Source organism: Phalacrocorax carbo, chromosome 5 (genome assembly GCF_963921805.1).
Source record: "Phalacrocorax carbo chromosome 5, bPhaCar2.1, whole genome shotgun sequence".
Lineage (NCBI taxonomy): Eukaryota > Metazoa > Chordata > Aves > Suliformes > Phalacrocoracidae > Phalacrocorax > Phalacrocorax carbo.
In genome coordinates, this window is record NC_087517.1 from 49,261,695 (window position 1) to 49,405,873 (window position 144,179).

Here is a 144,179-nt window from a genome sequence, read left to right on the forward strand (position 1 = left end):
GACCTGGGACCGAAGGTTTCAGCATCTCCCAGTACTTTCTTATATCTTCGTCTCTGCTTCTCTTATCAAAAAAAGTCTGAGGTAGTTTACTGACAAGCAAAAATCACGTGTTCATTGCAGGTGTTAACTTCAGCTAAATGCCAATTTATACCAGTCTTAAGTAATGAGGAAACATTACCTGTGCCAAGAACACAGGTATCTTGAATCTGATTAGATGCATAAGTGTCTCTGTGGATTAATTACCAGAATTTCTTGTGCTGGATTTGGCAGAGAGACACTCTCTGACTAGAATAACAAAAAAAAAAAACCAACCCAAAACCAAACCACACAGACAAAAAAAACCAAAACCCAAAAACTTTCTTGCTAATAGTTTAACATCTCTGTAGCAATGTATTTCTTTCCTTCCCCTTTTCCATTTCTAAATTCTTTCAGCCTTACAGTGTCACTCCTTCAATGTTAAAAATGACTGGTCCTTCTGGCCAAGCTAGGTCTTAAAATTTAGAGAGGAAAAGAAGTCGTACTCCCATATTTTTTGCTTCATTTTGCCTACCTGTAAATTATTTTCTTCTACCTTAGGAACTGTGTAACTAAATCTCAGGATGCAGCAAAGAAGAGAGTTATCTGTAGTGCTCCCCTGCAAGGGCTGCAAAATTGGAGGACCTGGTCTGTTTCTTTAGCTTGTCTTGGAAAGCCAAACCTCTGGTGCTTCTCCTGAGGTGTGGGGAGCTGGGCAGGGCTGACAGTGTTGCCCATGCCAGAAGCTGCTCTTGCTGCCTCAAAGCCTGCACCAAGGCTGGCTCCAGCAATCGCTGGGGAAAGGGATCCCCAGGCTTTCCACAGGGCTCTCCATCCACAGCTCTTATCCATTCCTGGCTTCTCTGTCTCAGGGCAACAGAAATTAGTTGTGCTTACATCTGTAAGCCTGAAGTGCTCTCTGAGTAGACTTACTGCATGATGGAAATCTGCTTACCTAAGAAGTCTGCAGGATCCATTTTATGGGCCCATCTCTATGCAAACTTCTGCCTGTCCTGGTAAAACATCGATCCACACACAAACTAAACAAATGTTGCATAAAGTTCCTCTATGTGGTGTTGACATATATGAAATAAGTTGCTATCCAGCCTTATTTTTCCCTATAAGCCATTCATTTCCAAGTTTAGGACTTTGAAATACGGCTTTTGAATAGCTCTACTGCAGAGCAGTTAATACTGGACTTCTCTGTCATTTAATTTAATGCTCCCAGGTCCTTCCCATTTCTCCACGTTCACCTCTCACGCACACTGAGTGCCTATCTCTCTCTCGCTTTGGTCTTACAGCTTTTGAAATACACACCATTAAATGGATACTGTCATGGGATTTACTCCTTGCAGTTTGTCCCTGAGGATTGTAGAAATGAAATTTTCAGTTTTATAGCAACTAGAGTTTGGTGGGTCTTCTGTGTATCCTATGCACCCCCTTATTTTTCAGGAGGAAAGAGGCATGTAAAGGCTCCATATAATTTTTTCCTTTTTGGATTATTAGAAGTCCACAGAAAAGCTAAGCCACTCTAAACTTCAAAGGGCCTTACAACAATGAATAAGACACAGCACATGAATAATACAGGCTACATGGAGCAGAAATAAGGACCAGCGACACTGCTCTAAACTATCTGCTAACAGCAGTGTAATAAAATGAGGCAGAAGCTAAAATACCTCTGGTTTGCGTCTGATTAAACTGGCTTATGGAAAGAGATACAAAATATAATGAAGTCGTAACTTTGTAATACACTATGACAAAAAGGAACTATGCCCCTTGCAAGAAGGCTAAATGATGTGCATTTCTAAAGTAGAAAGGCATTTCTGGAGGACTTTGTTTTTCAGTACTCAACATACCTATGCAGAAGTGCAGGGCACTGTCCCAGTAAAAAGCCTTTTAAAGGTCTAACTAACCATGTAAATATAGATGCATGCAAAGTCACTAGATCAACATTTCCTGTTATCAGCCGCAAGGCTGGACAAGTTACCTTAGTTTTTAGGGGACACATGCCTGACAGTTCTTAATGCAGTTCTCATTGTCAGGCTGTTACCCTCAGTGGCATAAATATTGAAATGTTATTACCATCAAAATCATGTATATTTGTTGTTAAAAAATAAAATCTACTCTTATAAGGCATCACAAAAGGCAGAATATCTTTCAAAAATGCTTGGGTTTACTGGTAGATGGGTTTGCTATGTATATCAAGGCATACTTTATATGCATATACCCAAGCATATGTTTTATGAAACAGTGTAGTAGCTTCAATGCAAATCTGTCTTTGTTTTTTTTCTTTCTAACCGGCTGAAGTACAGAGTTCAGCATATGCTGAAAGTCAAGGTTAATAATGTTTGTTTATTTATAACTCGGTGCTTTCTGATGCTTTTTTATCTTTGACCCCAGGCCTTGTAAATTTGCAGGGCACCGGTTCACCCCTTTGATATGTGTCTTCATCTCCCTCAGCATCAATGAGAAGCTGGCTGTGCAGGCAGGTGAGACAATAGGCTCTCTGTTTTGGCAAATGCCTCTCTTGCTCTCCCAGGGAAGACTGCAATATATTCTGAGCTCTGTGGATGTCACAAGCTAAGCAACTCTGACAAATAAAACATAACAAGTCTGATGTGAATTTTATGAAGCCACCAGTAACATTCATCTTTCAGCTTTGTGGAAACATAGAGAAATATAGAATAGCTCCCATCTGTCTGCTGAGAAATAATTAATAAGCTTGAAAGAGATAAGAAGAGGAGGACAGGCTAGACTAAAGCTTTCTCTTTAAGGTCCTCTGTGCCTGAGTGTCAATGTGAAAGTGGGAAATACTTTGTAAGACAAAATAGTCCTGCTTGTAGGCAGCAAATTCAACCTCTAAGAGCTTATAGAGCAGCTCAGCTCCAAAAAACAGATAAAAGTGAACTTTGCCATGAGAAAGATCAAGCTCAACAAACTAACTGCTGTTATCTACAGAACAAATACACTGAAAAGGCATTATACCTCTCTTCCCCAAAATTGCTCCAACTATCAACTACTGTGCTGTGCACTCGAGAAGACCATACAGCAAACCTGCACCTTACAGAGCTCATTACCCAGGTATTCACAGCACATATGGTGAGAAAGATCCTGCCTCTGTTTCCAGCTTCCAGGACTTTGGCCTGGTGGCAGCTCCCTGCTTTCTGCCACAAAATTTGTTTTGGCTATCTGGACATATTAATTCAATGTGATGGCACAGAAAAGACCTAATTTTGATTCAGTGTCGCTGCTTCAAATCGGACATAAGATCTTTGTAAGTGATGTTACCTCCAGGCCACGCATTCAACTGCCTCTTTCACCTGTGTGAAACACATGTGCCTGGCCCAGACTCCGGGTGCAGCTGGGGTAAAGGGGGCACCTCTGAGTCCCCTCACTTTCAGGGCAGAGCTGAGCCCAGGAAACACCTCTAACCACAGGGCTGTTGTCAAGTTTGCTTTTCTCATCTCTTTTCCTGCCTCCTATTCTCCAATCCTCACCCCCTTGAAAAATACAAAAAGAAAATATTTGTAGGAAGAAAAGAAAAAAAAGTTACTGACTTTGGAATGCTTGAAAACTGTCTTCCTATTCAGATCTGCTATTAAAAATAAATAAATAGATAAACTCCACCATTAGCTAATAAGGCTGCTGCAGGAGCTGTTTGATAAACATGTGGTTTGTGCAGTATGACAAATCTCCCAGGAACTGATGTTTCTCTTCTAAGCACTGTATAAAAAGTTGCTTTATCTCCTTAATAATGTCTCTAGATTTAACCTCTCCTTTGCAACAGACAAAATTAAACAGAGTAAATCTGCCTTGGGATATGAGCCTATTATTAATACAGATCTTCTAACTGTATGTTAAATTACTATTGTGTTCCTCGACACATTCAGTTCCATTTGCATTATGGAAAGCTAATGCATTAACTTGGCAATAAAAATGCATGGCCTTCTGAAATGAATGTGTTGGATGAATGAATTCTGCTGGTTCTATGCATAGTCTCAAAGCATTGCTCACATGCCCTTGTTTTTTGCAAGGGTGAGTAATATAAGTAGTCCCATGTTCAGTAGCTCATCTTGCAAGACTCACAAAGAGTAATAAACCCACGGTGAATTTATCATTTTACAGACACCTTCCTATGCAGAAATCCGTTGTTTAGGGCACAGGGGGTGGGGAAAGTGTATGGATTTCTTCCTCTTAAGGTGGCATACAGGGTTCTGTCTGTTAAAATACCTTCACTGTTTTGCTATAAAAATTGCAGGTCTCAGAAACCTCTTTAAATATGACTGACTGTGCTTTACAAGCTCTGCTTTCAGTCTTCAGAAAGGTTTAAGATATTTCAGCAGCTCTGTTCCAAGCTGTGATTATCCAGGAAGCTAGGAACAAGACACATTTACTGTCTAATGTTCACTGCATCTCATCTTTTCAGATTCACTACTTCACTGCCTGTTGAGTTCTTATGTTTCAACATGTGCCCTTGAGAGCCTTTGAATGAATTGAAAGCATTAACACAGCAGGACATACTGATGTGCAGCTACTGAAAGGGTATTAATGGCCTTGCACGTACATCTCCATACAAAGTTCTATCTGACCTAAACAACTCGCTTGACTCTCCATATGTCAGGGTAAATGGATACTGAATAAAAGACCAAGCATCTGATATTTCTCTGAGCTGTAATGCCCAAACTGGTTTTAAAGGCTATGAAGCCTGGCTGTGTGAAAATCACACAAAAAATCTAGCCTGGTTTTGCTGCAGCCCCCTTATCATAAAGGAATGGCTCAGGGCAAGCTACACCACAGGATTTCCCCTTTCACATGCATTTGCTTCAAGAGATACACCTCTACCTGCAGCTCTGCAAAAGTGCAACTTCAGTGTTTATGTCAGTGTTGCCTAAGTCACCAAGCCATAACTTCTGGGGTTTTTGCTGTGGCAGATATGGGAAAAAGTGGTGTTATATCTCTCATAATATTTCTAACTATATCTGCATCAGTAGGTTTGTACTGCCTCTGTTGTGAAACTCCCCAGTCAGGCACTCCCCAGAGAGGCACAAGAGCTCACATATATGAGCTCCATGAATACCAGCAATAGTGTCTTTGCAGCAACACTGTGCTTCCAGAGAGATATGACATATTTCATTAGTTTGTTCAAGGGTTGCCTTTTATTTTGATGGCTTATTTGAGCTTTGCCCTGCCAATTCATAATTAGCAACTACCTTCCCTTTGTTTTCCTGATGTTGCTTACCCAGAAGGTGTCTTTAATCTCTTACCATAGTTATATATTTCACTTGCTTTTCCTAAGAAGCCCTGTCAAATTAAGCTGTATTAGCAAAGAGATTAAAAAATACACCTATAACTACAAATTATTCTCATCTCCTCAACTCTATAGAAGGGGATTTTTTTTCTCTCCTATCTGTTAAAGAATATTTTGCTTCCTAGATTTTATCGATACTTCCAGTCACAGCCATGAACTGTTGATGGCAAGCATTAGGCCCAGGTATACATCTTCTCTGAGCTTCTTTGCTCATAATACGCAAGCCATTCCTCAGCACATTTAAGGATTGCAGACTATTGTATAAGGAGGGAAACCAAATTGCACCATAGCAGCCAGAAACTGTATGTCTAGCTTCTATAGCTCAACTTGGACTATCCAGCTTCATCTCTCAAACTGCCATTTTAGGCAAAGGCAAGTTACATAGAAAGCCAGCAGGATTTCATGTTGGCGTGACTCCTAGCTTTGGATGCCTCATCACCTGGAGGCAAACATAGAAGTATGCCCAATGCTTTGTCTTCCCAGGTCATTAATCACTGTCACAAACAACTGCCCATTTTGGGGGATCATTCCTAACCCTCCCCTCAGATCATCCACAAACCAGACCTAGCTACCACCTTAGGATTTTTCCTCAACCTAAACAGAGACTACGTTATCTGAAGCATGGCCTGTTTTTATTAAGTGTATACATTCAGGCAGTAACTGCACTGGGTAATACGAGGGGTACTCATCTCTGAAGGCAAGTCTTTAACAGTAGGTTAGAAAGCATGAAACCTACTGGCTCTCTGAACAGGTCTAACAGATCTAATGATTTTCCATCCCAAATGTCCATATTTTTTATCCTTCCTTCCTTCCTTCCTTCCTTCCTTCCTTCCTTCCTTCCTTCCTTCCTTCCTTCCTTCCTTCCTTCCTTCCTTCCTTCCTTCCTTCCTTCCTTCCTTCCTTCCTTCCTTCCTTCCTTCTTTCCTTCCTTCCTTCCTTCCTTCCTTCCTTCCTTCCTTCCTTCCTTCCTTCCTTCCTTCCTTCCTTCCTTCCTTCCTTCCTTCCTTCCTTCCTTCCTTCCTTCCTTCCTTCCTTCCTTCCTTCCTTCCTTCCTTCCTTCCTTCCTTCCTTCCTTCCTTCCTTCCTTCCTTCCTTCCTTCCTTCCTTCCTTCCTTCCTTCCCTTCCCTTCCCTTCCCTTCCCTTCCCTTCCTCCCTTCCTTCCTCCCTTCCCTTCCCTTCCCTTCCCTTCCCTTCCCTTCCCTTCCCTTCCCTTCCCTTCCCTTCCCTTCCCTTCCCTTCCCTTCCCTTCCCTTCCCTTCCCTTCCCTTCCCTTCCCTTCCCTTCCCTTCCCTTCCCTTCCCGTTCCTTTCCGTTCCTTGCCTGCCTGCCTGCATTCATGCCTTCCTGCCTGCCTAAATGCCTTCCTTCCCAAATGCCTTCACTACAGCTACACTTTCTTTAAATATTGGTATTAAATATAGAATAAGAAATAAGCTGTTCTCCCTATCAGAAAGAGAACAGTCATCTTCACAGAAGTAGGTCGTGGCTTCCCTTACAAAATGGGTCATCTTTGTTATTTAGCAATATTGTCGCACATTTGGCTATACCTCGGCACACATCACAATATAAAGATGTGTCAGCACAAAGGCTGCCATCCTCCTCAGCCAGTTTCATTCTTGCAGAGCCAGATCACAGAGGAACAGGCAGAGGGATTTCACTGACCATCTGCCTTTTGGCTGCCGTGCAGCTTCCAAGGCAACACAGTGGTTACCCTCTTCAGCCCACTTGACAACCCTTTTGGTGAAGAAATTTTTCCTAATATCCAATCTAAACCTTGCCTGGCGCAACATGAGGCTGTTTCTTCTCGTCCTGTCATTTGTTACTTGGGAGAAAGGACTGATCCCCACCTCTCTACAGACTCCATTTGTGTAGTTGTAGAGAGCGATAAGGTCTCCCCTCAGCCTCCTTTCCTCCAGCTAAACAACCCCAGCTCCCTCAGCTGCTCCTCATAGATTTTGTTCTCATATGGAGTCTAGGAGCTTAGCATTTCAGAGAAGTCTGTGGAAATGGTAAATCAGTCCCAGTCATGTAAGTGGCTGCATGAGAATAGGAAAGACTATTCAGCACTTATTTTATACACTTATTTTGCACCACCCAATGGCATTGGCTGGACAGTGAGGTGGGCAGAGGCACAAAATATAATACATCAGCTGAAAACTGGATGACAAAATCACGAAACACCTCATGTTTGTTTTTTGTGTTCTTTGTGTTTCCACACTAACCCTACCCATCAGTGCCATTTCCCGGCGACACTTTTCACTACAGCCCTCCATCTGCTCTACCCACCCACCAACTCTGTCAGTCTTTGCACTCACCTGCCCTTACACCATTGTGACTTTCATTGGACTACACTAAATTTAACTATTTTCCCATAAGGATTAGGACCGAATTTCAGTCATTCCAATTATCTGCTTTGTGCCCATAACTGCAGTTACCAAAACCCCTGTTTTCTTTTGTGTCCTTCTTTTGATGTTAGAGCTGCATCTGAGATAATGACTGAAAAAATAGCTGGCAGATACTCTTTTCTCCCCTCCTCTCCCCTCCCCTTCTCCTCTTCTCTCCATATATTCCACAAAGTACAGTGACAAATCTGGATTACACAGAGTACCTTTCTAAGCACCTCTATCTTTGCTAGAAGTCTGCTACATTTGCTGAATAGTTTGAAAAATGAACCATCTCTGATTAGTAAAATCCCATAGTACATATTTCATTCAACTGTGATTAATGCATAAGACCCTATGTTTTCTAAAAGGAAGGTTTTGGGCTTGACTGATGTGTTTGGCTGTGAATGCAGCCCATGCAGTATACTCCAACTTCACACTTTTGAAATAAGCTTTACTCTAAGCAAGCTGTGGGTGACACATGGGCTCTTCAACTTAGGCCTCCCATCACTGCCTCCAAAAAAAGTGTGTCTAATAAACAGCATTACATATGACATATTACAGGCTAGCCACCCACAGAGAGGGGCATAACCACACACACTTATCTAGTGGGTTTTGTACACAGTCCCTGGCTTCCTTATAGATAGGTAGAGCGCAATGTAGAGGGTTGTGAGGAGAGACTCGCTCATGATTTTCAGTAATTACTTTTGGATGTTCAAGGAAATAGTAATATGATACCATTATAACTTACAGCTGGCCTTAGCTGCAGACAAATTGCAAAGAATGAGAGAGAAATTTCTGATCTAACCAGTAGCTTTGTGAGAACATAATTTTAGTGGTTTCCATTTCTGTTCGTGATTTACACAGCAGCCTGTTCTATCAGCTAAGCCATCACACAGGAGACACAAAATGGAAAATTCTAAGGTCCTGATGATGATTATTTAGCCAGAAGTTTTTCAGTAATTGTGATACACTGTGTAAAATCACACCATTCAAAAGCCATGACACAGGCAGTTCCTTTGCACCCTGTTCCTTTGTACAGTGAAAGAACACTATACTATAAAATATTACAAAACACATAAGAAACCAGCTGTCCTGACACCTAGTTGACCCAAACTCTGTGTCTTTAGTCATGACTGCCTGATTTCTTTTTGAGCCAGAAAGATTTTACAGTGGTTTCTGTAAAATGCTCTACAATTAGGGAGGGAGGGGAGAGAAATATAACAGTTGTGTAATACAATGATGGACTCTGAAATTTGTTTGTGTACCAACAATCATAGAGTTTCTGCATGTTTTGACCACTTGTTGAAAATAGAAGACCTTCCATAGTTGATTTTTGCAGTCCTTAAATAGAGGCAGATTTTTAGCTAGTTGCAGATCTGGCTTCACTTCAAAAACAGGAAAGACTCCTGTGGCAAGAAAGGGTGGTGAGTTGACATGTTTCACCACCCACTTGTGCATGATAACCACAGAAATACTCTTCCTAGGGGATCTTCTGAGATTAAGATTTCTCCCTAGTGTCTCTGACTTTCTTTCTGCAAGTTGGAGATTACAGGGAAGATCACCCCTCTTCCTAAACCCCTTATGCCTCACCCATATGGAAAATCATTCCCTCTATTATCTCCTCTGTCTTTCGGAAACATGACTCCCAGCATTGCCTCTGGTTTGATCCAGTCTTTTCTTTAGAGAGAAGGAAGATGATGAAAGAAGGAGCAGGGACATTTCACATACAGCCCAGTTATTTATGGTAAGCCCTATCTAAAATGGGGTATCTGTTGTCACCTTTTGCCATGTCAGCAGAACCACTGACAGACAGTCTAAGAGAGGGAAAGAAAAAGCAAGGGTAATAAAACCAGGAAATGTCATTTATAAAATTTCCTTTTTAAGTGTATGCTGCTTTATAGGATATTTCAATCTTTTCAAAATCAATCCGAGAACTATTCAAATTAATGAAGGAATATGGCTCGATTTCTGCCTATAAGATAAATGACATGAAAGAAAAGTTATGAAGCTAAGTGGAAGGAATACAGACAGTATTGGTGCTCTGGATATATTTGAACAGAAACAAAAGGGACTGAGGTATATAGTTATCTCTCAAAGATTGATTTTAAGGTAGTTGAAGGAATTAATGAAGTAATAAAATATTTACCTGAAGCAGTTTTCCTTTTTCTTAGCAGACAAAATAGAGTTAATTGAAATATAAGTTCATGAAATAAAGTTTTCTTCCACTATTTTTCACTATAATTCCTCAAGACAGAAAGAACTGGGGGATAACTACATCTCAAAGTTCAAATGAGCCAGGAATTGTGGAATAAATACTATGCAGGCCTAGTGTGCGACAATGCTATTGTGGATGCTGATTCAATTTATAATGGACATAGTTAAACGTAATGAGATCAAAAGTTTACACATCAGAAAATTAACAGTATTAATAAAGTTATATCGTTTATTGGTCAATTAAATTAGGAAAAAATCACAGCACATTTACTAAGTAGAAGATAAAAGAAACTAGCACTTTTGCTTATTGTTAACCTCACCTCTATGAATGACATCTAATTTCACAGAATGTGTAAGAAGGAAATGGATACCAAAAACATGTAACTATACAACTAAACCCTGAGGCTGCTCCAAAACTGAGGCTGAATATAAGGCCTTTGGGTATTGTCAGCCGCTAGAAGAACTGAAAGCCACGTGAATAAAATAGGATGGGGTCCCTTCAGCAAACGCTGCCTGAGTGGGCTCAGGAGAGTTTGCCCTCCTCAAGAGGGCCAAGTGGTTCCAGCACAGTGGTTTGGAGCAAGCCACTGGAAGTATTATGCTGAGTAGCCACTTCTTCTTTTGAGTTGTTCCCCCCATTCAAGTCTCCTCCTTTCTTCTCCTTCCACCTGCCTACAGCCTAATGTTAAGTTTACAGTGTTCTTCACGAGAGCCTTGTCCCCGCTGGACTATAACCACTGCTCCTTGGGACAGAAGCACTGCCACTTTAGAGCAGTTTCCAAGCAGCTGTGATTCACAGATGTGCAGCTTACCACTTCACTTAGCATTGCCACGGCCACACGTGCAGCAGCCTGCCTGGCCAGGCATGCACAGCTGCAGCCACACTGCCGGGAGAGCCCAGGCACAGGGAGGCAACAAGTCCCGATCCAGAGCGTGCCCTCTGGCTGCACTGGTGAGCAGGCTCTCCAGCCGGGCAGCGCGTCTCATTTTGGGAGAGTTCACAAGGCAAACCTCCAGAAAAATCACAGCGAGTGTATTAACGCAGCATAATTAAAAGTGACAGCATTCAGTGTGCCAAATTTGTTGACAAAATGGAAGGAAGAAGAGAATATCAATAGACATACAATTAATAGATATTTTATGGTTTTTCATCCATTAAATATATATGGCTTAATTCAGTTTATATATTTTTGCCCAGTGGGAGTCAGGAGTAGATTCTTTGAACAGTCTTCTATATCCTAAATATAAACAATAATAACTGAAAAGAGTTTAAAGCCAGTTTAAGAGTTATTCTAAGGAGAAGGATGCAAACAGAAATAAGGAGGTAAGCAGGCTCTAGTTAAAGTTAAAAAGTAGGTATTTTTTTTATGCTTTTCTTTTGAGAACTATCAGGCAGCATGGGTATCATGAGGTTACTGTGGGAAAAAGAAATGAACCAAGAAATCTCTCCAGATTACTGGAAGCAAACAATGCTTAGCACTATTGTCAGTACATTTTCTCCCTCATGGCTTGGACGCTTGAAAATTATGAGTAGATACAATTGACACAGCCAGAGTACATGACAAAAGGTGGGAGAGAAAGCATTGTTAAGCCAATTAATAAATTTTATAACAGTGAGGCAAAAGATAGCCTTCAGAGCTTATTTAAGAGTAAGATGACCTATCTTTTTCTCTAATATACACACAAACTTTTGAGATACATTAGCTTAGTGACAGCTGTTGGTGCAGGATACATGGAATTCTTTAACTCGTGTGGGGAGAAAAAAATCCATAAATTGCTTTCACTGAAGGAACTTCCCTGAATCATGGGCCCAGTAATGGCCTGATTATAAACTTCAGACCCACTGTTTGTCATTAGCCCAGGTGACTTCTGTTCCTGTTCATCCACATGCAAGCCAGGTTAGTACGTACTGTTTTTCCTTACCAATGTCACCTAAGTCCCTGAAGCAAAGACAGAGAAGAAGACGTGGCTTTTTTTACATGTGTTTTTCTCATTTCCCACCATTTTTCAGCCATGCCTACACATGCAAAAAAAGCTTTTTACTGTGTGGTTTCAAAACTAAATGCACGCTACAGGCATGAAAGGACAAAAAAAGGAACTAAAATGTTTTCCTTCTTTTACCATATTAACCAAGAAACTATTTAGGAAAATTATGAATAAGCTAGTTAAAATGCAGAACACCCATATTTTTAGTGACTGAGAAACAAATAATCACAGTTAATGGTATCCAAGGTATGTTCTGCTAAAAAGATAAGGTGTCCGATCTATAATACACTTCTATTCCATATATAACACCTATTCTTCTACTAGTGATATGGAAAAATAGTTGCTGTTGTCAGCAGTTTTATTTATTGTCAGTTAAAATCAGGAATTAAAGTAGGAAAAATTTTCTTTCCTTAGTGTTTTTTAAACTATGCATACAAAAGTTTAAAACTGTATTTTCCTGAAACATGGATAATCATTGTATTAGTGATTAGTAAGCTTTAATATTCAAGTTAACAGTGTCATAATATTATCACAGCATGGCGATAATCTTTTACATAAGGGGTTTCTGACAACATTATCACAGAATCACAGAATCATAGAAAGGTAGGGGTTGGAAGGGACCTCTGGAGATCATCTCATCCAACCACGCTGCTTCAGCAGGGACACCTAGAGCAGGGGGCACAGGAACGCGTCCAGGTGGGTTTTGAATGTCTCCAGGGAAGGAGACTCCGCAGCCTCCCTGGGCAGCCTGTGCCACTGCTCTGGCACCCTCACAGGAAAGAAGTTTTTTCTCATATTGAGGTGGAGCTTCCTGTGTTCCAACTTATGCCCATTGCCCCTTCTCCTGCCACTGGACACTATTGAAAAGAGCCTAGTCCCATTGTCCTGACACCCACCCTTTAGATATTTATAGATACTGATGAAATTCCCCCTCAGTCTTTTCTTCTCCAGGCTAAACAAACCCAAGTCTCTCAGCCTTTCCTCATAAGGGAGATGCTCCAGCCCCCTGATCATCTTTGTAGCTCTCTGCTGGACTTGCTCAAGCAGTTCCACATCCTTCTTAAACTGGGGGGCCCAAAACTGGACACAGTACTCCAGATGTGCTCTCACTAGGGCAGAGTAGAGGGGGAGGATAACCTCTCCCAACCTGCTGGCCACACTCCTTTTAATGCACCCCAGGGTACCATTGGCCTTCTTGGCCACAAGGACATGTTGCTGGCTCATGGTCAGCTTGTTGTCTACCAGCACTCCCAGGTCCTTCTCAACAGAGCTGCTTTCCAGTAGTTCAGCCCCCAACCTGTACTGGTGCATGGGGTTGCTCCTCCCCAGGTGCAGGACCTTGCACTTGCTCTTGAATTTCATCAGTTTCCCCTCAGCCCAGCTCTCCAGCCTGTCCAGGTCTCGTTGGATGGCAGCACAGCCTTCTGGCATATCAGCCACTCCCCCCAGCTTGGTATCATCAGCAAACTTGCTGAGGTTACACCCTGTCCCTTCATGCAGGTCATTGATGAACATGTTGAACGGGACTGGACCCAGCACAGACCCCTGGGGAACAGCACTAGTGACAGGCCTCCATCCAGACTCTGCTCCATTGATCATGACCCTCTGAGTTCTGTTGTTGAGCCAGTTATCAATCCACCTCTCTGTCCACTCATCCAACCCACACTCCCTTAGCTTGCCTCAGAGGATGCTATGGGAGACAGTGTCAAATGCCTTACTGAAGTAAAGATAGACAATATCCACTGCTCTCCCTCCATCGACCCAGCCAGTCATGCCATCACAGAAGGCTGGTCAAGCATGATCTTCACTTGGTGAATCCATGTTGACTACTTCTGATAACCTTCTTTTCCTCTACATGCCTGGAGGTGACCTCCAGGGTGAAATGCACCATCACCTTTCCAGGGATGGAGGTGAGGCTGCCTGGCCTATAGTTCCCCAGGTCCTCCTTCTTGCCCTTTTCGAAGATTGGAGTAACATTTGCTTTCCTCCAGTCCTTGGGCACCTCTCCTGTCCTCCAAGACCTTTCAGAGATGATGGAGAGTGGCTCAGGAAGAACATGCACCAGCTCCCTCAGCACTCGCGGGTGCATCCCATCAGGGCCCATGAATTTGCGAGGATCCAGTTGACCTCTGACGCAATCCTTCTCAACTGATGGTAAGTCTTCCTTTGTCCTGATTTGTCCTCTCTTCTCTGGGGGCTGAGATGCCTGATGGCCAGCCTTAGCAGTAAAGACCGAGGCAAAGAAGGCATTCAGTAGCTCTGCCTTCTCTGCATCCTGCATTACCAGGGCCCCTTCCTTGTTCAGCTGTGGGCCCACTGTATCCCCAGTCTTCCTTTTACTGCTGATGTAAAGAAGCCCTTCTTGTTATCTTTGACATGTCTTGACAGATTTAATTCCAAGTGGGCCTTGGCCTTCCTTGTCGCATCTCTGCATACCCTGACAATGTTCCTATATTCCTCCCAAGTGGCCAGTCCCTTTTTCCACATACTGTGAACCTCCCTCTTCCATTTGAGTTTCTCTAGAAGCTCTTTGCTCATCCATGTGGGTCCCCTGGCTCCTCTGCCTGACTTCTTCCTCCTGGGCATGCACCGATCTTGAGCTCAGAGGAAGTGGTCCTTGAATACTGTCCAGCTTTCTTCGCCCCCCTGCCTTCGAGAGCCCTAGCACATGGCATTCCTCCTAGCACGTCTTTGAAGAGGCCAAAGTTGGCCCGCTTGAAGTCCAAGGTTGCGACCCGACTCATAGCCCTGCTTCTACCTCGCAGTATCCTAAACTCAACCATCTCATGGTCACTGCAGACAAGGCTACCTCCAACTCTCACATCCTCAACCAGCCCTTCCTTGTTTGTCAGGATAAGGTTGAGCAGCACATCTCGCCTCGCTGGCTTCTCCACCCCTTGCATCAAAAAGTTATCCTCGATGCTCTGCAGGAACCTTCTGACTCACCATGTTGCTTTTCTAGCAGTTTCCAGTGGTTGAAGTCCCCCATGAGGACCAGGACCTGTGATTGCCAGGCTGCTTCCAGCTGTCTGTAGAAGGCTTCAACAACTTCCTCTTCTTGATCAGGTGGCCTGTAGCAAACACCCACAACAGCGTCACCCATATTTGTCTGTCCCTTAATTTTTACCACACAGGCTCTCAACTTGTTCTCCTTCCACTCCAAGGCAGAGCTCGATGCATTCCAGTTTCTCCCTCACATAAAGAGCCACTCCCCCAGCTCACCTTGCTGGCCTGTCTTTCCTGGAAAGCCTGTAGCCATCCATGACCACATTCCAGTCACCCGAGCTATCCCACCATGTCTCTGTGATTGCAGTGAGATCATGGCCCTGCGACCGCACACAGACCTCTAGTTCCTCCTGTTTATTCCCCATGCTGCGTGCATTGGTGTACAGGCATTTCAGAAAGGTGCTTGAGCACACGTTTCCCCGGAGGGTGTACGAGGACCCACTACAGCCATGCAAATCCTTGAGGTGGTTGATCTCCTGGTTGCCATCACATGAGGCCTCCACGGCACCTTTATCACTGCTCAGGTTGTCCTGTCTTATTCCCCTGTATTGTGTGATGGCGTTAGCACTGCCAGTTTGTCCCCCTCCCCCAAGTTCCACAGTTTAAAGCCCTCCTCACCAAGTTTGCCAGCCTGCTGCCAAAGATTCCCTTGCCCCTTCCCAACAGGTAGAGTCCATCCCTCCCTAGCAGCCTATGGTTGTTGAAGAACGTTCTGTTGTCATAAAAGCCAAAGCCCTCACGTCGACACCGGCCACGTAGCCAGGCTGGTGTCAACATTATCTGCAAAGAGAGACTGTATCTGAATGGGTAAGTATAAGATTTCACTCTAAACAGCAACTGTGGAAAAAAAACTATAATCAAAGACAGAATACCATGGGAAGAAATCTTGTTTTCTAATGGACATCCTCTGGTTACAGTTTTATGATCTCTGCTCTAAATTCCAAATGGGGAAAAGTCAGTCAAACAAGATTACGTTATATTTGTCCTTGCCCCTAAAGTTAGGGTATGCTTTCAGTATGTTTTATTTATTTTAGATTAATATGAACTACAAAAACTTTCAGAACAAGGTATTGTGCATTTCAATGTTGCAGGCAGCATCTGTTCTGGCTCACAGAATGGCAGCTACCTCTGCAGACTGCCAAGTCCCATAAATTTAATGGTGCAGTCTACAGAAAACAGGATCCTAATGGTTATATATCTATAGACAGAGATTCATGGTGCTAGAAAGGCCCATTCAGTCATCTAGTTGGACTTTCTCTACATTAAGGGGCTCTTAAATTTCACACTGTAGCCCACAATGCAGGAGTAAATACATAGCTGGTCACCTTTATCACCTAGGGCAATTTGTAATGAGCTTCAGAAACCATATCGGCAGAGGCCACAGGGTACGCAGGGAGGGACTTGCCACAGCTTCTAGGACAGAAGAAGGGCATCAACCAGAATGATGCTTCTCTTTAAACCTGTTTCTTCAAGATCACTTTCTTTCATGTCTCTGCTGCTTTCACATAAAAATCTGGGTGTCGTGGGCCTGCAACCATGAAATGTTATTGAAACACAGACTAGCTGCTTCTGCAGCCTAACAAGCTGTGGCACTTCAGGCCAGAAGTATTGAGGGGAAAACAGAGTCAGGCACTATAGGGAGACAGTAAGATGGCAGGTCTGCATTTCTGGTGGTGTTTTTTTTTTTGAGATTCTGGTGTCCTTCATTAAGCATAAGCTTACTGGTGTCTGTAAAGGCTGAAATTAGTGTGTTCCAATCATAGTAAACAGTGAGGTGAGTAGCGTCAACACAGAAGACTTCAGGGAAAACGCCTGATGAAGGTCAAGAGCTTTACAGTGTAAATTCTGGTGTTATCACAGAAAATATGCCAGGTTTAGAACGTAACCAAGAAACCTAGAGTCTTTTGAAGATGACTTCAGGATGGACCACAGATACATATTCAGAAAATTTGCAGCCATGGTTTTACATGTGTGCCTGAGGGTATAAGCGGATCTTTCCCAAAGGTCACAACATGCAGCAATGCATTAGAAATGCACAGACATGAGACACTGAGTTGTCTTACCTTTTCTACTCATCTGTATTGCAGAAATGGGATTTAGCAGAATGAGGCACAAATATTTGCTTTAAAATATTGTAGAAACACACTTTGAAATGCTGTAACTTGATGCATCACATCCTGGAACAGTCTAAGATTTGCTAAACTCAGCCTCCAGTGCTCAGTTTTTGATTGTCAGGCATAACTAGCCCACGCTGAATTATATGAATGTCCCTACCAGAGACAAGTATCTATGTACTTGAACTCAGAGATGAGCTATTAATTCATAGAGGTCCTTGTATTAAATACATATGCTATATACAGTTTCCTGTCACTACAATGCCTTTTTCTTCTTATGTTGCATTCGTTTCCCTCTTTCATTAAGCTTGATTTCCAGATAGTTGGTTAATATATTTGCACTTGGTTTATGCATTAATCTCTGCAAAATATATGACATTTTGCATACTGCACAGCTTGTCATAAAATATTACTTACTTCATAGTATGCATCACTCCATATTTCTAACCACTCTAAATAAAGGTAAAGCAATGCATCAGCTACTGGTGACTCACAAAATAACATTGACAGAAGGAAGCCATTCACAAATAGAGAAATAATGAAGATTTCTTTTCAATCTAGTGGGCATTAGGGAAAATATTTTAAAGTTTAGCAAGTAGTTTGAATTTTAATATACAAGTTTACTGACACAACTCCTGGAGCTGGCCACAAATTCTAACAAGAAAATGTCACTGCGCTATGAGATAAGGAGTCGCTTAATCTTCTATCTCTTATTCCTTCCTTTGTTCAATTTTCTTTTATTAACACAAGAACAACAGGTTTCTTTAGGTCTTGAAGTATTCTTATTAATTTCCCTGTGCTGAAATTCAGTTCTGTAGTGAAAAAACTAACTAGCAGAGGGTTCATGCCCTGTCTGTCATTCCTTGCACACCACTCCCTGGATACAAATTACCCCAGCATCACTGATCACCCCTCTGGAGTTGCAGGATCTCACGGTTTGTCCTCATCAGGGAGATTTTCTAGAATCACACTGTGTTCCAATGGGAAAAATAAGTAACTCAACAAAAGCCATTTTCCTATCAGTCTGACTACTTTGACAGCCTTTCATCATCAAGCAAATAGAAAATTATATTCATCCTGATAGTCTTTTATCCAGGCACAGTAGGAAAAGGCAAGAGTTGCAAGCAAAGATGCAAAGCCTTCAGGACACCAACAAAAGCCTTTTCTTCTCATCATAGTTGCAATGAGATCTGAAATATTCCTAATGTTCAAATGATTACTCTCCTGTCTTGCATGTTACACTTATGCTACTGTCTGAAGGTTGCTGTTGCTGTTCCCATTTCATTGAATTCCCACAAAAATATTGTTGAATGAATATAGCTCTTGCAGAAATCTGCAGTATGGGCCCAGAGGTGGTCAGGTGGTTTCAAAGCAAATTTTAACTGTTTGTTAGGAGTGGTGCTCAATGCTTTAATTGTGGAATTTTCCTAGTAACAGTAAAAAAAAAAACCATTCAATACATTAGGTAGTAAAAGAATGTCATGTGAGACCCCCAGCTCTGCCATTTCAGGTGCAGGTTGAGTGATTTTCACATCCGCTGTATATTTTCAAGTAGTTTTTTTTTAACAACACCAGGAATACATCCAGATGCAAGGCAGGTGTATTTAGACCTGTGGTGGATTTAGATGTGGCATGGAATCATACCAGTAAGCTTAGTACTTGAGCAGTGAAAGTTTAGTTACAAATAAAAGTGCAAGTCACTCCTTCCTGAGGGCAGAAGGTTTGTTGCAAAGTTGAAGAATGCTACTTAGCTGCTCTGCCTTCCTTGATGCCTGTTCTGTATTTTCCTGCATTCTCTCTGATACACTGATCTGATATACTGCCTAGGTGTGGGATAAATTTGGCATGCCCTTGCTTCTCACCAATATTGATGCAGTGGCTTTTCTTATGCTTGCTTTCCTGAAGGAATGGCTGTCCTCAGGAAAGATCTATTTATTTCCTCTGTTTCTTAGTTCAACTTTGGAATAAAATTGAAACTTTGTTTTATTCTGTGGGTTCTCCCACATAAATTTCTTTTTATCTGAGAGCTCAATTATACCAGTTAATCATAAAGAATCTAGCAACATTATGTGATCTATGTGTGGGCAATATATCAATGTCAAATCTTGTTGCTGTAGGCTAGAAGGGAAATGCTGCTTATGAAATGTTTTAGGGGCTGAAAAGGCCAGAGTATTTCTAGGCTGGACTTTACTAGCAACTTAAGTACCGTTATCCCTGAAAGTCAGGTGGCACGTAAGCTGAAATCAGACTTGTGACATTTGCAATTATTTTCAGGCAAATACATGTGCCTTCAGGGCTAACATTTAAAGAAAACAAAAACTCAGACAGTAGACTTTTCTTTCCCTCTTGTAAACATTTGGAACAGCAAAAATCTTCTATTGCAAAGACACCAACAAGCCATTAATAAACTAAGTAAACAGATACGCGCTGTTGTGGTTTAGCTGGCAACTCAGCCCCACACAGCCGCTTGCCATGACAAGTGGTAGGACTGTGTTTCCACCCCTGGGGTAGTTGATTCCAGGTGTACTGGACGCCCCTCCAAATGAAAGCAAATTGCGGCCTGCGTTCTGCTGCCAGAGGGATTGAGAAGAATGCATTAGCGATATCAGTTGTGGGATACCACTTGGCCGCCTTTGACTCCTGCTCGTATTGAAGTTCTAGCATGTCTGGCACAGCAGCACTCAATGGTGGAGTGACTTCATTCAGGCCACGATAGTCTACTGTTAGCCTCCACTCTCCATTAGACTTCCGGACTGGCCATATGAGACTGTTAAAGGGTGAGTGGGTCTTACTGATAACTCCGTGGCTCTCCAGTTGGCGAATGAGCTCATGGATGGGAATCAGGGAGTCTTGGTTGGTGTGATATTGCCACCGGTGCACTGTTGTGGTGGTGATCGGCACCTGTTCTTTGACCTTCAGCAACCCCACATGAGAAGGGTCCTTTGAGAGGCCGGGCAAGCTAGACAGCTGTTTAATTTCCTCCGTCTCCAAGGCAGCTACACCAAAAGCCCACCTGTACCCTTTTGGACCCTTGAAATACCCTCTCCTGAGGTAGTCTATGCCAAGGATGCACGGAGCCTCTGGGCCAGTCACAATGGGGTGCTTTTGCCACTCATTCCTGGTTAGGCTCACTTTGGCCTCCAATACAGTTAGCTCTTGGGATCCCCCTGTCACTCCAGCAATACTCATGGGTTCTGCCCCTGTATAGTCTGATGGCATTAAGGTGCACTGTGCACCAGTATCCACTAAAGCTTTATACTCCTGTGGGTCAGATGTGCCAGGCCATCATATCCACACAGTCCAGCAAGCCCGGTTATCCCTTTCCTCCACGTGGCTGGAGGCAGGGCCCCTCTAGTCCTGATCGTGGCATTCACAACTCACTTCCTTTAAATGTGAATCAAGAGTCACTCTATTAAGCTCAGAAATAAAATCAGCACTTCTACTCTCTGTCTGGGGACCTGCTCACTGGAAACTGGAGCAGCAGCTTTCCTGGAAGAACCTCCCTAAGTGACTGTTCTTCCTTGCAGTTCACATACCTGTGCCTCTAGGGTCGAGGTAGGCTTGCCATCCCACCTCCTCATGTCCTCTCCGTGGTCACAAAGGTAGAACCATAGGGTGGACCATGGTGTGCATCCTCTCCTTTGAGCAAAAGGATGATTATTCCTAATGGCTGAGACACTAGTCCATAGAGGTGGGGAGCAGGACATATGTTATTTGAGTTGCTGGACCTCTTGGGACAGTTTCTCCACAGCAGAGACAAGAGAGGAAGAGATATTTCCTTCATAATCCCAGAGTTTATCAATCACATCTGCCATTGTTGGTGTGTCACCATCTTTCCAGGACATCACTGCCAATGAGTTTCCATAGGAGGACGGTGCACTCCATACAAATTTCTGCCACATGGGTTGTGTGCACTGGGCTCCATCTGGATCTTTGGATGACTGTTGATTGTCCAGGTCACCATAAATCACCCAAGCACAGCTAATTCCCTTAGACACTGGATACCTTTCTCCATGGCTGTCCATTTTCCTAGGTGATATATAACATCACTTGGGGAGGAGTGGCTGGAGAGCTGCCCAGCAGAGAAGGACCTGGGGGTGCTGGTCGACAGCTGCCTGAACATGAGGCAGCCGTCTGCCCAGGTGGCCAAGAAGGCCAACAGCATCCGGGCTTGTATCAGGAATAGTGTGGCCAGCAGGGGTAGGGAAGTGATTGTGCCCCTGTACTCGGCACTGGCGAGGCCACACCTTGAATACTGTGTTCCCTCACTACAAGAAGGACATTGAGGTGCTGAAACATGTCCAAAGAAGGGCAATGAAGCTGGTGAAGGGTCTGGAGAGCAGGTCTTATGAGGAGAGGTTGAGGGAACTGGGGTTGTTTAGCCTGGGGAAGAGGAGGCTGAAGGGAGACCTTATTGCTCTTTACAACTACCTGAAAAGAGGTTGTAGCAAGGTGGGGGTCGGACTCTTCTCCCTAGTAACCAGTGATAGGACAGAGGAAATGGGCTCAAGCTGTGCCAGGGGAAGTTTAGGTTGGATATTAGGAAAATCTTCAGTGAAAGGGTTGTCAGGCATTGGAACAGGCTGCCCAGGGAGGTGGTGGAGTCTCCATCCCCAGAGGTATTTAAAAGAAGAATAGAAGTGGTGCTTGAGGGTATGGTTTAGTGGTGGACTTGGCAGTGATAGGTTAGTGGTTGGACTTGATGATCTTAAGGGTCTTTTCCAACCTTAAAGATTCTATGATTCTATGATCTTCTTTGAAGGGATACCTTTCTCTCACACCAGACAGGAGTTGCCTCCAGAGGCTGAGGGCTTGTGTCCCTTTTCCAATTGCTTTGTCAAAGCCCCCTTCCCCAGAAAGGGAATCCAGTTATTTGCCTTCCTTCCCCTCTAATTCCAGGCTACTGGCCCTGTTATCCCAGCATCGGAGCAGCCAGGTGACAATTTGCTCACCTAGACAATGGCTGAAATCTTTTTGCATATGTCGTGGTTTAGCGGCAGCTCAGCCCCACACAGCCGCTCGCTCACTCCCCCACCGGTAGATGGGGGAGAGAATCAGAAGGGCAATGCTCATGGGTTGGGATAAGGACAGTTTAATAATTAAAATTAAAAGAAACAACAACAGAAATGTAATGTAAAGGAGAACAACAAGAGGCACAAAACCCTGGGGGGGGGGAAGGGAGGAGAACGAACCGCTGAAACAAACCACACGCGCCGCAGCCGCTCGCCACCCGCCGACCCAACGCCGCGCCGCTCCCGAGCTGCAACTGCCCCCCCTCAATGTCATGTGGGATAGCATGGGCAAATACCTAGGGCAGTTTCACCCCTGAACAAGTGCAGAATCCTGAAAAACTGGTAGAATATTTAGAGAACATATGTTGTTACGCTGGGAACTCCAGAGACACAGATCACTGCAACGTGCTGGGGCCTGGCCCATACGTACTGAGCCCTGCTCAACAGTATTCAGTGCTCCCAAGGGGAAGAGAAGGTCTCTGGATTGAAAGACAAAGCAACAGGCACTGTGGCTACTCAAACCCCGATGACAAGCACTGCAGCTGACTCAGAGAATCAACCCATGCCAGTATCAGTCACCCCCATACACAAGAAGAAATCCTGGAAGCAGAAGTCAACCCATTTAGAAAGAGATGATGAAAAAGCAGGGCCATCATGAGGAGAAGAGGAGGAAGAAGTCATAAATGAAATGGAGACCACCCAATCCCTGTCCTTGAATGAGTTGCAACATATGCTGTGCTGGTTTTGGCTGAGAAGGGGTTAATTCTCCTCACCGTGGGGGGTCGGCTACCTTTCTAGCTTCCCGCGCTCTGCTGTGTGGCAGGGGGGGCTGGGAGGGGCAGGGCCATGGTGGGGGCGGCTGACCCCGACTGGCCAATGGCAGGTTCATTCCATACCATGTGATACCATGACCACAACCCCCACACTGCCCTAGGTATTTGCCCATGCTATCCCACATGCCCTGCCACTCGTAACTATCAAGCCTTGGGGCAGATCTCTGGGTCATATTCTTAAATTGCTTCTTAACCTTAGCCAAAACCAAACCAACATACCCAAAAACTAACAGTAAGTATATCTTAACCACCCAAGGACGTTCAAGATACAAAAATGTTGTTGTAATCAAGGAGGAGACATCATAGAAGAAAATTGCAAAGATACCAGTCTGTATTTCGTCCATATAAAATCTCTCTGAGGAGGAGGTATAATTGCTAATTGCCTCAATGAGGTGGTACCCAAAGTACAGTAACAGCTCCAACATAAACCCCAAATACCAGATAAAGCTGAAAACCAGTGTTTGCATAACAACTCTCTTCAGCAGAACATCACTAATCACAGCAGAACACAGCAGACTAAACAAACCAACACCAACCTTTAACACATACTGCAAAAAAAGAGAGCATGGTGCTGTGACCAGCAGCTGTTGTTATCTCAAACCCTCTGAGCCCCATGTTGGGCATGAAATGAGGCTGTTGTGGTTTAGCCGGCAGCTCAGCCCCACGCAGCTGCTCACTCACTCCCCACTGGCAGGATGGGGGAGACAATCAGAAGGGTAGCGCTCGTGGTTTGGGATAAGAACAGTTTAATAATTAAAACAATAATAAAAGTAATAATGTAATGAAAAGGAAAATAATGAGACAGAGGCGAAACCCGGGGCGGGGGAAGGAACCACCAAAACCAACCGCACGTGACGCAGCCGCCCGCCGACCCGCCGCCGCCAGTCCCCGAGCCGCGGCCGCCCCCCCGCGCGCCTCCGGCCCCCGTTAACGTCCCGCTCCCGGCGCCCCGCGGTAGGGAATGAACATCCCATTGGCCGGTCGGGGGCAGCTGTCTTGGCTGTGGCCCCGCCCCCGCGGCCTCCTGCCCTCGTGGCAGAGCGGGAAGCTGGGAAGGCCCCTGGCTGCTACAGGCGCTCCTTAGCGACACTGAGCCGCTCCTTAACAGCAACGAAAGCATCACTGTGCCCCTGGCACTGTACCAGCTACAGTGAAGGGAATTAACTCCATCCCGGCCAAAGCCAGCACACATACTTTTATCATCTATTGGGGAAAAAAATACATTAATTCCTTGTTATTGTCCATGATGTTATTTGCTAAGGAAGCCTACAGTTTAAAGGGCCAGGATAGAAGATTGGACTTGAAGCCGGGCTGACTTTCTATTACATTGATAACACCAATGTCCCATTTCCACTGTTCTTACTGGAAGTCTGCTAAGTTCCCAGGAGGGCTGGTAATTGGCAAATCCATCCTCACATGAATTTCCTTTCACTTTTTATTAGTGAATTTCATCTAATTCATGTTGTTTCTATTCTCAAGGGAAACCATTGTCCTCTGGGTGGTGTTCTGGCCCTATTCTATATTGAAAGCATTGCCCAGCATTGCCACCAGTAAATTTTATTAGCAGACACATCCTTTTTTTATCACAGATATTAAAGAAGAAATGGGATCATCATGCAGTAGGCAAGGAATATGGCAGGGAGATCAAAACCACTCTATTTACAGCCCACAAACCCCAATGTTTGTTTTCAGTAGCAACAACAATGTTGAACATGAGGGCAAAAGCATGACTGCAAATGGAACTGAGGATCTCAAAAGTAGAGTAATGGCTTCTGGGGAAGAAGCAAAGCCCCAGTGATCTCTGTGAAGTGAACCAGATACACTTCATCCCAGAACTGCAAGAAACCCAACAAACAGAGTCACAAGCTGAGTAGTAAGGATGTTTAATAAATTTTAAATTTGGAAAAATATTCTATTACTTGGAACAGAAAGATAATACTTTTATGAAAGGGATAAAAATCAATGCACTCTACTGCTGGTCCACTACTCTGACCTCAATAAAACACTAGAACAGATATTTGAAATAACAAAAAGGGGGGGAAATGAGGTCTGCATTTTCTTTAATAGGAACTAATTTTCAAGATGATAAATTAATAGGACTGGACAAAACATTCAGCATAGAATAGCATGGAAAATGTTGAAATATATTTTAAGTAACTTGCAGGAGCTCTCTTCTACTGTTGCAGGTGCCCAGACCACCTAAAGCAAGCAGCTTCCACTGAGACGTAATAAAGCATGAAAAGGAGGTGACCCAAAGACACCGCAACTTAAAATGGTGTTTGCTACAAAACAGATTGCCCAGTGATCACAGGGTAGAAGAGAAGAATAAAGATAATCAGTTTAGCAGAGCCATTCTCTCCACTAGCCATTTTCTAGCCTGTGTCACTTTGTATGAGGACAAACTGGTTTTAGTTGTGAGGTAGGCTGGGCAACTGAATTTCCATGGTCCTGTCTGAACTAGTCGTGTTTTATTCCATCCATACTTGCAAAAGTTAATGGGGAATCTCACTCTCTGCCTCTAAAAGAGCTTATATTACATCTGAAGCCCACCCAATAAATCCTTCCTTGTACTTCATGGAAACAGGATTGTTAATTCAGCATCTGTATGTGAAGTTCACACTTTTTCTGTGTGCTATTCCTGCAGGAGAGAAAATATATGATGTACTATGGATTTTGTTGTTTGTTATCATCAAACCTTGACCAAGTAAAATATTATCAGGGTAGGAGAGTAAAGGTACATCAGCTGTGAACTAGTGATGAGCATTAAATATCACAATCTCTGTAACTTTCTTGCCCTCAGTCATTACTCTACAGCGTCTGCCTTTACTATCTATAGCTACTGTATTTCTCTTCAGTATTTTTACCTCACTGAAATACTTCTAGCGGTTCAGTGGAAATAAATCTGCACACCAAGGAGGCCTTGCTGGGCATCCTGGGGACTTAATACCTCAACTACGAAAATTACGCTTGTAATGTCCTTTAAGAGAGATTCGCAGAAGATGCTGCAGAAGATCATCATACAATTAATACAAAGTGCCAAAAGCATATTTTTTCATCCTAAGCAATAATAGAGCAACTGATAAATGTTTGGGGTTTTAGCACTTGTTTGAGACTAGGGAACTAATATTTTACTTATGTGTGTGGGGTGCAAGCAAGCAAAAGCCAGCAGGATTTTTTTTTAAGATGTGTAACTGTTCTGGAATTGATCTTCTTAATATCCTTCTTTCTAAATTACAAACATTTAGCATAGCTATTTCTCTGCACTTCAGAGATGACAATTTTTACAAAAGGGATTTATCATTTTCTTACTAGTAGTGTTTGAGTTTGTTTCTTGTCATTTTAAGTTCAGGTTTAAAATAAAACCAGAAAGATGCAGGTAAACCAAATCACTTAAGCGTACAGGGTGGTGATTTCTTTGCCTTGTGCCTTTAGGCGTCTGGGCCAAGGACTCCTAGGGAAACTCATCCGGATTGTTAATCTCCAACATTGTGGCCTGTAAAGCAAAGAGTGCAGAAAATCACACAAAGCAGTACAATCCTGATGCACTATTGACAGACGTGTTAGGCAAGTGGGGACTTGGCAGAGGCTGAATAGGGAGAAATGAAAGAAAAAAGCATTTCTGAGGCAGGGAAGATGGTGAGCTTCACCAGCCACACAGAGAGACTGCTCTTAGGGGTGGGTAATAGGATTGAAAGATTAGTAACTGTGTCAGTCTGCCTTGGGGAGACAGTGGTACGGGAGGCAGATCATCTGGTTCATGTGCAGGAATTGAAGTGGGATCTATACAGTTCCAGCTGAACTGCTCAAGAATGACACATTTCAAGAAAATTCATTACCATGGCCACTTATTTATTTCTCCTGTTAAAAATTACTGACAGTAGAAATAATGATCATAACATATGGGTTATGTTACACACCTAAAAAGAATTGTATGGCACTTACGCTTCATCCCTCAATACATGTTTGAAGGCCTCGGTCTTGGTTGTTGGACACAGGGAGAGATAGGAACTACCGAGATACCAAACCCCTGATTAGCAGTTGTTGGCAAATTTCCATTCCAATTTTTTCCACTACCGCTTAAGCTATGCCTCCTGTGAATCAATAAAGAAGGCATGGAATTGTAGGTGTCTTGATCTTCATCCTGGAAACGTACACCTAAAAAGGACTTCAGGCATTGAAAAAAGCCCATTTGATTTCCCCACTATTGCTGTATCAATTACTTCAACACATTTTCAGTGGTTTTAGCTGGCTTTTATTTACAGCAACCTTACCAGCAACATGATCCAAATACTTGTTTAATTCCTAATATTTATTTCTTGCTGGCTTGTGTGGGTATCTGTTGCTTACAAAAATCAACCTATATCAACCAGTTTGAAAGTACTTCTTTCCCAAGCATGAATCCAAGCAGTTGGTTGAGTGTGGCTTACTTCGAGTGTTTCCTCTCATGCTTTGGGATTTGTTTTTTTTCCATTTTCTTTTATACTTGTGTCTAGTAGAATGGGGAGAAAGGGAAAAAGATAGCACGGCATTGCTTGTTAGCTGAAAAAAACTGCATTTTCCTTCTTGCACTGTAAGAAGGCATCTTGAGCCATTACAGCTTTGCTATTCCTCTAGGCCTCTCCCAGAGAGTAGGTGGCGCTGTGGAGGGTAATTTGGGGATACCTGCTGAGTGCATTGCTCCTGTCACCAAGATCTAGAGTTGAATCCAGACTCTTAGAGCTAAGGACAATCGGAATAACCTGGCAGTGGCTGATAATATGTCTGGGCTTAAGAGGCTGGAAAGCAGAAGGAAAAAACCTCATTAATTTTGCACTGGTAAAATGGAAATCAGCTGAGCCGTGACAGAAGCACAGAGAAGGGTTTGTCTGCTAGGGCGCAGAGCTCGACAAAGGCAGAGGAAAAATGAGGGAAGACTGTGGCTTGGGAACCAAGCTGGTGGTGCTGCAACAGCACACCAAAAGCAGGACAAACATGAAAGACAACAGCCCCAGAGACTCAAAATACTTGGCAGTCAGCATTTTCTTTGTACTGTAAGTCCTTTCCTACCTGGTCTGCCTCTGAAGGGCCCTCCAGTCAGGCTGAATGGAGAAGAAAGCCACATGTGCATGAACTGTTGGCTGCTCTGCTGCAGCGATCACCTGAAGGGTTCAGCCAAACCACACCAGCTCCGAGGCGGTTTGTGCCAAGAGCCATCCACAGCTGCTGAACCCAGAAACTCACCCTTATGTGTGTCCAAAACTTTTCCTGCTAAGTTCTTCTGCAACACCACTATTTCTTCGTAGACATTTAGGGAAGCTTATATTCAGGCTAGAGATCTTTTTGAAAGTGACTAGCTTGTTTGAACAGCAAAGCTTTCTTTTGAGAGGGAGAAGCCTTCACAGCTCCTGATTTCTCTGTGTGTGTGACGGGTAGAGGTTTTTATTACCCTAAGTGCTCCTCTAAGGCAGGTGTATTTGGGTTTATGGCATGAAACTAATTAGTCATATCTTTTCCCAATACCAGCCACATTATTTCTGCAAAACTTAAACTGTACGAGTGCCTAGGATGCATGCAAATAATACAAGAGTGGTTAAAAAAAAACGGAAAAAAGTATTTTTCCTATGCCTTACTATTTTAATAGAAAAACGCAATCAGTGCTGTCATGTACAAGTATAATATTCCCTGGATAAAGCAGCATTCTACTGCATCTACCTATTTATTGCTCAGTAAATGAATATTAGCTGGGTAAGTCCTACATGACAGTCGTTTAGCAGTGGTGCAACATTGCCACCATGTGTTCTGCACTGAGAATTGGTTTTATGGTGTCAATACAGTTGCCCTCATTTTAGAGAAACAAGAAAAAAAAAAAAGGTAACTAAGTAATTTCTCGCCAAGAAAATATTTTTTTATTGTGGACTTAGGTACTGGGAAACAGTGCCCAGAGCATTTGGGAACTCTTACATGATGCTCAGCAAGCCTCACATTGATCTTCTATCCCCTTTTCCAAACTTAATCATATCTTTGCTCTCACCCCTTCAACTTTCTTGTCCAAGAGAAAAAAACATCTTAGTCAGTGACCTTTCTTCTCTCCCTTTGTGAGCTTTTGCTTAAACCCTGCCCATCATCCATTAGTCTCTTAAGAGAGGCAGTCAGCTAGCAGCATGCTTGGGAGTCTCTTATTGGTTTGTTCTTGTGGGGCACAACTTGAGTCAGGAATTAATGATCCCAGGCCTAAGTGGAGAATTCAAGAACTGAAATAGATCAGGGATTGGTGTTTTTTTTCTAAAAATGCTGTCTTTCTTTAATATTTTTTATGAAACTGTCAAGCAGCATCTTTCCTAGAATAACCCAATGGAAATCACATTCTAGTTACAGTGGGAATGATTACCCGTACATGATTGCCTTTATGCACCAGTGACATTTTCAATCATCTTTGACACACTCTTCTATCTTTCCGAGGCATTAGGTCTTGCCTAACTGTGATTCTGATCCCAGCACTATCAGAATTCCCAAACCATCTATCTTTGCCTTTCAACAAGATGAGAATGTTTTTTTTTCCTCTCAATGAAGAATGCTAAACATTGAAAATAGAACCTTAATGCAATCAAAATACAGCAGTGTGAGTGTATATTATAGTTTTGCTATTTTTCACTTGGGAGAACTAAAAAATTACATAAAGTATATGAAGTATGGCATTTGTGATGATAGGAAAGACAAATTTAAATAATGAGAAAGGAAAAGGGGGTTTTTTGTGTGTAATCCCGATTGACAGGAAGGTAGAGAGCTACATTGGACCATTCATGCCACAGATGCATGGAAAACAAATGCATTTGCTTTCTCAGATACATTTACTGACTGTACTCAGTCAATTAAGCCTGATCATCACAGTCAAGGTCACTGAAGCTACAGTCCCCAGCTGGTCCAAAAGATTGGCAGCTATCAGCTGGGGTGAGGGAAGGGCAGCTACTGAGTTAGACCTTTCACCGTATTGGCTCCCTCAGTGAGCCACGAACAGACTTAAAACCCATCCTCAGAAAGGTCAATCTTTACTGAATTAAGCGGTGTACATGTGGCACTTCAGGACATGGTTTAGGAGACACGGTGGTGTTGGGTTGACAGCTGGACTTGATGATCCTAGAGGTCTTTGCCAACCTTAATGATTCTATGATTCTGTGATTCTATGAAATTGCACCTCTCTACCTTAGGCCAGGCAATGTCACACAGCCATTCTGATTCCTGGCTTTGCCATTCTGGTCAATAAATATTTGTATTGATATACAAGCCTTGATAGTGCATCTGACAGCATGCCTTGCATACTGATGTTTTCCAGCCCAATTCTGTCACAATTCAAAATGCTAGTTATTAAATCTAAGAGTTCTAATTAAATTAAATCTCTAAATAATGTAGAATGCAGTAGCTCAGAACATACCAGTCCTATGGTACAGCACTCACAGCCACAATTCTGCACCTCTGACATTAGTTTCTAGCACGGATTCCCCTTCACACTGTTGCAAGAAAGCTTCCTCTCACATCTCGAGTCTTTCCTTAGCCATAGTTACTAGGTTCCTTTTATAAACAAATCCCTCACCAGTTGGGTCTTCTCTAAGAAATCAGAAAGAACAGAGAGCACGCAGTGAGAATATTGTTCCTCACTTGTACAGAGTGGGGGTTGTCATTGTTTATGGCCTCGGGATATTAGAAAGACGTTTGATAATATTTTATCTGAGTTTAGACAGCTGTGAGTGAATTCATAACAGAGATTCTTTGGTGGTGGCCTCCCTCCTTTATTATTCAGCTCTTGGATACTTGATTCTACAACTCACCAGGAAAGACCCAGCAAACCTCAGTATGAAAAGCACGGTGACAGTGAGTAACATTCCCAACAGGCAAGATCCATCAGGGAAAGTAAAGTGACCCAGTTGTACTAGTTCTGCAAGATAAAAGATTATCAACAGAGACAAATCAAGAATATTCTTAATATTACTTTCTTTCAACAATGTAATTTAACATCATTAATGATACAAGAACAAACATGATTTGTAAAAAAAAGAAATAGAATGTGTTGTTTCCTGTTATATTTAGAATATTTGAATTAACAGTGTCATTTAAAAATCCTATTCTCAGCAAAAATGTAATCATTTTCAGCTAAGGGCTTAAGGCAAAAATTGGTTTAAGAAGCAGCTAGTGCAGCACCCACTGTAAATGTTACTACAAAGTTGCTATTGCCGGTTCATAGCTGCACAAGAGTTTGCGGATCATCCGTCAGTACATGACAATCACTTCCACGCCTCATTTCAGGCCAGGACAAATAGAAAATAGATCTGAAGTCTGAATATTCCCAAAGTAGGGGCTTTCTTAGGGGGGTATGGTTCAGTCCCCTGTGTGGGTACAGGCTCTGAAGTTTAGCTCAGATTTCTCCAAATCTTTGACCAGCGGAGACATTTCAGACTCTTCACCGAAATTGGCTTTTTGTTTACTCCATTTATCCTCTCTTCTATATATAAGGCCCTAATAGCTTTTATGTCACATGCACTGCAATGAATGGATAATTGCGTCAACCCAGTAAGAGCATGACTCACTAAGTGAGCAATATCCATTTTCAACAGGGCAAAAATATCAGTGTAGGCCCACTTAATTGTTCCATGATACAATTTAGCACTGCTATAGCATGTATTAAATTAATTAAAAGGCCTTTCTTCCCGTCAAAGGTATAATCAAGGCAATTTGCTTCCAAACATAATCAAGAAACTATGCAAGGAAAGCTTAGCAATATGAGCTATTTTTTCATGTGGAAAGTTAATTGATTTTCTATCATTTTTCCCCTCTGGGATTCCAATGAAGCTTTATAAAAGTTGTTGTTCTTTTATGTGTAATTGGACCACTTGAACTTTTAGAGGTTACCTGAAACTAGGCCAGCAAAGTACTTTTTTCCTCCCCTTCTGAGAGATTGTATCAACCATCATTAAAAAAAAAAAAGACCTAGAGGTCACAGAAAACTCCAGAGTGCTTAAAACAATTAACATTTAAAACAGAGAAACTTTAGTGTGAGGTAGCAATCAGTTTCCTTTCCTACTGAACACATCAGCAAACATCTTTCTGAATGTTAATAGGATGGGGGTGGTTTGAAGAAACATGCGTTTTTGTTTCCTCAGTGCTTGGCACCAGAAGTAAAATTCCATCTGGAAAAGAAAGGTTCAGAATCACACAGAATCACAGAATCCCAGGTTGGAAGGGACCTCAGGGATCATCTAGTCCAACCTTTCTAGGAAAAGCGCAGTCTAGACAAGATGGCCCAGCACCCTGTCCAGCCGTATCTTACCAGTGTCCAATGCAGCCAAGTCAACCACCTCCCTGGGGAGGTTATTCCAATGGTTGACTGTCCTCACTGTGAAAAATTTTCCTCTGGTGTCCAATCAGAATGTCCCCAAGAGCAACTTGTGTCCATTCCCACTTGTCCTCTCCATGTCACTCCATGTAAAAAGGGAGTCTCCATCTTCTTTGTAGCTGCCCCGTAAGTACTGATACCTGGTGATGAGCTCCCCTCTAAGCCTCCTTTTCTCAAGGCTGAACAAACCCAGTTCTCCCAGCCTATCCTCGTATGGCAGCTTCCCAGTCCTCTGATCATCTTAGTGGCCCTTCTCTGGACCCCTTCCAGCCTCTCCACATCCTTTTTGTATAGCGGGGACCAGAACTGCACACAGTACTCCAGGTGTGGCCTGACAAGCGCTGAGTAGAGTGGGATGATGACTTCTTTCTCTCTGCTGGCGATGCCCTTTTTGATGCAGCCCAGCATCCCATTGGCCGCCTTGGCCGCAGCAGCACACTGTTTGCTCATGTTGAGCTTTCTGTCCACTGGGACCCCCAGGTCTGAAAAGCAAAACTGAACACTGAGTTAAACCAACAAGTGGTAATCAGTCTAGGTGTTGGTATTCTCCCCTAGCCATTCCTTTGGGGAGGACAGGGTGAGGCAGGGTTACATGGAGGCATGTTTTGGAAAAGAAAATAAATAAAAACTACATTCTCCTCCATGGAGCCTCTTGGTAAGCTGCAGCTCCCTGGAAGTGTCCCAGAGAACTTGCAGCATTATACAAGAGCCCAACTCCAAGAGACAGCAGTAAGAGTCTTTGTGTTTGCTGTGTTGATTCTGATGGAGCTACAGTGGCATGGGAGTATCAAGAGGAATTTATAGTGACCAAAAGGCATACTCTTTTGAAGTTGATTGAACTGAGTTTTGTTCCGAATTATTTCAACCAACAGCACCTCCCTGATTTGTGTAATACAAATGCTTCATAAAAATACAGGCTTAACAATACACTTCTATTCAAACTGACAAGTGGCCGCCCAAAGTGTTTCAACGGTCTCTTCAGCTCTCAGTAAGGAGACTGTTCCCTTTTCCCACTGAAAAATGTAGCCATGCTGTACCCTGCTCTCTGTATATTACATTATATTATATTGATTGCTGTATAGCATGGCAGTTAAGGCCAATAAAGGCAAGGAGAAATAACAGTAAAAGAAGCATGTCACGCAAATATAAATTTGATGGTGGTTTTGGATTCTGGAAAAAAATTAACTTCACATATTCCAAAGTAAGATCAAATGTGTTGTCATTTACTTCAGCAAAGAGACCAAGGCTGAGCCACAAAGTCATGAGCCACAGCTCTACATGCAGACACTAGTTTTCTCAAAGCCCAAATGTAGTTCTGATCCTACAGTCCAGTTCAAAATTCTCACCTCTAAATTAAGCTGCTTTTTTAAGAGCAGGGAAAAAAGTGCCATTTCTCCTATCTTACTGTGCAATTGTAATCCAACTAGGCTGTTCAGAAAAGCAGGATATTTAAATAATACATAATTCCTTATTTTTGCAAATGCTGGCAGTGGTTTCATATATAGGTTGCCAGCCTGTGTACAAATCAAGAGTTTGCAGAGATGCTCTAGAACTATAACAGTCAGACTGAACCTGCATCGCTAAACTGAACCATCCTTTCTTCCATTTTCAGAATTGGAATTCCAAGATTATAACAATCTTAAGTAAAATTCTTCAGACTTGAACCATTCATTCACATGTACCTTAGTCTTAGATGGAACTTATTAATCAAATCCAACTCCTGGCTGATGCAGCATTTTTTTCCTATAGCATATTCTCCAATATTTTTTTCAGATTTCTTTTAATTGACCTTAGCAAATCATCTCCACCAACTTCCCTTGTGTTACTTGCAGAGTCTAGTTAACTGAATTTCAGCAAGTTGGTTTTCCTAAATTTAACGTTACTTCATTTTATTTCATCCTTAATTTCATCACTTCTGTTCAGAGCACTCCCAAGTTGTATTTTTTCAGTATCATCTTTGAAGGATGACTTTGATCTGTTGGTTCTGGGGCAGCAAGTGAAAAATATCAAAAGAATATACATTTCAAAAATGACGTTTTGGGAAGTATAGGATTACAAACTGTATCAGATAAAAACTCATTTAAACATTTGTGATCAGAGCCTAATCCTTCCAATCAGTGAACACTCTCAGTTGCAAGCACCTTGTAAAACACACCCTGTAATGAATAATATTACCCTTGGAATAGTAGCCAATTGAATTTGGATAGCTTGTTTGCCAGCACATTCATACATGTGGGTTTGGGCGTGAGGTGGGGAGGAGTGTTATTCACCCAGTTCTTTCGACAACCAAGATTTTCATACAAATATTGCAAAAGAATAAAAAATTAAAAATCAAACATAACATTCAGAGCACATATTGTCTGTGGCTGCTCAGCCAACCTCTCTTCCCACTAGCTCCCTTCTTCCTGCTCTCAGCAAGAAGATATCCACTGGGCCAATTTTTTTTGTACAGTTTACTTTATTAGTGTTTGTGAATGGCAAATAAATCTGTGGAATTAGGACGTGTTTCACAACCTGAAACAAAGAGCCTTAAATGGATCACAGTTTTGTTGCGGGAAATGCTATTCAGCTACTGCGAGCTGTCAGTATTTTTGACAGTCTGGATTTTGAAATATGTTAGGTAACAGAATCCTTGGTGGCCAGAGGAGCTGAAGTGTAAGCAGCTGACTTAAACAAAGGCAATTTGGAATTAAATTTTCATTCAGTAAGCAGGCTGACCATTATTTGTATTTTCCTGATTGTTTTTGAAAGCTTTGCAAATGCTAAGCTTGTGCATGAAATGCTAGCAGTGCTTTGATGTTTCCTGGCCCAGACACCAGCCTTCCATCTTTTTTACTTTAAAATCTTATCCAGCACTAAAGTAGCTCATCAAATTAATGCAGTGTCTGGTCAAGTTTAGGAAAGCTAGTTGCAAATCTGACGTAGGAAAGACAAAAACAAAAATAAGGAAAAGAGGATGGAAAAAATGCATTTCAACATTTCTCTCTCAAAGAACAAATGTGCAATCTGCAGTAAAACTAAATGGCAGAGTCCACACTTCCAAGTGTCTGGTAGAATTTGTCCTATAGCTAAATTATTCTGAGGAGCATAAGCAACTTAATAAATGACGCTTGCCTCTTTCTAAGAATTATGCATATCATATTGCATATTACAAGGTTTTATACATATGGACAGAAAAGCAGGCGGATTCAAGAAAACGTGTTATATTTAAGGCTTACTTGCTACAAGTACACACCTGCACTCCAGAAACAGTGCCACCGGAGTCCTCAACCACAACAGTCACAAAAGAACAAACTCTGTTCTAACATATGACAGAATGAGGCTAAAGCCTTAAATTTATGGTCTTAGCACTGCAAAAAAAATACACTGAAGAATCCCACACAACTTTTAATCTCACTTAATGGCTCAAGAGACAACTGTTGTAAATTCACATGAATTACAGAATGATTACACTGATTTTTCAGTTGGGCATTCAAAGGGTCTCAGAATTGCATCAAGTCAACAGAATATCTTACTATGGTTCACTCTCTAGAAAAATATAGTTTTCCATTTAATTCTACTATCTTTAGAGACCTTTTATAGAATACCATTATCCTCCTATAGAGTGAAGTTATTCCAATTGTTACATTCCATAGGTTCTTTTTATATAGGCAGGTCCCTGACTCCTTTAGTCTTTGTCGTTCAGATGGGTACTAAGTGGTTGCCAGAGAAAATTTTGGTTTGAGATTTTTAGAGTATCTACTTCCCCAAAGTTTGGGAATACTCAGATCAATAAGGGCTTTGAATATATACAGAGTTTCTACAACCTGAATTTCAGCGTGAAGTTAGATTTAGGGATTTTGTTCAGATCTATCTTTACTTATTATTTTGAAATGTTTATGCGGATAGATGCATTGAACTAGACACCACAGAGCACATAAAATTATAGATCGTTAATCAGGGGAATTTTATTATCTGTCCTTTTTGGAAGTGCTATAAATGAGACAAATACTTCTGCATTTTCAGAAGGCATTAAAATTGATTCCCATTTTAACTGTGGGGCACTGCAATTGCAAATAAAGTAGCCTGTCTATAAAACTGACAGTACCTTTTAACACTTACTTTTCTTCTTGCAAACTTGTCATAAACAAGCACGAAAACTATCTTTAGTCTAGCTCCATGGCATTTCACAGGTCATACACCTTCAACGCTGGCTTACAGAACCTTGCCAGCAAAACACAAGGTGTCACCTCCAACAGCCAGCAATCACAAATTTACCAAACTCATCATCTTTTAGGATGTTCTACAACTTAATACCATTTCAAAGAAAACTGTCTTTCTTGTTTTTCCAAGGGACAGGCAGACATTTAGCACCTGGGAGAACTGCATGCGCCTAAGACTGGCAGAGGCAGGCGCCTTTCAGAGAGAAGGTGCATCCCTCCAAGAGGAGCCCAGGACACATGTGGCACCTCACACCCACCTGTGCTAACTGACACTTCACCACAAGAAAGCACACTGCGGTGGGAATGCCCTTCGCTATCACAAGCGCTCAGCTCTGCGGTGCAGGGAGCTCGCCTACTGAGGCTAGCGAGAACCCTTATCGCAGGTTTCCTCACTTTCCTGGGTGGCTTGAACACGCTGAGGCTGAACTGCAGCCAGCGAAGGAGGGCAGTACACTGCCTGTTCAGCATGGCCCCAGTAAGTGAACAGGGTCTAATGAATCTGCCCCAACCCTTGCCAGTCATCACTTTTCCATCGCACGTCTTCAGAAGTATCACATTCACGACGTTTGTAACACAAATCTCTGCTGAACAGAGGTGAAGAGCCACACTTAGCTAAATTATTCAGCAGGTTAGAGTGTGCATGGAGCCCTGGTACAAGACTGCTGATTCAGCTTCTTTGGCCAGCATAACTGAATTGCCTTGCAGCCTCATTGCAGGTCTGTAAGAATTAGTACCTAGGTCAGACCAAACTACCGCTTAGACTCCTGAGTAAAACTGAAAGTAGAGGACAACAGGATACAAATGAGCCTGCTATCCAAGCAGACACTTTGATAACAAACGGCTGTTTAGCCACACTATGACGTACATGAAATTGCTGAATAACTCTGAACTTGGTCTTATTTTTATTTCTGCATTTAGTGCTGCATCACTAACTGAGAGAGTCCGTCTTTATAAGAAAGTACATGTTTTTATAAAGGATGTCAGATCTTTGTAAAACAATTCCAAGATAAAGCAAAATCCATTTCCAATCCTAGCCGAGATGCAGAGGGGGGAAAAAACCTTTAAAGGAGGTGGGAATCTTTAGTAGTTATGCATGTAATCAAGTTTCATGATTTGAACAGGACTTGAAAATGTATATGATATTTTTGTTAAAGCTAAAAGCAATGTTCTAAGCACACACCACCACAGAAATTCTATAATGACATGTAAAATTAGTAACCAAACAGTTAAAGATATGTTTTTTACATTTCATTTACATTGGCTCTGCATTTAAATATTTTTCCATAATGATAAGGGGTCTTATACATAGCTTTATATTCAGTAAAGTTAAATCAGGAATTGATTTGGCTCTGTATTCTTTCAGCTAAGACTGTAAATACCAGTGTCCTGCTCTGTATGAATATAAATGGCCTCAGTGGAGTTTTGCCAGTTTATAGCACCAGAAAATCAAGGCCAGGGGATCAAAGGGTCTTTTCCATAAGAGCAGGGATTTGTTTCCATGCCATCTTTTTCAAAAGGTTCTGAATTATCTGGTGATTACTCTCCATACTCAAATTATTTTCTTTCAGTGGCACTGTGTGTACACAAATGTATATTATACCTTTGTGCATTAATATAAATGTATTTAGAACCATAATAATGTCTGAGTCAGACAGATTTGTCTGCATCTCTTTTCATTTCTTCAGTTTTTATCTTACTCTTTCACAACCATTACCTCAGCAAATAATTACTCTTCCTTTTAAACCCATAAGGAATAATTGAGCATTAATAATATCTGAGCTTGCACCACAGCCAGCCAAGGAGATTCTCCCCATAACTCAGAATCCACCAAGACCATGGAAAGAAAAGGTCAGTATCCTTCTGGTAACACCCAAGTAAGCCACAAGTTTAATACAGATAAGCTTACTGACTGATAATGGATGCATATCTCAATTGCACTTCAGGCATCAATGAAGTCACAAATACAGAGGGATTAGGGAGCTGCACCACACAGCCTTCACTTCTAACAGGTTCGCCCAACATCAGAAATTTTGCAGTTCAAAATCCTTGTCAGTGTGGTAGGGAGAAAATCCTATTCCCTACTGCAGCAGCCCCTAAGTCGATTCCAAGTAGTACTCAAAGTTTCCTGTTCCACGCGTGAGTTTTCCCTTTAATTCTTTTGGAAACAGGAAAAATGTTTAGAAAAATCTGTAAATAGAAAAGGACTAAGTCCTTCACCAAGCCCTGCTGAGAATATCAAATATTAAAGAGAATACAAGCTACAAGAGGAAGAGATACATACTATTCAGACTCCCAACCACCTCGCAAACACTGAAACAATTCCAGGTAACTAACTCCATGTACATGGATAAAATTTAACATGCACATAAAGTATGTTCTTAAAAAATACAGCCTGGTAATGGAGAAGAGGAAAATATGCCTCCTCTGTGAAGGATAATCAAAGGAAAGGTACAAGCCAAAAACAACTACAGGGGCAGGCCAATAAAATGTCACGTTCAGAAAATGGAGCCTACATTGCCTAATCTCCACTGTGATATTCACCTCTGGTAACAAAGAGCAAAAATCTAACTTAGGAGTGGTGTAAATATCAGTGAATAATTATCCCCATTTCTCTGCGTAAGATGGATGTCACTAAAGAGTTCCAAATTTGTTGGGCGTTCTGCAGCAAAGGTTTCTCTATATCAAACAGAACAAGATAATGACTATACTGAATGACACAGAGCATAATAGGTACTCTGAACATTTGGTAAGAGAATCATCTGCCTATGAGAGAAGGAACTGAATGGCTGGATGTGCCCCTAATGTACACAGAAAAATTGATAATTATCAGAAATGCACTTAGAGATTCCAGAGCTGATTTGGCCTGAAGATCATTTCAAACGCCTGGACAAGTTTTATCATTTATCACTCTACTGACAATAGGATTCCGACAGGACTGATCTATAGTCTGTGTGTCTCACACCTTTCTAAAAAAAACACACCAAAAAAGTTCCAAATTCATCATTCCACACACCCGCAGAAGTCCACCTTTATTCACGGTTGGTCTTTGTCTGCAGGATAGCAAACTCTGTACACGGAGGTGTCTTGGACTGAAGGTTCCTTACTTTATCTTTGCTATACATACATACGTTAATGAGGTTGTCTCCCTTATTTTTCTGTGGAGGCTTTTAAAGGGCAACCTTGCTATCTTTGTACAGCAGTTCTCAATTTCTTCCTCCCAGATTTGCTCATGGAGCTCTTCCAGCACTTGCTTCTTATCCCTCCTATTTATATACATTATCAGTATCTTCCAGAAGAAGATGAATTAATAAATAGATCTGCTCAGGAATTTTTAGCTGAATGTTTCACTGGAAAATTCCAGTTGGATTTGAAGCACTTAATTCAAAATATCTTGGGTTCAGCAAAACACTTCAATGAATTTAAATGAATTCACATTAAAAAAAAAAAAAAAAAGATAAAAAAAGATGTTCCCCAAACAACAGTAGAATCTTCTATACAGCTAATTGCATCAAAAACTTTTTTAACTATAACACAGGCATCCTTCCGAGCGTAGATGTTAAAAATAAATTTCTCATTACCTTCTACCAGCAAGGTAATGTACAGGCCAGTTTTTCTATACAACTATTTGTAGTTTTATATCACTCTCCTTAAACATCTTGTCGGAGACCACTTTCTTTTCTGGTTTTTGTTAAATCTCACTCTTAAATTATATCCTCCTAAACAACGTAAATACCACTCCTCAAAACAAATGCTATCCAGATTTCAGGGGTGCGTGATTATGGTCTACAAAATTACTGACCCAGAAAATTTCCTTTGGCACATCAAAGCACCTTTCTTTGCTTTTATATAAATCGCTGACAATGGAGCAGCCAACCAGCCACAGGGGTTTCATCCAGAGCCTCTAAACAACTTGTGGTTTGGTATCTAGTCTGTCTGCTCAGGCACTCTTCCCATATTCATCATGTTAATCACCCACTTCAGAAATAATGGAGATAGGCCAAGGACAAAGCGTTGGTCAATAAACTTCAGCTAATGCAGTTATACCAGACAAAGACCAATAAAACAACTCAGTGTCATGATGTTAAACAAAGGCTCAATAGCAAGGCTTCTACAGTAAGCTGAAAAGGAAATGAATTCTAAACACCTTGTAGCAAGAGTACATACAAGCTGTGTCAGAGATGTACACTCTTCTCTCCCACCCATACTACCTGCCCTTTACTCAGCTCCAGAGTTTGCTGTATTTCAGTGATGCTGTCTGTAAGCCATAAGCTGGTATTTATAATCATCTCCTGTAAAAAAAATGTAAAATCCAACAGCCTTTCAATACCAGTTCCTTTAACAGATGAGAGAACTATTTTTTCCTCTGTGCTGAAGGCTTTCTGTGGCACTTCATGGTTTAATTTTTAGCAGTTGCACCACATCAATTTTGATCAACTCAAAAGTTTATTGTAAACAGGTATATTTATTTCTCTGCAGAATGAAGTAATCCAAAAGACAAAGAAAAAAACCCACCCAACATTCCCAGATTTATTCACTCATAAAACTCTGTATATTTAAGCCTTATTATGATAGGGAAAGGGTTTAAAGACTGGTTTGTCGGCTGCAAAAAGCTCTTATTTGCATTACTGAAAGAACTAGGTAAAAGGCAGCTTTCGGACCAGCTTTGCTCTAGTCAGGAACTGAGTCAGTATCAAATATAAGCCAGAGTAGCCACAGTGCTCTTCCAAATTCCACCAGCTTTTCTTGGTCCCATGGAGTAACTAGTTCAGCGCACCTAGCCTGTGCCAATATAGGATTCACCTCACTCAAGGATTTTTCTACAAAAGGGAAGTTATGGCTGCCATTTGAGTCATCCTTCCAACTGCTTTGTACCAGCTGGAAAACAACGAAATAGCTGAGCACTGGGGCCTAAAAATATTAAAGGTCACTGACCTATACAAAAATCCCGTTGGGTTTAGGGACCTCCTTAGCCAACCCCCATTCCTAAGCAAATCAGTGTACAGACATTAAAAAGGAGTGGAAATTCTTCCTCTCTGGCTGAAGGGCTACTATACAAGCAGCTCTGGGTAAGCACCACCTTCCTGTTCTGTGTTTTCATTAGTATTAGGAGGAGGAGGTACAGGGAAAGGCACCCTCAGGCTCTGAGGCACCTTGGTAGAACAAACAAAAAAATCTTGACGATGTCATTTACTGGCCACATAGATAAAAACACTAAATAGGGGTACAATGAAGAGCTAGATTTACCCCCTAAAAATGTTATTTCAACAGCATTGCACAGAATGCCTTTGACCCAGTCTTCAGCTCATGCTGACTCAACATCTGTTCCCGATTTCTTCTCTTCAGACAATTCTATAATGGCCTTCAGCTCAGCTTCAGAGAACTTAGGGGTCAGTGCCACATTGTCATAATCAAATTCTTCATCAAGTGAGAATGGTTGAACATCATCCCCTAGTAGCTGTAATGAGGAAAAACAGATACATAAATAATATTGCTGCAAGTGATGATCAGGAAGCTCAAAATATAAACTTCTAATTAATATTTAATTAAACATTTTTTTCTGATTCTAGCAATCTCAGCTGATTAAGCTCTTTTTTAAGTAAAAGAATAAATTCAATTATTCAATTTGACCTAATTTAAGCCATTTAATGTGCCCCATTTGTACTGTACTGTATCTGAATGAATATCATTAGCTAATTTTGCTCAAGGCAAGGAATCTAAAAAGCTCCCCTGCACACATCTATTAAATTCAAGCCACTTGTAGTGGCAGGGCTGTAGGGATATGGACAAGTCATGTACAGCTGTGTTAAATTTCAAAGACAGATTCCATATCCTTAAAATTTGGGCTAGTATCACATAAAGCTCCAGTGTACACACATCTGATACTAATGTAACATCCCTCCCAGAAAACAGTTTCAGCAAAGGAAATGCCTGGAATGAGCAAAATGACAAATAAAAAATTTTAGACTCTAATAATTTCTTTTCACCATCTCAGAGATATGCTATTGGCTGTTTTGGATTTCTTGCAGGATGAACAGAGTGGCTTATTGCATTTGCCAATATTTGCTTTGTTGACATAGTATATAGCATTTCTGTATTGTTCCTCACTGAAATATCTTTGAATGCTCTGCCTATAAAATCAAATAACAAAACAAATAAATATGGCAGTCTGCACACTGATAAAGAACTGCAGGGGGCTGTGACACAAAAGGTTTATAGTAAGCAGTTATATAAAATTAATTCTGGAGGTACACAGGACACACAGCCTCACTTCCTAAACTGTACAGGAGTTCTCCCTGTCTTTTGAGGAGTTAATATAAAATCTCTAGAAATTTCAATCATGTCAAATAGCACAACTCCTCAAAAGCTCTGCGTTTCAAAGATTTAAGTACTTCAGTGCCAAATCAGCAAAACATTTAAACACCTGCTTATTTTTGCAAACTTCTGATGATTCCTCAATGAAGCCACTGACGAATTTAAAGTTAAAAATATACTTCTTCGTTTTGTTGAAAGGGAGGAAGAACACTCAGCATCTTATGGTCACTGCTCAGTTTAGAAGGCACAGTATCCCACACAATTTCTGGTAACATTTTGTAAGAAGCTGTATTGACACAGTTAATGCCATCTAATAAGTCAGAGAAGTGATAGCTGGATTCCTCTCTGGTGGCCAGGCAGGTACCTGACAGACGTGGCAGTGAGTATCTTGTAAACATCTATATAAATGTCCATACGCTATCCTAGGTAAACCATCATTAACTTTTAGAAATAGCACATTCACGAAATGTTCATATGAAAAAAAGTCTGCACACAAGCTCTCTCTTCTGTCAAGGCTAAGGTCAACTCCTTGACCTCCTCATCATATTCACATACAGTTTCATCTTTTCCACAGGCAAAGACTCTTAAAATTCCATGCCAGTATGGGTACCAGCAACCGGGGTTCAATACTACCTGTCCCTTGCAGAAATACAAACCACTCATCTAAAATACGATGCAAGAAACAAATATGTTTCCCTTAGTTTGGTTGTAACAATATTTGGTTGTAACAATCATTTACCAGCAGTCCTGATTAACAGGTTAACAGGAACTATAACAAGGTGACCCACTTAGTGGATGAAGCAAATGCTGTGGATGTTGTTTACCTGGACTTCTGTAAAGCTTTTGACACCATTTCCCACAGCATTCCCCTGGAGAAATTGGCTGCTCAGGGTTTGGATGGATGTACTCTTCACTGGGTAAAAACTGGCTGGATGGCTGGGCCCAAAGAGTTGGGGTGAATGGAGTTAAATCCAGCTGGCAGCCAGTCACAAACGGTGTTCCCCAGGGCTCAGTGTTGGGGCCAGTCATTTTTAATATCTCTATCAATGGTCTGGATGACAGGATTGAGTGCACCCTCAGTAAGTTTGCAGACAACACCAAATTGGGCAGGAGTGTTGATCTGCTCAAGGGTAGGAAGGCTCTGCAGAGGGATCTGGACAGGCTGGATCGATGGGCCGAGGCCAGTTGTACAAGGTTCAACAAGACCAAGGGCTGGCTCCTGCACTTGGGTCACAACAACAGGCTTGGGGAAGAGTGGCTGCAGAGCTGCTCGGCAGAGAAGGACCTGGGGGTGCTGGTCGACAGCCAGCTGAACATGAGGCAGCAGTGTGCCCAGGTGGCCAAGAAGGCCAACAGCATCCGGGCTTGTATCAGGAATAGTGTGGCCAGCAGGGGTAGGGAAGTGATTGTGCCCCTGTACTCGGCACTGGTGAGGCCACACCTCGAATCCTGTGTTCTGTTTTGGGCCCCTCACTACAAGAAAGACATTGAGGTGCTGGAGTGTCTCCAAAGAAGGGCAATGAAGCTGGTGAAGGGTCTGGAGAGCAGGTCTTACGAGGAGAGGTTGAGGGAACTGGGGTTGTTTAGCCTGGAGAAGAGGAGGCTGAGGGGAGACCTTATCACTCTTTACAACTACCTGAAAGGAGGTTGTAGTGAGGTGGGGGTTGGTCTCTTCTCCCAGGTTACTAGTGATAGAATAAGAGGAAACGGCCTCAAGTTGCATCAGGAGAGGTTTAGATTGGATATTAAGGAAAATGTCTTTATTGAAAGAATGGTCAGGCATTGGAACTAGGCTGTCCAGAGAGGTGGTTGACTCACCATCCCTGCAGGCATTTAAAAGACATCTAGATGTCGCACTTCACAGCATGGTTTAGGAGACACGGTGGTTGACAGTTGGACTTGATGACCCTAGAGGTCTTTTCCAACCTTAATGATTCTATGATTCTATGATTCTATGAATATTTGTTACCACATTATATTTAGCTAAGCTACAAAGAGTTTAAATCAGAGTATGCCTTCATAGGGATTCTGCTTCTTCCTCTGCCAACATAATTATAAAAGTATACACACATTTACTATGCTCTTGTCTTGACCTTCATGTCATTCCAGGAACATTTTATGCATGTGCAGAGAAATACTGGAAAAACTTTTGTTTAAAAAAGTCAACCCCAACTGAAATTAGATGCCAAAGTAGAACATACCCAACTTCACTGTTACCCACTCATTGCACATTTGAAAAGTTTATTCACATTGCATATTTATCAGTGTGCTTCATCTCTCAAATGAGTACTCAAAGCACTAGGGATTCTTTTTTTGCTTCTTCTCCCAAGAAGCCATTCACTTCAACCTCCCACACAGACAAGCAATCTAAAATTTTTATACTGCAAACTGCAATTTTGATATATTTCAAAAGGAAGACATTTTGCAATGGAACACTGAATCCTCTGAGCTGATCAAGTTATTATCTTGTTATTTTTGCCTAAGGAGCTGAGAGAAATATGTGAATTTCAGGTGCCTAATTTAACATCTAATTGAAATCTTTTTGAGAGCTCTCTGGGAATAGAATTTTACTCTATTAGAAAACTGCCAGTTTGCTTAAGATTGCTCCTGTGATTTACTCCGTGAAGAAAAAATAATTTTCATTTACAGTTCCTGCATGTCCAAATTAAAGGGCAAAAGAATGTAATGTTCATATTAATAACTGAAGTATTTTGCTAGAGGCTGTTTTACAAAGTAATGTTGTGAATGGGGCACCTTAAAGTTGAGACTTTGAAAAGTCTATTAAAAACTGGCAACTGAGTTCTTTTTATTAATCTGTGTGGAGTTACAGTTAACTGATCAGCTTGTCTCTGTCCTTCTAAAACCTTTATTTCTGTGTAATTATGGCACTCTATGATTTACTTGTTCAAATTATGTAAAGGAGGCACATACACTCACCAACGATTTCACTGTATAATCAAGGGAAAACTAACTAGTTCAATAACAATAAGTAAAAAAGGGGGACGGAAGGCATGTATGCTATGATCTCATATAAACTTAATATACGCTGGGGTACTTGGCAGAAGAAAAAGTTTGTCTTGCACCGGACTGGGACTCAATAAATCTTGACCAATTTTACACTTCTGCTTCATCATTCTGGACAAGTCACTCAACCTCTGTGTCTTTACTGGCCTCTGAGAAGATGTAACTCTTCCATCGCCTTTCACTTAGTCAATCCTGCCTTTAAGTTCTTCCATGCTCTTATTGCATTTATGCATAGCACTTACCAGAAACAAACCTCTGCTGAGGCCTATCAGTAAAACCTTAAACCAAAGGAACTGAATGGAAGCTGTATTTTAGGTTATAGGTGCTGCCATTCCACAAATAAATATAAAATGATAGGCATTGTAAATACTTTTTTGAATGCTCAAACTAAAGGCAAACAATGGAGAGTAGAAGGGTTGAATTTCCTAATCCCAGCCATATAAAAATTAAGCTTCTAGATTAAGGTTGTTAATGAGCTAAAAAAGACCCAGCCTGAGAGTCAGCCTGTGGAGAGAGATATTATACATCTTAGGACAAATGCCTACAGCAAGCGGGATGAGCTATTTTCTGGAGATGCTTATCTCCCTCTCTTGATGACAGAAGGACTAAATTAGATGAAATTGAAAGCTGAAGTTAGGTGAGATGAACCCCACTTTGAATGCATGTTTATAGTAAATGGATGGAAAATACGCATTCAACTGCACTCATATGTATGAAGCAGGGGAAACAAGAACAAATAAAGACCCTAGGAAGCAGTCATTAAGATATACTGTTTATTAAAAAAACCCAAACTCTGTCTTTTATTAAAGAAAGTAGTAAGTAGAAATAAAGGAGAGAATAAATATCTGGATAGGGAAGGTAAATGTTCTATGGTAATGTACTTCAACCATGAAGTGAATGCTCTTTCAATTTACAGTGGCCTGTGGGAAGTCATGTATGCTGCACTGTCAATACTGAAATCCAAGAATATATTTATGTCTAAAACCTGGGAAGAAAGATGAAACAACGTTGGTGGACAAAACAAATAATTTGCTGTCATTCACTAAGCCTCTTCCCAATGGCTTTTGACAGAAAACATTTTCAGGGAGGCAAGTTGTTCTTTAACAATTAGCCAAGTTATACACTGGGTCTTAGCAGAGCTTCTCTTTTTAGATTTTCCCTAGCAATATGTTCTGAGATACACACCTTCCCCTAAAGTCCTTCAGAAATATATTCATAGCCTAGATATCTGTTATCTTGAATTCCACTATTAAGCTTGTTTATTTTTCCCAGGGAACAGTTCTACACTGTTTATGAAAATCGACTAGGCAGTCAAATTCTGTTGACCTTCCCTATCAGATTTGTTTTGATGGACAGAAAACAGTCTCATTTCAAAGCACGGATGTCTCTAGGAGGGCAGACTTTAGCCTGTGTAGTAGCCTGGATGACAAGAGTCCCTTGGGAGGCGGTCCTGAAGGCCAGAGGAGTCCAAGAAAGCTGGGCATTCTTCAAGAAGGAAATCGTAAAGGCACAGGAACAGGCCATCCCTCTGTGATGAAAGACATCAGGCAGGGAAGAAGACTGGCCTGGCTGAACAGAGAGCTTTGGCTGGAGCTTAGGAAAAAAAGAAGAGAGTGTATGACCTTTGGAAGAAGGAGCAGGCACCTCAGGAGGTGTCGTGAGGCTATGCAGGGAGAAAATCAGAAGTACTAAAGCCCAAGTAGAACGTAATCTGGCTACTGCTGTAAAAGATGATTAAAAAATGTTTCCATAAATACATTTACAACAAAAGGCAGTCTAAGGGGTATATCCATCCTTTATTGGATGCGGGCGAAAACATAGTGACAAAGGATGAAGAAAAGGCTGAGGTACTTAATGCCTTCTTTTCCTCAACCTTTAATAGTAGGACCAGTTTTTCTCCAGCTGCCTGAGCTGGAGGACACAGACAAGGAGCAGGATGAAGCCCGCATAATCCAAGGGGAAATGGTTAGTGACCTGCTACAGCACTTAGACACACACAAGACTGTGGGGCCAAGAGTACTAAGGGAGCTGGCAAAAAAGCCCACCAAGCCACTTTCAATCACTTACCAGCTGTCTTGGTTAACAGGGGAGATCCCAGTTTACTGGAGGCTAGCAAATGTGACCCCGATCAACAAGAAGGTCCAGAAGGAGGATCCGGGGAACTACACGCCTGTCAGTCTGACCTTGGTGCTGGGGAAGGTTATGAAGCAGATCATCTTGAGTGCCATCATGTGGCACATACAGGACAACCAGGTGATCAGGCCCACTCAGCATGGGTTTATGAAAAGCAGGTCCTGCTTGACTAACCTTATCTCCTTCTATAACAAGGTGACCCACTTAGTGGATGAAGCAAACGCTGTGGATGTTGTTTACCTGGACTTCTGTAAAGCTTTTGACACCATTTCCCACAGCATTCCCCTGGAGAAATTGGCTGCTCAGGGTTTGGATGGATGTACTCTTCACTGGGTAAAAACTGGCTGGATGGCTGGGCCCAAAGAGTTGGGGTGAATGGAGTTAAATCCAGCTGGCAGCCAGTCACAAACGGTGTTCCCCAGGGCTCAGTGTTGGGGCCAGTCATTTTTAATATCTCTATCAATGGTCTGGATGACAGGATTGAGTGCACCCTCAGTAAGTTTGCAGACAACACCAAATTGGGCAGGAGTGTTGATCTGCTCAAGGGTAGGAAGGCTCTGCAGAGGGATCTGGACAGGCTGGATCGATGGGCCGAGGCCAGTTGTACAAGGTTCAACAAGACCAAGGGCTGGCTCCTGCACTTGGGTCACAACAACAGGCTTGGGGAAGAGTGGCTGCAGAGCTGCTCGGCAGAGAAGGACCTGGGGGTGCTGGTCGACAGCCAGCTGAACATGAGGCAGCAGTGTGCCCAGGTGGCCAAGAAGGCCAACAGCATCCGGGCTTGTATCAGGAATAGTGTGGCCAGCAGGGGTAGGGAAGTGATTGTGCCCCTGTACTCGGCACTGGTGAGGCCACACCTCGAATCCTGTGTTCTGTTTTGGGCCCCTCACTACAAGAAAGACATTGAGGTGCTGGAGTGTCTCCAAAGAAGGGCAATGAAGCTGGTGAAGGGTCTGGAGAGCAGGTCTTATGAGGAGAGGTTGAGGGAACTGGGGTTGTTTAGCCTGGAGAAGAGGAGGCTCAGTGGAGACCTGAAAGGAGGTTGTAGTGAGGTGGGGGTTGGCCTTTTTTCCCAAGTGACAAGCAATAGTATGAGAGAAAATGGCCTCAAGTTGCATCAGGAGAGGTTTAGATTGGATATTAGGAAAAATTTCTTAACCAAAAGGGTTATCAAGCTTTGGAACAGGCTGTCCAGAGAGGTGGTTGACTCACCATCCCTGTAGGTATTTAAAAGGCACATAGATGTGGCACTTAGGGACATGGTTTAGTGGTAGACTTGGCAGTGTTAGGTTTACAGTTGGACTTAATGACCTTAAGGGTCTTTTCCAACCTTAATGATTCTATGATTCTATTCCAGGGAAAACCTTTTTCTCTTTCTAAATGAGCCCCATCATAAGCAATGCAAGACTTAATTTTCAAGGCTAGGACAATCTGAAGCAGTGAAGGATTTTAAAATGGACCTTTTCAGTCTTGACAGTCGTAAAAATCAGGCGACAGTTATATTATCTAAATGAAGGCACAAATATGTGTATAATTTAGAGGAAAGACTGCCCTCATCTTGAGTAGCCAGGAACCAACCAAATGATTGTGAAAATCCTAAGTCATTCTTTTTGAAAAATGCAGCAACCCTTAATCAATGTAATAATATTCAGTTTCTCTTTCATAACCCAACTTTTCCTCAAATGGAAATGGGTTTTGCATGCAGTGGGATCTTCATCTATTTTTCATTAATTATAAGGAGTCATATGCAATCCTTTAGGAACACTGCAGGCTGCTACAACCATCCTTCTTTGGTTTTATACAGAAGTTATCAAATGACAAAACTATAAAACCTAATTCTAGGGGGTTTTTTGTGTCTGCCAATGGATATTTCTCAAGGTAAAAACCTTGAATTATGTCAATCCTTAGGGAAAAGGAGTTAGTATTTTTATTCACAGAATGGTAGGTATTAAAGCTTGAAAGGTCATTTTAGAACATTTACTTTTTCCAAAAGCAGGCTTGTTCCTCACAGTAAAGAGTTTATTGCAAAGAACTAAACACAATTGAGCTCAGGAAAGGAGGCACCATATGCACTGCTATTACTTCAATCCTTCACTGGTCACGCGTCATTTATAAACTTGATTTAAGCCTCACAGGACATCAATAAGCATATGAAACTATCAAAATGGCCCATTTTAGCCAGAAGCTAACTTCAGCTTCTATTACAATGATCAGGCAGGAGAAAGAAGTGGTGACGAGTTCTCTGCCTTAGGAACATCCCCAAAAGTTAATGCTCATGCTGACTATAAGCCTGTGAGTAATCCACACCTTCTGTTCCAGTTTGAAAAGAACTGAAATTCTGGGGGAAAATGGCAATTCTAAATTAAAGCTTGTATTGATTGTCTGATTAAAAGACTCAGACTCCATAATGCAAACCTCTCCACACCAGACCTAGACAACAAAGATGCTCAGCAGCATCTTGCTACTACTAATTTCCAAGAGGACAAATCCCAATTCTGATCACAATATATTCTAAAACCCTTTTTCCTTTTAAATGTCACGTTAAAGAGATCATTCACTACCTCCTTATTGCAGAAGACGATTCCCATATTCAGCCCAATGAGGACTGCAGGAGGTTGTTAGATGATGAGATCACTGGAAATTTAATTGGCCCATCATTCTACGAAAGCAATGATTTGTTTAAAGGGCAGGAAGTGCAAGAGTTTACTTGAATACCCGGTGACTTACACCAGTTAAATATTAAAAAGCCCACATACAGTTTGAAGTACTCAAGTACACGTTTTGAAATTGTAGGATTATATAGTAGCAGTGTGCAAGATAAAATAGTACCTTTCTATTAGAGTGTTTATCTCAAATGTAAATGTATTTAAGAATTCATTAATAATTTAAAAATTAATAATGTGATTTGTTCCACACACTGCATCTATCTCCCTCTTGTTCTTGTGGAAATAATATTAGAAGCCAATAGGTAAAAACACCCACTCCAAAGCCCCAATGTTTAAATAAATAAATCTGACTTAAATAAATAAATCTGACTTCATACCTCTTGGGCTTTGCTGTCCAATGGCTGTGGAACTGACAAGGTTCTGAACCTCAGCTGAACAGGCTTATCAAAGAATGGTGTACAGTAAGTCACTGTCTGTTCCACTTCTCCTGGGAGAACTAATGACCCTGCTGAATAAAAAATAGTCAGCTTTACCCTTCCATTCACTGTATAACTTAGCAAAATCCTGCGTAAAATTCTGTAGCGCAGACACAGGCACAGGCTTTTTAGTCAAAGTGTGCTGTACTGTTGCAAAATATATAATATAGGCACCTATCTTTAAAACAGATCCATGCAGTCCTGAGCTAAAATCTGTAAAATAAAATACACTATGCTAAGGAAAAATCAAACTTGGTTGGAAACACACAGGTAGCTCTTCTTTCTTGAGGACACTGAATTAAAAATCTGGATGTAGACACTCCTAAACTCAGAGAACACCTGGGATTAGATTAATCTCTTTCACAACGAAGAAGGAAGGTCCTTAGCAGAGATGTTTGCAGTAGGTGTTACAAAATACCAGCCTGAATCCTGGTCTTGCCACTGATTAGCTGGGCATTGTCATTCAATTCTCTTTTGCTAGAGTTTCACCACCTGTACACTGGGTATAAAGAATCTTTGCAAAGCACCTTAACATGACTCTCCTGAACATTAAGTAAAAATACCTGGTAGACGTACTAATAGCTCCCACTACAGTGCCAGATGACTCTCTTGTCCAAGAATATTTCATGGATGTTTGTTCCTCCCTGAGGTTTCCAAAAAGAGGTACAGTACTTGAGAGAACTTCCCTATATCTGGGACACAGGAACATATACCCTTTCCACACAGGCAGGATTTGGTCCACAGTCCACAAATGCACAGACTTTCTCAATCACTTTTCCTTTACATACTTAAGCAAAATGTTCATACTGGGAACAGTGGGTTTGCTTTCTGTGACAGCCCAGAAGGATATGCCTTAGGTTTAGAAATATCTTTTAACATGAATCAGTCTCAGCTCTGTTACAGCACAGATGTGTCCATCTTGTCTCAGTAATGTTTTTATGATGGAACTTCAGGGGACCATATGTCTTGCAATTTAGTCGAAGGATTATGTAAATCTACCTACTATTTTTTCTGGCTGATACATAAGTTTCTTTACAGCTTTATGCTACATTTTAGTAGCTTGATGTCCTCTTGAAATCTCAGAATAAATTTTCAAAGCATTGCTTAAATGTTAGTTAATGGAACCAACAAGACGGTACATAAAGCCACAGTGAAAAGGAAGAAGTGGCGATTTACTTCTACCTGCACACTTTTACCACAGTAGTGCAGTCACAGACCTCTCGTTCTGCTGTAAATATGCATTTGAAAACAATGATTTCCTAGCTAAGTCTCTGTAAAAAATCCATGATCAAATTCTTCATTTGGTTTTCTTCTGGGAATTGTATACTATTTCGAAGCCAGTAGAATTTTCTTTTTAAAAGAGCTCAATTAATTCCCTTGGGTATCTCATTCCTGGGTTTTTGTCTTTTAGTTCATGATTCACATATAAGTTGTTTCCATTTTTCGTCCTTATTCTTTTGCTTGCTTATATCTCTCTCTTGTCACCAATGTGCTTTCAGTACTTGTTCTCAGCACAGCATCTAATCTTATTCTGCATCAGTTATACGAGAAAGCTTTCTGAAAAGAACAGTGCAGTCCACAGGTATACATGCTATGTCTTTACATGCTCTGCAACTGCTTTTTTCCAATCTTTCATAAACTCGGTCAAAACTATTTGTAGAACAGAATGATCATTTAAAGGCAATGGCATCTTCTGCTGTTGTTTCAAACTTGTACCCTAAAGATATACCCTCACTGAAGGAAGGAAAGCCTGGACATCAGGAGGTTTGTATCACCTCCTGATATAAACACTGATGATTTCTGTACTAAGAGCTTTCCCCACTTCACAACTGGCAAATCTGCAGAAAGAAGACGAGGAAGAAGCACTGTTATGCAACAGTCTGGCAATGGCACAGAAAGACAACTCTTAAAAATTAGGGCAACAGAAGGAAATTTATTTTTGCTTTTAGCTAGAAGTGCTTGTCTTACTCAGAAAGTCAATTCCACTATTTTAAGGCTCGTTAGTAATGCAAACAATGTTTCAAATTCCCTTCAATCACCCTGTAAGAATGTGGTAATCGACCTTTGTTTGCCAGTAGACATGCCAGAAACGAGCTTTGTCTCTCTATCCTGGCTGCATGACAGCATATGAAAGTCTAATCAGTAAATGCAGCTTTTCCTGATAATGTTTAATCAAGAAACTCCTTCAGAGAGAAAAATTAGGGAGTTTTGACAGTCCTCCTTCTCAGTGGGAGCTCCCAAAGGAACTGTAGGCTACTCTAAGTTCTAGCCAGTACCTCACAGCTGGTTTAGGCTGATGCTACAGCACTAGCGGATGATGATCCTAATTAAGCTGATAATTATGTTCTCTGTGGAGGTGATTAATTAACAACACGAAAGCCTTGGATACTGCCAATGGCACCATATATAGAGATAACTGAGCAGGCACTGCTATCAAAAAATCTGAGAAGAGTTTTTTGAAATGCACCTCTCCTCGTACCATGAAGAATCAACTTCCTGCATGATATGGTAGTGAACTCTGATGATTTTACACAAGTCTAGTATACTTTAATGAGGGTGTTTTTGGAAACTGATCAATTCTCTTCTCTTTAGTCCCTCCCCACATGATAGACCCACAAAATCTGAACACTGCTGAGTTGGGAGTTTCTGCTCATTCCGTACTATTGATGTTAATTATAAGTATAGAAAAAAATAATCTGTTGCCACAAACCTGATTTGAACTTTCAAGAGAGAAGTTCAGTCTTGCCTAAATCTTTAGCTTTCCTGTAGCCAAAAGGTGTCCAGCTATAGATACACTAACACATGTTTTACTGCTTTCAGATGCTGAATTTCACAAAAATGCTGTTGATGAGGAGCTGAGGAGGGAGGTAGTGATAACGAAAAAAGCTTAAAAGCTAAATTTTGCTGTGTCCTCTGATTCTCAGGATTCAGGCTGTTAGCCCCGAAGAGCTGCCTAGTGTGAAACCATCTCAAGGCAGTACTAAATGGTTTGCAGAGACTGGAGAAGAAAAAAGAGAGATTCACCAGCTGGGAGGAGCCCCAAGTTTGAAAAAATCAACAGAATTTAACTCTGAATCCTCTTCCTCAACATGATTTTTCTAGATGTAAATATAGGCTCAAAATATAAATGGAAAGATGTAGATTATGGAAAATAACAGATATTGGCATAATTTGCCTAAAGAATTATTTAAATAATTAAATAGCTATGCTTAGGCTCAGCTTCAAAGTAACTGAGTAACTTGGGTTCTCCTCAACCTCTGTGGGCAAGTTTACAGTACCTCAGGGCTCCAAGCCAGATTATGATGAGACTCTGATATCCTTGCCTATGCAGCCTCACCCATACATTTAATTAGTCCTATTTTCATTTTCTCTTGTATTTAAAAAAATAGCACACTCAAGGTCTCTAGGCACGCTTTTTACATATTTTGTAATTTATACAAATACTACTTATTATTACCTAACTATACTTCAAGCCCTGCAGCAAGTGATTTGTTACCAGTCCTGGAAAGGAATTCTGTTGCCAGAACATAGGTACTAGGCATTCTCCATCCATCCCTTGATAAAGCCTGATCATCTCTATTGTTGCCTTAAACTACTTAAGAGTTACAGATTAAATTCAGTGAGAAGGAGCGACTAAACAGTCCACCATACACATGCTGACTCTAGACGATGCTATGGTTTAGGGCAGCAATTTGACTTTGCCAATCATGGTTTACTGTGCCAAAGTTCCACAATGCAGAACATTGCCCTAGTTTTGGGCTTTCAGCCCAGTGCTGTCTAATGAAAATAGCTACAATGAATTTGCATACTGGCCAAATCTATGGGCTGCTTTTTTTTTTTTTGTAAGAAGCAGCTGTATTCATTTACACGTTAAAAGACATTGGATTTAGGAAAATAAGTTGGGGGAAAAAAAAGAAAAACCTATTAGAAAGATTTTCCCAGGACATCTCCCAAAAAGCATTGATTTAGACAGGATGTTTTAACACCTATTTTCTGTCATGCTTTTCACACTGTCAACTTTGAGCCGCTTCCCCTTAGGTGTGAATATTTATTGTATTAATGTACAGTTGCTAACTCAGCTAACTGATCTGCCCTTTAAAGCTAAATGAAGTACAGAGATGCTGAACTGTTGCCAATAACAAGTAGAGATAAAAGCTTGTCGTAATTATACTAGCAAGGTATGACATTTTTCACTGGGTGTCCTCGCTTGTTTTGCCGATACAAACTCTTAAATTTATCATTTGTTCTGATATACAGGTTGCAGCATTTAAAAAGACCAGCAACAGAATGACTTTCAAATTTGTGTCACATTATGCCTCACTTATAAACTAACTGGAATTCTTCAGAATTAATCCTTTATTAAAGTGGTCAATAGAGATATTATTTTATGTTACTTTATTATTACAAACAATAGAAGCAACACCATTTTATATTTTAACTTGCATTTTGTTGCTATGGTTTCTAGAGGAGTGAGATTACACCTCTCTTATTATGAAGCCTATCAAGTGGATTTTGACATGTAAGACAACTATCAAACCATAAATCCCGTTTTCTGCACTTAGGAGTTGTGCTGCTTTCAGCTGGGATAATTTTCTTCACAGTAGCTAATATGGGGCGATGTTTTGGATTTGTGCTGGAAACAGTGGTGATAATACAGGGATGTTTCAGTTACTGCCGAGCAGGGCTTACACAGAGCCAAGGCCTTTTCTGCCTCTCACCCCACCCCACCAGCGAGTGGGCTGGGAGTGTCCAAGAAGCTGGGAGGGGACACAGCTGGGACAGCTGACCCCAACTGACCCAAGGGATATTCCGTGTCATATGACGTCATGCTCCACATATAAAGCTGGAGGAAGAAGAAGGAAGTGAGGGACATTCAGTGTCTGTTACGGTGTTTGTCTTCCCCAGTAACCATTAGGCGTGATGGAGCCCTGCTTTCCCGGAGACGGATGAGCACCTGCCTGCCGAAGGGAAGGAGTGAATTAATTCCTTGTTTTGCTTTGCTCACACACACAGCTTTTGCTTTACCTATTCAACTGTTTTTATCTCAGCCCATGAGCTTTCTCACTTTTACTCTTCCAATTCTCTCCCCAGTCGTACCGGGGAGCGGGGGGCATGAGTGAGCAAGCAGCTGTGTGGTACTTAGTTGCTGGCTGGGGTTAAACCACAACAGGAGTCAAGGTGAAATTTTTCATCCTGATTCAACAACAATCTTCCACTGAAGAAGCCCTGGGCAAGACCCAGACTGTGGGTTTCCCGGATATAAATTTGGATGCTGTTCACTTTCCTTACAGAGTTTAGAAGGAATAACTAGCTTCTGGCTATGCAGTGTTTCAACGTTATAAAATACAATCTAAATGCTTAATATTGTTATTGAGTACTGTTGATTGCTTAGGGGTTGATATGACTTATTTCTGCACTGAGGCAGTCTGTGCAGGGAGTTTGTGCAGGAAGTGCTCTCTCATGGGAAGGGCTGAGGAGAGCAGAGACTGAAAGCCAAATCAAATGTCATGTAAAAAGCAAGTAGTTAGCACACTGATAATCTACAGTAGTGGTGGTATAATGTTATGTTTATTGTTTTTATAACCACCAATAAAGGCACTAACTGAAAGGTTTTCCCAATGTGACTTGCATAAAGTGCTATTCAGACAGTAGAAGCAGATGATAATTTTTGTAATTCTTATCTTATTCAAATGCAGTCTGTTCTACTAGGGGTTTTTAAACATATATGATTAACATTTACTCTTGCACAGACACAAATATACAGAAATGACTGAAAAGCCTGGAGAGAGAGAGGCAAGGTCTGGCATGGTCCAGAAAGTGGTGAGCTATCCCCAAGCTCTGGCAGACCTCTTCTCACTGCCCTGCTTGGCATTTTAGTGTTGGGCTTATTTCTCATCATCCAAATTGTGGTCTGTTTTGAACTAGAGATACCTAACAATCCTTCCATGAACTAGATGTAGACAATTCTCATTTCATTACTATACAAGTGAAATGAGGGTTCAGGCTTCTGCCAGTAAGCCCCATTTTGTTTTTTAATAGCTATTACCAGAATTTAAAACATAAACATAGAACAATGTCCTACAAAAGGAAAAATGGGCACATATGAACACTGTACTCAGAAGAAATCTCTGATGTCTGTACCTGATACAGGACTGCAATCTTACTCCCTCATGCCTGAAATGCCCAGGTTGGAGAAAGAATATTTGCTGTAAACCTGATTTATGATGGTTTATTATTTTCTTGTGAGTTACAGCCAAGCCCCAAATACTCATCAACTGAAAGCCTCTAAGCCCTCTGACTTCATAGGAATTCTGCACATACAGATACACATAATCAAATCTTTAATGGGTTAGACAGTCTAATCAAACGGCAATAACCAAGGTACTGTTAACTGTAACAGCTTCTTTCAGTGACCTTAGGCAAATCCCTTAATCTGTGTGGCTTGGTTTCTTTGTGCAGTCACAGGTATAGATGAGGGAAATATATTTAATCACTAAAAGGTTGTAAATTCTGGTGGTAATAAAGACCACACAAGCACCGATGATAGACAAATAACTACAGATACTAGGTTTCTATTTACTTTTTAGGGGTGGGACAGTTAAAATTATTATAGATATATGGAACAGTTCAGCATAACTCAAAATGCTTATAACTGGAATTCTTAAAGAAGTTCACTGTGAATTCAGAATTAGTCTGATCTATTTTAAGACCAGGATGAAATAATTTTAATAGGTAGGGACAACATTTTCATTAAATATTTCCACTTTATAGAACTCTCTCTTAGCACCCACATTACTTCTGTTGTAAACAAAATAATTTTAGTACAAAATAGAAGTGCAGAAAAATGTAGAAATGTTGCTATCAAGAATTGTACTGTAATTCTGAAAAAATCTTGAAAAAAACCAACCTGCCAACCAGGACACAGTATAATAAATATTCCTTATAATTTATTATCTCATTACCTCTTAGAGCAAGGAAATGAGTACTTTCTTTTGGGGAATTTGTGCAATTTGGGGAATTTTCTAGCAATAGAAAAGCTGAGGAAGAACATATTTTTTTGAGGAGAAATGGTGCTTTAAACAATGTCCATACTCTTGCATCCAAAGACAGACAGTAACAATGAATATGAAGTGGGGGGAACCTACCACTGCATGTCTCTTCGCCTGTGTCTATATCCTCCAAATCTAAGCACTTGTCCACCTGCCATAAAAACCAAAATTGGAAAATAGATTAAAATGTATTAATTCAATTTCTTATAGTGCAATCTAGAGCAAAGCAAAAAAGCAATACATTGCCTCCTTTATTTCCTCCATTCTCCCCTGTATTTTTCCAAGAAAGCATATGAATTTTATTTGAAATGTGTAACCCAAAGGAAATACTTTTAAGTATAGGCAAAGAATTGGTGCCAAAATTGCTGCATATCAACTAGAGCCATGGGAAAGGAGCTCAAGGTATACAGGAACTTAGTGGGAAGATGGAGAAGTAAAATATTTTCATAGGAAAAAGATACATGATAAGTTACTCTGCAGTTTTGCAAAGCTCACTGCATATAGCACAAAGGCAATACATGCTGTAGGCAAAGTACAGCTTGGTCCTTCTGTTTTGATACTAATGGTGAACTGAATGGGAAATAAAAAAGCTAAGAATTATTAAATTTTTAGTACTTCATCTGGGACATTGCACTACTGTTTTTTCAGGCTGATGTCCCTTCAAAACAGGCAAAACTATCTAAAACATTCCACAAGAAAGGAGGTTTCTTATTTCAGGTAGCACTCTGAGTAGATGCAGGGGGTGAGAGTGGAAGGCCTTTCCCAGCCTATGTGCAAATAGTGTTACCACGGAGGTTTTACTGCATGCACTGGGTAGTCTTCCGTGTTTCCATTCAGTAATTAGAGATGCTCTTAGATAATTTTTTCCAACCTGATTTGATACCATTCTCATCAACACTTACATAATCTTTACACTTTAAAAATACATCCTTATTAATATTTGAAAAAAAATTTGGATGGTCCCACTGACGGAAAAGAAATACATCAACAAATCCCAAGTACTCTGCAAATGAATAAAGCAAAAATCAGTCATATTCTACTCATAATCCCCACTTCAAAGAAAATAAAACCTCACCTTCACTCCTTCAGACAGACTGAGATCATTTCCATCAGAGCCACCAGCTTTCCGGCTCTCATTCATTACTGTCTGTAGACAGATAGGCAGAAATACTTATATGCACAAAACAGAACAAAAATCACAGTCGAATCTCCTACTGATTTACACATACAGATCCTTTATGGTGTTTCTAAGATTTTTAAAAAATTGAATGCAATGCTCCTGAAAATAGAATGTATGCAGGTAATCCTCTGAAATCCTACATGGGACCAAACTGAATCAACTGGAACAGTGCAAGTAATCATAACATGCCTAAAAAGCAGCATTTAGAACAGAAACATTGTTTTCAAGAGCAGTTTTTTTCCTTCTTCCCTTTCCTCAGGGCAGGCTTAAAGGTTACAGTGGCCAACTTGCTGTGCTACAGCCTCTTCCTGCTAGGACGCTAGCAATTTTTCTGATGCATTCTACTATTACTGTGTTTGTTTCTTAAACTGCTAATGTGACAAAAATGTGCAGCCATGCCTGAAACTTTTTTCTGTAGCAACAAAGACAAGTATTAAGATGTTCCATTAAATAAAAGATAATGGAAGTTGCACATTGCTTTATGGGGCAGAAAGCCAATACAAAGTGGCTAGAGTAAGACACCCAAAGGCAGTCTATCCCAACGAGGCAACCATATTCTTCATGAGAAAAACGGCAAAAAGATTCTTGTTGTTATTTTTATACAATGAACTGACAGAATGTGATTGTTTTAAAAGCCTTGCTTGATTCCACCTCAAAGGCATGTGCTAGCAGGGAGGAAAATGACAGCTTGTGCTCTTTGACTGAGGCCTGGCAGGCCCATCATTTGAAGGCACTTAAGTATGCTGCTCTGTGTATTGCACAAAATGCCCTGCTACTTCTTCTTTAATAAAAAGTTTAATGAAGGGAATTTTTGAGTACAGGCGAGATTGCAGCTTAGTTATTTGTTATTCAGGCAGGAGGGCATAAGTTCTTAACAAGTAGACTCAGATTTCCATCTCCGTCTCTCCAGATGATGTCTGTTGTTTTCCTGTCCCTACACATTAAATCCCTAATCTCCTATGTTTCAGAAGATTAAAAAATGCCTCTGGCCTTCCTACTGTTTGCTTTAGGTAACTGAAGCAATCTAGCTTCAGTAATACAGAATTCAGTACTTGCTAAAAACCCCAAGAAACAAAATAAATCTGTGCATGCTGGCATCCATACTTCCAAGACTTTTTACTTTTTGCCAACCTCTACTGTTAACTGCAGCCTTCAGTGAAAGCACTACAAAGGTCCTTGCAGGGCGTCTTATTTATTAGTTAGATTATGCCAGCTCTTCAGTAGAGCAAATGCCACTGCCAAACATGATCCCTGCAGGTGCCTCTGTAAGCATTACACACTTAGGTAGTATTTTAAATATTTGCCTCAGATGGGGTAAATACCACTAGCCTCTAACATTTGGACAGTATATCTCCCCATATTTTAATCTGTTTGAATGTGATGCTTGCCCACATGGACAAATGTTAACCATTACCTCAGTCTCATTTGGCATCTGTAGTGGAAGAGACACCCACATTTCTTTGCTTCTTCCAGGTGAGCCATCCTGTTTATTTCTGTTTGATAATTCAGAAGTAGAAAATGTTTTTCTTAGGGAGTCCACTTTACTTCCTTCAATTGCCTTTCCCTCTTCCTCTGCAAGGAGGATCACACCAGATCAGATAACATAATGGACTATTCAAGAAAAAGAAAAATGTGAATTTCCTTAGATCTGATATTGACTTAATTTACGCATTCACTCCTCCTCTCATGCTCAGAGATTCCATGTGCAACATATACACATATTTTGCAATCTTTACCATAAAACTGAATATGTAGTTTGAACTTCAAGTGCATGGAGCATCACCTGTCCCTCAATACTGAAGAATTCATTGTCTCAAAAGCTTATGCAATATACTGAAAGCTTGATAAAATAACCTGAGAGCTCAAAATACCCAAAAAAGCAAGACAGTAAGTAAGGTTACAGCTTAGTTTTTATTTTAAAACTTTGTTTAAATGCTCTCTGAATGCCGCACAAAATGGCATATAACATTTGCGCACATGCCTTCATGTGGCACTGCAAACACCTGCACATATGAAGAGTCTCTTTGCGAAACTACTATAAACCCCATAGCAACTGCATAGCACTGTAGAGCTATTTTAGATGTACATTTTCAGAATTAAAACCAGAACCCCGCTCATTCCCCAGCACACTCCCAACACTTACATGTCTAGTTTTAAAAGTCCAGCAACGATGCTTACGTGAGATCTGTGCTCACAAAATCACTTGATCACTTAAGCACTTCCAGTTCACATATTCCTTCACATACCAACCTATGGTGTACCTTCTTATCAAGCACAAGAAAGGACTCTGATTTTGAACGTAGTACAGTAATGCTCTGGTCCAAAAATGGAGGAGTTCTTGTATTTTCTACCTCAATACTTTGGTATCACCCTGTTTATACTGACTATGAAACCAAACATGTGCCCTGTGTGTGAACCTCACAACCATTAGAGCAAATGCCCATGTTGTCTAGAGTAGAAGTAAGCCTTGGCAGTTCTTGTCAGAGCTGATACTGATACTGGCTGTGAGTCTGCCCAGGGCCAGCACCCACAGAGCTCTCAGGTGTCCATGGGCACCACTGCCAGAATCTCCACCAGTCCAGGACCATGTGATGAGATGCACTGACAGGTCCTATAACCTAGCCCTGGTATCTTTAGTTAGTAAAACACCTCATCTAAGCTGTTTTCTTTAGGCACTAGTGTTTTCAGTGTTTAACAACTATAGTATGCTCTTGACTTGGCCTGTTACCGATTCAGTTTCCTCCCTATATCAGCAAACTGACTGGGTGGGAAAATTTTGTGAGTAAATATTTTTTTACTGGGATCAGACTAACAAACAGCAGTACACCAGTGATATTTAACTGCCAGAAGTTCAGGTCCTCAGATTAAAGATTAAATAAATACAGATGTTCAAGCAGGGTTTGTTCCCTTAGGGGATTCCTTTGGTCTTGAAAGACAGGCTAGAAAAATGTTTTGCCAGTACACTGACAGAAGATTGGAATAACTTCTCTCGTGTTTATTTTATACATCAATTGTGGTTAATTTGGCCCTCAGTGGAAATAGGAAAGTATTCAGAAGCATAACTGAGTCTTTCAATGACAGCTTGTAATGTCTTTCCAACCTTTAACAACTCCTTGGACAACAGGAGCAAAGTTAAGAAAACTATTAGAGCTTCTGACTGCCCTACCACCTGGGTCTATGGGGCATGGAACAGCCACAGAACAGCCGAAGAACAGCAGAATTAAGATACAGCTAAGTGACCAAATGTGATCAAATTAAATCTCAACAGTACAGACTGGATCTAGGAACTGATTACAGATGAGGACAAGCATGCACATGGAAGTATGGATTTCCGAACCCATGCTGAATAATTTTTCCCTACAACATGGCAAAAAATATACTTACATGTCATGGCCAAAGTAAAAACGCAGGACTTTTTATTATGAAAGTCTCATTATCAAATATGGAACAGCTATAGGACAATCAATTCAAATTAACTTCACACCACATGTTCTTAATGAAAAATAAATGCTCATTTAACAGAGTTTCTTGGGTTTAGTTTGAAAAATCTACTTTGTAACAATAAGAAACACTGCAGTGCATCTCTAAAGCATAATTATATGTTACAGGCATTGAAGTAATTCTTGTGGAGAGTTTTAATGATGCCTTTGGGGTTACTGCATTCAGCCATCCACCAAATAGTTATTAATGCCCAGGGACAGTTCTGCGCTCCAGTTACTATGACATACAGAAAGGGATGGCAGCCTGGGCATAACCTGAAGTTCACGCTCATAAAAGACAAGGTTCATAGAAAGTAAATTGCACCAGACCAGAGCAATCTAGCGAACAGATTTTAATGCTCAGATCACAGATGGGTCTTTTGAATAATTCCTAAATCCCAGATCTCTTGATATGGCATCTGGCTTCTCCCTGCTTTTTTAGCAAGTACTTTCCTAAAACAATATTTGGAAACAGCAGTACATATGGGTTATCTCTTCTTCCTACACACTCTATTTTTCAAGCCATGGAAATGAAGCAATGGCACACAAGAAACCATCTTTTAAATTCTCTTCAGGTAAAATGGTCACCCACTATTTGAAGATACTTTTACTGTCACCCTACATTATAGGAAGAACTAGATGACTAGCTCAGAAAGCTTCAATCTTTTGTTACTGTAGTGGTAAAACAGGACAGAATTCCTGTTCTATACTAAGAACTGACAAGTTTGATATTAAAGACTGACAAGCCACAAGAGGATATTAATGTATTTTAGGGTATGTGTGTATCAGCAAATTATGCAGCCAAACATGTGCACACCTATAGAGTAACAACAGGGACTGAGGACCCAGATTCTTCCCTGTGCACATCAGGAGACTTTATGTATGAGAAGTGAGAAGAAGCTTCTGGAAGGCATACACTTTTCTCAGCCAGATCAACAGAGAGACAAAAGGCATCATCAACTGGAATGAGCAGCTACATAATTCATACACCCAAAAGGCTCTGAATAAACATGATATTCCTACATAAGCCTGTGCCTATCTTGGATACAACTATGGTTGTTCTTCTGGGACATAAATCACATCATCCTTCTCCAAAATACAGGTTCTGAATTCTCCAAATAAAAATAATATCACTTTTAGCATCAAAAGACCTATGACACAGAGTTGGACAGTTAAAATTATACAGTACACACGAGCTGACAAACTTATTTTATTAGGTTATATATTTTCTGCACAGCTGAGCTACTGTCACAGTTAAAAAGCTAGAAAGATTAAATGAGGTAATAAGAAATCAAGTGCATTCATAGTATTTTTGTGACATTTACCAATCCCAGACTACAGCTAGAAGCACTATGCCTTTTCCTACGATATCTGTCATAAACTGCTGTCAGAAACTTTTTTCTGGTAAAGACCACTGCACAGTTATTGGGTTCTAGAATATTAAACACTACATTTGATTAAACATTCACAACTGCAATATGATACTAAATCCATGACTGCAAGTGAAGAAGAATTCAAAAGGAAAAAGTCTAAACAACCCAAAGCAGTTGTGAAATGCATGCTGTGGACAGAATATCAGCTATGCAACCATGTGCATAATGACGCTATGCCACATAAATTGGAGGGGAGGAGGTGACTCAAACATCACGTAGCTAGCCTCAAGCACAGTCCCTCAGGGCCACTCAGATCCACCTTCAGATGTTCAAAGTAACTACTGATACCTATAGTTTCTCAATGCATGCATCACATAACCGGCTCTCTTGAAGTAGTAACAGTCATCATCTTAAAAAATATTATTAAAAACAACACACATAAATTGGTCTACATTTAAAGAAACAAAAATCTGCAAAGAAATATCACAGCCTTTGATGGTGTTCTGAATTTCAATTATGTCTGTCCTTACTTCTGAAAGAGAAAGGGAAAGAGGAAGGATTACATTCAAGCCAGCAAGAGGATCACCCTGCCTTCCACCTGACTAAATGAGAATTGACTCATTATTCACAGTCACAGTTCTAAATCTGCCAAGGCCCAGATGTACAACACTGGCCTTTACAACATGTGACAAAAGTCCAAAATAAGTGATACAAACAAAACAAAAAGTAACAGAAGAAGAAGGCTGAAATGATGAAAAGATTCACATATTCACCCTGAAGACAGTTTTTCAGTCTTGCTTTTTGGAAATTCCACTGTCAGTACCTTAACAATGAAATAACAAGCCAGCTTAGGTCTCTAGAAAAGTAAATCTGAGTCTCTCAAGAGTAGTATCCATCATAACTGTGTGTCACTGAGAAGTATGTTGCAGGCATCAGAATCTTATTTCTATCAGAAAGTATATCCAGCTTGATAATTTTTTTTTCTTTCCCACTATCTATCCTCTATATTGTTTAAAATTCTCTTTGTGTTCCAATTTGGAAGGGAATCTTTTGAAAATGTCCACTGATCACCCACATATTTCAAAGTATAATGGGGTCACTTATCACAAAGCCAGAGAAGAGAGCTACCAGGATTATCGGGAGACAATCCCTGTCAGTGGAATCTGTTAGATAAAATAGTAGCCCCAGAAGAATGATAAAAGTCTCGTGGTTTGAAACATTTCAAAGCCAGACCAGATGCAGCAATCAATAACATACTGTAGAAAACCTGGCTTGGGATAATACACTGGACAAAACAATAAAAACTACCAGGTATTCCCCACCTTCTTTCAATTCCATGAATTCATTCCAAAAACAAAAATTGGGTGAGAATGAGAAACAGGCCCCTTTAACTTAAAACAAACAAACAAACAAAAAAAAAAAACAGCAAAGCTGCTATTGTAAGATCCAAACTACTTTGTCCTCAAAATGCTGGACTGAGGGCCAGCAGAAGGCCTGTGAATCGCTTAAATCCCTTCCAAGTTATGCTTCAATGGAAAACATGGGGTTCAAATAATACAATGACTTTGTGCAGGACTCCTGAACAAAAAATAATTTTACTCCCAGTAGCATGATAACTGTCTTGCACAGAGGTCACAAGTATAAATTTCATGTTCATTCACTAGCTCCATTCTTCAAACACACTGTCATCAAACAGCCACATTTTAAAACAAGAACAAACCCTGTCACTGAAATGCGTCCATAAAATATCACTTTGAGATGTTCAAAAGACCGTAACATACAGTAGAAGTACTTTTATTTACCTATTTGCAACTCTGAAAACCATTGGATGGTGTTGTTCATTTACCCTAAATGCCATGCTGTAAGAGGGAAGAAACAAATTTCAGGGCCAAAACCCCAATTTGTTGGGAAGATAATTTTTAAAGCCTTCTATTTATTTTTGATAATTCAATCAAAGCAGCTCCCAGATTTTCTGCAGTAAGCCATTCAAACCTTGCAGCCTCCCTCTGCTTGTATATCATCCTGCTCCGATTTACATTCTCGAGCTATCGTCCTGTTTCCATGTATCTAAATGCATAAATCTCTGTAAATCAATGCAGTTTGTCCAACTTTTCATGACAAAAAGCCCAAGCAAGTACCTGGAGGATTTCAGTATTAGGATCCTATATGCCTGTCCGTAAGTAAGAACAATCCAGGTGCTATTCAGGCACCTAAACTTTGTTATGTATTGCTGTTTTAAGAGTCGTAGGGGATCCTGCCTAACCCCTTAGTGCCACCCAGAAAGGCAGTGGATGTTCCGTAGATACTATATCATATCTGCCAACCCTCAGCATCTGAATATCTGTCCCCTAGGTATCTGAATTCCTAAAGCCCCATTCCAGTCTTACTCGACCAAAACCCTCACTAATTTCAATGACAGTGATCTCACAGTAGCATGGAACAAGAACTACTCTTCTGTCAAAGTAACTTAATCTATATAGCAGAGAAAATAATAGCTAAATATGCAAATTAATATTTGTACCACATCTTGAAAGTCCAATATGTCAAACATCGTGGTGTCCTGCTTCTACTTCAACTCCAATTAACAAGGGCATTTTTGCTGCTGAATCCCCTTTCCTTCACTGCAATGCTTCCCCAGTGTAACTCACTTATGCCTATGGAATTCTTTCCTCTTTACACCAGAACAGAGATTCAGCTGGTGCAGCCTTCTCCCCTCATGTCCTACCCTGATTAAATGACAAGTAATCAGCAAAAAGTATTGTTTACCTTTTTTTTTCCCTTCAAAAATGGTCAGCTTTTACTATAATCAGTAATATGGGTTTGATTCGTTTCTCAGTAATGCCAATTTCCTAATGAAATTTCACTATACCATGTCCTCAGCTAGGATAAACACATATTCCATGGACTGGGACAAGTAACTACAGTGGGACAATTTCTGACTTAAAAGGGTAAATTCTTAAGTCCCAATTATTACTTTTGACTGCCATTTTTGGTTACTTCCCTTACTGTAGTATATTTAAAAACCAGACAGGAAAGGACTTTTCTTTGTACATACTCCTTCCGGGGAAAGACAAATGACTGTTACTCTCAAGTATTTCAGCCACTCTCACACACATGCATTAGCTTAATGTACAGCAATACTTCTTCAAAACTAACTCAGCTCTTAATTTTCAAAAGTTTAACTGTTCTTTTACTGTATCAGAATCTCTCCCTTTTTCCTTAATGGAACCTATATGTTCTGGTTTTGGGTAGTGTTTATCTGTGTCAACCTCTATGTCTCTGTTGTGCTCTAGATAGTGTCAGTGTTAGAAAAGGGGCAGTATTTCCTGTTTATACCACATTCACCCCAGCTGATCATTTAAAAATATGTATTATTCTTCCACGGTTCAACAGTGCTGTTGCCAGATACCTTCTCCACTTGAATACTGTAATGCAGTCAGTTAAGTAACAAGGCATATGTGCACTTGACCATTTCAGCAGCCTGCCGTGAGTAAAAATCCTGCTTCTTCCAATAGATAATCTTTAAAAACTTCAGAAAACTACAACAGAAAACTTAGAGCAGATCCTCAGCTGATATTAACAAGCAGAGTCCTATTAAGGGAGCTACACCTCTTACACCTCTTACTATCTAGAAGGGATCAAGTGGTATCTATCGCTACCAAGCAATGCCAACATACTAGATCAGATTTCTAGTTCTAACAATAAAGAGTGTTTATGTGGTGGGGGAAAACCAGCTTTGTAAAGCACAGGCAGTACAGCTGATAGTATTTTGCAATTATAATTTGACAGTGTATCAGGATATAAAAGCTGGAAGACTTTTTCCAGAAGTTGTTAAAGGTGGGCCTGCTTCCCATGGCATCAGAAAATCTACACTGTTCTTTGAAGTATGCAAATACTGTTACATTTCAGAAATTGTGTTTGAGGGGTGGTTTAGGAAGAGCCTTAAATTACACAGTAACCAATGCCAGAATACTAGTTCAGTGTACAGAAACTCCACACTTGTTTCTGAGTCTTGGCTACACTGAGCTATGCTTTGAAGCTTAGCTAAAAGAATGTATTTGAGTTTATTACTTAAATAAGCACTGTGTTTGTTATACTTGGGGTTTTTTTTCTTTTCTACAGTCAAAGCAACCACAAATGTGCTTAAATTCATCCTCAGACAAGGAAATAGATATGGTGGGAGCACTTGAAAAGAGCAGGTGATATACTAATAAATCAGGACAGAACTGATATTGAAAACCTTCTGTGTACTTGCATTCTAGAAGAATTCAGCACTAACAGATAAGTAGATAAGCCCTGTAAGAAACAAGTGAATTGCATATAATTAAAAGCACCTGACATCTCCGTTCAAAGCATTTCTTTCTTAACAGATAATATCATAAAAAGATAACAGCAGGTGGCAACAAGTTAAAATGTCAGAGAGCCCAAGAGTTTAAAAAATGCTCAATTTTGGATATTATAATTAAGACATTAAGGCATCTTCAAAAAGGCCTGATTTTTTTACAGGCAAATACCTACTTCTTAAAATTAGGCATTTCTATGTGATTTTATACTGGACACAGAAAAGTACACAATTCTGTAAAGAGTACAGCACTAAATTGGAAGTGAGGTCACTTGATTTCTGTTTCTGGTTGTCCTGTTGAACCACTATATGGCTCTGATCTCTGACATTATTGGCTTTGTGTCATTTCCACATCTGAAAAAGAGTGCTAACAGTGCTTCCTGACCCCACTGCAATGACATGAAACTTAGCCAACAGCTGCATTTAGCACACTTCAATGCTTTTCAAGGAAAGGTGATGAGCTAGAGCAAAAGTTCATCCTGTGTTACTGCTTTTTATAGTACTACAGAATTCAACCATAGCCAATGTGCCACTATAGGATGGAATCTGTATTAAAGTATCAACAGCAAAATTACTATATATCTCTTTTCTACATTTTATAAAATCTACCTTATGCAACAGAATTAAAATACTTTTTTTTTTCAATCTGAAACAATCTTTAGAAACTGTTTAGTAATAAAGGCACCACAGAAAAGAAAAAAGAATTGCTATTAGCGAAGTACTATTGTTCGAGGACTGCCAAAGTTTCTGGGAGTCCAAGTGTCTCTGTCCTTATCTGGTGCTGCCAGCGAACTACTGTGTAAACGAACACTAGTCATTTCCCCTCTTTTTGCCTACTTTTTTTCTGTCTACATAATGGAGATGAAGTACTTTGCATAGCAAATACTACTGAGATCTAAGGACAACAAATATCCATAAAACAGATCAGCTATTATTATTTGAAAAATAATCCATTATGTTTGCATCCCTATGTCTGGAGTTTTTTCTACATTTAGGGGTTCTGTATGCTATTTGATTTTATACTATATTGAATGGAGGTTACATAGAGATAGTTACTGAATTTATGATCAATAGAAAATTGCAAATTTTTTCTCCCAAACAATTCTTTCCAATGATCCAGCACAACACATCAATAAAAGCTCTGAATTGATGCTGTTTCCCTATTTCATGCCCTGTTTAAATTCCCTGGGGATGACAGATTAATTTAATTAGTTTTATTGAACTGCCTAGTTGCTTTTATTGGCAAATCCACTCATAGGAAGAAGGTTGCAAATTTCTCTTGGGGCTAGCATTGTCCTACTGGTCCATTTTTAAAATTAAAGTGAATTTAATGTCATTTCTTATATAGTTTTCTCCTATGCTTTCTACTGTTAAGATTCGCATTTCTGAAGTACCTCCAATGACACTTACGTAGGAAGTTTAAAGTTGTTTTTCCTAAATGTGGTTAACAAAAAAAGGAAGCAGACAGCTACTGTCAAATGGACTGTGAACTAAATACATCGCTCAGCTTTCACTGGGGAATTAAATTAATCTGATCACAACACAGAATATGGCTCTTGCATGCCACCTGGAAGCAGAGAAGTGGCCAGCCACTTTCCAACTTCCTCTGCTTGGCAGCTTGCTCAGCACAGAAGCACCAAAACAGCACTGAAACTATGAAGTATATATCCAAGGTTCAGTTTGCTTAGAGATGGGTCTGATCAAGAGTCTTCAGATTTCAACACACTGCCAGGCAGTGTGAGCTATGTGAAACAGAGCAAAACAGCAGGAACAGACTGAATTTAATGCCAGTGGTCAAATGGCCAGGACCATAGAAAAAATATTAATCTAAACTTGGGTTTGGATAAGAATTTTATTCATGGCAGCATTTCTCTATGCTTCTGACTGATCCAGGATCCCATATTTTTAGAAGTGTGAGAGGAGTAATTTAAAATCTAGGTGAAAAGTTTGAAGCTTGGACCATTTTTTTTTCTGTATTTTTTGTAGAAGGTCAAAGGAGATATTTTATGCTCCAGTGAATTTCCCAACCTTCCTCTGAGTTTAGAAAAATGAGCAGATGCTGCCTTCTAATTTTGGACATTATATTTCTCTCCACCAGATTTCAAACACTCTTCCTAAGATATGAAAGAGTTTCTTGCCTGTGTGGCACTTTTTTAAAAAAACGGGGACTGGGTCTCTTTTCATGAGATTTTGTCCAAAGTTGTTCTAGGAAGTGTTAGGTTCTGAAGAGACCACTCATTGACCACATCTACAGAAATCTGTGACATTGATTCCTTGTAAATCCAACTCTTCTGAGGCTTCTTCAACTGCACAGTCAAGAAATCACATGTAAGATATTTCTTTGGATTTAAAAAGCATAGTGAGTTGTACAACCTCAAAGCAAAAGCCAGTTAGCTGTTTTATTATCAGACTGTTTTTATACTTAAAGCTTAAAGAACAAACTAACAAACTTAAATATGTAACTTGGTATAAGCATAAGGGGGTTCAGTGATTCTAGAGTGCAGCACAAATGAATGTATTAAAGTAAATGACTAAAAAATTATTCCTCTTACCAATATCTTTGCTTTGGATTTGGACAAGAGGTGGTCATTTTTTCCAGATGCTGAAAACTTCTACAAAGCTTTGCAGTGAGCATGAAGAATTTCATCTTTTTGGACCTGTGCTCTAGTACTAAATTATATCCCCATGGGTTCCACCAGCCCTTTCTCCTCTCTATTCATTTTGTTAATGTTATCCTTTTGATGAAAAAAAACCACTTTGGATGTGTTCAGAATTAATCCTTTATTAAAGTGGTCAATAGAGATATTATTTTATGTTACTTTATTATTACAAACAATAGAAGCAACACCATTTTATATTTTAACTTGCATTTTGTTGCTATGGTTTCTAGAGGAGTGAGATTATACCTCTCTTATTATGAAGCCTATCAAGTGGATTTTGACATGTAAGACAACTATCAAACCATAAATCCCGTTTTCTGCACTTAGGAGTTGTGCTGCTTTCAGCTGGGATAATTTTCTTCACAGTAGCTAATATGGGGCGATGTTTTGGATTTGTGCTGGAAACAGTGGTGATAATACAGGGATGTTTCAGTTACTGCCGAGCAGGGCTTACACAGAGCCAAGGCCTTTTCTGCCTCTCACCCCACCCCACCAGCGAGTGGGCTGGGAGTGTCCAAGAAGCTGGGAGGGGACACAGCTGGGACAGCTGACCCCAACTGACCCAAGGGATATTCCGTGTCATATGACGTCATGCTCCACATATAAAGCTGGAGGAAGAAGAAGGAAGTGAGGGACATTCAGTGTCTGTTACGGTGTTTGTCTTCCCCAGTAACCATTAGGCGTGATGGAGCCCTGCTTTCCCGGAGACGGATGAGCACCTGCCTGCCGAAGGGAAGGAGTGAATTAATTCCTTGTTTTGCTTTGCTCACACACACAGCTTTTGCTTTACCTATTCAACTGTTTTTATCTCAGCCCATGAGCTTTCTCACTTTTACCCTTACAATTCTCTTCCCTGTCTGATGGGGTGGGGGCAGAGTGGGGCAGGGGGGAGTGAGTGAGCAGCTGTGCGGTGTTTAGTAGCTGGCTGGGGTTAGATCATGACAGTCCTTTTAGAAAACTATCCCAGCCAAAGCCAGCACAACTGTGTGTACATTTAAGTAATGAAGAAAAATTAAACATCAGTTAGGAAATCAGATTCTTATAAGATGCTTTCAAGAATAATGTAGAAACTCATGGTGAAAATATCCTTGCAAACCCAACTAGAGAGCTAGTATAAATTCATGTCCAAGTGAAAATCACTTTATATAAATATGGTGCCCTGTGAAATCAGTGGGATCAAATTAGTTATATCTGTGCCTTCTGTTTCCAGTGTTATGACAGTCAAAAATCTATCACATCGTGATGTTTTCCAAGGAATCTTTTTTAAAGAGCTCCTATATATTTACACCCACGACTGAACGGGCTTGGCTATTTGCATATACAAATAGCTACCTCCATATCTAATTAAGCAGGACTGCAAATTCTGATATTAATGCTCACTGTACAAAGATTTAGCGTGTGGATCAACACCCCTATCAGGCCAAATTCAGAAAGGTAATCTGAAAATGGTCATATTTTATTTGACAGTAACCACAAATATATCCCCTCAGTCACACATAAAAGTGAAAATTTCTGGAACCTATTAGCAGATAGTCTTATTAAGCTATCACAGTTGCTTTTTTTAAGAAAAAAATTTAAAGCCAAATGACTCTGATGCTAAAATACTTTGTGCTTTAAGTGGAATTTTTGCAGGTTGTTGGTTTATAATGCAAACCAGCACCTTTGGGTATGGTAGGAAAATGAAGGTGTGAGGAAAACAAGCTGAGCTGTTTCGTTTACACCAGCATAGGAAACTATATTTCTAAACATTTGATTCACCTACAGCTCTACCTTTCATACAGTTTTAGTGGCAGATGCTACAGTGACAACGAAAATGACTGAAATACATGCTGAGGCTTTTGCAAGTAGCATCATGATATACATCATGCTTCTAAGATAGGAGCTATAGCCAGTGTATCAATCATACATACAGAACACCAGAACCTAATTTTCAATCCTCTTATCTCATCCTCCAGTGCCTCCTTTCTCTTCTGCTTTTTACTGGGAGGAGACAGAAGGTTGCCACAAGATTATTTCTATGGCAGCCTCTACTCCCCCACTGATTTTCTGCACAGTGCCTGTGACTGACACTTAGTTCTGCCTGAAGAACAAGGACAGGACAGACTTCTGACTGCCAATCAATGGAGCATGTCACGTGCTGTAACTGAAAAATACAGGGCTTCTGAAATAAGATGAGGACGTCATTTTTAGTGCAAAGCTGTAGTAAAGAGAACTGTGAGTGATATGTAGCTCACATTTATTTTTCCGGCACCTGACTTAACATGGCCAAAAGAAATGAAACTGAGCTACAGGATTTGGATGCAGATCTGAACTGCCTGTAATTCTGTAATGCTCAGGTCAAAGTCAAGCCCCACCTTTTATTTCATCTGCAGAGCATAAGACCTTTTCAGCGTAATATCCTAATCTGATGTCCTGATGTGCCTTCACCCAAGTTATCTGTTACCTTGGCACACACGACAGCATAGCACAGCGAGCCAGTGTTAGTAAATCTGTGAAAGTATCCAAATTGCACACCCCTAATCTTAGGCCATCTCACACTATTAAGACCTTAGGCTCTTCTTCTTTTATTGAAACTTCTCTAGCAAAACAATGCAGGATATTCTTAGGAAAAGCCTACCCTTCCAAATAATGCATGCTCTCCATCTTCCTAAAGCAAGGGAGCAAAACATGGCTAAACATCTGTGAAGACCTACCTTAGCAGCCTGTGAATCAAGCTAAGGAAAGTTGTCTTTAGGGATCCCACTGCTGATAGGAGAAACAAAACCATCACAAGGATTTTCCTAAGGTCATTAAGCAAATGAGTAGTAGAACAACACTAAATACTACTGCTTCTCTTTTTACCCTCCCTTCTGGCTGCAGTTTCTAATGGGACATTTGGGAAGTTACATACCTTTCAAAAGATAAGTGAAAGTATTTAGAAACTCTTCATATGACTGCTCATGGCTATTAATAAATTGATCAAGGATGCTGTTGTTCAACAGTTGTTCTCCCATGATCCACACCTTGACAGTTGAACAGGTACATCTGCTTTAGCAGGCTGCTTCTGCAATAGAAAGAAAAGAGCCACATGTATCTGTAGGAAAAAAAACAAAACAAAAACAAAACAAAACAAATTAACAGAAGAGTCCCTAATTCACATAGAGGAGCAGCAGATTGTCAGATTTTTCTTCTCTCCTTGTGAAGTTCTGATCTTGTCAGTGGGCCTTTACGTGACATTTCCCCCAAAATTCATGTGAACATAGCAATTTTAAGTGCAAACGGAGAGACTGTGATCATCTATGCCTGAAATTTATGTCCTTGGGTAATATGGGCCACAGAAGTGCCATCCTCTCTCAGTAGTGTTCATTCCCCCTCATTTTAAGTTGTTCAGTCTTACAACCCCTGCCTGCTTTGCAGAAACAGTGACACTGCTCAATAGCGTGTTGGATTTAACAACTGGGACACCTGTACATTCAAAATTTGGACTGAATCCACCATTCTGCAGGTGCACTGCTTGCTGTAGAATCAAAGCCACTCACCCAGATTTTGGATAGCATGTTAAATCATGATGAGATGTGTGTGTATGCTGAGACAGCACACAGGACGGGGAGGGTATGATGGAACTGGGCAGCCATGTAAGGAGGTGAGGACCAGTCTCAAGAAAGGAACAAATGCTGAGACTTGAAGGAACCCCACTGAAGCTTTTCTAGACCTGAAAGCTCCACTTCAGTCATGCAGCAACAGCTTTCCAACCCATCTTCATCACTTTACCAGACTCTAAGGGAAGTAATGGCCCTGAAACAGCTCTCAGTGAAGTATGCTGAAGTTAACCTTGTCTCTCACTTATAAAAGCTGTGTAAATGCATTTTAACAGCTGTGTGATACTAAATAGTTAATAGTATTACTTATTTTTGACACACATAGGACCAGACTACTAGCAGCAGCAGAACACAGGTGAGGACGTGGACATAACTGGCATATTGCCTCACATGTTGGCAACTTAATTAAAAAATGTAAATGCCCAGTTTGCATACATAAATGTGATAAAGGTGCAAGAATGCATTATACACTAAGTACCTAATTTTCATGTGTTCCCGTGTTTCTTCTCTTGATTTACCGCAGTATTAAGAAGTGTCTTTTGGGAATGAAAACTTAATTCTTCGGCAAAAAGTTCAAATCAACTACACTAAGGAAAGGCTGCCAACCTGATTTTAAAGTTAAATAAGATCGAGCAAAAATTGTTCAGAGCCCAGCAGGAAAACAAAGCATGATTTCTAATGTCAAACTCTAATTTTGTTGGATTGCCTACTTGTAAAGAAGACTAATGTTCCGAAGATATAAAAACACACGCGCACCCAGATGACCTAAAGTTTAAGTTTTCTAATGTTTTACAAAAAACAAACCAGTATTAATCTCTCTGTGGACTGACCAAGCAGAATATAATTTACCAGACTCTCAGAGTGGTTTATGCAAATTATGGCGGTTTCAGAGGGAAGCAATGCCTTCTATTCCTCATTATTGTTCAGTTATTACAGTCATTATTTGAGGTAAATTTCATTATATGAAAGACTGAAGCGATTTGTAAGGCTAGTGTCAAAGAAAAAAAAATATATATTTAATCAAGCAAATGGTAATAACAACCTTTTGTTTTTCTTTGGCATCTGGCATCTAGGATCTCCAAGTCCTTTATAAACATTAATGAAATAAACTTCAAAATAGCCCCATGAGGAAGACCAAACAAATATTATTTTAAACAACACATGAAAAAACTGAGTCACCGAGAATTTAAATGACTTATAAATAAATCAAAGGAGGGCTGGGAATAAAGCTTAGATTCCTTTACTCTAAAATGCTCTAGAAAGCTAGAAAATTGATAGGCAATTTGCGGGAACAGTTGTATCTTTAACCAAGATGACTGGCAGCTTTCTCAGTTAATGCCATGTTCTACTGCCACCAGGTCATCAGCCTAAGATCAAGCATCCAGACCAGGTGTTATCAAAATGCTATAGTTCAATTCTTCTCTGCTGCACAGCCTCTGCTTCCTGCAGAACTATGGAAACTCCACTTCAGATTTTAACATCTTCTACTGGTTAAGCTCTAGAGAAGCAATAGTGCAACAAGTCTTTGGATAAACACCAGGTTTTAACTCAGGAAATGCAGTGCTGAATTCAGCTTGACGAAGTTTTAGCCAAAGTACAATTGCAAAATTCTGAACATCAGCCTCATGAAAAAGCAAGAGCAGGATGCTGTTAGAATATAATCTAAAATTTAATACCTGAAATCTCCTAATGTATGGAGATTAGGAAGTTACCTCTAAAGGTTTTAAACATATATTTCACTGAGCATACATATTTTCTGCTAGCGTGCACTTCAATATGTATGCATTGGGAGAAGCATAATCAAAACAGTACTACTTCAAAAAAAAAAAAAAAAAAGCAGAGAAAATTACCTGCATATTCCAAGCATGGGAAAAGATTACTTCCTCAAGACTAACAGCTTTTTTTACCAGCAAATAGACCAAATTCTCACCCAAGTCAAAGCGGTAAATCCAGAGTAGCTCTCCTACAGCCAATATACTGCAGGCATTAGTATATGAGATCTGCTATCAGCTATGTCAAAGGTATTGATCTTGGCTTAAGAAAATAAAATAACTTGTAATTCGTAGGCCACATTTCCTTATTTTTCCTTCTAGGAAAAAAAAGAAAAGCCCCAAAGAATTCCGGAATGTGAGTTCACTAAATTATTCATATTTTAATAAATCCTAAATTGGAAACGAGGGGAGAAAACCCTATTTGCCATTTTGGCATCCACCGTACATTGCTTTTTATAAGAACTTTACAGTTTTGCTTCCAAAATCTAAAGCAAGAAATAAAATGCAAAATGGACTACAGAGGTGAAGGTCCAACGCAGACCTAATCTTCCCTTGCACAGCTGTTATTTATGTCTACAGAATCATATCCTCATGCAGAGGAAAAAACAGCTAGGTCCTAATAAAAGCCTAGGTTCTATCAGAACAGCCATTTACTCAAACAATAGAGAGGAGACACTGGCAGATAGCACTACCTGTCTCCCCGTTTTCCATTATTTTGAAGAACTGCAGGGTGCTATTGCATCACGCTAAATGAAAGCAAGAACAGAGGATGGTATTTGGAGAACATCCACTATCCCTGAAACTGAACATATGGGTAGGACGTTCAGAATGTACCTCAACCTATCAAGGTTTTTGTATTTTTCATTTTCACTCCACTTTGGTTTTCTGCTGCTTCCCACCTACTTTATTGCTGAGTCTCTCTTAAATGAACACCATACTGTGTCAGCTGTAGAGAAGTTTTGTGATGTGAACAGCTGAAACCAGGCTGACCAGAAGATGCTCACCTTTGCTAAGGAGCTAACCAGTACATTCTACATAAGTAAAAGGCTTCAGCAACCATGCAGTTCACAGCTTCAAGGCAATGACTTCTCTGAACTACCATGAAAAATGAAAAAAATATACAATAATAGATTGGAATCACCCACAATTTATGACCTGGATACAGTCATACCTCTACGAATGAAACAACTGCATTGTTCTGCTAGAGAGTAACTACTACCAAAATAAAAAACGTATCTTCTTTTTCCCAAAAGGCATCAAACTAACCTGGAGGTTTCAAGCCCATGCTGGCTCTGGATAGTTTTAGAGTCAAATATCAGTAAGTGATACATTCAAGCAGCAACTATACTTCCTTCTTTTTGCATTTCACTCCTGCTCATCCATCCTAATTACTGTAATGAGGTTCCTTGAGGCGGTCATTCATTAAGCCTTGTTGATCATCAGCAGATTGTGCAAAATCAATTTTAGTTCTCAAAATGCAGTGTTCTTCCCAGGAGTTTAAGCCAAACCATAAATCTCTGCACTGAACCACAGAGGCATGTCAAGTGAGCATGATTTCAATTACATAATTATTAGTTCTATTAAACAATAAAAAATGTGGTGCAATATAGGCTTCTTCTTTTATGCTGCATTTTTGAGTGCTTTATTATGTTTCTTTTTAAATACAATATAGGCAATGAAAGAAAAATCAAGATTCTGAATTTTTAAATGGAAAGAGCAATAAGCTAATCCTCCCTACAAACTCACTAAAACCTTACATAATTTTATTCTTCTGAAAAACAAACAAACAAACAAACAAAACTTCCTAGTGTTTCTGGCATAGGTTAAAGTCAGGTTTCCACACTATGAATTTATCTTCCAAAAGTCATTCTCAACAAAAACATGGATATTCAGAAATGTTTATTTATAGATCACTCATAGGTTCATGGAAAAGATCACTAGATACAGCTGTTCTCATTATTTTATAGCCTATGTCTGCATAAGTCAGACTGAACACAAACACATTATTTTTACATCTTATACTCTATTACCACTGGACAATGCCTGGTGCTAGCAGAGTAACTACACCTGTCACAACTAACTTTTTTCAAAGGGGTCTTTAACACTTCAGATCTAAGTAATCTCTTATAAGGGCAATCCTACTCTCTTACAACCAACAATACAGAGCTAAGCAACAAGTATTTCTCTAACACCTCTCATCCATAAAGGTTTTACATGTCAGTATGCACTAAAGCCCTTGATTCTGGGGACTCTCTTGGCCTGGCTAGTTCAGCAACATAAAAACTGTCAATAGTGATGGGGTGGGCTGGTAAAAGCAATGCAGAAATGATCACTGCAGGTTGACCACTCATATAGTTATCATAGAATCATAGAATGTCCTGAGTTGGAAGGGACCCATAAGGATCATCAAGTCTGACTCCTGTCCCTGCACAAGGACAACCCAAATTCACACCATGTCTCTGAGGGCGTTGTCCAAGTGCTTGTTGAATATCATCGGGCTTGGCGCCGTGACTGCCTCCCTGGGGAGCCTGTTCCAGTGCTCCACCACCCTCTGGGTGAAGAGCCTTTTCCTAATATCCAGCCTAAACCTCCCCTGGCACATCTTCCTGCCACTCCCTCGGGTCCTGTCACTGGTCACTAGAGGGGAGAAATCAGAGCCTGCCCCTCCTAGTTAGGCAATACTGCAGGCATATAGGCAAGTGTTAAGTGTGCAGTAAATTGTCAAGGGACCAAGTACAGAACCATAGCTGCTTCCTGCCTCCTAAGGACAATGAGAAAGCAAACTGTGATTCAGGACATTAGTCTCCTCTCCAACCTGTTCCAGGAGCTACATAACAGCATGCTGTCTCTTACAAAATGTAACATCCCAACCTGCAGCAGTACTGTAGGCAGCAATACTGTAGAAGTCACGCCATGTAATACATGCACCCATATAATTGTGCAAAGCTTGCTCATGGAAGCTGGATTAAATACACATAAAATTAATGACCTATATAATATTCCTATATTGTTATCAGCTGAAGTAAACTCAATCAGAAGAGCAATGATTAGTACTTTTGGAGAAAAAGTATCTGATTTCCACTCCTTGCTGTCTTACTACCATTTACCACATTACTGAGTCAAGAAAACTCTAGAGTATGGATTTGCTACAATATTACTGCAGCAATAAAGAATGAGGTAGCGCTTTTGCAAAAGGAATAAGCCTCTATCAGACGACTGCAGTCAGAATCAATTTAAGCCTAAGTGCTAGCTGCTCCCAAAAAGGCCACTACCACCCTGTCTCCCTCTTCACCTGCAACTTTTTATTCCAGCCCATCTCTTGGCCAGACAAAATAAACTGCCAATATAAAAGCTGAAACTAAACTGAGCAAATATATATATCCAGTTTTAAATACACATTTTCTGATCTGCCTTACAGCCACATGATTGTGAGGGCCTGCACAAGGAGACAGTGAGAACATGCAGTGGGAGCAAGGGAAGGATGCAGGATTGCCCCTTTTGGCAGCCTGTCATAGATGTTTAGGCAAATGTGAAGGCATAGCCTCATCAGAAATACCACTCACAAACGGCCCAGAAAGCTGTGCTTACTCCATGCTAGGCAAAGCAGATGTTACCAGGGTACGCAGACCCGCACTACTGCTAGACTGGAGTGCAGACAATCAGCCCCCATGGAGCAGAGAGGCAGGCAAAGCTGGAACTCAAGCCTGTCCTTAATAAATGTTCAGCGTTAGCTACGGACTGTGGTCACTACCTTAACAAACATCCCAGGCTGGCACTTCGAAAGTGGGCCAAGTGAAAGGAGTGATTCTGGGAATTCCTGCCCCAGGAAGATGTAAATCATTTCCAGTGAGGCAGCACAGGAAGGTTACACACTTCCCAGAGGGCAGCCAACTGTTTTCTTTTTGTCTAGACATCTGCAAAGCTACAGTTGCAAAAGAAAGCCCTCCCTGCTCTACTGTCCTGCCCTACTTTTCTTCCTCCTCCTCCCCGCTACCCACCACCTGCAGGGTGGCAGAGCTCCTGGAGCAAACCCCACGGCAGCAAGCTCTGGCCACGAGCAGGTGCGGGTCAACTGAAGTGTGGGAACAAACTAAAACAAAAAGTTTCAATTACAAAGGGCAAAAACTCTCAGATGAGGTTCCTTGCAGCATCTCTCAATTCAATGTGATCTGCAACAGCTAATCCTGTTTATATCAACTGGATGTTTGCCACTGCCTTCAGCAGGAGGCCTCAAGGGCACACACTTAACGCATCAGCAATTTTCGTGGATGGGAGCTGCATCTGTTTGCATAATTGCATTACTGAGCCTTAGAGCCGACCTTTGCGATGGTCATAACCACGTGACTCTCGTGCTCAGCTCACATGAGCTTTAAGGGATATATCTAAGAGCTTTAATTGCAGTCCAGCGCATTGGTCCTGTTTGATTTCAGTGCTATTATGTCAGTCCATTCATGATCAGAAGGCTTTTTTTATGAATTTCCAGTGGCTTGAAGAATGCTGCTCCCTTTAAAGACCACCTGGCGGCCCATGACAGGGGTAATGTTTCCTGTGCACCACGCACTCTTCCAAAATGCAGTAGCCACTGTCCCCTGGAATGCGTCTGCCCTGGATTTGGCAAAGCACAGCTGGATTCAATCAGCTATTTTTAACGAGACCTCTGAATAAAGCGCTGTCTCTCACATGTTAAATACTGTTTACTGATGTTTTTAGATGAGATAGAAAATTGAAGACTGTAGGACGCTGGACTCCCTGTGCCATTTTTTTCACAGGTTTCAGCTCACAGGTCCTGGCTAAATATCCAGAATATTTGCATTCTGGCTGGCTAGCCCTGCACAAATGAGTAAGGCCGCCTTTCCCTGCTGAGCTGGAGTGCATTACTGCAACCCACGGGGAGCCAGCTATGTTCCAGCTCAGAGATGACTGTGTTCTACTGGCAGAAAATATGCTGAAAATCCTGGAAATATCTCAGTACAATTTGGGATGATTTGGGGTGAAGATGTAAACCACATATTATTTTAAGTAATTAACTGTAGAAGAAGAAAATCAAGTGAAACAAAGCATTTCCGTAACAGTAAGCAATCTGCTGAAAACATACTACCTATGTCAATGTTATTAAAATAGAAATGGTGAAGGAAAAGTCTATTTATTCATTTTCGCATGGGTTCTCTGCCAAATAAATTCAGGATGCAAATCCTAGATGTTCTTGCTATGACCTGGACAGTTCTGAACATGATTTTCCTGCCTTGTAGATACATTATTCTGAAACTACTTGCTGCAGCTCCTCCAAAGCAGTTTGTCACTGACAGTTACAGAAGACCAGCTTGGACAGACCATGCTTTCATCCAAAGCTGACATGCTGTTGCCAACAAACTTTAGTTTCTCTGTCTTTTCAGCCACAGTAATTGGAAAAAGATTTTCTAAAGATAAGGCATGTCAGTTGGCAGAAGGAGAATAAAATTAATGTAAAATATTAAATGAGACACAATTGGGGGGTGGATTTTTAGCTTAAACATTTGTAGATCTTTGATCACAAACCCAAGCAAGGGTCAGACTATGTCAAGCACTTGGATAAGAAGCTGTCAAGTATCATCTAGGCGCTACCAAAAATAGAAATAAATATGATCTGAATGCCCTTAACTTTGGGGGAAGTTAAGTTCTTCAGCATTCCACTCTTCAGTACAGTCTATCTTTGTTTCAGAAGTAACAGGTCCATATGGATGCTACAGGGCACAGTGGCTTAGAGCCGCTGTATTTCAGATGAGAAACGTCACCACATCCTACTTGCATTACCGTTATTCAATGTCTCAGGACAATTTTCGCAAACATTTGGTTTGTTTGCTTTGCTGTATTAATCAAATTCCATTTCAAACTCTTTCTAATTCTATCCTCACAGCAGTTTCAAATGGAAGATGAGATATTTCTAAAATACCTTGCAGCTGATGATGTAACTCAGGAGTGGGTGAAGTAGGGCTAGGAAAACAAAAGCAGGGAGCTATGAAGAGTGAATTGTTTTCCAGGTTTTTCTGTTTATTTGGTGTGCTGTGTTATGCAAGTGGCTTACCCTCTGTGCCCCAGCACTCCTAGCTGTTGAAAGGATATGTTCCCAGAGGACTTCCCAGAGTCTAATTATTTTTTGTTGGAGAAAAGCGCTGTGAAACTGATGAAAAGTGCTGCACAAGGGTGCAAAGTTTTATTAGTCTTTTAAGGTCTGATCAGAAGGCCACTGAAGTAGAAGAAAGGACATTCCTAATTACTTGAGTGGACTTTGAATTGGACTTTTAGTTAGTCCTCACTCACTGGGTTGCATGCATTTGTCACTTCCTTTGCTCTGTTTCAATGTCACTGCCTACTTCCAGCCGAGCATTCCCAGGCAAAGCAGTAGTACGCCAATCAGCAGGAGTTGTTTTCTTTTACTAGCTATTGAAGTTATTTTTCTCTTTGAACTCAAAAATTATGTTAGATTACATTTTTATATTCCAATAGCACTTAAAAATATCCAAAAAAGGTCATGAGCTTTTGACAGGTTTAGCAGTGTAAAAAATTAAACTATAAAGGAGTGTACACTACACTGCAGAAATTTACAATTTAACTAACAGACATCTACTCTCACTCTGGTCTGGTTCTACTACAAAGAGTTAAAGCTTCTGGAGGCTGGTGGGTTTCTTGTTGTGCCATCTGAAGATGAGGAAACAAAAAAAAACCAGTCACAGACAGTTAGCCACAGCAGATTCAGTTCTCAGGAGCACATCTGCAAATTAAGCAGATAGATTCCCCTCCATCAGGCTGTCTCTCCATGCCACAAGCCCCCTGTGCTGTCAGAGAAGATTCCTCAAAGTGCTTACATTCGAATCCCAGTAACGTAGAAAAATTCTGGAGGACGCAAAAAGCCCTACCAGCCAGGTACGTCTAACTTATTGTTTTGCCCAAAGCAAACTTTGTTGATACACTTAGTGAATGCTTTGAGAAATACTATATAAAGATTTCCTTCCCTAAGTCTGTTTATGAAGGACTTCCAAGCTCTGTGGGTGTCTGGATATGATTTTGATTGTGAAGAATTTGGGAACAGCACTTGCTTTTCAGGGGTCTGTTTTTTCATTTTACGAAGGGAGAGCCTGCAGATCAGTCAAAGAAAAAAAATACACAATATTGCAAAATATATTTAATTCTACCGTAGAGATCTGTATTCATGCCAAGTTAAATATAAATGCAAACTAATGACAGAATTTAATGGTCAGCAACAAGCATTTACCAACTGAGACTCCACACTATCCTGCAGTCCATTCTCCCAGCGTCCAGTCAGTGCTGTTCAAATACCTTACCTTCATATAAATGAAAGGTGCTTTGGGTTTGCTACAGTTCATAAGATCAAATCATTCATTATTTGATAGCATTCAAATTACTGTGAAATTATCAATATGGTATTTTTTAATGTTGACAAATATTAATACGAAACGTCACACTAAACATCTGTACTGATCATTCATTGTTCTCCTGTTTGAAACGTTTTTGTTGCCTAATCAGGTAACAGGCACAGCACATAGGTGAAAACAATTACTACATAGGGTCAAAGAGAACAGTGAGTAGTAAACAAAGTTTGGGAGTGACTCATTGCCTAAACATAGTAATCTAGAGACATTTTATAAACCCTAGATTTACAAGGACCTAGGACACAGGACCTATGGGAGACTTGCCACCTTCCATAAAAGAAGCTAGAAGACAAAAGAATATGCAAAGGCATATGAAATGTCACTTGACGTTTAGGCGGCTGAATCCTACCCCATGTTTCTAAAACCCATTCATCCTATACTTCTCAGTGAAGGCTTAATACAGTTTCTGAAATAATGCCCCACATAAAAAATTGTAACCATGGCCATCTGTTTCCATACTAAGCACATTTCAAATTACATTAACTAGTGCTTTTAAAAAGTACCTTCCCTCTTCATTTGATCCTTCTGTAAATAAACCTCCCAATGGATCTATCTAAATCTGAGTTCCTTGTAATCTCTTCTCACCATACAAACTATTAACTGAAAAAAACCAGCTCAAAATCTTAAGTTTTATTTTAAAATAACATAGGGGAGAATATTAGTTTTCTTCTTGTTGTTAGCCTAGCTTCTAGCTCAGATCTCTACAGTTCACCTCTCAAATACAAGGGTTATAAAAGTAATGTTGAGATTCTTATTTTTCTGTATAATCCTTGGAGCTTGATCTTTTATAAAAATATCAAATATGATGAAGCATGACTCAAGTCACCATAACTGGTAATTGTTTATGTAGCTCCAGCCTTCTCTATTTGTCCATCTTTACTTCTCATAGTGTCTTTTCCCCTCTGTCTTGTGCTGCAGCACAACACAGGCATTTGTGTTTTTCCTTCCACGCTGGCACTAATGCTAATCCGACTTGGCAGTGATGTGGTTTTGAGCATAAAGCCACAAAAAAACTTTAAACTTTTTGGTTATAGGTTAGATTTCTACCTTTTGGGCTCCCTGAAGCTGCTCAGGGTCAGATGAGCGTTGGCCCAAAGGAATCAGTGATGTTGGAAGGTTAGAGGAGGAGGTCAGCATAGCCAAAGATCAACCACACTGTATTAACACACCATAATGAGCAGGAAACAACCTGGAAAGCCAAAGCAATTCCAGCATGTGCCTGAGGAGCTACTTCTGCCAGAGAATCTAGGATAAATATTCTCTACGTTACTTACTGAACTGCTTGCTTAGGTAAAGTTCAAGAAATATTAAGGGATGACAAGGAGGAAGTGTGCTTAAGTGTGTTTATTTAACCAGTAAGTCCTGTGTGCCTATCAATCTCACTTTTAATCATTTTCATTGGTCTCTTCTCTACCCTGTATCTGCAACAGTCTCTTCAGATAGCATACTCTTCAGAACTGAGTACTGCTCGATATTTGGGAAATAGTTTGTGACATTGTGGACACTAATAATTGTTGTATTTGGAGAGTCTTGAAGTATATGTAAGAATATAAGATGAATGCCAACATTTCCATTAAATTGTTTGCCTTTTTTAATACTCATTAGACTTCAAATATAAACCAGCAGTCAAATGTAGAACACTAGTGTTACAAAATATAGAATGCTACCTTACAGGTGTGCTTGTGGCATCTTCAGTATGGAAAACATTACTTTTCTAAAGATACTGTAAAAACAAAGAAGCTATTGGAAGAATATGAAAGAAGAGACAAAGGAAATCTAACCCAGTAAACTCAACTTAGTTCAAGTTCCTCTAACAACACCATTTTTGGATGGCTATAAGAAACAAGCAGCAGAGATTCCTGTTTAGTACATCACCTGAAGGCAAATAACTTCGCAAACCTTTCTTCATGCAAATAATAGGAACAAAACCTGCTGTGTATACTGACATGCTCAGAAGAGGGTTCACTAATTCAATTAACTCGTAACTGAACTTCACCTACAGTGCAGTACTTCTGAAAAGGAATCCAAATGTAGAAAAAACTACCACCTTCAGGGCAGAGGAATTAGGACTGGCTACAGAGTGAACAGAACTTGACCATGATCTTTGGATGATTCCACAACATTTAAAAAGATAAGACAGCTATTCCACGGATTATTTTTAGAATAGACTCAGTAGTGGCTATGCCTACCGTGTCCCTGTGCTCTGGCCTAAGCACATCTGACCAGGCTCGCCTACCTTTGGAAACTTTTAATGGCAGATCTGTATTTTAGCACAGCAGTTTGCGTACCAGAAAGTGGAGCAGGCAGGCAGTACAGGAACGTAGTACAACCATCCCTACTGTGCTTGGGAACATGTGCTGATGGCAATTTGATATAGTCAGTGTCATCAGTTCCCATTTTACAGTGACTCTCACTGCACACTATGTTGTTCTGGAGTCCCCAGGTTTTGACATCACATAACTAGAAGATACTGATCCTTCCTTTAAAAAAAAAAAAAAAAAAAAGGAAACCCTATGTGTCTTGTTTTTGTTGTTACAGCAAAACAAAAAGCAGGAGCAAGGAAAATATGAATCCTAAAGATTTCAAAACAAGGAATTGTATTTTAAAATGTAGAGGGTTTTGGTTTGTTTCTTTTTTTCCAAATATTGTATTTGAAAGCTAGCTCACACCTTTAAATCCTGGGGATTTAGCAAAGGCTGGGACAGGGAACTTGGCCATTTACTAAAAGATACAACTCTGCTGTCACCAAAGGACGGTGCCAATGAACCAGGCAGTTGTCCCTTTCTCTGGTGCCTGTGATCTCCAAAGCTCTTTCAGTGTTATTACCCAGGCTGACTACGTAAACTCTTTCAGGCTTTTGAACAAGCAGGTAAAAAAAGATATCCCTTGAAATCTACTCACGAAAGGATGAGCAAACAGCAAACGTCAAAGATAAAGGATTTGATGGCACTATGACCGCAGCTGGCAGCGACGCTCCCAGACCAGTTACCTGTTCAGCACAAGCGTTCGAGATTCACGCCCGGCACTAACAGCTTCTACCTCTACAGCTCCAGCGACACCTACGTGGTTAGAAATACCGCTGGCATCGACTGATCCTACGCGTCTTCGACAGATCTTGATGTTTTCTTTGGAAACCTCCAAAGTGCTCAAACTGAAGCTCGCACTCGGCCACGGACACGCTCACTTCAGCGCCCCGACTACGGCGCTCGCAGGCCCGGCTCAGGGCCCGGAGGGGAGGGGAGCCCCCCACCCACCCCACCGGCGGGGTGCCCCTGGGGCCGGGGCGAGGACCGGGCAGGCGGCCTCCCCAGGCAGGGCCCCAGTGGCCGCGGCTGCCCGACCCTCCCGCCCCTGCTCTGCGGACCCGGCGCTGAGGCGGCCCGCGGCGCCCGGGGTTCTCCAGCCCGGCACTGCCGGGGCGAGAAAGGGGCGGGAAAGAGCCTGCCTTGTGTCACCTCCGGCGCTGGTCCCTCCGCCCCCGGACTCCCTCACGGCCGGGGAGGAGCCGAGCGGCGGCCGCGCCGCTCCGGGCCGGGCCGGGCCGAAGAGCCGAGCGAGAACTACCGTCCCCAGCAGGCCGCGGGGCCGCCGGCTCGATGGAGCTGCCGGGCCCGCAGCGGGGAGGTGGCTGGACTCGCAGCATCGGGCGGCCGCGCTGGGGCCGCGGACACCGTCCTTCGGGTGTTACAGGCCGCAGTTGTACAAAAGACCGTGGAACCGCTACACGGCTCTTACTTGATTCCTTGAGTTGCAGAAAAGCGTCTCTTTTTGGGTCTCAAAGTGTGAACCGAAATGCAACTTCGTATTAACGATTTATTCAAGCACTGTTTAGCAACCCCCATAGGGTCTAAAGCATGTTTCACCTGCTTGTTTTGTGTTTTTTCCTCAGATATTGACCGCAGTATGGCCCAGTCAGCAGATGAAATGTCGCTGCAGATGGTATCAGCTGTCAGTAATTCATCCCTGCTTCAGCCGGGCTTCTCTCTCCTGAATTTTGATGGGCATGTTTTCTTTTTTGGGCAGAAAGGATGGCCGAAGAGATCCTGCCCCACTGGTGTTTTCTTCCTCGATATAAAGCAGAATGAGCTCAAAATGAAACCTGCCTTCTTCTCTAAAGACTCCTGTTACCTCCCCCCTCTCCGCTACCCTGCTCTTTGCACGCTCAGAGGCAATGCGAAGTCTGATGAGCACGAGTACATCATCCATGGTGGGAAAACACCTAACAATGACCTTTCTGATAAGATTTACATTATTAGTCTCGTAAGCAAAAATAGCAAGAAAACTACATTCCAATGCATTGAGAAAGACCTGGGTGGAGATATCCCTGAAGCTAGATATGGGCATACAATTAATGTAGTTCATAGCCGGGGAAAAAGCATGAGCGTTGTATTTGGAGGGAGATCATATACTCCCCTTGCACAAAGAACCACTGAAAAATGGAACAGCGTAGTTGACTGTTTGCCCTCTGTGTTTCTTATTGATTTTGAGTTTGGATGCTGTACATCATACATACTTCCAGAGCTTCAAGATGGACTTTCCTTCCATGTTTCAGTTGCCAGAAATGATACAATCTACATTTTGGGAGGCCATTCACTTCAAAATAACACCAGGTCCCCCAACTTGTACAAGCTAAAAGTTGATCTACCCCTGGGCAGCCCAGCCGTGACCTGCACCATCCTGCCAGGGGGGATATCTGTCTCAAGTGCTATAGTGACTCAAACCAGTGATACAGAATTTGTCCTTGTTGGGGGCTACCAGTATGACAACCAGAAACGGTTGGCGTGTAACACCATAGTTCTGGAAGATAATAAGATACAGATTGTTGAAAGGGCAAGCCCAGACTGGACACCAGATATTAAACACTGCAGGATGTGGTTTGGCTGTGATATGGGCAAAGGGTCTGTATTGCTTGGCATTCCAGGGGCCAACAAACAGTTAATCTCAGATGCAAACTACTTCTACATTTTGAGATGCAAAGGAGCAGAAGAGGACAAGGAGGAAGAACTGACAGCACAAATTTGCAGTCAGACATCGACTGAAGACCCTGGAGACTCCACTCCATTTGAAGATTCGGAAGAGTTTTGTTTTAGCACTGAAGCCAATAGCTTTGATGTTGATGATACTGACACTTACAATGAAGATGATGAAGAAGATGAATCAGAAACGGGCTATTGGATCACCTGCTCTGCCAGTTGCAATATTGACATTAACACCTGGGTCCCTTTCTATTCGACAGAACTCAACAAGCCTGCAATGATACTGTGTTCCAATGGGGGTGGCCACTGGGTCCATGCACAATGTATGGATCTCTCAGAGAGCATGCTTCTACGTCTCTCAGAAGCAAATGTCAAGTACTTCTGCAACGAGCATGTTGATCTTAACAAAGGGCTACAAACTCCCAAAAAGGTGGTGCACCTGAAAAAGCAACCCATGAAACCGTTGCGCAGAAAGATAGCCATGAAGTTAACAACACCCACGAAAAAGTCCTTTCTTCGGAGATTGTTTGAGTAGATTTACACTGCTGATTTTATTTGCCTGGGAGGAAGTGAAATCACAAAGACAGCTTGTAATGGTTAAAGCAGAATGGGTTACTGGAGCTTGAAGAGATCTTTTTATTTAGCTGATTTCAATTATGTCAATATTTCAGTTATGTTTCAAAGCTCATGAATTTATTTTATCTCTTATGTATATTTTTGTAATATCCAGATAAGAACCCCATCACAGAGGGCATTGTGCAAACACACAGCCAGATGCTGGTAACTTCGTGCTGTATTTTACGCTACAACTTGCTCCCCGGTTATCCCCAGTGAATTTAATGGAACTGCCGGTAGTATAAGACATTATCCCATGCACTCAGTGGTGTTAGCATCTGTCCATAAAGAACATTATATTATCCGTTTTAATTTTATCTCTTAGTGAGTAGTTCTAGAAATATTTAGCCTAATTTATACCTGCATTACTCCAATTTTATGTTGGTGTAATGAAATAAAATTAGACTAATTACTCTGGTTTTAAACTAAAGTGGTGGCTTAAGTCTATTGTGTCAGAAATAATGAAATATTCAGACACTGAAGGTCAGTTTTCTTCTGAGACTTCCATTATGGAAAGCTTACATATGGAGCATTTAATTCTGGAGAATTAATTTTTGATTTTGAGAGGTACTGTATGATTATATGTCAGTTTTGGCTACAGCTGTGGAATATAATCTCACAGTAAAAATCAAATTGCTTTTTTAAACCACTATGCTCAACAACTGCTTTGTGTTTGTATTTTTTAAAATCTAGTAAGCTAATAAAGTTTATAATAAAAATGACTGATTTTTTTCACCTACTCATGGGGTAAATCAAACACCGTAAATCCCAAAGTCTACGAAAGGACAGCATGTGTGCTTGGGAGGTCGATCTGAAGTCTGATAAGGGGTCTAGCTTCACAGCCACCCCATGCTGTGAGCTCCCATTGACTTCAGAGGAAGTTCCTTCTGATGAACAGGACTTTTATCATTTACTCCAGGTCCTCCACTACACATTTCTTTCTCTGCTCTCCCAGGGTGACTGTGTAGAGTGTGAAAGCTTAAAAGTGTGAGCTGTAGCTCAGAGTGACTCACTGAGCCAGTGGAGCATTGTGAGGGTGGAAACAAATGCAGCTGGCTGCTCAAAGCACAAGAAGAAGATTGGATTCAGATTGAAAAGGACATTGTCAAGGTTGAATAGCCCAAGAGTTTACTAACTTTTTTGTGGATTCTTTTATTGGCTGTTTGTAAAGCCTCATCATTCTTGACTTTATTTTTTATTTTTATTACTGCTGCAAACATCTTTTCAAAAAATCAATACCATCAGCTCAACATTTGTGAGCCAACAATAATAGTTCAGTACTCACAGTCCAGCTCTCATGCTGGACCTCTGAATAAAAAAGAAAAACAGGAGCAGCTGTCAGCCGTTTGATCACTATGTGCAGGCCCTGAGCAGCCACTCCTTTACAAGGCAGCACGTGTAGCACAGCATTCCTATTGACACAGACATGTATGCACAATACTCTCCTTAAAACCTTAACAATTCAAGTCAACAGCAGAGGAAAGTAAAGGGCAACCATACAAAGTTTCCTTTTCCAACCTTTTCATGTGCTGAGGAGGTTATAGTTTGGGTAGAGCTTGTAAATGGGAAGTATATCGCCCTGACTACCCTCTCACCAGCTTGATATTGGTATAAATCCTTCAAATTCAGTGCTGGCTTCCTGTTCCTTTGTCATGCTACTTTACCTAAGCTAGAGTATATAGTGCTATATGTTTTTCCAGGAAATTAATATAATGCCCATGTAAAGTCCCTTCAAACTGGTGAAATTCAATAGTCAACATCCCCTTTTGTAGGTTAGTCATAGGTCTTACTCAGCTGAATTGTCATTAAAATATACATTCATCACACACTCTCCATAGACTTCATTTACATCAACCAAAAAAATTCCACACCAAAATTAAAACCACATCATCACAACACCAACAAAGGGGGACACTATACTCACACAACAAAGCTCCACCCCTTGTCCCTTCACCATTTTACAACAGACTCCTCACAATTATAGAACTTCCTCGCAATGTCCAGTCTGAGTTTTTGCCTGTTACCTCTCCCAGTTACTGTCATTATCTCAAATTCCTCAGACTCCACATTGTGTGACAAATTTGTCTGCTCATGCAGACAAATAAAAGGATGGAAACATTTTCCAAAGCGAAAGCTCGACACTGGCCTAGCAGAAACAACGTTTGGCCTGAGATAAAGCCTGGTGGATCAGGCACTGGTGGTGCAGTTGCAGTAAGGTGGGACCATCTCTTGAGTTTCCAGAACTGACTCCTGCAGCTGCAGTGACGCCCTGAGCCCCTAGGAGAGGAGGGCAGGTAGCCTTAGCATGTGGCAGGCACAAGCACCCATTGCAGCCCCTTCCAATTCTTACCTGAATTGTTGTCCTTTACTTTAAGGCTGTGGCTATGAAAAAAAGCAGTTCACAGTCAGACTTTACAGTATTCCTCATCAGGCCCATAATGTTAGCGTATTGCATGTTCGAGCTGTGCTTTTCTTTAAATATACGGTTTATTTGAGCAGGAAGGAGAAATTGTTTGGTCAAACCATGTCCCAGCCTCATAGTGAAGGGCAGTACATGCAGCAGTAAATCACAGCTCAGAGTAAAAAGTCAGAGTAAAATATAATATTCCAAAGGAGTCAAACATAAAGGGATATATGAACATCAGCCTGTAAAGATGACACTTGACGTAGTAGTTAAGACTACAGAAAGTACTTAATTCCCTGATAATTCTGATGACACTTTTGAGCCATGTACTTGTTAGAGCATTGATTGTCTTCAAAACCAGCTAATCAATACAAGATGTTTCTTCCTCAGGTAGGTTAGAATTAGAAGATAAAATGAAGTAGATTCGAGTGCAGAAGTAAATCTCTATTGTATCTGCATCCAACTGACCTATGTGGTTTGTAACCACAACAAGCAGCATCATGGTTCCCAGCCATATTTTAGTAACACAATGTTGTTATTATTGGCTTTTATGAGAATAATATATGGATTTTACTGCTCCTGAAAGGTGCTTGGACCCTGAAGTACCTGATTAATCTACAGGAAAGGCACAACACAAACTTTAGTGGTAGCACTAAACCATGTGTCATAGTTCAGAGTGACTCATTGTGACAATAGACCATTGAAAGGAGTGGAAATAATACAACTGGGAGCTCAAAGCAAAAGGAAAAGACTGAATTCAGATTGAAAATGAATCTGTAAAGTTATTTACTGCTACACTCAATGTATTAAAGACAGAAGGACTGGCTTTCTTTTTTTTTCGTGATTGGTGGCAATAGTTCCCTCCGTGTTTGATTTCCTACCCTATCCAGTTTCAAAGAAGACTAAGGGACAGGCTTGAGGAACAGCCTCCAAAAATCAAACTCCAATTTGGTGTCTCTACTTGACCTTTGAAAATTGTGACACCAAAGCCCATTTTTTCTTTCAAAAAAACAAGACAATAACATTATAAACCTTTTGATTTCTAAATACATACACATATGCAGGAAGAACGGGACACTGGCCACTACCACAGGTGTGCAGGACCTCCTCCAGGTGGTAGTTATTGTGTATTCCCTTGTCCACTGGCTCAGAATGCCCATCTTCAGAGGAAGAACTGGGCATTGAAAATACACCCCTTGACCTCTCTCCTGATGCTGCTAGAAAAGGTGCTAATTAAATCTTTTCTGATGTGTGTTTTTGTATTATGGACAATATTAAGCTTGATGCAGAAGGCTCTCAGGAGTTGCAGCTGGTCAGCTTGTTTGAAAATTATGCCATATTCAGTCACCTAAAACAGTACTTTGAAGAAGAGCAGTGACAGGCTTCATTATTCTTCATTTGATCCCGATTCCAGTAGGAACATATGGAAAGTAAAATTCAGTCAGTTATTACAGATTTATGAATAAAAGAGGTAAAACATCATAATTTACCACGGAACCCTTTGAGGCTTGTTTTTTTGTTTTCTATGGGTTCTGTTTTTTCCATCCGACATTTTTTATTCAAGGTCAGCTGAAAGAACTAAGTTGGTGATATAAAGTCCAGCAATTAGATGTCTAATTACCTGATTGAACAAAGAAGTCAGGTAGCTTAATTTGCTCATCATTAATTCATGCAAACCGGTTGGTTTACGTAAGTCTTTTGACCCTCAGGTATCACTGCAGGGAAGAAAGAGTTCTGAAGTAGAATAAAGGGAAGCTACAAATAATGAACTGAAAGGTAGATTGGAACTAATCTTTGCAGCTCAGTCTATGACAAGTAGCCAAAATTTGATGCAAAGGATGCACAAAGCCAGCAAAGAGGCTTAACATATTAGCATGGGTGTAACAGTGCATGGCTGATTTTAAACAAACACTGGGATGATATTTGTAAATGAAGCAAAAGCCATTTACAGACCAAATAAAACTGTTTTAAAATTAGTTTAGTTTTCAGTCAAACAGTTGCCTGTGAGGAAAGGTGCTGAAAGGACTGCTGAGACTCACAGAGTAATCTTCATCTGTGATAATTTAGTGACTTCTAGAATAGGGCTGGAATTGCAGTTGTCTCTGGGTATTAAAACTGCCTAAATATGAAAAGAGTCCACAATTTGAATTAAAAGTAAGACTGTTACCATGAAATTATGTGCATAGTTGAAAAACTTCTAAGAAATACAAAGCCAGAAATGTAAATGTTTACAAGACCTTTATTTTAAACAGGTGTAATGAATTAAGAAACTGTAATACAATAAGAAAAAGTACAATTATGAAGCCATGCTGTGAGACAAAGCACGGAACTCAGTGTAGTCAGAATTAGGATGCTGTAAATATCCAGAACTTGTTTCTGAATTACCTGACTAAAAGTCAAAGGTGATTTGCTTAAAGTCAGTAGAATTATTCCGTGAGGAAAAAAATATGTGAGACCAGAATCATGGCTTCTAGCATAGTTCACATCATTTCATAACATGGCAATTCACAATACAAAGCCCTCGAATAAAACCAAACAAAACAAGATACAAAATGTGATTGTATAAAAACTACAGTCAATACAATTACAGAACAATAAAATTAATTACTGAAGGATTTGTACCAAGTATTAACAAAAAAAGAAAACGTGAAGGTTTGAAAGAGTACCATGAATAAAAGTGTATCCATATTTCTAAAGCCTCTTCAAAAAGCTTAACAATAGACTGCGCAACCAAATGATGTGCCTGTCTGCAGTCAGAACTTGTTTGCCTTCTGATGCATGGCTGTGTACATGCAGCACTGTTATCCCTGTTTACAAAAGCTTCACTTGCAGGTACCTACCCTTTCAGTGTGTTTGTTCTAATGAGTTCAAAACTCTCAAAGAGGGTCTCTTGACTTACAGAAGATGTCAACAATGGGGAAAAAGAGGTTTAAACTAGATTCAGGAGAAAAGGGAAGGGAAGGGAAGGGAAAACATAGCAGTCATTCTCTACTCAGCTATCCTGCCCAGAGCTGGTAGAGTGTGAAATGTGTCTTGATGGCTTACTAATATTTCCCAAAAGAATACTTTCACATGCACCACATTCCTCTGTCCCCATGCAGGTTCTGTTCAGTCTGATGAGTTACCCCAGGATATAAGCCTCATCTTGAGAAATCATACATATATGGGTAACACTTACTAAACCCTTTTGAAGGCAGTGAGACAAATCACTTGCTGTTACATCAGCAGCTTGTTAAAGTGAATTTGGAATTTGAAAATGTCAGCAGAGTCACTGAAATTCCCTGTGCAAAATGAAGCAAGTCTGGTCTGTCACTCCAGTGGCACATATGTATTGCAATGAACGGATTACTTGGGGGTGAAATTTACTTCTGTGCAAAAGGCAGCAAAAACTGTATATACCACTTCAATGGAGTGAAAATCACCATGAGGTGAGTCGAGGTTGTTAAACTAGGCCCTAGGTTATTCAAGCAGGGTCAAGGATGAAAGGTAAGGTAATACTGTTGTCCCAAATATACATATAGAGGAAAAAGAAAAGTGTGCAACCATTTGCATAATGAAATATATGCCAACCAAAAATGCAAACTATATCTGCATTTACTGCTAAAAGATGCTGTTTATACCTCATATTTATACTCCCTGGAAAACCTGTTGTCTGCATTTATTGGTAAAGAATAATACTTATGTAAACCTGGTATTTATGCTCTATGGGAAATACTTGTTTTATTCAAAGAACTGAAAAAACAAAATTAATCTGGAAATGAACACTCAGTAAGCGTAGATGTACATGGTACATCACACAAAAGACACTGTAGTCCATACGACTGCTTAGAAAAGTAAATGTTTTAAGTAAAAGGCATTATTTCCAACTGCAAATTTTGACATAATGATAAGCTATATTTTAAAATGCTAAACTATATTTAAAAATTCTAAATTATAGAATACTTTAAAAAATAGTATTGTAATTAATAATATTGACATAATCGGGATAACACTTATATTTGTACTAATTACAAACACTTAACTCTATTTTTTCACTGTCCATAAATGGTAAATACCAGGCCCTCAGAGTAAATAACATGAACAAGATACTACTAAACAAACCTCAGACCATTAATTCTTTAAGTTTGTTGTTCACCGACACTCACAAACCAACTTCTGCCACATCAAAATAAAAGCAAAAAGTGGATTCTTTTATATCTGTGCTTTGATTGTTTCTGCATTTAGTCTTGTTTCAGAAATATTATGCCAAACACAGTAATGCTGTAGCTACAGGTGCAAATCTGAAAGGCTAAGTGATTCCAAGGCATCTCAGGTACTTTTGAGTATATTTCATGAAAATGTCATTGAGTGAAATTCATATAATTTTAGTATATGAATATATGAAATACCACTTCAGAAAGGCAAATACCACCAACAAAATTGTTCATCTAATATAGTACAGAGGAATGCTGACTAAACATTGTGGTAATAATGTAAAATACAGTATGCAGTAATTTCAAGACAGTTCATAGCTTTTTAACTAATCTTGTATGCCAACTATCTTTGAGGTTAATAAATATTATTACTCTTTTTTGGAAAATTAGACTATGAGTGTGGAGTATCCCCAGGTGTGAAAATGCTCTATAGCAGATACAGTTGGAGCACATCAGCAGCGGTCAGTGAAATATCCTAATAGAGAAGATCAGAACACTGGCATTTATGTGATCAGGGTAATATCCATATCTTGATAAATGGGTCTGCTGTGATTAAAGTCACTTGGTAAAACTGTGGACCTGCTGGTGTTAGTGACAATTTACTGGTGACTTCAGCAAGGCCAGGAATTCACCCAATAAAACTCTACTAATACAAATTATGCTATATACTGAAGTTACCATAGAAATCTAAAATGCTTGTGAAGCAACAAGCTACACAGCAGAGCTTGAATGTACTTTGTATAGTGAGATAACCACAAGGCACTGTACATCCTGATTTAGGAGCACAAGTTTGCATTTTAGAGTAAACAGACTATGATAAAAATATATTTAAAAACTTCCAGTTACCTTTCCTATATCTTCACATAGTAAATTAGCATGGTGATACCACCATCTGCTCCTAAGCAGTACTACAATATAAATGTTAAATAATAAAAATACTTTTTAAAGTTTGCAAAATCAAAGTTTGCATCTTCAGTCAGTATTTTATACAAAAATAACTGAACTTTATCCCAAAACAATTACTCAAGTGTCTCACTGATGAATCTTTACTTATAAAAGTCAAAGGACTGTCAATAAAATAATCAAACCCTCTTAAAAATTAAATAGCAAAATAGTTTTTTAAATGCAGACAGAACAAATAGCCATGCTCCCTTTTTCAGCAACTGACATAACTGTCCAGAATCATATTAATTCCAAAATACTACTTTATATAAAACCTTGTTTACTTTGTCTTTCTCACTTACAAACAACACTCTAGAACCAAAATAAACTGAAGACCCTTCTTTGCAATTTGCTTCTGCTTTCATCTCACATAACAACTGGTAAATGCACCACAGCATTGCCTCTTGGAAACACCCAACAGATGTGGTGTTCATTAAACTGCACTCACCACCTTTAAAAGGGAGTGTAAAAATGATCATTTCAGACTTCCCTGTACCTCTATAGGCCTGAAAAAGAAGCTGCCTCCTTGCAGGAAGACACCATCACAAACCCAACCCCAAATGTGTTTTACATTTAGAGTTCCGCTGAATCATTGCCTTCCAAGACCTCCAGTGGCAAGGAGTCACCTAAACTATCCTCTGGATCAATGGTGAAGCCCTGGCTTTTTAATGTTTTATGAGCATTCATGAACTTCTGGAGGTACTTAGAGGTATATAGCCAGTGATGCTTCAAGACATCCTCCATCTCATAGCATTTGGACTGCCTGGCATTCATTTTTCGGAACCTCCTGAACAGTTTGTTTCCAGACTCATTTCCTTCACTTGCCCAGGCCCCAATGGACCCATCTCTTTCAATGATTTCAGGAACATGAGCAAGGGTTTTGTGGAAATAATTTGTAATCTTGCCTTCATATCTGTACTTGAACTTTGTTGATAGGAGCTCAGCAAAACGCTGTGAATTGTAGCTATACTGGCAGAGCAGTTCTGGACACTCCTTGGCAGGACAGGAAGATCGCCACACTGGCTTCATCTTCAGATAAAGCTCCATTAGTTCTTTTAGGGCTTCATGCCTTTCCTCACACTTTATTAATTCACATACTGCCTCTACGGTCTCCTTGGACATGAGCTTTCTAGCAAAATTTCCACTCATCCTCATCATAGGCTTCAAGTTCATCTTCTTCCTGAGATGTTTATCAAGAGCCAACTGCCACCTCTTCCTCTCCTCTTTAGACACATCAGGATTCTTATAAACTTCACCAATCTCCATCTGGAAAATCCTATAAAATTCTGCTGCATTGCCAATGTCGCAGTGCAACGCATCTATGGAGGGAACGGTCTCAATAAAAGGTTTGGCTGAAACACCCTTCACTCTGTCACGGAGCTCATCAACAGATTCATGATATGGGTTGGACCTCCATATTTCATATCGCTCCAGATTTTCAGCATGGTTCCTGGTTATTGAGTGGAAGACCAAATTCTGGGATGCTTCCAAGCGGGTTGCGTCACAGAGCGTACAAATGTAAGTGGAACCTGAGGCCTCCAGCCCTTCCACTTCACGCACGAGTTTCTCATCATATCCTGTACCCCTAAAGATGAATTTGAATGTTCTCAGGATGCCTCCCATTTCAAGTAGCAGTTCACTGTTTTTCATAGCCTCTCTTTCTGCTATGAGGGGGCTCAGGATTGCTGTCAGAGTTTCATGATCCGATTCATCAGCCAGCATAAGGCACAGGGGCTTGCAACACAACTCTGAATTGGGCTTGACTTCTTCAAAGATCCTCTTGCTTTCATTCCCATGTGATATAGCGATATTCATGACTGTGAAAGAAAAGCGAACAGCCTTCTCTGGGACAGCAGGCCCGCTTCCATGCTTCTCACTGACATCTCCCATTCCATCACAGGACTCTTTTACTACCACAGTGAAGGGACCATTCAAATAGTCATCCAGGTTTTTTGCTTTCATGCCTTCCAAGATCTCCTCCTCCATGTCCTTTAAGGCACAAACCAAAGCTGCATCATATCGAAATCTCTTTGCAATTGTATCTACTGGGTAGTCATCAATTGAGAGTGGCAATCCTGATAGTCCATCTATAATTCCCACTTCTGTGTTAGTGGATACATTTTTCAAGGGAGGTTTCCACTCGAATGGATGGTAACCTGGCAGGAGGGCTTTCTCAGCAGTGCGAAGAGCATGTAAAGGCTGGAAGATCTGCCTCCCAGTGACAGCTTTTACCGTTCTGTACATTTTATGATATTGGCTACAGCTAAGAAATGTGTTGACTCGGATTGCCAGGCAGACAGCAGGGTGAAGTCCAGATCCCCTTCCTTGCATTATAGCCTCCAATTCATCTGCTTGTTTGTGTTCATTTTTTGCTCTTAAAGCTAGTAGGAACAGTGTCATGCATACAGCCTTGATATCGCCACCCTCTTCTTTCTCAGCAAAAGCCTTGACCTGACGTTTCAGCTCCCTCAGACGATGTTTCTGAGCTCTCCTGGTCAAAGACAGGAGATGCTGCCTTGGTCGGCCGCCTTTATTTATGTAGCTGTAGAGCTCCCTATCTTTCATCTCCTTGTGGCTGGAGAGGTGTTGGCCATATTTTCCATGCAAGATCTCTTCATCACATTCCTTTATAGGGCACCTTATACCCAGGCTATCAAGGATGTTCAGGAAGGATTTCACTGGGGTGACCAGATCAGTAGGGAAGCAAGGATACCAGCAGGAAGGGCAATAGCTGCCCATAACCTTGATACATTTAAGGATGCAAGTTCTGCAAAATAAGTGTTTACATGTTGTTTCCACTGGATCTGCCAAAATATGCTCACAGATCTGGCAAGAGATGGATTTAACGAAATCTGCTGGGTAATCAACTGCAAGCAGCTTGGTGCTGAGATGTATATTCTTGCAATTGACAATCTCTTTCATTAAATTTTTGTTGTTTATCTGTGCTTGGTTCTTTACACCTCTGTTTACTCGAGCACGTTCTGCAATGACCTTCACACGTTTGCCGTGTTGTACACTGGGTGGTGGCTGGCTTTTTCTCTTGGCTCCCCGACTGGTAGTGTGGCACACATCACAGTTTGGGGAATGGGGTTGCCACTCCATCGTGCTGTTCCTAGGAAAATATACTTCACATGGAGTATTACTGAATTTTCTATGGATAATACTCCAGCAGTTGTGACAAAATCGTGTGGGGTGGATAGTATCAACATCCCCTCGCACATCAATCTTAAAAACCTTAGCGATAAGATCTGGCCAAGAGGTTGCTTTTTTCTCTTTCTTTCTCAGAAGCCACAGAGTTTCATCATCTACTGGCCCATGCACTGGATGAGTTCTTTTGTTACAATCAGTTTTAAATGAAACTCCACAGATGCGGCAAAGTTGCTTCAGATTGTTCTGATGAGCTTTATTGTCTTGTGTTTTCAAGTCATTGGCATCTTTCTTAAGTGCCTGTCTATTGCCCATTAAGTCCATCTTTTCTCCTCTTGGCACTGCTTTATCATTACACAGGATGATTTCTTTGTCTGAAGAAGTGACCTCTTCTGCATGATCTTTGTTTATGTGCTGGGTGTCATCAGAAGGTGTTTTTTCAAATGGTCTCACTTTAAACAGCTTGAATTTCCATTCAGAAAATTTTGTATATGGATGCTGAATTTCTTCGGGCAGGTCCATCTGTGATGCTACAGACATCTGTGATCTGGCAGAAACCAGATCACCTGAAAAAGAGAAAAAAGTTGTAAATTACCTTATCTTCCAAAATTAATAATAATGCCATGGTTTTTAATAGAACAGTTCTAATCACCTTGAGAAGTGCTTTGAAAGTGAGTTATTTGTCCAAGACACCTACTGAATTAAGAGGCCCAGGTATGGCTGTCCATTCAGTACCTCAGATAAGTACCCAAATGCTTTTTGACTCTGATCCTGAGGCATCCACATGACTATTAGATCGCCAATGTGCCTTACATAAATCCATTAGTCATCTGGTACAAATATCCAAAATTGCACCTTCCTTCTTACACCTGACTGAGCTTACCAAAAGTAAAGCTACCATAGACAACAGAATTACATTCTGAAAGTTTGGTGACCTTTTTATATGAAACTGAACTTCACTGGTGTCTGAAAGATAGAATTTTGTCTGCCTCATGCTATATTATCTGAATCAGCAAGACCACTGCTGTCAGACCATTTCTTAGTCCTTGATCTGATCTGGTGTCTAATACATGCCATTTTACATGCACAGAGCAGCACATACTACTTGATCCCAGTGTAGAATTCATTCAGGCCCCAGTTTTGTAAAGTACTGTAGCATATACTTAATGAACGTGAGTAGCTCCATTAAAATAGGAGGAGTGTATCCTCTGTTCATGCAAAGCACTATAGTCCCCTGAAGTCTAAAGGATAGGACAATATATACTGGCTGCAGATATGCTCTAGAGAGAATATTTATAGATTTTAAGTTAGTCCTCTGTTAATGTACCCTGCTGAGCACTCTCTCTGTAAGGATTACTGGTACTTTTCAAATTTGATCCCAATTTTAGTTTTCAGAGATGCAGCCAAAAGTATTATCAATGTGGTTGCCACAGAAATGTGGTATTGTGTGAAAATAAATACAAGACTTTCACCTCAAACACTGAAACTTTTTGCTACTGCATCAGACTTAGAAACAAAATTGTGTAGAAACAACAAGGGTGACTATTTTTCATTACCTGGCTATGAGAAGTGCACCAAGTAAACAAACAGTATAGAGAAGATTCAATTATTTTCTGATTTATTTTGGTTTTACTGATCTGGTTGGTGTGAGTAATAAAAATTAGGAAAACTACACATTAAGACTATAGACTAGAACTACAAATAATGTGGGCTGTGGTTTCTTTAACTGATTATATCGCCACTTAGCAATTCATATAACTTGCTAGTTCAGCATCTATTCAGAAGGTGTCCTTCATAAGAAATACATCCAAGTCATGGTCTAAAGTGATGATGCCCAGGGTGTTTCTGAGATTTTTTCATTTATAACCTTTTGGTAAAGCATCATTTCAGTACAGTCTTTGAGGGTCTGTTGGGAAAGGACTGCAATGCTTTGATTAAGTTCCAGATCCAGAATGACATTATCAGTCTGCTCAGCTCTTTCCTTAAAAGCTGTGTTTAACTTCAAAATCGTTCATTAGGCCTTGGCAACTAAAATTTAGGTTTGTTTTCTTCCCAGCTTCTCTTCATTTCGTCCTACTGAGAACAAGCTGCCCATACTGCTGCCCCATCTGCCTGCATTGCTCCTTCCAGCTGCCTATACTGCTACATATCTCTGTCTGCACTGCAGTCCCCTGCTGTCCATCACCAATCCAGCCTGGCAACATGCTTGCTTGTATTCTGCTGTTCACAGATCTGATGTGCAGCTGTGCCCAGATGTATTCAGAGCATTACTACTGTCTTGCTTTCTTGGCTGCATCTTGTGGCAGACTTGGCAAAATCTGTCTGCTGAGCAATAACCAATTTGCCCCTCAATAGTCCTGTGTTTCTATTACCTGCAGAGTAATTGAATAGCTACTTGCCCTATACTGTCCACAGATACCTTTTCCCTACATAACACCCTATGCAATTTTGTGTAATTTCACCATCTCCAGCAGCACCTTCAGAATCTCTTAAACCATGAGCAATGCCTCCTCAGGGTGGTATCTTTGTCATTGTAAAGAAACAGCCAGCACCAAGTACATTTAGAGCAAAGCATTTAATACTTTCTCTTCTCTTCTAACCCTTTGACTAAATGTCACCTTAGTGCCATACTCATCTCCAAAGCCATGACCTAACTCGTGCTATTAATCGCCAACTCGAGTGAATCAGACAGGGTTTACCCCTGCTAAAGAAAAGTTCAAGCATTCTTTTCTTTTTTTGTCTTTCATTGAACATGCCCTGGAAGAAATGAATGACAAAGAAGCCCTCTCAGGTCACCCAACCTTTGCCTTCTGCAGTAGATAATTGTTGCCAGCAGGCTATTCATCAAACACTTTGAATTGCTTAGCTCCCAGGCAGCTGAGATTTGACCAGCTCTCTTGGGAGAGTTAGAAATATTCCCAGTGCTAGGAATATTTCCTGCTACACATGCTAAACTTGCGTGTGTTCTGTTATTCTTGTTGGGGGTCACACTGAACAATCTTTCTTCTCCCTGCTTGCCCCACTCAGATTCTTATGGAGTGAATCCCAAGCATGAACCCACAGCAGTGGTTATTTAATCGACTGTGACAGCTATGTTCAGTTTAGCTTTTTTCTACCCTGAAGAGGGAAAATAAATCTCTCTTCTTCCCAGATCATAATATTTCATACATTTCTGAAGACGAGCAAGATTGCAATACTTTTACCCACATCAAGGAAGGCCTTGCTTTATAGTCTCACTGAAGTGAACAGAACAATCTCTGAGGTGAGGAAGCACATATAAAATAAAATCATTGACCTGCACATTAAACCAGGAAAAGGAACCAACACTCAAATGTCCTACAAGCATCTGGGATGCTGCCATCAGTATTGCCAGCCTACCTTTAGCTCACTGTCAGTCTGTAGAGCTGCTGTTATGTCTGCCCGGTTTGCTCCAAATGTCAGGCTTGCTTGCTTTCTCTCCTGCGTGCTCTCACTTGTTCTGTGTTCCCTCTGCTTTTTAAAGTCACTGCAGTGCTGTTTATCTCACTTATCCCTGTCCCTCTGAGCTCCCAGTATCACCCTGGTGCTAACCACAGGTTACTTCAACTAAACATAATACAGAACTCTCAAATCCAGGTGGCACCTGGCAATTTATGAGGCTTAACCACAAAATTCATATAAACAAGGTCTTCTTGTGTGAGACTCCTGGGCTCTGAGAGAAGTATGCAGACTCTCTGAGAAGCACCTGCACTGTTTTTTAACACAAAGTTTTGCATTTGGCTTTCTTCTTTATAGTTTCAGAGCTGGTTTCTTCACTGTTAACTCTCAGAGAGGAAACCTGGTGTCTGGTCAGACGACTGTCCCACTTCAAAGCTATTTCATCGAAGGCCAATGGCCCACTTCCTCAAGTCAACAGCAGCCAAGCTTCTGGGGTTTGGGTGGATTGAACACAAGTTTCACAAAATGTCCTTTCTTCTGATACCAGTATTTAATTTTCAAGGATATTACCTCTTTGGTGATGTACATCTGGGATCTTGAGGGCCCTGGGCAGGAAGGATAAATCAATATAAAAGCTAACTATATACATGTTGAGTAACTACTAGATGATACTACACCAGGTATAGGCTACAGGCAGCCACAGACAGTGGACAGTAGAGCCTCTTTTCTGGAGAAGCCCAGTCAAACACTCATGGTTAGTTTGCACACAGCAACTGTCTCAAAAACTGACTTGAAGTGGAAAGAAACCAAATTCTATCACACAACAGCACCCTGTATGTTTTCAGTCTCCATATTGTGCAACAATTCTAGCAATCCATCAAGTTCACACTCCAGAAGCAGGAATTTGCAATAGCAGCATAACTACATAAACACCTACCCAAGCATTTCCCTTTCTCAGGAGACTTTGTGATCCTACAGGACTCAAATCCATTTCCGACTTGCACACTCTTCCCTGACAAGGTGGCTATGAGAGAGGCCACTGTGCTTTCACTGTGGCTCAGGATCTCCCAGTTAATGTGGCTCCTGCCTGACAGCATCTTACACAACACTGATGGCAGCCAGAGGGAAGATCAACAAAAGCTGTAATATTTGGCATTTCATATAGCAAAAAGAGGCAAGAGGATTCCCCCTCTATTTTCCACTCTGATCTTAAAATGTTTCCAATTCTTAGAATCATAGAGTCATTTAGGTTGGAAACAATTCTAGGATCATCAATTCCAACCATTAACATATCACTGCCAAGTCCACCACTAAACCATGTCCCTAAGTGCCACATCTACATGTCTTGTCGTTACCTCCAGTGATGGTGTCTCAAGCACTTCCCTGGGCAGCCTGTTCCAATGCTTGACAACACTTTCAGTGAAGGAATTTTTCTTACTAATCTAAACCTCCCCTGATGCTGCTTGAGGCTGTTTCCTCTCGTTCTATCGCTAGTGACCTGGGAGAAGAGACCAACCCCCACCTCACTACAACCTCCCTTCAGATAGCTGTAGGGAGCGATAAGGTCTCCCCTCAGCCTCCTCCAGACTAAACAACCCCAGCTCCCTCAGCCACTCCTCATAAGACTTGTTCTCCAGACCCTTCACCAGCTTCGTTGCCCTTCTTTGGGCATGCTCCAGCACCTCAATGTCCTTCTTGCAGTGAAGGTCCAAAACTGCACACAATATTCAAGGCGTGGCCTCACCAGTGCCGAGTACAGGGACATGACCACTTCCCTACCCCTGCTGGCCACACTATTCCTGATACAAGCCAGGATGCTGTCAGCCTTCTTGGCCACCTGGGCAGACGGCTGCCTCATGTTCAGGCAGATGTCAACCAACACAGCCAGGTCCTTTTCCACCGGGCAGCTTTCCAGCCATCTTCCCCAATCCATTCTTGTAAGATGATGTCTTCTTGGAGAAGTGGTTAATCCTGAGTTTGTGTGCCACACGAGAGGCCAACAGTTCCTCAGTAGCCAAATGTAATGATTCATGCTAAATCAAGTAAAGTATGGAGAAAGTAAAAGAAGTATGCATGGCATATGTAATGCATGGTAAAAGTAAATTAAGTTCAGGGCCAAACCCTGATGTCCTTGCTCAGATTCTGACTCACAAAACCCTAATGTGACATAAATCCCTGTCAGAAACAACTGAATGGGAGTGTCAGGATAAGGTGGAACAGAAATCATAGAGATTATTCCAGGCCAAGGCAGTGTGGGACAAGGATATCATGGCTGAGGCATTTATGAACTTCTGAGAACAGTAGATGAGTCCTTAGCCCAGCCCTGGTCCTGAGCCCAGCTCTTCCACTGTTCCTGTTTTGCCTGGACTTCCTAACAACCTGCCTGTTTTTACTATTCACTCCCTAGCATTTGGAGTGACGTTCTCAAAAACATATCAGTTCTGGCTGCAATACCAGATATCAATCAAAATCACTCTCTGCAGCAGTCACATACTAGTTTCCTCCCTTACCTTGAAATGGCAGACATAGCTCCCTGACAATAGGCAATGTTAGCATTGAGGGATTTGGGGGTCTTTGAGAAGTAGTTTATCAAATCTCTCCCTCTGGGGTGCCTATTCAAAACTTCACTCAGGTAGCTGGCTACCTGCCCTGTCCCCCTGGGAGCCTGAGTTCCCGTGCAAACAGTGCGGTACAGGCTAGGCAGCAGCTTGGTTGTCAAAGCATGAGCATATGTAAGCCTAGTCAAGTGCTTTACTTTCAAAGTACCGAGAAAATCACCTTGAAAAAATATTGTCTTGTAGAGATACTGCAGGCAGCTAAAGGTTTTAATTGATCTCAAATTGCTATGGCTTTGAGTGTGTTTTATGTCCGTATGAGTATAATTGCTCAACAGTTTTAGCTGCACAGATCCAGTGCTGGAAAATGGTTTCCCTGTGCAACTGGCACCACCGAGTGGAGAAAAGCATTTTTGCATTGGTTTCTTCCCATAAACCCATACAGGTTTGGAAACTGGTCTGAATAAAGGCGTTTCATTTACCCTTGGAATAAAAACTCCAGATAAGTTCCTTGTATTCTCAATTAAAACAGGCTGGACATCAGTGCTCTGGGTACCTGTATCTGTAGATTACTAATTATAGCATTTTTCACCCATAGGAAACTCTCCGTAAGGATATATACGATATAACAGATATAAGGATATCTGTTTTACAAAGCTATGTAATGACAAATTTCCTTATTTTACACCTAATGATAGTAAAATACAGTTTGCTCACATGGCAGCAGAAATGGATAGCTCTGAAATTCAACCATTTGTCCAGGAAAGGGTCCACAAAGTTTTACTTTTAAAATTTCTTCTTAACATAACTATTTTTTATTGTGGTACTTTGGAGCCCTACCTGATGACCCAGCTTTCTCTCTGCTCTCTTAGCTTCCAGGAAGGTCCTAACAAAAAATATGAGTATGTTTTGGACAAAAGCAGTGCTTGGAGTGGTGCATTAGGGCCTGGCATGCGCCTCTGCTCCACAAGCAGCACCCTGCCTGCATCTGGGAGCTCAGCACTCTGAGGGAGACAGGCAGTTTGGTGATGGCACCAGCCCCTGGTTTACAGCAACCAGGGAGCGTGGAGCGTGGCCAGTAACACTGAAAATCCCTGGAAAACTGTGGCCCCACAACCCCCCCAGCTTATATCCGCCCAAACGCTGGGAACAGAAATTTGTTGTGTTTGAGTATGTGTTAGTTGGCAATTCTTGCCAAGAAAACTCGCAAATTCCCATTTCGTTTTTAAGCAAATGAAGCTGTCTTTGCATTCATGCCATCCTGGTTTTTCACTTCCTTAAAATCACCTGTTGTCGCAAGCCACCGGGAAAGGTTAACCTCAGCTCTTGCCCTGCGGGAGGTGGATGCCTTGCATTGGCTCCTGCAGGAGTGCCCTTGGGTCAGCTGAGGTTGAGATAGAAAAATATTTCTATTAAGAATTTGTTTTACATTCAGAAATGGCTTTTTTTGTGTGTGTCCCAAGCCATTTGCAGAACCCACCCTTGACCAGCTTTTAACGCCAGATTTTTAATGGTGCTCACGATGGGTGTGAGTGAACTTTCAACACCAGGTTTTTAATGGCGCTCAAGGCAGAGTGAACCTTGATGGTTATTTATAAAAGCATCACCAGTGAGGAGTGAAAACTAGTATGGCAGCACGAGTCATTGCCGACACAAAAACTGGTGGCAGTTTTATTTACTTTTTGTACGAAAGGGGTGCCAGCTTCACTCAGATTTCAGCAGCCCTACGGAGGCCGCCCCCACCCCGGAGCGCCTGGGGCCGGGCCACTGCCCCGCGGGAAGGACCCAAGCGTCCGGCCCCGCCGTTCCGTTCCGCCCCGTTCCGTTCCGCCCCGCCCCGCCCCGCCCCGCCGCCGTTCCCCCTCCGCGGCGGCAGTGGGCGCTGCAGCCGGCCCGCCCCGCCGGTCTGAGGGCGGCCGCCGCCCCACTGCTTGCTGAGGAGAAGGCGGAAGTGGCGCCCGGGGAGCGGCCGGCGGTGAGTGCGGGCTGGACGGGCCGGCGGCGGGGGGGCGGCCGAGCCGGCGGCCGGGCGGAGGGGCCTGCCCGCGGCCTAGCGGGGGGACGGGCTCCGGTAAGCGAGGGGCCGGCCGGGGCTCCGCCGCCCGCCTCGGGCGTGGGGCCTGTGGCGGCGTTGCCAGCCGGGGCTGGGCGCGGAGCCCCGCGGCCTCAGCCCCGAGAGTGGGGGCTCGGCGCCGCTCCTGGCGGCCCTGCGGGCCCGGGGGCCGGCTGGCGAGGCGGGCCTGCCTTCGGGGAGGGCGGTCATCCGGGCTGGGACACGGCGGCCTGCGCCGCTCCGAAATGGAGACTATCCCGGGATCCGCGCGGCGGGCTCGGCAGCCCTGAGTCCAGCCGCGCCGGGGCTCCCAGTTACTCAGTCCCGCCGGTGTACTGGGCGGGCTGGGGTCCTGGCTGCAGCCACCTTCTCCTGCCTCCGAGCAGCCCTGGCTGTGCCCTCGGACGGCCGCGGGAGCGTTAGCTGCGGGCGGCCTCTGCGTTGTAACGAGTAGTTAGTTTCTCTGCAGCCTCGAGCATATCACCTCAAAAGTGGGCTCTGTTTTTTGCCAACTGTGAAATGGAGATACTCAATAAACTCTTCGGGAACGTGTTAAAGGCCTGTAAAGATAATTTGCAAGAGAGGCTACTGTTTTCTAAAGCTCTGTCTAGCTCTGTTACTAGAGTAGAAACTGGCAGTGCTTTCTATCGATGGTAAATTTATTAATATGAGTAATAAGCTACAACTTCAATAGTACTTTCCATCGAATTAATCTGCTTTAGATAGGTCACACTGACTCTTTTCATACTTAAACGGAAATCTCAGCTGTAGGTGGGAGGAAAACATTCTAATTATATCCCTTATACCCAGTACTTAAAGCTAGCCAAAAGTATTTCTCCATGTTTGCCTCTGACAAGTTCTGCATGCTGCAGAGCTTCCCATGAGCTATGTGGATTTTGTTGTGTCTTAGATACCATTGACAGAATGAAGAAGAAAGTATTGATTTGAAGCTTTCGATGAGGGAGAGGTAAGAAAAGGAACAGTGGGAGGAAAAGTTACTGACTGCACTAACAGCTTGCTTAACATGTCCAGTGCATTTGACCCTGTGTTCACCAACTGTCTTAACACTTGCAAGCAACCTGCTTTGTCTGTCCCTAGAACCAGTACCACCAGGATCAGAAGGAAAAAAGATCATGGAAGTATGCTGATAAAAGCACTTGGGTTACTTTCATGGCAGGTGTCACTTTAGGCATAATTCTTCTGCATGTTCCACATTACCTTCAGCTTTTCCCAAAAGAAGCTACAGATTTGCAGAGCTGAGTCAGGCTCCGTTGAATGAGTAGTTGTCAAGTCATAAATGGCTTTTTAAGTCTTGTAGTATTGCATCACTGCAATACTGCTCTCCCTTTAAAAATTGTGCTGCTATATTTAAAAAGACAACGCACACAATAGATACTTTTGCTGATAGAACTTCAGAATGAAAGAATGTCTGAGGTGAACATACTTTTTCTTCACTTGTTGAACTTCCGTGAGTTTAATATGTCAGGAAGAGTAACTTTTGTATCTCAGTAGCACAAATTAGCTAAACGAATATTAAAAAGTTTTAGATCCAGACTGTGAAAGCTAAGGCTAAATGATTCTGGGTATAAAGCATGTCAAAAAGAAAATAAAAGTAAATGTAAAGTGAAAGAAGAAATGTTTTAGTTGTTTCAGAATGTGTGCTCAATTCACTGTTTCTTTTCCCAGGATCTCAAATTGTTTTATTAATGCCAGATACAAGCTTAGTGTTTGTTGAGGTAGATGGTCATTAAATCTAGCCTGTAGACCGGCCATTGTGGAAATCACATTTGTAGTCATATTTCTCCCTGCCTCATTCTGAAGTACTTTCTGTCCTGGTGCTTACCTTGTCCCCATCAGGCAGCATCTTAAATTCTCTGCAGATCTACTGAGGGATATAGAAAGGCACCATGCATGTCTTGAAGCGTTCTCAGTGTGCAAAGGGAGAGCAGAACCTCTGGCAAAGTAATTAAAAGAATTGAATAGTATTGTTGTTCTCACTAACAGTGTTTTCCTTGTATTTGTTAATCTGAACAAAGTTTTTTCTGATAATGGAAAAACCCATGGAATATTTTGGTGTTAAATACAATATAGTGCACTTCGACTGCTCACTAAAATGCAATTTGTTTTGACATACTCAAGTGGGATAAAAATGTGAACGTAACTGGGACTATGCCACCATCTAGTCCCCTAAGTAACACTTAAGCATAAAAATGTGTATGTGAATAAAGCCTGAGGGCATTCTCTCTAAGCAAAGAGAAATCACCTGGAAGTCTTCAGAAACCCCCGAAGGCTGCTCGGCTCCAGTGGCAGGAGCTCTTGATACTGCCTAATGAGCTTTTAATATTGTTGTTCAATTTTATTTGCCTCAAACAGAATTTCTCATTTTAAGTCTTTAGGCTTACATGTTACAATGATAAGTATAGTGGTTATCCAGAAGGCTTGGAAGTCATAACAGTTACTGCTATCAGAAAAAAAAAAGTTGAGATATCAATAAAATGTTTGCAGCATGCTTGAAGGCTTTTACAAGAAACCAGAATTTGGTTTGTGCAATTATGATTTCTGCCCAAATCTCCTATTGCTTTGGCTTGTGTAGCCATTTGATAGCTTTGAAATGAAAGTGTTCTATAGGTATTAATTAAAAGGAACTTGCATCATTGTATATGTTCTGCCTGGATGAGGCCCCAGTGATGATAGTTACAAACCTCATAATGCAAACACACAGTGCTTATCAGTTTTCAGCAAACCATTGATTAATATGCCTGGGAATAAGTGTTGCAAGTATTGCTTTGTAAACAGATTATCCCAAGTCACTCCACTGGTCTGTCAGTCTCATGACCCAGAAATTTATGTACAAAACTATTCTCAGCGAGGCAGAAAAAGAAAAGAAAAAAGTTTGGCCAGTTTTTCTCTCCGTGTGGCATTGAAGGCATTTCCCAAGCTGGCTGTGTGCTGGCCAGACTGCAAACGGATTAATTATGTTTGTGAACTTAAAGTAAGAAAAGTGATTTGAAATAGTCTTCTGTATTGATTTCCTGATTTAGATGGCTACTCATTGAATTTCCAAAGAAAGGGCATGTGGAAACTGATTGTATTCGATACTTACTGATTAATATTCAAAATTTTCTATTTCATGGCAACTAATATGCTCTCTGTACAGTGTTCCTTCACCTTTGCCAAATGCTCAAAGGTGTTATTTCATATTTCAGTGTAAATAGGATACAATGCCTACTTTTATTTCCTTCCTGTTACTCTAATTATAGTGTAATTTTTCAGGCAATCTGAAGATATCTTTTGTTACCGGTAATATTTTTTTGATTTAGAGAAGTTTCTGAATTAATCCGGTGGCTCTTTGGAGCGTGAAAATCTGTAAAAGCCCTACCTAAGCTCCATTAGACTATGGGACTTTGCAAATCAGAGCACTGAGTCTTGTTGCCTGCATTAAGTTAAAATATGGGTGGGTTTTAATTCTGTTTTGAAATGGGTTTTGTCAGTCATAAGGTACATTATTCTCAGAGGAGTTTGGTCTTCTGGCCTGACTGTGCTCTCTCCAATGAACCTCTAAACACTTTGTAATGCAACAGTGTAATAGCAACGTAGCACATTACTTAAGAAAGCTTTTGTCAGGGTTTGATCTTAAGACTACAGGGAGTCCCCATGCTACTCTTCCAACTTTAACTCTGCCTTTTATGGGGCCCAAATGTTTGATCCTTAGGGCATTCCAGATTTCTGCAGCACAAGTAACGATCAGACAAATCCTGTCCATTACCATTTGCCTGGAAAGCACCTTCCTTTCTGTTGTTGAACAATACAGCTGTTGCCTTGGAATCAACCTTTGCTGGCCCAAGGACTTTGGGTACGCCGTGTGTGCAAGCTAAAACCCATTATCTGTCTACTCAGCAAGTCTGATAGGACTTCCTAGCTCTAGAAAAGAGCATTTCAGGTGCATTGCCAAACACAGTTTTAAGGCTTTCTTTGCCTGAGAAATGTCATGCTAGCAAAAACAAGACTTAATGGTCCAGTTTAATTTCAGTTGCTCCTCAATCTGAAGGCTGGATGTTGTCATGGAGCAGGCTACCAAAGTGTTTAATGTGTTAAACTATCAACGTCAAAAAAAAAAGGATAAATTCTAAAGGCTGCGGTGTAGACAAGGTATTATAAATTAATATTTGCATTTTGTTGGATTTGACTCAATTTTGTTCATCAGAGAGGAAGAATAACAACCATTATCAATAGGAAGAAAAACTGATGTGGTTTTGGGGGGTTGTTTTTTAGATTTTACTTCACTGGTAATCTAATTTCAAACAAAAGGAAAGGGTAGCAACTTGTGAATTTTGGGATATATACTCATTTGGATTTTGAAATCCACCCTCTTTTAGCCAAAAATTTTTTTAAATTCCCAGGGGAGGAACAATCAAAACTGCTACAGTAGGCTTACAAATATTCTGCTCTGTCTTCATCAGGGGAAAGACCTGTCATTGACATTCAAAGTATGCTTTTCTTTAGTTGGCTTTGCTCTAATGCTGCTCTGTTCTAGAAGATTGGGATCTATGTTCCTACTCCTGGAGGGTAAAATAAGTGCCATAAGAAACAGAACTAATTCCTACCACAGTAGTTACAACTTTTAGAGGAATTGTTTAAAATTATGGTGGAATAATCAGGCCTTGGTTAATGGTCCGAGTGACAGCAGTGTGGATTTTGATTTGGAAAATTGTGTCTTGCCCCACACCTATAAATAGGTGTGGAGAAAGGAGGGTTTTCCTCACAGATAAGATGAAATGGATAAGAGTAGTAGTAGGAATCTAATCTTATGTAAAGCATGAACAAAATTTAAAATCTGCCTCTTAATCAACTTAAGTTGCCTCTTTGTGCCTGAATTTACCTATTTAAAAAGAGGAGCCAATGATACTTGCGACTTTTTTTTAATTAAGCCTTTGGTCATATGCAGACAAAAAGCTCCATGTGGGAGTGGAGTACATCACTGAATAAGGGGATTTTTGTGTGAGACTGGGATGTTGACTGGTTGCAGTGACTCATTCATTAAAATGACTCTGGTGTAGGATTTTTGTTTCTGCAATCTGAATGCACATACCTGCTATGTCTGTAGAAACAGTTTAAATGGGCAAAGAGTACCACTTGCACAGCACTTAAATCTACAGACTGTTCAACTATTGAGATGATACTGAGTCAGATCCTGTTTTCTTCCTTATAAGAACAATATTTCAAATAGTATTTTTTTTTCCTAGGAGCAGCCCAAGGGAAGAGTTGCACACTTCTTTGCAATTAACGTGACAGCTGAATTTGGGTAAAGCTATGACATTTTCCTCCTTGCGACTTCCTGAATTCCTTTGTGACATTGCTAAAGGGGGATATATGTTCCTCTTCCCTTTCTTAGTCTCACTAAATATACCCTCGTGGCTTGGAAAAATGTGAAATTTTCAGTCCTGGGCTGGCCTGTGGATTCTAATATCCTGCATACCAACATTCCCACTCCAGTGGCCCAACTTAGTTCCTGTGATTTTTCATTAAGTATGGCCTGTGGACTAATCATCCTCTGCAGTGGCTGTTAAATGAAGGTTATGTTAGTTTAACAATGGAAACAAGTTGGGTTTTTTTCTCCAGAGAAGAGAGACCTACCAATGGCAGTCTAAAAAAATCTTTGTCACAGAGAATTTTTCTAAGCATTGATTCTTCTGCTTCTGTTCTAAGACACTGGGGAAGTTGCTCAGTTCCATGGGATTAAATTGATCGCTGTTGGACTGTGCCTGAAGAAAGTGCTGGGAATTTATATGGTCTTTAGTTTGTATTGCTGCTGTGTTTAGGAGCCTTGAATATACAGCCTGTTGTGGTAGATAATGTATAGGGATAATACATGGGGGCAGAGAACAAGAATAGAAGTAAACATACCTCCTTGGACGCAGTTCCAGACAGCTCTGCTGTAGAGTTATTTCTGCATTAAGTAAGCATTGCTCACCAGTTCAATACAACTCAAAACTGTCAAACTGTACTTTGAGACTCTGTACCTTAATGGTGTTTTGGAAATATCAGGTATGCTACTCTTCAGGTACCACTCTCATACCGCTGCGTACCTCAGCAAAATGGAAAGTCACATATTTGTACCATATCTGGTTTGATTCTAACTGTAACTGACCTAAATATGGTAACTTTGCCTGTTTGATTTTGTTTGGTAGATCTGCCTTTTCTTTTTTTTTTTTGTCTGGATAACCATAAAAAAAAATCTCATACAATGTTAGCATGGGCAGTATTGTTAGTTATTTATCATGCAGGTGGCCTATCTGTAATGTTGCATGTGTTCAAAATATATTTCCAGTAAATGCTAGTTGAGGCTTTGTGTGATTAGTATTTCTGTTGATATTCAGGTGTCATATAATAAGTACCCAAGTAAAACTACCTGTACATCCTCCTCCTATCCATGAACATTTTGTTAAAATGACTTGTGATGTTCAAATTCTGCTAAAGGCAGGGAAAAATTCGACTTTGTGAGCTTGAGGTCAAGGTAACCCTATACATTCAGCACTCCTCACTGCCCCCAGAGTCTGCATCAGTGATGCAGATCAACAATCCTTACAGTTCAGCTCCTGATTAATCCTTAGATTACATACCTAATATGCTTTAAATGATGTAATGGTATGACAGTGAATGCAGTAGGTGAACATTGCAAGAGACCTTTGCCTATGCTGCTGTACAAAAGGTGATCAAATCTGGGCTTAGTGGGTTTGTTTGACGGGCCTGGCTCTGTAACCCTCAGCCTAGTCAGACTGCCTTGCACCTGATGATAGCCTCTGTGTTTCAAAGAAATGTAATTTACAGAAAACTAACCAAATAGGATTCTAAGATGATGGTTGTAGCCATTAAAAAAATCTAGGGAGAGGAAAATTTCTTGGCCTTTTAGAATTTCTATTTGTTGTTTAGACCTTTCTTTAAAGTTCCCTCATTCAATGTAGAAACATTTGCAATCTCTTTGGGGATGCCAGCATTTTATTTATTTCTTACCTATGCGTTTAACCTGCTTTGTGAGTAGTATTTTAAAAGCAGGTTTTACCTTGCCATTCACTGTTCTTCAGGGGAATGTGACTTTTATCTTCTGTTCTTAGTCATGTCCCTTGTCCTCCCTGCCAGCTAGAGTGGAAGAGGGAAAGGAGAGCAAGAACTCTGAGTGGAGTAGATAGCTTTTGAGCTGTGGAAGTAGCCTTATCTCATGTGTAGCTTCTTACTCAATTTAAAGTCCTACTGGCAGTTTTAAAATGTTATCAGCAGTGCTGTGTATTTGAATTTCATTTGCAGCCCAGCATCTGCTTGGTTTGGGTACTTGGACTTGCATTTTATTTGTGGACATGTGCCTAAACTGATTTGAAACCTATACTGTGAATTGCTGTATACAGAAAATGTTAAATATCCTTTATTCACTGTAACAAAAATATGGAATCGAGCTGTTGTCATCCAATAAAACTTGGTTTTGTACAGCGTTTTTCATGCAAATTATATTTGAATTCTTTAGATGTAAATAATACTGAAGGGGTAAAGAGGCATTTTCATTAAACATAGCAAGGAGAAAGAATTTTTTTTTTGCATAGGTAGTCAGACGAAAGAGATTACAGAAAGGGGTGTGTGTGTGTGTGTTTGAACTAGGCTGACAGGATGCAGTGCTTTTTCCTATATATCACAAGATAAGTAAAAAAGATAGATAGCAAACTGGGACAAAGCAAAACCAGTGATTTTGAGTAGAACCAAATATGCATCACTGTTCCAGTGTTTCTGGTCAGAAATAAAATTTGTTGTTCACTGGAAGGGAAGGTGTTGGAATATTTTAAATTAACATACCTTTTTGTCATCTTGCAGACTGTTTCTGTGTAGCATTTGATTAGCTACTATGAGCTTGCTATATAGTGATAACAGTTGTGGAGCCCGAGACTTGGAGAGTGGCTGCTGTGCAGCCATGGCCAGTGCCTGCAGCGCTGGAGTGAAAGAAGACAGCGTAAGCGTCAGCAGTGGGACTGGAAACCCTCCAAGTTCTTTCACAGAGGAAACACAAGGTTATGATGTGGAGTTTGATCCACCCTTGGAAAGTAAATACGAATGTCCAATCTGTTTGATGGCTCTTCGGGAAGCAGTGCAGACACCATGTGGACACCGTTTCTGCAAAGGCTGCATTGTCAAATCAATAAGGTAACAGAAAATTTATAGAAGTTGCTTTTAAGAAGAAATTCACCTACCAAAGCAGAGCAGTTTAAGGGCAATGCAAACCGAATAGAACTGCTTAATGTGAGTTACCAGTGAGTGCTAATAGAACTCCAGGAATTTATAATGCATTAAAGATGCTTTCTAATAAACACTAGGTATGGCCAAAATGTCATGAGGAGGTTGCATGAGGCTTGGAGGTCTCATGAGCTTTAGATATTTTGCCATTGATACAAATGTACCCAGGTTATGAATCTAAATATTTGATTGAGTAAACATTAAATAATATTTTTTAAGTAGCAGTGGAATCCTCCAAATAAATTCCATTTTCAGTCCAGGATTATAAAACCTGTCTTTTCCCTATGGTTGTTTCTCTTGATAACTACAGGCAGCTACAGACAGCATGGTTTCTTGATGCAGATTCATGCGTTCAGTTCTTCACTCACAATCAGCCGCTTCCTTATTGAGCTGGAAGAGAGATTGTAATGAGGGAATGGTTTCGAACAAAGCACGTAGAGAAGAAACTAGGTGGCGTATGAGGGAGTGGGAATGAGATATGAAGGCAATAGTAGGCTGGGCTCATAAAAATGAATGATTGAAAGACCAAGGAAGGGCAGAATGTACATGGGTAGGGTGTAGTTCCCTCAAGCCTGGAACATAGTCATCAGTGTCCCCAGCATATTGGTGAGTATTGGAACACGTTGATAGAAGGCTGGATATTATGCTGTAGGGTTTTTCCTTCTCAGCATAGCCAGATTTTTTTCTTAACAATTGCCGACTTAGCTCAAATCTCACAGTACTTTGGTAGGAATCTAAATATTTAATTCTGTGTGACCCACATATAGAACTGGTTAATTTCCAACCTTACTTTGCACACCTTTGTGTAAAGCTCGTCAAACTCTCTTCAATATTACTGTACAATGTTGTTTTCCCCAGGCATTTATTTTTAGCATGCAAAATGGACAGTGCTTTCTTGATTGTGTTTCCATACCATTTATCCATAGTTCTGTTCCATTTCTTTTTTTCCATGGTCTGTCATTTATAGCTCACTAAACGCATAGTATGCCAGCAATGATGTTCTCTGAATAGAGTATTTGGGCTTTTTTGTGGGCTTCTCTGTAACTTCTGTGGCTGTTGTATCTGGTGCTACTGTATTTCTTCATGGTATCCCTTTTAGATCAAGGAGGAAAATATTGGAGCTGAGAAGACAAACTTAATTTTGTGTTCCCTATTTATGATAGCAAAAGAGCCAGGCTATTTTCGTTTCTAGCAAGTGCAGATATTTATTGTGTATGCTTGCAGCACAATTGTTGTTAACATCAGTTTCATCAATATTTCTGAGAAAAGGATGCAATTTAATTATCCAGAGAATGCAGAATACCACCAGTTTTCACCCATGAAAAAGGGGCCTCGCCTGTAGATTCTGCAGAGGAAGCTGAGAGATACTCAGTTCTCCACTAACCATACCACGAGATCACCCTGCTCCCTTAGTCCCTTGCCTTGTTCACTATGTTCCTACTTCTGCAAGAAAAGTACATCAGGCCTTACCCAACTGCATCACTCAATGGTATTTGCATCAGTAGAGTGCATGGAAGAAGGCAAAAAAAGCCCAAACCTGAACTTGTTAGCTTTGACTGTAATCCAGTTCCCTAGGTGCAAGCAGTTAGCTTCACTTTCTGGCCTTTGCTTTGCATGTTCCAACCTAAATTCTTTCATGAGGTACATAATTTCACACATGCTTGTAAGCATTGAATTAGATGCTTGTACTAATAAAGGCCATTAAATTTTGGAATTCCTTTCTTGCACTCTGATTCCTCTGTTTGTTGGCAGTAGCAGTTTTTATACCCTTCTCTAACTTGGGTATTTCTGGAAGAAAGAAAAGAAATCTTTAAACCTTCTCATGGGAGTACGATGTCTATAAATCCTGAAGGTAGATTAGTCAGTACTTAAATATACTGAGCTTTAGAAATGTCTACTCACTAATCATTCCAAAGACAACAGAATTCCTAGGTTTAAAACTGAGGGGGAAATGACTACACTTAAAATAACCAAAAATGGGAGTCTCATTTCCAGTCTTTCAGATCCTTAACAGCTAAGGTGATCTTGTTTTCTAATCCTTCTGCTTCTGCTGATGAGCTGCACAGTTACAGTCATTGGTTAGAATTTACCACAGGACTGAGTGAGGAACTGCATGCTCAGAACGCAACATCACATAGCAGGTAGAGAAACTTCCTTCTTAAACCCCAGCCATGGGAAATGGTTTCTCTTCCTTTTTAAATTAACAGAGCATTCGTTTTGCTCAAGGTTGTAGGTCTGCAAACAATTTCAGTGACCAGAAGCTTTTGCTTCTTTTACACCCTTTCCGTTACTTCATTTCTATAGATAGTGTTGACTGTTTCAGCAAATACTAAACACAGGTGGAAAGCGTTTTTCATCTTGGAGGCTATAGATCATCACTGTGATATTTCAGTCATCAATAGTAAATGTTTTCCCTCATTCCCCACTGAAATCTGTCTTTAGAGTGCAGGTTGAATGAATGCTTGTGAAAGCCGAGCAGAAAATTTGAAGTGCCAGAACCCTTTGAATCCCTGAAGGGCTGAATTGCATGCTTAACTGGCATCCATTGATCAGGCTATTGATTTGGAGTATGTAGTGTCTACAGTACAATATTGATTTGGAATCTGTAATGTCTGCAGTACCCTATTGATTGATGTCATTGAGAAGCTTCTACAGAACTAAAATGAAAATGGAAAGTGATTTTTACATTCTCTAAGTACTGGTTTTTTTCATTAAGTGATTGTCACAGCCTTTATTTGATCAGGAAAAAATTGCTTCTCTTTACTCCTCATTTCCCCACTGTCTAGCTCAAGAGAACACAGAGATTAGGGATTTTAAACGATAAAGGATGGAAAAGCAGTTTTTGAGTAATTGCTTCTTGTGACTTACACAGACAATAGTAGTTGTCTGTGTTGAAGAAATTGTGGCTGCAACCAGAAAGATTTTGTAAAAAGCTGTTAAAGACTGGAGTCTTACAGTGTGAGGGACATGATTAGACCAGATGGATTTGATTGCAGTAAATGTTTGCCTCCCAGAAAGTCTTGGCATCCTTTTAAATAAAGCTGTCTGAAGTGCTTTGAAGTGCTATGAGTCATGGTAATGAAGAAGCTTATCTACCAAAGTAACTACAAATAATAGTTTACAAATATTACTGCCTACAAAGTACTTGATTAGAAATTTCAGAAGAACTAAGTACAGAGACAGTTGCTAATTAAATTTCACTCTAGTCTTCTGTATCTTCGGTCAAAGCTCACTTAGGTCTGGTAGTAGAGCTCGCCAAATATCAGAACCGCTGTTTGTCAGAAAAGCAGAGTTATGAGCTGACAAGGGGCAGCAAAGAAATCTTTGGGTGCTAGCAGTTCACCAAACAGTGGGCATGGCTGCAGTTAAAGTGATGCCAACTGTTTCAGCTTCTAGGCTAAACTGCTTAGTTGCTAAAATCACAGAGGAGTCTTTTTTCAAACAAAATTATTCTGGCTTTACTCTTCACACATATATTTTCATTTCAAGGGAAATTATTGGTAGATTCATTGTACTTTGTAGAAGATGGTTATTGTTTCACAGTTACTGTCATGCACAGACTGCCTAATGTGAGAATAATTCTGGCATAGGAAAGCCTCCACTGTAATGTCAATTGGAACTGAGGTGCATAAACTGAGTTCTGTGAAAGGAAATGTATAGCAACATCTTTGTCTGTAGATGGATCTAAGCAGCCTTTTAAACACAATCCAAACACTTGCAGATGGTGTTTGAAGTCTGTTTAATATACTACAATAATTCACTGCTCTTTCCTTTCTGTAAACATCGGAAAATTGCCATTCATTCTTATTTTACCCTTTGTCTGCTAGTTAGTTAAACTGGGGATTTACTAATCATTATTTAAAATTAATCTGTTGTTGCCTGTTGTTAAATATGATTCGCTTTTTCTATGTAGAAATAAGGCTGCTGTCTTAGCAGGCCTACTGAACTAAACAGGGTATTTGTAACCAAGTTATACCTGTGAAAATTGATTTCCTGTAGGTTGCCTGCGAAGTGGGGGAACGTGACAAATATCAGCATGCTGATCATAGCTCAGGGAGCTATGAAACAAAACGGAGCACTGGGTATTTTCTTTTTTCCACTTGTTTAGGAGTATGACTATCAGACTTGTGGTGAACTAGCTCTTGCAAGCAAAACCTAGGAAAGGAAGTTCATTGTCTCTTTCTGAAGTCTCAACTTTACCCCCGCTTCCTCTAGCAGCTTTGCTGATGAAGGAGTTGCTGAGCAATTATTTCCTTTTCCAACAAAGAACCCAAATTCCCTCCTGGTCTCCACGGCCCACTAGGTTCTACTTCCCCTCATGCTTGCAAGCAGTGACAATGATCTGGCCGTTGATCTTTACACCACAAGTGCTCTCTGACATTTTTCCGTCCCGTGTATTTTTCCATTTTATCGCTGTTTCCATTAGCACTTCAGCTCCGGAGCTTTGATCCCTCATGCCTCTTTAACTGTATTACTTAATTGTGAAGAGATATGTTGATGTACTGTTTTCAGAAATGAGCTGATACTGGATATCTTTTTTAAAGGAAAATTTGGTGAAGGTGATCCCTTTTTTACTCCATTTCTAATGATTCCTGTATTGAAATGCAGGTAGACAGAACCTGACAAAGTGGAACAGGCTGTTAGTTCTCTTGTGCTTACACTCATGTTCCACAATCAGACTCCAAACTTTCATCAGTAAGCACTGACTTCCAGTCTTCAGTTAAAATGGCATCAGATAAAACAACCAGTTCCAAATCCAGTGTAATTTTCATAGTTATTAGTAAATTTTGTGTCTGGAGTTTTTTCAGCCTTCTTTGCTGTATAAATAAATAGATTGAAGGATGACCAACTGATGAACTGGTTGTACAACAAAACCAGGGAAATGGGCTATATGAAATGTAATGCCAAATAGATGAAGTATATCTGGAAAAAAACAAGATGTTTGCTTTTTCTCTCAGGTGTGATCACTGTGGCTATTTATAAAGTGGGGGGAAAAAAGGAGAGAAGGTCGAATAATCTTTAAAGGATTGTTTTGAAATAATATGTGAAATATTCTTCAATGTTTGAACTATGTGAAGTACTTACAGGAACGGAACCATAAATTTTTAGTTTCTTTACATCCTCCTCAAGTTTATTTCCAGAGTTTATTTCTATCATGGCATTTGTCCAAATAAAAACTACTGAGTTAGAAAAGTGCTGCGATCCCAGTCATGCTGCCTCTAGTGACACTTGAGTATTGCCAGTTTCTCTGATTTACATTGCATACTTTCTGGTAATTGCCACATAAATGCCATCATTTTCAAAGACTTTCTTAATGTGTTATAATTTGGCCACTAATGTCTTGCTAGTGTAAAAGTATTTTAAATGAAGGGCAAAGGAAACTTGGAATCTCTTTTTTCCTTTCTTTTCTGTATTGTAGAGATGCAGGTCACAAATGTCCAGTAGACAATGAAATTCTGCTTGAAAATCAACTTTTTCCTGACAACTTTGCTAAACGGGAAATCCTTTCATTAATGGTGAAGTGTCCCAACAAGGGCTGCAGTATGAAGATGGAGTTGAGGCATTTAGAGGTGAGAATTAGTTTTGAAAATATAGAACTTTGTTTTCATGGACAAGTAAAAATTCAGAATAACTTAACACAGATGGTCATACCTGATACCTGTTCATGCAGATTCAATGCATTGTTAATTCAAAACTATAGCTGTGTGCATTTGTTTTTTGATGAGTCTTTAATTGTAATTAGGTGATTCTCAAGCGAACATCATAGTGCATGAAAATTGTACTAATGCAGCTTTCTCTTTAGGATCATTCATGTTTGTCTTTTTATCAGCTGTATCTGTACTTCGCACAAGTTCCCTAAAGTCAATTTAACATTCTTTCAAAGCAGCTAGATATATTAGTTGAAATAATTGCTGTGGAAAATAACGTACAAAGTTAAAAGGATAACCGTAAAGCTGAATTTTTACCTGAGAACATTCTTAAAGCTCTGAATACATGAAGCCCTGATCTTGGTAATGGGGCAATAACAGGTCGTTGGTAAAGTTAGCATAAGTATATAAAAACTTGCTTGCATGAAGGAAAGATTGCAATTTGTTCCTCTTGTACTGGCTCTATCTTGAAAACAGGTGAGACGATAGTATCTGTTTGTAGTATCAAATCCCTCTTATGTTCTTGTTCAGGACCACCAGTTGCAGTGTGATTTTTCCACTGTGGAATGCCCACAGTGCCAAGGAGCCTTCCAGAAGAACCATCTGAAAGAGCACATGACACAGGAGTGTCCAAGGCGTCAAGTCTGTTGTCCATACTGTGCCACATCTATGGCCTATGAAGATAAAGAGGTACTTAGCAGAAGTCCCAGTTTTTCAACCTTCATTCACATGGGTTTGCTTGTAAACAGAATATCAGTTTAAAAAAAAAATTGGTCTAGAAGAGCTCTTTCTGCTGCACAGGTGAGAAGCTACAAACTCAGGACATTAGTCTAGAACAGGCGAAAGCTGGGGGGAGGAATGTGCTTAAATACAAAGTTCTTGGGAACCCTCTGGTGTGAAAAGACCTGTGTAATAACCATTGATTTTTGGCCTTACTATCAGAGAGGCTGGTATCTGCTGCCAAAATAACACTCAAAGAAATATTTAGATTGACAATTTTTTTATGCCTGGCAGAAAGGATGTGTCAGGAGATGCATATCTTAGGGATATCTGCTAACACACAAGACCAAGATAATTCCTGAATTCTTCTCCCGGCTCTGCATTTGTTACTCAGGTGATACTGAGGATAGTCCTTTCCTTTTTGAGCTTCCATTTCTTTACTTGTATATGGATGTGTCTTATCTCAAGGGCTATAAATTTTATGATATCATATCACGAATTGTCAAACAAAACCTTATATAATCCAACAATACAAAAGAAACCTTTAATATAGTTCCACTACAATTGAACATGAACAATTCCAGAATACATACAAATTAAATTAATGATGTCAGAAACTTCTGGATAAATTCAGACTCCTTTGGAGCATAATAGATTTAGGAAATAAAATATCTGGGTATCTGCAACTTTATGAATCTCTTGCATGAGCCCAGGACGGAACAGTAATTGTAGAAAACACACTATTCAGGGTAAGGGGATTGTGTTTGTTTCATCATTGCATACAGCTAAATGTAAAATTTGACAGGTAAATAAAAATGTAACATCTTATCAGAGGTGATTAGCACTCTCTTAAATTGTGTAACTTTATTGATTATTTCTTTCCTCTCTTTTTCTCTGTTTGATAACTAAGCTTCATGACCAAACCTGTCCACTCGCCAATGTCTTTTGTGAATATTGCAACACAATGCTCATCAGAGAGCAGGTAAGGGACTACCTTTCTCTGTGTTTAATCTGGGTCAGATGTTTTGTATTTACATTGCTTCCTTATTCTGAAATTAAACTTGAAGAAGCAGTTTGTCTGTTAGCTAATAGATCTCTGCATGTCTCTCTCTGAAAATGTTGCATCCAGTACAGGTGTAATACTCTCTTAAATGCTGCTGCAGCTTGCAGTTGCAGTCTGGTAAACCCCTAGGATTTTTGACTGCAAATCACATTGTTTACCTATACTGCTTCTTGACAGGGGCCATGCTGCATGGTTTTGATCTTGCATGGAGGTTAAAGAATACCAAGCAGCTGCCAGTGGTCATGGCTGACATTAGAAGACAAGGCTTTGATTTGGGCAGAGAGTATTGTTAATTGGAAAGCCACTGTTGTAAAGTAGCTATAAATAATTCATTCTCACACTGTAGATGCTGGCTGGAATTCTGCTCGTCCATTACTATTGTAATAGCCTTTATTTATTCTATTCAATAACTTCATTGACAGGAAAATGATAAATGTTATTCAATCTGCAGCCTACCCCTGTTTGCATGGCACGGCAACTATGTTAATGACTTGGTTTAAAATAAAGAATGATCTTGTCAAATTGGAGGAATACTCTGAAAACCAGGATGAGTTCAGTAATGACAAAGGCAAAAATCTGTTGTTAGGTAGAATAATGAGCTGCAAAAACAGTGAACGGAGAATGCTAAACGAGGTGTCCTGGTTTCAGCTGGGACAGAGTTAGTTTTCTTCCTAGTAGTTGATATAGTGCTGCGTTTTGCATTTAGGATGAGAATGATGTTGATAACACACTGATGTTTTAGTTGTTGCTAAGTAGTACTTACGCTAGTCAAGGACTTCTCAGTTTCTCATGCTCTGCCAGCAAGAAGCTGGGAGGGGGCACAGCCAGGACAGCTGACCCAAACTGGCCAAAGGGATATTCCATACCATATGACATCATGCTCAGTATATAAACTGGGGGGAGTTGGCCAGGGGGCAGCAACCGCTGCTCGGGGACTGGCTGGACATTGGTCAGCAGGTGGTGAGCAATTGCATTGTGCATCACTTATTTTACATATTCTTTTATCATTATTATTTTCCTTTCCTTTTGTCCTATTAAACTGTCTTCATCTCAACCCACAAATTGCCCCCCCCGCCATTCTCTATCCCATCCCACTGTGTGTGGGGAGTGAGCGGACGGCTGTGTGGTGTTAGCTGCCTGCCAGGTTAAACCACAGCAGTCCTTTTGGCACGAACATGGGGCACAAAGGGTTGAGATAACAACGGATCTGACCAGAGCGTGTTAAAATAAATTTCTTATAAGCATTCAACATATTGGTTTAATAGTCAATGGTCACAATGTTAATTTATTTGCTCTCAAAGTTGTCGTGCTTGCTCTCAAAGTTGTGTTATGGAACACCTTACCTGCAGAATATGTTCCCTGTTGTGCTGTTTATCACTGCTGGAAACTGGATCAAGGTTATTTTGCTGCACTGTGTAACACTGGCTTATGATATGATAAAATTATTGATCATGAGACTAATCTGGTGTTTGTACTCAGCATTGCCATAATCTCTGTGCCTTAGGAGCCACCTCTCAGAAACTATTAATTATTAATTGCCTTTTATCCTTGGAGAAGCAGTCTATGGGCGGGACACTTTCCCTCACTCCTCCATTTCGCCTTTCTCCTTCAGGATAGTTACAATAGGTCTTGAGAAGTTTGAATATCCTTGGGAGGTTCAAACCAGCGTGGTCCTATTGCTGTGTCCCCTGAATGTGTGTCAGATCTTGCTTAGGGTTAAACAACTATTTAACAATAGTGTGGCTACTCTAACCCCGGCGATGGGCACTGCAGCTGAATGAGAGAAACAACCCATGCCAGTATTGGTCACCCCTATACACATGAAGAAATACACAAGAAAATCAGCTCATTTAGTAAGGGATGAAGGTGAACCAGGGTCATCAACGAGAACAGGAGGAGGAAGAAGCAAAAGCTATAAATGAGATGGTAACCACCCAATCCCTATCCCTGAGTGAGCTGCTAGATATATGAAAAGATTTTAGTCATCATCCAGGTGAGCACATTGTCACCTGGCTGCTCTGATGCTGGGATAACGGGGCCAGTAGCCTTGAATTGGAGGGTAGGGAACCCAAACAGCTGGGATCCCTTTCTAAGGAAGGGGGCATTGACAAAGCAATTGGAAAAGGGGCACAAGCCCTCAGCCTCTGGAGGTGACTCCTGTCTAGTGTGAAGGAAAGGTATCCTTTTAAGGAAGATGATTATATGTCACCCAGGCAAGTGGACCACCACGGAGAGAGGTATCTAGTTCCTGAGGGAATTAGCCATGCTGGAGGTGATTTATGATGACCTGGACAATGAACAGTCACCCAAAGATCCAGATGAAGTCAGGTGCACACGACTCATGTGGCAGATGTTGGTATGGAGCGCTCCATCATCACATGTCAACTCATTGGCAGTACTGGCCTGGAAAGACAGCGAGGAACAGACAGTGGATGAATTGGCTGGCCAGCTCTGGCAATATGAAGAAAATATCTCTTCCTCCCAGTGGGCCTGCATCTTCGCTGTGGAGAAGCTGTCCAGGAGTTCCAGCAACTCAAAGAAGGTATGTCCTACTCCCCACCTGTATGGACCAGTATCTCGGCTATTAGGACTAAGCGTCCCTCTGCTCAACAGAGGGGATATAGTGGATACACACCATAGGCCACCATGTGGTTTTGCCTGCATGACCACGGAGAGGACATGAGGAAGTGGGATGGAAGATCTACCTTAACCCTAGAGGCATGGGTACATGAGTTGCAAAGAAGAACAATCACAAAAGGGGGTCCTTCCAGAGAAACTGCTGCTGCAGTTTCCAGTGGGCAGTTCACTACACAGAGTAGAAGGGTTGATTTTACTTCCAGTCTTAATAAAGGTACTTTTGATTTGCATTTACAAGAAGTAAGTAATTAATACTATGACCAGGACTAGAGAGGCCCTGCCTCCAGCCAGGTGGAGGAAAGGGACAACTGGGTTTACTGGACTGTGTGGATCTGATGGCCTGGTATGCCACAATTGATATTGCTAATGCGTTTTTCTCAATCCCTCTGGGAGGGGTGTTCAGTCCACCTGGAATTGACTGCCCCAGGAAACCCAGCCCTACTATTTGCCATGGACTGATCCATAATGCACTGGAACCGGGTGGAGGTCCAGAACACCTGCAGTACTTTTTGATGACATCATTGTGTGGGGCAACACAGCAGAAGTTTTTGAGAAAGACAAGAAAACAGTCCAAATCCTGCTGAAGGCTGGTTTTGCCATAAACCAAAGTAAGGTCAAGGGACCCACGCAAGAGATCCAGTTCTTAAGAATCAAATGGCAAGATGGATGTCGTCAGATCCCAATGGATGTGATCAACAAAATAGCAGCCATGTCTCTACCAACTAGCAAAAAGGGAACACAAGCTTCCTTAGGTGTTGTGAGGTTTTGGAGAATGCATATTCCAAATTACAGTCTGATCATAAGCCCTCTCTATCAGGTGATCTGGAAGAAGATGATTCCGGATGGGGCCCTGAGCAATGACAAGCCCATGAACAGATTAAAAAGGAGATAGTTCATGCAGCAGCTCTTGGGCCAGTCCAGGCAGGACAAGATGTAAAGAATGTGCTCTACACCACAGCCGGGGAGAATGGCCCTACCTGGAGCCTCTGGCAGAAAGCACGTGGGGAGACCCGAGGTCGACCCCTAGGGTTTTGGAGTCGGGGATACAGAGGGTCCAGAAGCCCGCTATACTCCAGCTGAGAAAGAGATGTTGGCAGCATATGAAGGGGTCTGAGCTATTTCAGAAGTGGTTGGTACTGAAGCACAGCTGCTCCTGGCACCCCAACTGCCAGTGCTGGGCTGGATGTTCAAAGGAAACGTCCCCTCTACACACCATGCAACTGATGCTACATGGAGTAAATGGGTTGCACCGATCACCCAGTGGGATTGGGTAGGAAACCCCAGTCGCCCAGGAATCTTGGAAGTAATCATGGACTAGCCAGAAGGCAAAGATTTCAGAATATTGCCAGAGGAGGAGGTGACACGTGCTGAAGAGCTAATGGCTGGTATGGTGTTTAGCTGCCTGCTGGGTTAAACCACAGCACTAGGCAGTAGTTTAGAATTAATTGCTGACCTATATTAAGCTTGTGTTCTACTTCATCATGATACTTAAACAAGGCAAACATACTAGTCATATAAACAGGTATTTTGCCTGTGAAACTCAGAATTGTCCTTTGCTCTGTTTAGGGCTTTTAAGGCCTCAGCTGAAGCTGTCTAGTTTTTGAAGTGGGGATGAATAGGGAGGATCCAGAGCAGTGAGGTAATTGGGTATGGAAAACACGGACCATAAGGAAAATAGAAGTAACTTGAGCTTTTTGAGGAAGAGGATAATGGAGAGACACAAATATATGCAAATATTGCTTCAGAAGGGAAGGAACTGGACTGTGATCTAGCTTGAGGATAGGCTAGAAGCAAAAGGCATTCATTCTGGCAAGAAAACCTGAATGCTTCCTAATGTCTAATGTAAGAACAAAGGCAATGGACTGTAAAAATACATACAAGGAGGATGTAGAATTTTTATCATCAGATAACATTTTTGTCAAAGCTTCTATACTTCTTTGAGAAATTATATAGTTTCTGATCTGACTTGAGGTACCTATTCAGAGTCCATCCAGCTGTGTTCTTTTAGCATATTATAAAATAATACTGTTGATGGAAAAATTAATTTCAAATCTAATTTGTTTTAGATGCCTAACCATTATGACAATGATTGTCCTACTGCCCCAGTGCCATGCTTTTACAGTGCCTTTGGGTGTCCTGAAAAGGTAAGCTGTTCGTCAGTCATGAATTGCAGACCTTCTGCACATTTTTGCTGTGTTTTTTTTTTCCATGTGTTTTCCTATTCTTGTCTCATTCACCAGCCCAAATCCTCAGTGATTTGTGTGTTTCTTTTTTCTGAGGTATCTTAACTCTAAAACACTACATGTTGTTACATTGCTTTCAAACTTAAAAAGATGCTGTGAATGATTTGCTTGATGAACTTGATTTTATTAATCCATGAGTGTTTTCTCAGCTTTCATGTCAATAGAGTAGCTTCTAGCATTTCTTCCAAAATTGCAGTTATGGCTTTTAGAATATAGTGAAGAAGACCTGATAGTGCTTTAAATTTTATTAAATTCTGGAATAATTTAATCTGGATACTCTTATGTCTAGTTGTTCAATATCTCGTTGGAAAAAATGGATCTTTTCGCTTCATCATTTCCACATCAGTTTTTGTATGCCTTTGTATTTGGTGCTATGGAGTATTTTAGCAAATCACTGAAAGGAATACAATGCTGATTTAGAACACACAAAAAAATTACAAAATGTGTGTTTATCACTAACACTTTTTCACCATGTCACTATTTTGAGTTGAACAGTATTTACCCACTGGCATTTGAACTCCTTTTTTCATTTGTCATAACAGTGACCTTAAATTTGGAGCCCACCACTGATGAAGTGCTGCTTTGTCACGTCACCTGTCCTTGATTCACATTGCAGTTTTTCTCATATAACAGAAGCAACTAATTGTTTGATTTTCTTCATAGCCACATTTAAGATGTGATTGCAGATAATGTGTGATATGTTCCTAATGCCACATCTCTTAAATTCTAGATGCAAAGGAATGAACTGGCACGACATATGCAGGAGTTCACTCAGGTTCACATGAGAATGATGGCTCAGAGTTTTCAAAATATCAGTGTTACTGCTGCAAATCCTGTACCCTTCATCAATGGCCTACCCTTTGACCCTGCCCTCTTCTCACAAGTGTCACATGCCACATATGATTGCAATCCAGAAGTTGAAAACTTCAAAGAAACTATTCAGCAGTTGGAAGGCCGTCTGGTAAGACAAGATCACCAAATCCGAGAACTCATTGCTAAAATGGAGACTCAGAACACTCACATGGCAGAACTCAAACGTACTATCAGAAATTTAGAGGGAAAGATTACTGAAATGGAGGCACAGCAATGTAATGGTATTTATATCTGGAAGATTGAGAACTTCAGCGGACTTCAGAAAGCCCAGGAAGAAGAGAGACCTGTTGTGATGCACAGTCCTGGCTTCTATACTGGAAGGCCTGGCTACAAGCTGTGTTTGCGGCTGCATATCCAATTACCAAATGCTCAGCGCTGTGCTAATTTTATATCTCTGTTTGTCCACACTATGCAAGGAGAATATGACAGCCATCTGCCTTGGCCTTTCCAAGGCACTATACGACTTTCTATTTTGGATCAGTCAGAAGGCCCTGAAAGGCAGAATCACGAAGAAGTAATGGAAGCCAAGCCAGAGTTATTAGCCTTCCAGAGACCAACAATTCACCGCAATCCAAAAGGTTTTGGTTATGTGACTTTCATGCACCTGCAAACCTTGAAACAAAGAACCTTTGTAAAGGATGATACCCTTCTGGTGCGCTGTGAAGTTCTAACGCGTCTAGATTTAAACAGTCTCCGCAGAGAAGGATTTCAAGCTCGCAGTGCTGATGGAGCTATGTAGCCTGTAAGTCTTAACCAGAGGAATGGAGCCACCTGTCATGTTCTTCCACCACAGATTACAAGCATGCTTCGTTTTCCATATAGGCTGCATCTGCAAAAGACCGTAGTTGCCAACATAGTAGATCTTCATCTGAATAGAACTTTGGTGGTGGTGGTATACTTTTTCTTCTGTATGAGGTTATATGTTCAAATATTTGGTATTGTTCTCTGTTAAAGTAATAAGCTACTTCTGTAGCAAGCTAACTAAATGAAGTGTTGTTAATCAAAACTTAACTGCCTACAGGAAAATCCTACTGAAGTACTTGTACATGTCAGTTTGGTAAAGCTTCAGTCATATCAGAAAAGACTGGTAAATCTTTTCACCTCAGTGCCTTGGAATAGATACTCTAGCAGGGTAATAGGTAAATTATTAAAGACTGGGGGGGTGGGGTATTTGTCTTTCACAGAGCTTGGAAAAGTTGAGACAGTTTCTATATTGACTAACCTAGAATTTTGAATTGGCTGTGCTTCTCTTGAAATCTGAAGTCCGGTTAAGACACTGGTCACATCACCTACACATGCTTTGATCCTTCCCTTGTGCGGAGTTAGCATCAGGAAGTTGCACGTCGATGTAGAGTTGGTACTATTATTTCTAAAAGACATGTGGTAGTGTTATGAAGGCTAAATGAGCTGAGTTCACTGAAGAAGTACTTGGAATGTGATCTGAAAGTGCTTCCCTAGTTCTCTTTATTTTGGTAAATCTTTTTGTAAGTGTATGCTCCAGGCCCAGGATGTCAGTCACCATCACCAGAGATGAAAGGGTAGCATTTGAATGAGATACTTCTGTGCTGGTGAGATGTCCTCCTAGTGCTGGATGTTTACTGTTGTTGAAACCTGAATTTGTACCAGAGCTGAACTTGTGACCTGCATCTGTTCGAGTGATCTCTTGGTGTTCTGGGTGACATATGACCTATGTCGTCTCCTATGAATTCTCAGCAGACAGCTGGCCATATCAACATCCAGCTGTCATGGGTATTTCCTGGTCCATTAGACAATAGGAGCTGGGCCACCCTCAGTGGTTTGGAGGAGAAGAAAAGCCTATTAATTAGACAGCATGAGGAAAAATTGCGGTCCTCTTTGCTCTTAGGAAAAAAAACCAAAATCCGGCTTCCATAGTTACTAATTTACCAAACACTAGATTCACTATGCCAAGAATTAATGAGCTTCCTAATGTTGCCTATATTGTTTTCTGTAGCGATTGTTTGTATGCCATATAAATGTTAGTTTTGACCAGTCAAAACTGAGTAGTTCAAGTTCATTGGTGCTAAAAATTTTAACTTATCGTGGTGCTGATAAAGTTCTGAATCTTGTCTTTAAAAGGAGGGAAGAAAAAAGTTTTGTTCACCCCGTAACTTAAGTAGACAGTCTGATAGCGAAGAAAGAGCTACGCCATACTTAAGCATATGTATATTATTTCTCCAAGCTAGTGAAACAACCTAAAGACTTGAGACACTGCAACTTAAAAGATATTCAAGAGTGTTCCAACTCTTTGATCTCATCAAAGCAATCCCGTGGGGATCATCAGTGGGGAAAGTGCATATGCTTAATATATACTAGCTAATGAAAGTCTACTATAGTATACTGATTTGGAAGGATAATCTGCCTGCCTGCATGAGATTAAAAGTTCCAGGACCAAACCTACCACTTTGTTCATCATATCCAGATGAGTAAAATTTACTTTGCAGATAGAGCCTGTTAGTTGAAGAGAGATTGTGTTCAATGGAGTATCATCACTACTGAAACATGAAGTTCCTGGGTAATGGTAAATGCAGCCAGTCATTGACTTTAGTGTATTCTGTGACTTTAGAGGACAGGTGAGCCTTATATTAGTCAAAATAGGAAAAGATCCATGCTTTAAAACTGCCTTTTTAAAGCTCTTAAGTAGTTTTTATACTGAATAGCCTCATCCTATTAGCTGAATTGTTTCAAGTGTCTTCAGTTAGAGCATTCCTAGTAGTTAAACCATTCTTAACCAGGAGCTTTTAATGTACGTGACAGTGCCCAGATGCACTATATACAGAAGGCACTGTACATTAGCTCTCCAGTCATTTTCAAGCTATGTTAGTTATCCATGTTTCTCCAAGATGCTCAAAGACTAGCATTCTCCTCTCCTTTTTGGGGGGAGGGGGGAAGAGGGGAGCTGGGGGAGGGAGCAGAAGAAACACTTGTAATTTGAGCTTCTTCCTGCCACAGTTTCTTTCTCAGCCCTAGTGATATTAACAGAAATGTCCTTAGTCTGTGTTCTAATAGTTTATACCCAAAACCCACTAAGTGCATTAATACTTTCTTTCATTTTGGAGCTCTGTATTATGAACCAAATTTTTGCTTTGAGCCTTATCTGCAGGATCTGATATACTTCTGCTTTGGGAGGAAACTGTTTGGTGGCAGGTTCAGGAGTTTAAGTGATTCAGGTTAATATTGTACAATAGCACAAACCAATAGGGAATAGAAAGCTACTTCATGTACAATACTGTATTGGCCACAGTAATATGAATGCTTTATTCACTGCTGCTATTCTACTGGTTTTGTATTTTACTATTACCAGGTAGAACTCTGAGTGATGCTGAATTACTGTAATGGCAGAGTTTTACACAAGAGACTTTCAGAGCTAATTTGCTAAGTATCAGTTAAATCTTGCTGTCCTGAAAAAGTATAAATGTTAATGAAATGTTTGTTTATCTACTCGTCTATTCATCTCTTCATCTACGTTTTCCTCCTCCTTCCCCCACCTTCCAAGCTACTCCTGATTTCAACTGCAGTTCCAGAGCTTTCTCTTACATCATCTTCAGCTAATAGGATAACTTACGAGCCTGCATTGTTACCATATCAGCGTATGGTCTTCATGACGATTATCTTTTATTCATACTTTTCCTAAGGTTAGCACAAACAGATTCAGTTTTTGTGTGAAAACATATTTTGACTGAAACACAGCCTCTTTCTGCCTTCCTCCAAATTTGATCATATCTTTTGAGAAGTTGGTTTACCATGCTGGATTGAGGTATAATTACTAGAACTACTTAAATGGAAGCAGAAAGGTATGCAGCATTGAGAGTTGTCTCTAAAACAAATGCAAAGAAATAGGGGGGCTTAAGCAGTTTCCTGTGTAATTTCTTCAGAAATGGGGTTCCTTAGTTCTGTAACTCTTGATGCTTTGCAGCATTACTGGATCTCAAGGTGGTTTAGAAAGTGGCTTAGCTTCTTCTATCTTCCAAATTTCTGTCGTCTTGAACATGTTTTAAGCCAGCCACCCTTAGTATGTGTATTTGCAAAGCTGCTATGGCACAAATTTTCCTATTATATGATATTGCAAATGTATTTTCATTTTGCCTCTGAATGTCTTCCCCTGCAGGGCAGGGAAAACTATTTTACTAAAAATGTCGGTATGTAATGTATATGTGGGAGCTCAGAGCATGTGAGATGTATAGACTTGTTTCTTAGTGGTCTCGTGATATGGCTCGTCATGTTTGCTAATGAACTAAAATCAGGATGGCCTTTCTGTTCTTATTTAGAGACACTTTCACATCAAACTTTGATGATGGATGCAAAGAGTATTCTAGGGTCAGTGTTAAAGGTTTGTATTGGTTTGCGTTTGAACAGAATGAAAGTACTGCTGTTCCCTTGGAAGTATCGATAGATTGTTTAATATATTTTGTAATTAATGCACAGCTATATTTCTGACAGGATTTTAAAAAAATAAACTAATTAAACTGTGTGCTGTATGTTGCATCTTTTTTTAATATGGAGGGCTATTCAGAAAGATTAACTGATACAGGACTTCTGTGGTAGTTTCTGTCTTGTGGGTTTCAGAGTTGGCTGGTTTTTAATGAGGGAGACCATCTATCATATAGCACCAAGAAGGCAAAGACTATATTTCAAGATGAAAAAACTTCCGTCATTTATAAAGGGTAGCAATAGTTTTATTCATTACTAGAAGACAGAGCTGGTGTAATTGATACTAAACTAAGTGTTCTCATGATCACCCTGTAAATTAAGATGCAGCTCTGAAAAATACTGCACACCGTCACCTCTCTGGCCACATCCTGCTTGCTTGTTACATTTGTCTCAAAAACAACTATGGGTTGAAGTTTTGTTTCAAGATACTCAGATCAGAAACCAAAGAGAGTTCCCCTACAAATAAGAGAAATAAGGGTTTGCTTCATGGCAATCTACTAACTTATCTCAAGCACAGAGGCATTCTGGATCTGTTTTTTAATAGCATCTGCAAGAAGGGAAGTCTTGATCTCAGACTCTGTACCCTGTAGAGTGTATGATGTTCAAGACCTTCAAGTTCTTCTAAGGAAATGTAGGGGGTTTTACCAGACATAATAGCTAAGGCAGTGCAGTTAATGTCAAGTTAATTATGACTTACTTTCATCCAAGTTGGTCCTAATAGCTTCCAGGACTTATGGATAGGAAAGCGTAGTAGCTGTTGTGTTAACCCATTTTTAATGGTCCATATTTTTAAGTGCACTAAAATCATCTTTTAATGAAATGAAGTAATAATGGCCTTTTTTTAAACAGGAAAAGTAGGCATATGCAGCTGCACCTATGAATGGAAAGTCAAGGTGCAGGAACAGAAGATGCTGGCAGTATAAAAGTATGTTCACACCCATGTAAACACAATTGTCTCATTTACCTGTACCTTTCTGAAAAAAGCTTGGCTAGATGTGGACCAGTATATTCTGACTAAATATTGTATTGGCCAAATACCAGTTCATTGCAGCAGCTTCACAAGAAGAATGTGTTTGTTTTAGCTAAAATCCTTACTAGTACAAAACCACTAGCTCTGCTGCCTTACTGGTCTCCAAAAAGCACTAGCCCATCACTAAGGCTGTTCCATCTGGAAAGAGAAAACTTGTGCAATTCCTTACTAACACTCTCTTGGGTGAGTACACACAGTGCTAGACTTCAGCTCGTATGTGCTGCATCTCATTTAGATGCTCTTCCAAGACAGCATATACAGAAGTCAACAAAACTTACTAAATTAGCCCCTGTGAGGGTTGGGTATTCTATTAACGTGCAATAAATACAAGGCAATAGAATGGGAGGTTAATGGAGCAAAAATGGTGGGTAGGGAAACAAGGCTTGTCTGGCTGAAGGGAGTAAGATGGCTGATGAATTCTGCCTGTTGCAAATTTTGGCTTTAAAAAAAAAAACTTCCAAAAACCAAAAAAATACAAACCACTGAACACCAACCCCGAACCATAAACCCTCTCCAACCATTGCTCATGCCACTGAAAGAGGAAATTGTTCCACTAGCAGGAAAAAATGAACAAAGGAAACACATTTCACTGTCACCGATGTCTCACCCTCATCATTCTCCCACCACTGAGCCTTTGTCTGCTCCATCTGGAAGGGGTGGCTTGACTAGGCTGGACTGAGTGGACCCTGGTGCCACCACCTCCCTTAGAGGATTGAGTCTTAGTGACCCAGAATACAAAATTTCAGGATCTGTAGCCTTCATGTCTTTTTTTCCTTTACTAGTTTTAATTTTTTTTTAATTAAACCTAACCTCCTTGATAAAAATACAAGTCTCTGAGCACAGAGGCAGCCATTGAGCAGTTATTCTGAGCCCTGACAAGCTTAAAATATGTGAAGAGTTTGTGCTACTGCTGCAGTCTGTTCCAGTTTGCAAACAAGGGGCGGGGGAGGGGAACCAACAACAAAACCCAACCCACAGACAGAACTGTCCTTGCTTCTCCTGTTCTCTCTTTTTTCGTTTCCTCTTGCCTGCAGGGAAGCAGAGATTCTGTAGCAGTAGTCATAGCCTGAGTCCACCCTCACTCATATTTTATTCCAAGCAGAACTGTTATCACCACTTCTCATCCCCTCTAAAAGACTGCAATTTTCTCTATTTCAAAAAAACCCTAAATGGTATTGTAAAAATGAATTTACCTTGCTATTTTATGATGGAGGAGGAGCAGATAAAGACTGAGATACAGCATCATGAAGTTAGTCTTTCTGCTCAAAACCTGGGGGCCTGCTTCATTGTCTAGTCTTTTGGCGATCATGTTCTTGCAGCCCATTTGTTCCACTGAAACAAGCACTCGGGTTTCACAGCTCTGAAAGGCTGTGTTTGTTTGGTTGTTTTTTTCCTCACAGGTGGAATAGGAAATCTTCTCAAACTGTCTGAGAGGAGGAGACTAAAACAGGAAAATAATTTCTTTATTAGCTGCAGTCCCAGGGTCGACCAATGAGCCTCCTTTTCCTTTTGGTTTGTGCTCCAACTGATCTTTACAGTGATACAGCCCACGAAGGTTCCTGAGGTTAGTGATTTCATCCTGCTCCTTTGTCCCAATCAGCTCTTGATTGCCTCTGGGAGCTACTCGCTCTCCCATGCGACTGTTGATGGTTATTCTGGCTGGCACACAGCTGCTGTGGAGCCAGTCGCCCAGTGCTGATGCAGGGGGAAAGCCCTGGTCTACTCGCAGTCCTGAAGACCCTAGCTGAGAGTTTCTCCCTGGGGTACCAGTGGGTTTCATTTGGCTCAGCCAGACCTGACAGGTGCCAGCCTGTAGCAAGATTAATTCATAGGCCATATATATGTTTTCTGGTGGCTTTTGTCCAGGCGACATACCCCACTCAACAATGAAGGGGCCAAAGTGTAAACAAAGCAGTGTTTTAGCAGCTGGGTACTGACAATTTTTTTTTTTTTTTTTTTTTGGGGGGGGGAGGTAACACCTCCTGCACTCTCTCAGCTTATTAAAAGCAGAAGCGACAGCTTGCTAAAAATCCTGTGATGAACTGTTCAAAAATGTGAATTTTCAGTTTCTTACCCCACTGAGACAGAACCTGATTTCCATAAAACTCAGCTGATAATTGACACACTGGCTGGAGGGGGAAGCAACAAGACAAACCTTACCTTATCTCACCTGATCTGCAAAGAAGATTGTTTTCTGTAGAGTCTTGACTCCTCTGCTACAGACAAGTGTTGGTCACTTGTTGGTTTTCCCTTCTGTCTTCAGCAGCAGACGCTCCTCTCGTTGACTGCTTGCACAGCAGCAGGGTGTCAGGCAAAGGTGTCACGTGAAGTCCACGAGTTTGGCTTGTCAAGTCCTACAACAGTATGCTCGAGCTTAGCACTTTTACTTCCATTTTTGTATTCATTCATGCATGCATAGATTTGTTTTGCTCCAAGATTTAACTTCACTTCTGTTGCCTGCCTTTAATGAAGTGGTAGTTTCAGCCAGGTATGGACTTGGACTCTGATAGCAGGGTGTTAAGGAATCAAGGCACTGCCAAGGAAAAGTGACACATACAAGTTTTCCTAGTTTCAGTATCACACCAGGGGTGATAAACTTCACACAGTGTGGAGTTTAGATGTACTAAGCAAGTGCCTCCAGTGTGCTTCATCTCCTAGAAACAGCTCCTTGAGCTAACACTTGGGTTTCTTTATGCTATAGGCATGTGCCTGTCCTCATCCTTTTAGTTAAATTTCAGAAAGTGAATCAATATTTAAAATTCAGCTCAGTAATCTCCTCTTCTAGTGTTGTTGTGCTTCAGCTATGGCACCTGGACTGTTTTGTAATTTAAAAAAAAGGCAGGTACAGAGAGTGGGTTAGACTTTATAAGGGTAGAAGACATAACAATCTTGAAAAGCAAATCAGTACTGTTGGGAAAGGGAAGGTCAGACCACCAAACACCATGACCAAACAATTAAATAGCAGGACAGAGATGAATGCCCCTGGCAGATTCCTTAGTTCCTTGCACACTGCTTTCAGACAGCAATGGAAGACAATGTGTGAATGTAAAGGAGATGTATTTTTAACCTCTGCCTATTTCTCACTCACATAATCTCAGTCCAGCTGTAGCAGTCCCAGATAAAGATAACAAAGTGATGATAAACGCAATACAAAAATAAAAATATATATACATATACAGTAGACATATGTAAAAATTGAATACATATTTAACAATTTTAAAAGTATGTAATGTAATATAATATTGCTACAGTGTATTAAATATATACAAGTATAACATATAGATATATACAAATATGCAAAATATAAAAACATATATAAAAATAAAAATCATAAACTTTAATAAATATGATCTCAGTCCAGTCTAACTGTCCCCAAGTTTTTGAGCCAGATCTGTGTGTCCGACACCTTTACATGTCCATATCAAAATCAGAAAGGATAAAAGCAAGGGTAAGGCCTTTGATTCACTTGTAACAGCTTCAGTAACATATGTTGTTGCAATACCTGTGCTAGACTGCTGGTGAGCAGCAAACTGCATTTAAAAGGTGCTGCACCTGAACATGCTCTCTCAATTTACTAGTAATCACTGTACAAGGCTTATTGCTCCTTGGAAATATGGCAGAATAGGGCCCACCAGACCACATGAAGTGAGGATGATGCCCTTTGAAGAGGCCACCACAAGGAATGGAAGAACGAAGAGACACGCACATGTATGGGGTGCCAGACCTCACCCTCTCGCTCAGTCCCTCCTTCAGTGAAAAGCTTCTGTCAGAGAACTGCCTTTACATTCGGTTTGGTCTAGGATTCCTATCACAAAGTTAAACTAAACTCCTGAAAGTCAATGAATTATAACAAAGTCAGAGCAGCGAGGTCTTCAGCAAGAAGACGTACTGCCCTGCACATTAGTGTAGCAAGCTCCTAGGGTTCACTTGCAACATACAGTTATTTGTAATAGGGCAAGGACATCCAGCTCATGAACTATTTTCTCCAGGATTAGACAGGACAGAACCCACAAGACTATAAGTGCAAACTAACATGCATGCCTCCATTTATTCATGCAGAAAGCATGGCAGAGCGCTCCTGCTGCTTCTGACTGAGTCAACAGTGCTTTTTTATATATTTTTTGCTGGGGGATGGGGCAGGGAGCCATTATTTTCAAACAAATTTATGGCTGGGGTCTTCCAAAGCACATTACCAGCCAAGTGTCCTACCCTCAGTGCTTTTTGACCACTGTAATTTGTACTGAGCATCTATCTCTTTGGAGGACTATTTATACAAGCCTAATTTAAGGATGCCTAAAACTTCCCTGTCTTAAGAGATCATTTTCTTGCAAGTCTTTTCCAAAAATTGAGGGGGTTTGACCCTTGCTTAAGTTGTTGAAAGCTCTCTTAATCACCCACAAAGATTGTTCTCCTTTTCATTTAGGCTTCAAACTCCATGTAAGGTCTTATATGTGGAGTTGTTTTATTTTGGTCTCAGCCTATTGCTGTTTGGGGCCCATCACAACAAAGCTCTATTTTCAGCTGAGACCTTCCATCCTGCTCTGCCTCAGCTAGCTGCACTGTTCCGCATCTGCTGTGGCTGCAATGCCACAGGCCGGGCCTTTATCACACGCTGCTTTTCCTGCCCCTCCTGCAAGCTGGCACCCAGTAGGGAGGGTCTCTTTTTGTCTTGGTAGAATTTCTTTACTGAGTCAAGGTTTTCCACAGACAAAACCCACAGATTTTCTCCCTACCTCTTTCAACAAGTTGTGTTGTTTTGGTCTGGAAAAGAAAAGCCACAAACTCAGGCATCGTTCCTGTCCCTTTTGGTCCATCTGAAGGTTGACATGGATGCACCTTCACAACTATGCTGTTAATCCCAGAGCTTGCAGCCACATACACATGTTCAAAATCTATCCTTCCCCCTAGCCTTTGAGCTCCCTGTACCCACAAAATCTGCGTCTCGGGGGGGGGAATGTTTATTCACCCAGACTTTCAGTAGATGACTTTACTAATTAATTTGCTTGACCAGTTTCCCAAACACCATTTCTCAGACCATGACCCCAGTGCCACAGCTCATCACTGAGTGATGGTAAGTAGCACAGAAATGAATGTCTCTGAACAAGCAATTCTGATACAAATCAAGATAGAAACAGGGGTTTTCCCCCCTTTGCAGTGTGACCTTCAACCATTAGAGCTATCTATGCCCACTGTTACACTCTATTCTTGGTCTTTCATGTATGCAAGTTGATCTGTTACAGTTCACTTAACCATCCTGTTTACTTGCTTCCCTTCACAGTCAGGAGATGAACTTGCATCCAGTTGCATCACTGAAAGGCCAATAGCTAGTTTTCCCACATAACATGGTCCCCTGCTGTCCAGTGACCTAAATAATTGACACACACACCCCCATCCAAGGCTTTAACAGTGCGTTTCTCATGGGCAACTGGCTAACAGAGCTGCAGGTTTTAGTATCTATTATCTGTGTTTGAAGTGAAAGAGGATTCCAGCGTTAATGGCAGGACCATGTTAGTCCCACTTCCACAGATGGCTACCCCCTTCACTAAAGGCTGCCCTGACTGTTAGGTACAAGCCTGCTTTGATGCTACAGAAGCCTCATCTGAGCCAGCAATTTTGAATGTTTATTTCATGTGTGTTTAATGAAGGGGTGATTGCAGAGCCTGCTGGTAGCATTTGATACCCATGATTTCTCACGATTTAAAGGCATACCCAAAAAACCTGAACTGGTTCGGGTCTCCCAGTTTGGACTTCACACACCCCTGTGGTTGGAGAAACTTTGCCTGTTGGCAGTGAGCCCTAGAGCAGCCTTGAACTTCTGTTCGTTGGTTTCACAGAATCACAGGTTGGAAGGGACCTCAGGGATCATCTAGTCCAACCTTTCTAGGACCAGCACAGTCTAGACAAGATGGCCCAGCACCCTGTCCAGCCGTATCTTAAAAGTGTCCAATGCAGCCAAGTCAACCACCTCCCTGGGGAGGTTATTCCAATGGTTGACTGTCCTCACTGTGAAAAATTTCCCTCTCGTGTCCAATCGGAATCTCCCCAAGAGCAACTTGTGTCCATTCCCCCTTGTCCTCTCCATGGGACTCCTTGTAAAAAGGGAGCCTCCATCTTCTTTGTAGCTGCCCCTTAAGTACTGGTACACGGTGATGAGCTCGCCTCTGAGCCTCCTGTTCTCCAGTCTGAACAAACCCAGTCCTCCCAGCCTACCCTCATATGGCCGGCTTCCTAGTCCTTTGATCATCTTGGTGGCCCTTCTCTGGAACCCTTCCAGCCTGTCCCCATCCTTTTTGTACAGCAGGGACCAGAACTGTACGCAGTACTCCAGGTGTGGCCTGATAAGCGCTGAGTAGAGCGGGATGATGACTTCTTTCTCTCTGATGGAGATGCCCTTTTTGATGCAGCCCAGCATCCTGTTGGCCTTCTTGGCTGCAGCAGCACACTGTTCGCTCATGTTGAGCTTTCTGTCCACCAGGACCCCCAGGTCCCTTTCCACAGAGCTGCTCTCCAGCCAGGTGGATCCCAGTCTGTGCTGCATTCCCGGATTATGTTTTCCCAGGTGCAAGACCTTACACTTTTCCTTGTTGAGCTTCATAAGTTTCTTGCTGGCCCACTCTTCCAGCCTATCCAGATCTCCCTGCAGACCAGCTCTCCCTTCTGGAATGTCTACTTCCCCACTCTGTTTGGTGTTGTCAGCAAACTTCATCAGGCTACACTTGATGCCGTTATCCAGATCACTTATAAAGGTGTTGAATAACATTGGGCCCAATAGCGATCCCTGGGGACCCCCACTAGTGACAGGTTGCCACTTGGAAAAGGAGCTATTTACCACCACCCTTTGGGTACGGCCTGTCAGCCAATTCCCCACCCACTGCAGAGACCACTTGTCTAGGCCATAACGCATTAATTTCTCCAGGAGGAGACTGTGGGGGACCGTATCAAAGGCCTTGGAGAAGTCCAGGTAGACAATGTCCACCGCCAGCCCCATGTCAACCAGGCAAGTCACTTTGTCAGAGAAGGCCACCAGGTTTGTCAAGCATGATCTGCCCTTAACGAAGCCATGTTGGCTTTTCCCAATCACGTGCTTCATTTGACTTGTGATGGCCCCCAGGAGGATTCGTTCCTTAACTTTCCCAGGGATTGAAGTAAGGCCGATGGGCCTATAGTTACCCGGATCCTCCCTTGAGCCCTTCTTGTAGATAAGGGTAACATTTGCCTTCCTCCAGTCCTCTGGGACATCCCCCATTCTCCTCAACTTCTCGAAGATTATGGAGAGTGGCTTTGCAATGATGTCAGCCAGCTCTCTCAACACCCTCGGGTGGATGGCGTCAGGGCCCATCAATTTGTGGGGGTCGAGCTCCTGTAGTAGTTCATATACTAACTCTTCCTTCACCGATGGTGAGTCGGTGTTTGGAGCAATCGGCAATTTTATTCCCAAAGCCTGGGACCCAACAGTGCTGGTAAAGACCAAGGTGAAGGAGGTGTGGAGGACCTCTGCCTTTTCAGCATCATTGGTGATTGATTCTCCTTTTCCATTTAACAGTGGGCCTATGTTTTCCTTCTTTTTCTGCTTATGGGTGACATGTCTGAAGAACCCTTTCTTGTTATTTTTTTATGTCTACATCCAGTTTCAATTAAAATTGGGCTTTTGCTTTTCTAATTGCATCTCTGCATGCTCTGGCAATGCCCTTGTCACTCTCAACGGATAATCCTCCACTTCTCCATCTCTGGTATGCCTCCCTTTTGGATTTGAGTAGACCCAGGAGGTCATGGTTGAGCCATGGGGACCTCTTGCTCTGCTTACTTCCCTTTCCTTTGTAGGGGATAAATTGGCTTTGTGCTTCCAATAGAGAGTTCTTGAAGAACCCCCAGCACTCACTAGCTCCTTTGTATTCCATCGAATCCCTCCCAACTGAGCCCTGAGTGAACTGAAGTTTGCTCTTCTGAAATCCAGAACCCTTGCCTTAGAGCTGACCTTTAGCACACTCAGCAGGATCCTGAACTCACAATATTGTGGTCACTGCAGCCAAGGCTATCACTAACTGAGATATTACAAAGCAGGCTTTCTCGGTTTGTAAATAGCAAGTCCAGCAGCGCCTCCTTCCTCGTTGGCACATCTAACATTTGTATCAGGAACCAGGCCTCTACACATTCCAGGAACTTGGTGGATGACACGTGAGCTGCTGTATTGTTCTTCCAGCAGATGTCTGGGTAGTTGAAGTCACCCATAAGGACCAGGTTCTGTTGGCCAGAAGCTTGCTTTAGTGCCCCAAATATTGCTTCGTCAGCTTCGTCATCATGGTTAGGAGGTCAATAGCAGATGCCCACTGTGAGGTCCTGCTTGGAGATGACCCCTTTGACTTTAACCCAGAGACATTCGATAGAGCAGTCACAATCACCATAGTTGACTTCAATACATTCAAGGTGTTCCTTGATGTAGAGTGCAACTCCTCCACCTCTTCTACCTTGCCTGTCCTTAGGGAAGAGCTTGTAACCGTCCATTGTGATCCCCCAGTTGTTTGAGTTGTCCCACCATGTTTCAGTTACTCCTATGATGTCATACCCTTCTGAGTGGGCACGGAGCTCCAGTTCCTCCTGTTTGTTTCCTAGACTGCATGCATTCGTGTATATACACTTGAGGTGATTACTCTTCTGTTTCACCTCTTGGGAGACAGCTAAGGAACATTTGTCACCACACTGCTTGGTCTGACTTACTCCCCTGTTGGACGTGCTGGTGTGAGCATTTTTGCAATGGATCCCACCCCCAAGTCTTTCAGTTTAAAGCCCACCTCACCAAATTAGGCAGCCTACTGCTGAAGATTCCCTTACCCCTTCTAAATGGATTCCGTCCCTCCCTAGCATGTTGTCATCATTGAAGAACAACCCATTGTCATAAAAGCCAAACCCCTCATGGTGGCACCAGCCACATAGCCAGGAGTTGATATACATTATGCGCCTGTTTCTGGCTGCTCCCTCAAACTGGCAAAATGGAAGAGAAGATCACCTGGGTGACAACGTTTTTCACTTGCT

At 41.0% G+C, this 144,179-nt stretch overlaps 4 protein-coding genes across 14 annotated transcripts; 2 read left to right on the forward strand and 2 right to left on the reverse strand.

Moving 5' to 3' along the window:
• Positions 1–30,816: 30,816 nt before the first annotated feature.
• On the reverse strand, positions 30,817–87,111 carry IFTAP (intraflagellar transport associated protein). 8 transcript variants are annotated; one of them, XM_064452322.1, is made up of 8 exons: positions 86,974–87,059; positions 86,199–86,390; positions 74,024–74,176; positions 60,694–60,851; positions 59,175–59,246; positions 58,196–58,250; positions 50,952–51,082; positions 30,817–32,732 (listed from the first exon to the last, which is right to left on the reverse strand). In XM_064452322.1, exons 3-8 carry the CDS (start codon positions 74,124–74,126, stop codon positions 32,235–32,237), a joined length of 1,017 nt encoding a protein of 338 aa, XP_064308392.1. In that variant the 5' UTR covers positions 74,127–74,176; positions 86,199–86,390; positions 86,974–87,059; the 3' UTR covers positions 30,817–32,234. The 8 variants fall into 8 exon arrangements, with proteins under 8 accessions (XP_064308392.1, XP_064308391.1, XP_064308393.1 ...); XM_064452321.1 differs by having other exon boundaries at positions 86,147–86,390; XM_064452323.1 differs by lacking the exon at positions 86,199–86,390 and having other exon boundaries at positions 50,952–51,079; positions 86,974–87,111.
• Positions 87,112–87,301: 190 nt separating this feature from the next.
• On the forward strand, positions 87,302–90,213 carry RAG2 (recombination activating 2). Its single transcript, XM_009507104.2, has one exon. It carries the CDS (start codon positions 87,703–87,705, stop codon positions 89,419–89,421), a length of 1,719 nt encoding a protein of 572 aa, XP_009505399.2. The 5' UTR covers positions 87,302–87,702; the 3' UTR covers positions 89,422–90,213.
• Positions 90,214–97,613: 7,400 nt separating this feature from the next.
• RAG1 (recombination activating 1) lies at positions 97,614–100,727 on the reverse strand. Its single transcript, XM_009507103.2, has one exon. It carries the CDS (start codon positions 100,725–100,727, stop codon positions 97,614–97,616), a length of 3,114 nt encoding a protein of 1,037 aa, XP_009505398.1.
• A 7,300-nt stretch (positions 100,728–108,027) lies between these two features.
• On the forward strand, positions 108,028–134,159 carry TRAF6 (TNF receptor associated factor 6). 4 transcript variants are annotated; one of them, XM_064452327.1, is made up of 9 exons: positions 108,031–108,134; positions 109,123–109,179; positions 113,456–113,514; positions 116,070–116,396; positions 121,906–122,056; positions 122,666–122,824; positions 123,765–123,836; positions 128,621–128,698; positions 129,528–134,159. In XM_064452327.1, the coding sequence occupies exons 4-9, from the start codon at positions 116,101–116,103 to the stop codon at positions 130,407–130,409; spliced, it is 1,638 nt and encodes a 545-aa protein (XP_064308397.1). In that variant the 5' UTR covers positions 108,031–108,134; positions 109,123–109,179; positions 113,456–113,514; positions 116,070–116,100; the 3' UTR covers positions 130,410–134,159. The 4 variants fall into 4 exon arrangements, with proteins under 4 accessions (XP_064308400.1, XP_064308397.1, XP_064308399.1 ...); XM_064452329.1 differs by lacking the exon at positions 113,456–113,514; XM_064452328.1 differs by lacking the exon at positions 109,123–109,179.
• Positions 134,160–144,179: the final 10,020 nt, after the last annotated feature.

Coding starts and splice junctions, on each gene's coding strand:
- IFTAP (XM_064452318.1), bottom strand. CDS start 74,126: ATGGGAGAACAACTGTTGAACAACAGCATCCTTGATCAATTTATTAAT. Junction 59,247..60,693: donor AGATGCCAAATGAGACTGAG/GTAATGGTTAAC, acceptor ATCTGTCTACAG/ACAGTAATGAATGAGAGCCG. Junction 32,733..50,951: donor TGGACAGCAAAGCCCAAGAG/GTATGAAGTCAG, acceptor CTCAGTGTTCAG/TTTTGCTTTTCAGACCTGGG.
- RAG2 (XM_009507104.2), top strand. CDS start 87,703: ATGCAACTTCGTATTAACGATTTATTCAAGCACTGTTTAGCAACCCCC.
- RAG1 (XM_009507103.2), bottom strand. CDS start 100,727: ATGTCTGTAGCATCACAGATGGACCTGCCCGAAGAAATTCAGCATCCA.
- TRAF6 (XM_064452330.1), top strand. CDS start 116,101: ATGAGCTTGCTATATAGTGATAACAGTTGTGGAGCCCGAGACTTGGAG. Junction 116,397..121,905: donor TGCATTGTCAAATCAATAAG/GTAACAGAAAAT, acceptor TCTGTATTGTAG/AGATGCAGGTCACAAATGTC. Junction 122,825..123,764: donor TGGCCTATGAAGATAAAGAG/GTACTTAGCAGA, acceptor TTGATAACTAAG/CTTCATGACCAAACCTGTCC.